Source organism: Thamnophis sirtalis, unplaced genomic scaffold (assembly GCF_051295495.1).
Source record: "Thamnophis sirtalis isolate CommonGarterSnake01/CBP01778 unplaced genomic scaffold, rThaSir2_p1.2 scaffold_4, whole genome shotgun sequence".
NCBI lineage: Eukaryota > Metazoa > Chordata > Lepidosauria > Squamata > Natricidae > Thamnophis > Thamnophis sirtalis.
In genome coordinates this window covers 116270925-116393667 of record NW_028261384.1, presented here as the reverse complement: position 1 = coordinate 116393667, position 122743 = coordinate 116270925, and the positions used below count along the sequence as shown (strand labels likewise).

At 42.5% G+C, this 122743-nt stretch overlaps 3 protein-coding genes, 1 long non-coding RNA gene and 3 other non-coding genes across 7 annotated transcripts; 2 read left to right on the top strand and 5 right to left on the bottom strand.

The window, feature by feature from the left end:
* The first annotated feature begins 6424 nt into the window (after positions 1-6424).
* Positions 6425-28002, top strand: DHDH (dihydrodiol dehydrogenase). Its single transcript, XM_087713844.1, has 7 exons — positions 6425-6619; positions 10129-10240; positions 12652-12815; positions 16720-16972; positions 17140-17264; positions 20483-20633; positions 27835-28002. The coding sequence occupies exons 1-7, from the start codon at positions 6533-6535 to the stop codon at positions 27945-27947; spliced, it is 1005 nt and encodes a 334-aa protein (XP_087569970.1). The 5' UTR covers positions 6425-6532; the 3' UTR covers positions 27948-28002.
* An 8246-nt stretch (positions 28003-36248) lies between these two features.
* RPL13A (ribosomal protein L13a) lies at positions 36249-43865 on the bottom strand. Its single transcript, XM_014053289.2, has 8 exons — positions 43726-43865; positions 42348-42420; positions 41429-41494; positions 38849-38950; positions 38311-38396; positions 38045-38104; positions 36893-37015; positions 36249-36378 (listed from the first exon to the last, which is right to left on the bottom strand). Exons 1-8 carry the CDS (start codon positions 43738-43740, stop codon positions 36292-36294), a joined length of 612 nt encoding a protein of 203 aa, XP_013908764.2. The 5' UTR covers positions 43741-43865; the 3' UTR covers positions 36249-36291.
* Positions 37334-37416, bottom strand: LOC148046306 (small nucleolar RNA Z195/SNORD33/SNORD32 family). The gene has a single exon (XR_015696552.1). It is a non-coding gene; the product is annotated as a small nucleolar RNA Z195/SNORD33/SNORD32 family (small nucleolar RNA).
* LOC148046305 (small nucleolar RNA SNORD34) lies at positions 38178-38257 on the bottom strand. Its single transcript, XR_015696542.1, has one exon. It is a non-coding gene; the product is annotated as a small nucleolar RNA SNORD34 (small nucleolar RNA).
* Positions 40555-40638, bottom strand: LOC148046304 (small nucleolar RNA Z195/SNORD33/SNORD32 family). Its single transcript, XR_015696550.1, has one exon. It is a non-coding gene; the product is annotated as a small nucleolar RNA Z195/SNORD33/SNORD32 family (small nucleolar RNA).
* A 7514-nt stretch (positions 43866-51379) lies between the features above and the next one.
* On the bottom strand, positions 51380-112679 carry SLC17A7 (solute carrier family 17 member 7). Its single transcript, XM_087713843.1, has 12 exons — positions 111968-112679; positions 79896-80148; positions 78821-78939; positions 76347-76461; positions 70777-70864; positions 69987-70073; positions 67583-67725; positions 67188-67337; positions 65432-65564; positions 63966-64076; positions 56268-56395; positions 51380-53918 (listed from the first exon to the last, which is right to left on the bottom strand). The coding sequence occupies exons 1-12, from the start codon at positions 112027-112029 to the stop codon at positions 53571-53573; spliced, it is 1737 nt and encodes a 578-aa protein (XP_087569969.1). The 5' UTR covers positions 112030-112679; the 3' UTR covers positions 51380-53570.
* On the top strand, positions 55826-60279 carry LOC148046303 (uncharacterized). Its single transcript, XR_015696482.1, has 2 exons — positions 55826-56211; positions 58538-60279. It is a non-coding gene; the product is annotated as an uncharacterized LOC148046303 (long non-coding RNA).
* Positions 112680-122743: the final 10064 nt, after the last annotated feature.

Sequence of the window (122743 nt, the reverse complement as noted above, 5' to 3'; positions counted from 1 at the left end):
TACCGCAGTTGTGAAGTTAGTAACACGGTTCTTAAGTGTGTACGGCTTCCCTATTGGCTTTCCTTGTCAGAAGGTCTCAAAAAGGGATCACATAAGCTTGGGACACTGCAATTGTCATGAGTCAATTGCCAAGATCCTGAATTTCGATCACATGACCAAGGGATTTATGCAGTGGACATTGAAAACAGTCATAAGTCACCTTTTTCAGTGCTGTGGTAACTTTGCATGGTCACTAAATGAACTGTTGTAAGTCAAGGATTTCCTGCATTTTCCCCGTAATAGCTACCTTGTGAGAAAGTGATTGGCTACAAAGTCACCCATCCGGCTTTCATACCTGACACGGGATAAAAACTCACCATTCCTGGTTTCTAAGTCAGCATCTTAATCACTAGACCAAACTGGCTCTTTAACTTACTCCCATCTATGTAAGCATAGTACACCATTGACACACAGCCCACCCTGAAAAAACTAAGACAGGAATAGAAAATGTTACTGAATAAACTTGCTTATGGCCCTAGAAATACGTGTACAGTTCCAGACAGAAACATTTATAAATATTTAACAAAATCGTCAGATTTTTTTTCCCCTCAGGCTTGTTGTGTTTATAAAGAGCCGAGGTGGCGCAGTGGTTAGAGTGCAGCACTGCAGGCTACTTCAGCTGACTGCAGTTCTGCAGTTCAGCTGTTCAAATCTCACCGGCTCAAGGTTGACTCAGCCTTCCATCCTTCCGAGGTGGGTAAAATGAGGACCCGGATTGTTGTTGGGGGCAATATGCTGACTCTGTAAACCGCTTAGAGAGGGCTGAAAGCCCTATGAAGCGGTATATAAGTCTAACTGCTATTGCTATAAAAAAACTACAGTGATACAATGGTTTTAGAGTAAAAACTCCTGTTAGAAAAAAAAATGGCATTCTACCTTTTTAAAAAAATTAAAAATGAGAAGGTGGTGAAAGTTAGGAAGGGGAAAAGCAATAATTATCACTGAACTAACTTGCCCTGGCATGTATTTATTTTATTTGGATGCACCCCCTCTCCAATCGGTATAATGGATGGGAATTGGCAAAGAAACACGTGCCCACACACCAAAGATAAATCAGTAAGGTATTTATGTTCCCAGACAGATTAATCCTTTAAAAGAGAGTAGCAATTGCAATCATCCATCCTTCTAAATCATGGCTGCTTGATGTGTCATGGCTTTAACTAACCACCACTGATTTCATACCAAATGTCAGGTTAATAGCAATCAAATCGGTGGTGGGATTCAATTTTTTTTACTACCAGTTCTATGGCTTTGTGGGCGTGGCAGGAGAAGGTTACTGCAAATTTCCCATTTCCTCCCAATCAGCTGGGACTCTGGAGGCAGGGAATAGATGGGAGGAGGGCCAGTCAGTGGTGGTATTTACCGGTTCCCCGAACTACTCCAAATTTCCGCTATCGGTTTTCCAGAACTGGTCAGAACCTGTTGAATACCACATCTGAATCAAATCATTCTTTGGTTTAGTCTCAGGCTCTAGAACATTTGGGGCTGGTAGGAACATTTAGAGCTGCCTGATGTAGGCTGCATAAACTAGTTACTTGAACTAGGCGACCACTAGATGGAAGCAAAAGGTTAGGAGTTCCTCTTTGCTACCATCTACTGGTCATCTGGAGTTTCTCAGCCCAGATACGGTAACATGGCTTAATTGTTTTTTTTTTATCATCTGGGGTAGGCGTGATGTGGGTTGCAAGAAAAGTGCACATAGATACATGGGTGCCAATGGCAAGAGACCACAGGTTTTACAGGGTATGTCAATTTGATTCCCAAGTGAAATCTTTGGTCCTATAGAAGATAAGCGGGAAAGGGTTTCCAGCAAAACTGAGTGGCATTTAATTTATGAACACATTTTTAAAAATATTTATTTCTGGATGTAATAAAAGGATACAACATACAGCAGGGTTTGCATCTATTAAATGCACAAATCCTATATGAAGTACAGGTAGGGCTCAACTTACAATCACCATTGAGCCCACCATTTCTGTGGTTAAGTGAGACATTTGTTAAGTGAATTTTACCTAATTTGATTACCTTTCTTGCCTCACTTGTTAAGTGAATCATTGCAGTTGGTAAGTGAGTAACCTGGTTGTTAAAATGAATCTGGCTTCCCCATTGACTGGTTGTCAGAAGGTCGCAAAAGGGAGTCATATGATTCCAGGATACTGCAACTGTCATAAGTATGAGTCAATTGCCAAGAATTTGAATTTTGATCACATGACCACTAGGATGCTGCTATGGTCTTAAGTGTAAAAACAATCATGTTACTTTTTTTCAGTACTGTTGTAACTTTGGTCACTAAATGAACTATTGTAAGTTGAGGACTATCTGTAATAAGAGCCTGAATACCTGGCTCTGCCGGTTGGCCTGGGGACGCAGCGGTTGGCGGATAGTACCACACTGGAGGTGACTAATAGACTGATAGCAAACCCCACCTTTCCCCTTGCTCTCTGCTTCCCCACCTAAATTTCCTTTTCATATTCCTGTGTTCTCATCATTTTCTATTTCATTATTTATCCTATTGTTCCATTACTTTGCTACTGTTATATTTCTACTTCTTTTCATTTATCCATTTTTATTGTTGTAAGATGCCTAGATTAGAATAACCCCATTGCGAGATAGGTGGCCAATAAATTTAACAAACAAACAACTAACAATAAAAACAACTGAGTGTAGGAATCCTCATTCCATTGACTACTCCACCCTCTTCTCAAGGCTTCTTAAATCAACCCTAGAATATTTTACCAATTGCAGAAATCACCACCAGCATCTCTGATGTAATCAGGAGAAACTCTCCTCGGGGCCTATTCAGAGTGCCAAAGCCTTCCCACATCATTTTACTCCAAATTGTCCTCCCTACCCTTGCATCTGAGTGAGTCAAATGTGAGTCCTACCCTAAAACCAGGGCCCAGTGTCTGCTATGGGGTCAAAGGGCCACTTCGTCACATTTTAATTGTGTTCATAACATTTAGCTGTGATGACAACCCTACGGCCAAGGATGTTTAGTGAAATGGACCCCAGGAGGGTGACTGGATCAGAGGTAGCTCCTAAAATCTCCCCTTCCTAGACTCTGAAGGGCCCCAGGACAGAAGTGCTATTCAGCAGGTTCTAACCAGTCCTGGAGAACCAGTAGCGGAAATTTTGAGTAGTTTGGAGAACCGGTAAATACCACCTTTGATTGGCCCCGGCCCCATCTATTTTCTGCCTCAAGAGTCCTAACTGATCGGGAGGGAATGGGGATTTTGCAGTATCCTTCCCCTGCCATGCCCACCAAACCACGCCATGCCCAGCAAGCAGTGGTGGGTTTCGGATCCCGTTCCAATCGGCACAGTTGGAACGGGCCCAGCGGCGTCCACATGGATGTGCACAGAGCATGTGCACATACGCGCAGCACGCACATGCGTCTTAGCTCCTCCGCGAGCCTCCATGACGCTCCAGCAGCTCTGCGGAGCGTCGCACAGGCGTTGTATGTGTAAGGTGATCAGATTTTCAGATTGGTAAAGAGGGACACCATTGATGGGGGGGGGGCTTGATTAAAAATTTTATTTTTTGTCAAAAGGTCACCCCAGGACACTGAAACCAGCATAAATACGAATCTGTTGCCAAACAAAATTTTGATCACGTGACCATGAGGATGCTGCAACGGTCGCTAAGTGTGAAAAATGGTCGCAATGGTCGCTAAGTGTGACAAATGGTACTCAGTCACTTTTTTCAATGCCATTGTAACTTTGGTCACTAAATGTTTTCCCCCTCCTCGAGACTCCTCACTTCTTCCTTCATTCCTCTTGCTTATCTACCTTCACCTTATCTGTCTTCTGCTCTTTCCCTCTCTTCCTTCCTTTCTCCTTCCATCCTCTCTTCTTTCCTCACTCCCTTCCTTCCTCCTTTTTTCTCTTCCTTCCTCCTTCCATTCTTTCAGCTTCATTTCTTTTGCCTATCTACCTTCTCTGTCTTTCTGCTCTTTCCATTTCTCTCTTCCTCTTCGCTTCTGTTCCTTCCTCCTTCCCTCCTTTCCTATTTCTTCCTTCTTCCTTCCTTCTGCCTATCTACCTTCACCTTCTCTGTCTTTCTGCTCTTTCCCTGTCTTCCCCTTTCCTCCCTCCCTCCCTTCTTTCCTTTCTAGTTCCATCTTTTCTTCTTTCCTCTCTCCCTCTTTTTCTTTTTTCCTTCCTTCCCCCTTCCTCTTGCCTATCAACTTCATCCTCTTTGTCTTTCTGCTCTTTCCCTCTCTTCCCCTTTTCTTCCTACCTCCTTCCCTCTTTTCTCCCTCCCTTCTTCTTTTTCTTCCTTTCTTCTTCCATCTTCCTCCTTCTCCTTCCATTCTTTCTCCTTCCATCCATCTTTTCTCCTTCCATCTTCTCCCCCTCCCTTCTTCTTTTCCTCCACCCCTCCCTCCTTCCTTCCTCTCCTTCCCTTTCTCGCACACAGGAAGGGGAGGGGGGGCTTTCTAGTCACTTTCACAGCATAATTTCTTTATCTAACTTTTAAAAAACAGTGTGCAAATCAAACGAGATTTTGTAACCTGTGAAGCACCAAGTTATTATCTTCTGTTGTTGTTACAAATTCGCAGCTACTCCATTCTTTCCGATAGGGAACTGCATTTCCCAAGATGCCTCAGGTCCTCAAAGCGCTGAACGTGGTTTTGCAATTGACTCCAGCGAGGCCCGGTAGCCGCCGACTGGGGTGGCTGTCAGGGCGCTGATGGCAGAGCGGATGCGCCATTTGTTACTGCTTCCAGCAATCGAGACGGACAAGGGAAGCAACTGAAACGGACGCCGGATGCAGGAGAGTGAGGCGGCTGCTGGCCGTTTCACCTCGTGCAGAGAACTTCCACTTGGTCTCGGGGCTTCTGCCGGGCGGCACAAGCCCCAGAAGCAAGTAGAAGTTCTCTGTGCGACTGAAACGGACGCCGCGGCAGGAGAGCCGCAGGGGAGGGCGGCGGGACGTGACCACACCTCGCGGACTCGCAGTGTGGTCGCTGGGAATCGCGCAGCACAGGCGCCGCCACACCGCCGCGAGGTGGCGGCGTGCCATTTCACCTCACGCAGAGAACTTCCACTCGGTCCCGGGGCTTCTGCCAGGCGGCAGAAGCCCCGGAAGCGAGTGGAAGTTCTCTGCGCGACTGAAATCGCCGCCGCCGCAGGAGAGCCGCAGGGGAGGGCGGCGGGACGTGACCACACCTCGCGGACTCGCAGTGTGGTCACTGGGAATCGCGCAGCACAGGCGCCGCCACACCGGCAGAAGCTCCATGAGTCCGTGACTGAGTGGCGGCACAGCATAGGGGCTGGCTGTGACGTGAGGAGGTGAAATGAACTCCGCAAAGGGGGAGAAGGAGGAGAGGAGGGCTGTCTCCTCCCCCCAGTGCCTCCCAATTCCCACCGGTACCAATCCATAACATGATTACTCACCAGTGAGTAAGCGCAGCAGCAACCCCAAAAGATGAAATGAAATGGAGACTCGCGCAGGCGTGCTCAGCTAAGCAGAGTCCAGCCAATCAGTGAGCTGGTTGGGATGGAAAATTTTCAGCACACGGCGTGCTGAAAATTTTCCATCCCAGCCAGCTCACTGATTGGCTGGAGTCCAGGCCAACCCAATCAGTGAGCGGCAGGCTGGGATGGCTTAAATTTGTAGGATAGAACGGAATGATAAGCCACCCCAGCGAGCTAGCAGCTGATGGGCGGGAGAGCGAGGGAGCTGCGAGTGCCAAAAAAGCGTGGTTTTTAAAGAACCGTGCGGGACGTGGGAAAATTTATGAAAAGGCGTGCCTGTCCCGCCAAATGCGGGACATCTGGTCACCCTATGTATGTGCCATGCGTGTAAGCACAGAAGCCTTAAAAGACAGGTAAGGAACTCAGGCATGTGGATGTATCTGGTGCTCCGAGCAGGCTTCGGTATGCCTGTACCAGGGCATACCAGCTGCAACCCACCACTGCCACCAAACCATGGCCACAGAACCAGTAATAAAAAAGATTGAATCCCACCACTGCCTCAGGAGTATGAATGAAAGACAGACAACTCAGGATAAGCTTGGGGAAGATCTGCTCAATCATCAGGAAGCCCTTGGAGTATTTTTCTTTTTTTTTTGAGGAAGGCTTTGTTGATAGGCAAGCATAAAGAGTGAAGAAATGAAGTTTTTGGTAGATCTTTTATTTTGCCTTAATGGTCTTTCATCTCACTGGTTTTCAGCTGAAGGGCAGGGCAGACAAGCAGGCAGGCAGGCTGCCAAATGGTCCATGAGTTTAATTCACTCAAGTAGGGTTTCCTATGCTTGCCATGTACACATTCTCCATGCAAATTCAGGTTTGGTACTCCACCCCAAACACAGAGAGAAGCAACCACGCAGGGCGTCTCCCAGGCCCAGAGCTATCCTGCCCCCTTTTTCAAGCCACGGGATCCTAAATGTAGGCAGCTGCCGATCCAGATTCTTCATGCAAGAGTGGAGGGAAAGGCAGAATAGTATCATTTCATTTTTTGTCAGCCATCAAGACACCCAAAATCTTCCATGCCTCTCTGCTGGGGAATCTGCTCTGCTGGGAAGATTTCCCATGACTTCATTGTGGCCTTGAAAACTCTGCCAGCAGATCACAAGGTTGTATTCACTTGCTGAGAATGTGTGAGTGTGTGTAAGAGTGCTGTAATGGGGAGATGGTTGGTTTTCTTCTGAAAAAGGTGGTGCATCTTAAAAAGTTGCCCAGTGTTGAAAATGTAACCAGAAAATATATTTTTTAAATATTATTATTTTTTTAAAAAATTATAACTTGGGGCTGGAGGGTTTTTAAAAATATATATATATATATGTAGCTCTGCCAAAGAGAATCTGGTGTTTTGTTTTGTTTTTTTATAAACAAGGACTTAGTCCAGTATTTCTCAACCTTAGCAACTTGAAGATGTCTGGACTTCAACTTCCAGAATTCCCCAGCCAGCGAATGCTGGCTGGGGAATTCTGGGAGTTGAAGTCCGGACATCTTCAAGTTGCCAAGGTTGAGAAACACTGTCTTAGATTTAATTGCTGGTAACAAGAAATAAAGACCTTTCTTGAAGAATAGAGAGCCTCTGTCAATTAAAGTAGACTGATGCAAACTAGATGAATAGCTGAATTTAGTATAAAGACTTTACTGAATTGTACTTGTGTAGCAGGATGTACTTTCCATTTAAAAAGTCCGAAATTCAGAAACCTGGGGTTGCGGTATCCAACCAGGGTTGACGGAACTGCATAAATAAGAATCGTGTGCTCATTTTATATAAAGCAGTCTCTCACATTTTCATTTTTCAATGCTGTATTCCTACTTCCCAAACAGAATCAAGAACCAGGAGTCAACCACTACTGGACTCCCTCCTGTCTGCTCCTAAGGGCTATCACTGGCCTCTTATATCAATACTTGTATATTGGTAGTTTTCTGTGTCTCCTTAAGAGACTCATACATGTGTGTATAGTATGATACACCTAGAATAGGGCTGGTGTATTGTCCTGATGGAATATGGCAAAAGAATAGGTCAGTTTCCCCAGCCCTGAAACTCAACTATTCAATGGTCCAGCTAGGAGCAAATCTGATATAGCTGACATTGCCAAATAGCAATAGCACTTAAGATTCGTGACCCGTCAAAAGGACGAACGACCAAACCGCGCCTGACTAAACCGCGTCGCTGATGTCATCAACGCGGCGACAACAGCCAGCGCGGAGAAAGAAGGGCGATTTAAATAGCGCGTTGAAAGAAAGCCGATTCAATTTAAGGTAAGGGTTAGCTTTAGGGTTAGCTTTAGGGTTAGCTTTAGGGTTAGGTTAAGGGTTAGGGTTAGGGTTAGGTTTAGGGTTAGGTTAAGGGTTAGGGTTAGGTTTAGGGTTAGGTTAAGGGTTAGGATTAGGTTTAGGGTTAGGTTAAGGGTTAGGTTTAGGGTTAGGTTTAGGGTTAGGTTTAGGGTTAGGTTAAGGTTTAGGGTTAGGTTTAGGTTTAGGTTTAGGTTTAGGGGGGTTAGATTTAGGTTTAGGGGTTAAGTTTAGGTTTAGGGTTTACAGCGTGCTTCTGTCTCCGCGCTGTTGTCGCCCTATTGATGACGTCAGCGACGCGGTTTAGTCTGGCGCGGTTTTGTCCTTCGCCCTTTTGTCGGTGAACCCTTAAGATTTATATACCGCTTCACAGTGCTTTACAGCCCTCTCTAAGTGGTTTACAGAGTCAGCATATTGCCCCCAACAATCTGGGTCCTCATTTTACCAACCTCAGAAGGATGGAAGGCTGAGTCAACCTTGAGCCGGTGAGACTCAGACTGTCAAACTGCTGGCAGTCAGCAGAATTAGCCTGCATTACAGCTGTCTAACCACCATGCCACCACTGCTCTATCCAGAAGTCCTCTTGATGTTTGCAGAAATCCAGAAATTATTGAGAAAACAAAATTTAAAAGCTTGGAGGGTTCGGGTGCCACTCCCTTCCTCCAAAACCAAACCTATGCAAGTCTAACATTCTCAAGGATTATAGACTGATGGGAAGCAACTTACTTAAATAAGGAAGTGATGGAACAGTCAATGGTGTTTATATCTCTAGTACAACACCATGTTGTCTCCTGGCCTTTCATTACTTTGAATTAAAAAAAGCAGCACATAATTGTGTCAAAACTCCCCTCAGCAATCAATTAAGACAGTATTACGAGATTGCACTCTGGGCTATGCTAACATCAGCTAAAATTTCTCATCCTATTACAGTCATTCAGTCTTTCTTTCTTTCTTTCTATGTTTTATTTGCAGTTTTTCTTTAACAACCAACATTTTTTGTGTGGACAGTGCAATGACTGGACTAACATGTTTTTCACACAATGCTCACAGTAAAAGTAAAATTACATATACAGTCTTTTTATCTTCCAACTTCTAACCTTAATGTGCTTGTTATAATTACAATATATCCTTTTATGTATCAATCTATACTATACTATTTTCCAAATTTATGCTTATTTCTTTATTTTTCCCATTTTTGGGGGTTCTTACCTCATTATCTTTAAACAATACTATTCTCTCTTTGTGATTTGTTTTATCATTCAGTAGTTTCTGTGAAACTACTCTAAAGCTTCTCTTTCCTGTCTGGAAAGCTAGCAAGAGACAATTTTATCTCTTTCAAGATCAGTTAGGAATCTCATTAAAATAAACAACAAAAAGTTGTAACAGTGCTAATTATCAAGCTATTGTACCCCTCCTATCTCAGGTCTCCTACTAAGATAAACAAAAGCGAATTGATTCGCCATCCCAGATTCTTTCCCTTCCACCTCAGGGGAAAAAAATGAGTTAACTAATTTGGTTGCAGCAAGACCCTCTATAATAATTTGGACCATTTCTGATTAACTCCAGCAGGAAGAGTAAATGGGTGATCTGGTTGGGATTACTTAAATGAACTGTTTAAGTGGAGGACCGGAGGACTACCTGTACTTGAATACAGGTAGTCTTTGACTTACAACAGTTCATTTAGTGACTGTTTGAAGTTACCACGGCACTGAAAAAAGTATTGACCATTTTTCACACACATGATTGTTGTAGCATCCTCACAGTCAACTGATCAAAATTCAGATGCTTGGCAACTGACTCATATTCATGACATTTTGCAGTGTCCCAGGGTCATATGGTCATCTTTTTTTGACCTCATGACAAGCAAAGTCAATGGGGAAGCCAGATTCACTTAACAGCCATGTTACTAACTTAAGTGAATCTGCAGTGATTCACTTAGCAAGAAAGATCATAAGATGCGGCAAAACTCACGTAACAAATGTCTCACTTTGCACCAGAAATTTTGGGGTCAGTTGTGGTTGTTACTCGAGGATTACCTATACTGCAATCTAACATGAATTCTGAAATGAAAAATAAAATAAAATGAGCTATATCTATAATCTGATACACTTCTGTGCTTCTAAACGTTTGTGCTCCACAATGGCTGTTCCCTACACAATTCCTATGATGCATATTCCCTTTTGATTCAACTGCAAGCATGAATTGAGAATTCATCATCCTTCATTCCTTCCTCTGAGTACCCAGAGGGCTAATTTTGTAAAAAAATAAAAATAAAAATACAATATCCAACTTCATTTAATTTGGCTTCTTCTTCTTCTTTCTTTTTTTCCAGATAGTTGCTATTGCTTCTAGCAGTCTCGAGCGTGCCCAGGAATATGCCAGAAAGCATGACATTTGCAGGGCCTATGGCTCTTATGAGGAACTTGCACAGGATCCTGACGTGGGTGAGCTGAAATAGACCTTGGCAGGGGTGGGTTCCTGCCAGTTCTAACCTCTTCTATAGAAGAGATTCCACAAATCTACCGTGCCATTTAGAACCGGTTCCAGCTCCCTCCCCCCTCCCATCTGCACGCTTGCCCCTCCCACCGCTCACTGATTGGCTGGCTCACCAATCGTCCCACCCGCCTTTAAGAGTCCTATCTAAACCTTAAAGTCTTAAAGCTGTCAAGTTTGAACATCCCTGGGGGTTATTTCTAAAGGGTTAGGAGTGCAAGGGTCTTGTAACTTTACAGCTTCAAGACTTGAACACTTCAATGCCAGAGTTCCTGAGCCAACATGACTGGAGAAGGAATTCTGGGAGTTGAAGTCCACAAGCCTTAAAGCTGTCAAGTTTGAACACCCCTGGGAGTTTTTTTTCTAAAGGGTTAGGAGTGCAATGGTCTCGTAACTTGACAGCTTTAAGACTTGTGTGCTTCAAATGCCAGAGTTTCTGAGCCAACATTTTGGTTGCTAAGCAAGAGTGTTGTTAAGTGAGTTTCACCACATTTTACAAGTTGGGCACGCCCACCCAGTGACATGACTGCCAAGCCACTCCCACTCAGTCACATGACTGCCAAGCCACTCCCACAAAACAGCCACACCTACAGAAGAGGTTCTAAAAAAAATTGAAACCCATCACTGGACCTTGGGGACAGAAAATAAGTTCCAAAACAGGCAGGGCGGGGTTGTGGAAAAGAAGAATTCTTTCCTGGGGGGATTTGAGACTTGAAATTTGAAGGAATCAGTTTAGGAAGAGATATGCCAGATGTTTAAGCAGCATGGTGGCCTAATGGTGAAGACATTCACCTCCAACTCAGAAGGTTGTGAGTTCAATCATAGGTATTGGATCCTACCCTGTTTTCCCCAAAATAAAACCTCCCTGGATAATAAGCCCAATTGGGCTTTTGAGCAGATGTGCTAAAATAAACCTTCCCCTGAAAATAAGCCCTCCCCCAAAATATCGCATCACAGCAGCAGCCATGAGGTGACCACGCTTGCCGCCTCCTGCACCTAAAAAATAATAAGACCTCCCCAAAAATAAGGCCAAGCCCTTATTTCGGGGGGTCAAAAGAAAATAAGACCCTATCTTATTTGGGGGGAGACATGGTAGGTAGCAGCAGATGTTTTGCTCTTACGGCGGAAAGGAAAAATAATCTGCTGTGAACTCCACATGATGTCAGGGAGGGCATCTGGCCATTAAATACTCAGCTCCAACCAGTCACGCAACTCTATTCCTAATTAAGGGATTGCAGGATTATGTCAGATGTTTGTCTAACTCAATGTTTGTCAACCACGGCAACTTGAAGATGTGTGGACTTCAACTTCCAGTATGCTGGCTGGGGAATTCTGGGAGTTGAAGTCCATACATCTTCAAGTTGCCATGATTGAAAAACTTTGGTCTAACCTCCCAGTTATACAAGGGATAAAATATGAATGAAAGCAGAAAGGATTATTGCTTCAAGCTCCTCAGAAGTCAGCCTGAGTTAACCCTGACTTTGACCATTTCCTAGAGGGGTCCAGCCAGTTTTCTTGATGGAAAGGCTAAAGAGGTTTGTTGCTGACTTCTGTTTTGATTTCCTGGTCTAACTTTAAGCTGTAGGAAATCCTGATAGTCTTCCATTGAAATGACCCAGGCATGGTCATGTAGGTTCTGTTACCCAATGAGGGATATTCAGAGATAAGATGAGTTTTAACACAAAAAATATACAAGGAAGGAAAGAGGTAAGGAAGGAGAGAAGAGGGCTTCTGAAAATTTCAGCTCGTGGCTAAAAATTGCATGGCCACCATCTTTAACTACAGGTATTCTTTGACTTACAACTGCTCATGTGGTAACTGTTCAAAGTTACAACATCTCTGAAAAAAGTGACTTATGACCGTTTTTCACATTTATAACCTTTGTCGCGATCATGTGATCAAAATCCAGATGGTTAGCAACTGACTCGTAGTTATGACTGTTGCTGTGTCCCAAGGTCATGTGAACATCTTTTGCAACCTTCTGAAAAGCAAAGCCAGTGGGGAAGCCAGATTCACTTAACAACCAGGTTACTAAATTATTAACTGCAGTGAATCACTTAACAATTGTGGCAAGAAAGGTTGTAAAATGGGGCAAAAGTCACCAAATGTCTCATAAATTTTGGGCTCAATTGTAGCCATAAGTAAGTATTACCTGTATTTGGACTCTTTCTGTGGAGGCTCAATGAAGGAAGGGAGGAAGGAAGGAAGGAAGAAAGGAAGGAAGGAAGGAAAGGAGTGATGGAAGGAGAGAAAGGAAGGCATATGAGAAGATTCCCAGGCTCCAATGAAATCTTGGTCTCCCCCTCTACTTCTCTTCCATTTTCTGTTCATTTTCTGAGATGTCTTCTGCTCCCCCCTCCAGATGTGATCTACGTGGGTTCTCTCAACACTCAGCATCTTGGTCACACCACCCTTTTCCTCCGGGCTAAGAAGAATGTTCTCTGTGAAAAACCCTTGGGCATGAATGCCCGTGAAGTACGGGAGATGATACGAACAGCTCGGGAGAATGATGTCTTCTTCATGGAGGTAGGGAATGTTGTTCTGACCTAGGCACGAAGCAGACTCCTTATCCCGACAAAAGCCCTTTTTATTAAGCTAATGTGAATTCCTCTCATTCACATCCAGCAAAGTCCCGGCAAACAGCCTTTCAAGGGTAAATTTACAACCACAGACTTTATCAGGCTTGGAGAGCTGCCAGGCCGATATCTTTCAAATGCAATGCTATACAAGAAAATACTTAACAAGGAGACTCTTGAGAGTCACAAACAAATCTTCACACTAATTAAACAATCTAATTGTCTCCTGCAAACTCCATTCCCCTTTCGCTCCTCTTTATTCCATGTGAGAGGCCATTCACCGTCCACCTGTGCCTTTACTCCCGAGTCAGCCCTTGTTCCTTAGCTGTTCCCCTTCTCCTGGCAGCTCTCTGCATGCGCACATCAGGAACAGGCTCCAGCTGTTCTTTTGCCGCACTGGTCTCTGACTCCAAAGGCAGCTGATAACTGTCGGATGGCCATGGCCCCCACTCTGCCTCTGATACAGAAAACTCATCAGAGCCTTTCCCAGACTCCAGCACTGGCCCATGTTCCTCCCCAACCTTCTCACTGTCTCCTCACTGCCACCAGGTGGGCCATAACAAATGTAACGTTTTAGGACTCAGACACTGGTTGGGTTCAGACATTGTGCTATGTTCATATGGGGTTTCTTTGAATTTTAGTTTTAGCACGTGGTGTGAACTCACCCAGATGATAGCTTAGAAGCCATCAGAGATACACAAAAGGTCTAGACTTTTTTTGAGGCACGGACCCAAGTACTTTTTGCCACTTTATGATTGCAGAGAAACTAAACTTAAAAAAACAACACTGGCTATAAATTGGAAATCATACTTTACTATATTTAGATAGGGAGTAATTTGGTAGGGATTTATTATTCTTAGTACCAGTCACCCAATTTCCTTCCCTGCCCCAATTTTAAAAGGCTTGTTTTGTTGCTCCACAAATAACTAAAAACAGTTGTGAGAACAGGAGAGATCTTACTGTATGTCTTTGGGTTCACGCCAAGAAACTGTTCAGCTTATTTTATAAACCTAAACATGCATTATATTAAATTTTGAAAGCGCATATGTAAAATACAGGTAGTCCTTGACTTACAACAATTCATTTAGTGACCGAAGTTACAACAGCACTGAAAAAAGTTACTTACAAACATTTTGCACACTTAAGACTGTTGCAGCATTCCCCATGGTCACATGTTCAAAATTCAGATGCTTGGTAACTGACTCATATTTATGACGCTTGCAGTGTCCCAGGGTCATATGATCATCCTTTTGACCTCCTGACAAACAAAGCCAATGGGGAATGAAAGATGTAACAGTCACGAAATGAATTATTGTAAGTCAAGGACTCCCTGTGTCATCATAGGTAGTTATTTTGCTTGTTTTCTTTTGTTAACAAGTTTAGCACCCTGGAGAGTTTCCTTCAACACTAGTTTTAATTTAAGGATGGGCTATCATGCATACAATCAGTGGGCCACGTCAAATTAAAAAAGCAGAGAAAGACAATTAATTCAGTGATGAAAAACAGAAGATTAAAATGTGGATGCGTCTCAAGATAGTCAGAAAGGGAGGACAGAATCAGAAAACGTTTGCCTGCATTTCCCTGCTCCTAATCCTAAATCGTAAGCGCTATCCCACAAAATACTCCAATTAAGGGTAGTTTACAAAGGAAGCGTTCCTAATTCACATAAAAACTGCATCTTCATCTCACTTTTTCTTCTAACTTGGTCCAAAGCTCCCATCATCAGCAATAAGGGAGTCTTAGATCTTTTTTTCCTCTCTCTCTGACTCAAGAGAAAATCTTTCATACTTTGATCATTCCCAGCACAGACCCAAAAATCCTAAGCAAGCTGGCAGGAAATTGGCAAACGTCTGAGAGAAACAAGTCAAAGCTTGAGGTTTTCCAAGAATGGCATGTGCAATGTGCAATCCAACAGGTTTTATAAATGACTTTCAGGGCAGCAATCATGCCTGTTTACCTGTCTGGGCTCCAATCCCATGTGCCTAACCCCCACCTCTTTTCTTAGGGTTGTTGAAGGTGTATTATCTTAAGCTGATCCAGTTTTTGCCCTCCCTATTCAGTTTCTGTTCTTACTCCCACTCTCATTCCTTCCCCCCCACATACAAATGCCACTTGAATTCCAGCCTTAGATTCCCACTTCCTGAGATTAAAAACCCACATTCCTACTTTTAAATGGCTGAAAATCTAAAGCAATTCTTCCTCTAGTATAGCAACTTCAAGATACGTAAACTTCAACCCCCCCCCATGTTGGCAAAGGGGAGGGAGGAGCAGAGGCTGAGAGATGAACCATGATCTAAATCTCCTGCAACCTGATTAAATAATGCAAATGAACATAAATCAGGCTTGTAATGCGGTTGGTTGATTGGGTTTGAATTACTGAGGTTGGTTTTTTTTAATCTCTTCCCTATGTTTCCTGGAGATCATAAAGGGAACCTGAGAGAATTTAGCCTTGCAAAAAAGACATACAGGGAACAAATATTAACAGCACTTAAATACTGAAGACAATGGAGATCTTCTCTATTGGCCAGAGTGTGGGATGCAAAATAATAGTCTTAAGTTACAGAAAGGGTATCAAACTCGATTTCATTGAGAGCTGCATCAGGGTTGTGTTTGATCAGTCAGTTACCAAGCATCTGAATTTTGATCATGTAACCATGAGGTTGCTGCATCGGTCATTAGTGTGAAAAACAGTCATAAGTCACTTTCTCCAGTGGTATTGTAACTTGGAATGATCACTAAATGAACTGTTGTAAGTTGAGGACTACCTGTATCTTTATCCATTTCACAGCCTAATTACCCTGTGCGATTGTTAGAAGGATAAAAGAAGATGCGGGCTTGCCAGAGAATTTCCTACACACCTTCCAGTGGAAACACACTCTATAATGGTTCCACCACAAATCCGCGAAGCCCTTATCCGCGGAGACATAAGCGTGAAGACTAATTCGCTCCATTCTAAGCGCTAAGGAAAAATGCGACCCTACCGCGATGACATAATCGCGGAGGGCAAATCCGCGCATTCCCAAGCACCCAGTACCCTAACCTAACCCTAAACCTAACCCTAAACCTAACCCTAAACCTAACCCTAAGCCTAACCCTAAACCTAACCCTAAAACAAACCCCTAAACCTAATCCTAACCCTTACCTTAATTGAAATCGGCTTTCTGCCACAGCGCCGTTTTAAAGCGCCCTTCTGTTGCCGCGCTGTTGTCGTGGTGGTGATGACGCATGGTGATGACATCGCGGCTTTAGCGCCACAATTTTATCACTGCGATTTTTACGAGCGCGGTTTTGTCGTGCCACGCTCTATAATATCAAGAAGCTTTGCTAATGTACAGATAGAACCTGCCTTCCTGTAACTCATGGGTGTCACACGGGGTGCTTAGATTTGGCCCACGAAGCTGCCCTGGAAACAGCGGAGGACCAGCCTGCACCAACAACAACAGAGGTTGGGAAGGCCATGTGTGCCCCGGCGAGCTCTATTTCACTGGCAGAGGGCTGCAGGAGTCAGTCACAGTCAAAAATGGAACCCAGGGCCTTGGCCTTATTTTCAGGGAGGTCTTATTATTTTTGAGGTGCAGGAGGGGGTGAGCGTAGTCACTTCATGGCTGCTGCTGTGTTGCAATATTTTCAGAGCTGACTTATTTTCAGGGTAGGGCTTATTTTAGCGTGTGCGCTCAAAAGCCCAATTGGGCTTGTTATGCGGGGAGGGCTTATTTTTGGGGAAACAGGGTACATACATCCAAGTAAACCAAGCTTCTATATACAGATATACAGATATAAGAAAAGGGAGGTCTGTATCCAATGCTACTTTCCTTGAAGAACACTCAGATCTGACAGGTCTTGGTCTCTTTAAGGGCTTCTGGACCAGATTCTTCCCCGTATCTGAACAAATCCGTAACGCAGTGTGTCAGAAATCTCTTGGGAATTTGAAAGTGCTACGAGCTCAAATGGCTGTTCGGATGGATGACATTCCAAGGCTGTTGGAGAAGAAACTGGGCGGAGGTGTCATCCTGGATTTGGGAGGCTACTGCATCCAGTTTGCCTCTATGGTTTTTGGGCCTGAAATGCCCCAATCAATTGTGGCCTCAGGATTTCTGTATAAAACAGGTAAACATCTAATCTGCTCCTGTAGTAAAGGAGTTAAATTAAAAGTGGCTTGGTGGGCTCTTAAAAGTTACTAGAATAACAGAGTTGGAAGGGACCTTGGAAGTCTTCTAGTCCAACAGGCTTGAGGGAGATGGCTTAGGCCAGGCAACCTTTTCCTTGCCTTTCAGGAGTGGATGAAACCGTTTCCATCATCCTCAACTATTCAGAGAACCGTCAGGCTGTTCTTAACGTCAGTATGATGATCGATCTGCCAAGAGAGGCAACTATTGGAGGAACTGAAGGCTTTATCAAGGTATTTGTTAAGGGATGGACAATGGAAGTCAAAGATGTCCTTCACCAGAGTCAGATGCTGTGGAGATGGGATCAAGTACAATTGAGAAATGATTGCATGCAGATGACTTACAGAGAATGGGTAGTTGGTGGTGTGCCTGTTTGTCTGCCTCCCATTCCCTCTCTGTCAATCATATGGCACATTCATATCATATATCAGTAGAAAGGAACATGGGTAAAATACGAACCATGGAATACAAAATCTGAAATCTTAACAGGAAGATTACAAATGTATATCCAAGTTGCAAGTATAATTTTTCATTTCCTTTGTCGCAGACAGGAAATCAGCAAAATCTCCATTATAGGCTCTATTTTGACACTCTGTTGTTGGTTGTTTTTTGGCCTCACAATCACAATTCGGGACAGTATTTTGCCTCACTTACAGAGGGCGTCAGAACATCTACCACGACCCATACGAATTCGGTTCAGTGTTGTCCATATCGCACAAGGCTGGTCAAATCTAGGTGGTTTTCCCAAGATGCAGGGAAAGCTTCAACATTGATGTTACCTAGTTCTTGCAGAGTAACATCTGCAAGAAAACAACCAAGCTCAGACAGCACCAAGCACACCTCACTTTTTGAGAGAGCAGAAGAATCCAGCAAGATTTTAGGTGTGAACAATAAAAAGGAACTTGGGCACTGAGTGTGACGTATCAGCCAGAAAATCTCATTAGTAGTCTCATGTTGCAATGAACAAGGATGTACATTAAATATTGCAGCTACTAAAATTGTTGGCCATACAGGTAACAAAGATAGGCAGGGAAATGACTGAAGCCTGGGAAATGGACCCCTTGTCAGCAGGGGTGGGCTTCAAAAATTTCAGCAACAGGTTCTCTCCCTGATTGCTGGGTGGGGGTAGCCAGGTTGAGCCAGGTTGAGCGTGGCGTAGCCGGCCTCCTGCACAATGTTCCCTCTAATTTTTTTTCAGTGTGTGCGGAAAAGTATAGTGTTTGAGCGGCACATTTTCATGCCTGAGCACCTGAATTTTTTTAGCCACAATTGCCATCAGAGCAGATGTTGGGGAGGGGAGCAAGGAGGAAAAGGGTCTCTTCCCTCTCCCCCAGGCCCCCAGGAAGGAAGGAAGGGAGAGGGAGGGAGGGAAAGGAAAGGAAATGGGAAAGAAGAAAAGGATGAAGAAGGGAGGGAAAGGGAAGGGAAAAGAAAAAAGAAGGGAAAAGAAAATAAGGAAAGGAAAAGAAAAGAGAAAGGAAAGGAAAAAGGAAAGGAAATGGGAAAGAAGAAAGGAAATAATGAAGAAGGGAGGGAAAGGGAAGGGAAAAGAAAAAAGAAGGCAAAAGGAAATAAGGTAAGACGGAAAGGAAAGGAAAAGAGAAAGGAAAGGAAAAAGAAAGGAAGATACAAGGACAGAAAGGGAAAGGAAAGAATGGAATGGATCAGTACTGTTCAATAATCAAGTCTCAAGATCCTGTGGACCGCTTTGGCTCAGGCAGTCCAACTCCACGCGGCTTCCCTCTCTCCGCAAAGCGAAGGGATCACAGAAAGGCTGCAGGGCCCAGAACGGGGCTTCAGACGACGCAATGCCTGAGAAATGCAGGATGTGCAGAGAAATGCAGGCTACAACCTACAAGCTACTTATTTTGCTTTCTTTTTTCTTCTTTCGTTGTAAGCCGCCCGGAGTCCTCCGGGATTGGGTGGCCTATAAATTTAATAAATGAAATGAAATGAAATCGCGTTTTCCCAGGAACCGACGAAGCCCCAGAGGACCAATGGGAATTCTCCCTTCTGCAGCATCATCGGCCTCCAGGCAGAGTCTTCCTTGACTTCACCCACTGGAGGAGAGTTTGGGGCAGAGAGAGGAGGGAGGGAGTGGGAATATTTTAAGTCATATTGTAAGATATTAAAAAACACTGTGCAGTAGTTGGAAACTGCTGCGCGGTGTTTTCTTGTTATATGCGCGGCCGCGCAGCTTAGAGGGAACATTGCTCCTGCACCGGGGGGGCGGGGGGGGGAACGGACATTTTCACTTTCTCCAGGCTCTGCAGCCTTTCCTTGAGCCTCTGGGAGGGCAAAAACTGCCTCCCCCAGGCTCTGGAGGCCCAAAACAGGCCCATTCCTGTCCTTCTGGAAGGCCTGTTTTCCCCCCACTCTAAGCTTCCACGTGGGCCCTGCACTTACCTTGCATCCAAAATGGGCTGTGTGGAGCCTCCTGGGAGGGGAGGGCTGGAGTGGGTGGGGCCAGCCAGGGTTGGGATTTGGAGGTTCTCTGAACCAGTCATGTTAGCTATGGGTTCCCCTGAATCAGGACGAATCCGTAGCAGTCTGCCCCTGCTTGTTAGTCAACAGAAGTGCTGATTTACCACCAGCTTCTAAGGCACTTAGGAGCCAAGGACTTGGCAGCACATGGAAACAATTGTCAATTGCTAGTCATTAACACACCATCAACCAGCAGGAAGGCAATCACACAACTTTGATGCATAGAATAGCCCAAAGCACCCACTCCAGTAGAGAGAACTTCCCTGAGGATGGGCAGAAGACTGGTGACTGACCAGGATTGGATCTTGCAAAGTTATCCAGGGACATTTATATTTGTGAGAAAATCTTTAGCCCATGGACAGCAATGTTATTGTGATGACCTTAGCAATCTATCTTTTTTTCAACTAGCAGGTTCACATATTTTATCATAATGTGCTTTTTGCTTGGCTTAACTTATTGAATTTGGGGAACATAGCCAATTTTAGCTTGCCAGACAATTGTGACTTCATATGGATCAACCATTTTAACTCTAGGATGTAAATTAAAATACAGTGAAAGACAAATTACTGCTTCAAGATCCAGATTCTTTGAGTATCTCAAACATCAATTATATCCTGAATCTCAGCAGTCCAGTAAACAACAACCAGGGCATCTACTTCTCACACTAGCTGTCATGTTAACCAAGGGATAAATTGAACACATCAATTCTTAGTAGGGCTGTATGATTTTTGTGTTGCAGCTTAATAAATTAATTAGACTATGTTGGATGTGCATAATTATGGATTTAATGTTTTTTACTTTGTGTGTGTGTTTCAAATTGCAATACAAACACAATGGATATTAATTGAATAACTTCTGGTTGGTGCAGGCTGGGTTGTAAATGTTACTATCATTTGCAGATTTTCAGAGCAGAGATAACATGATTTCAATTCTGCCATTGGAAAGACCATCCTGCTTTTTTTCCTAGATCCCAGAAAACATGAACAGCCCTACAGTTATGTTTCTGAAAGGGAACCGCTGGGAATGGCCGTTGCCACCTTCTCCTGAGCCCCTCTACTTTAAACACAATATTGGGTTTCGGTATCAGATTGAACACGTCCGAGAGTGTCTGGAAAATGGTAATTATGATGGTGGTCTTGACTTCTCCTGGATGAAACTCTTAAGGTTTAAAATATTTCATTTCCATAACGTATATTATTACATAGACAATATCATGTTGTAAGAGAGGACAATATACATGTGCAATCATACTACTTTAAAATCAAACCTGGAATAGTTTCCCCCCCCACCCTCTCCTCCCCCGAACCCCCACAACCTCCCCCCCCCAACTTCCCAGAAACTGTACACGGTATAGATATTTAACAACCACAGTCTAAGATATATTGATAAAAAAATAAAAGTAAGAAATTAATAACCTCTTTGCATTGAACTTAGCTCCTCCTTGCTAAATTAACTATAAACAGTTCAAATCATTCCTAGTCTTAAGCATAGGCTGTCTGGAATTTCTTAGTTCCATATTTATTTTGTATATAATCGATCCATTTTTTCCAGTCTCGTTTGTATCTCTCATTTGAATGGTCTTTAAGATATGCAGATATTTTCGCCATCTCAGCTAAATTTGTGACTTTCAGTTTCCATTCTTGGATTGTCAATCCTGGATGAAACTCTATTTAACTCTGAAATTCTCCTTTGATTGATCCACATGCATTACTTAAAAAAAAAACACTGCATCTCTACCATCTGGCTTATTTCCCTCTGCTTTGCTTTCACTTATAACTGTGACATCTCTGGTGAAATTGTAGGTGTCAATAAATACCTCAGTAAAGATGGTATATATGCACGTGACCCGACAAAAGGGCGAACGACAAAACCGCGCCCGACTAAACCGCGTCGCTGACGTCATCAACGCGGCGACAACAGCCAGCGCGGAGAAAGAAGGGCGCTTTAAATAGCGCGTCGAAAGAAAGCCGATTTAACTTAAGGTAAGGGTTAGCTTTAGGGTTAGCTTTAGGGTTAGGTTAAGGGTTAGGGTTAGGTTTAGGGTTAGGTTAAGGGCTAGGTTTAGGGTTAGGAGTTAAGTTTAGGTTTAGGGTTTACAGCGTGCTTCTGTCTCCGCGCTGTTGTCGCCCTGTTGATGACGTCAGCGACACGGTTTAGTCGGGCGCGGTTTTGTCGGTGAACCTTCTATGCACATATAGAAGTATATAAAATAAATCTTCCTACAAATTTGGGTGCATTCTGTGTATGTGCAGTTGCTTATGGGCTCCAAGTAAATCCTTTACACACTCTCTCAGTCAATATTTTGCAACATTTCCTTTGGCAGAAGTAACTGCTTCCAAGAGTTTCTGGTAACCAGCTTGTCAGCTTCTGCTTTGCTGCTGCTTCAGCTGCCATGAAACGGGAAGGGGGGGGCGTGTATGTGGGAGGGTTTTAATTGATGTGCTGGAGGACTGATGGAGGAATGTTCTAGGATGTACCAGTCGTTGGGATTGCGCATGCGTACGTGTTTCCCGCCTGCATCAACGGCCTTCACATTCCATCTTGGCCTGTCTTTTTGAAGTTATCTCACACCTGACGATTGAAGGACTTATGATTGGACTGGAGCTTTGATCCTAAGGGGGGGGAACGGGCTTTGCTATATATCAATTGCTTTCGCGCCATATTATTCAGATTTTGCTTCACTGCTGCTCGCTTACCATTTCTAATTAGTAAAAGTACTTTGGATTTCCAACCCATGGAGTCTCTTGGTCTTCTTTCCTAATTATGGAATGGAGTGGGGCGTGACAAGAAGCAAAATCTGAATAATAACCCTTTCCAGGAGATTTTCTGTCTACCGAGAAGGGAAATAATGTCTTCTCCGACCAGAGAGGAGGAGGGGGCCGTTGGCGGAACGGATTCCAGTGAACTGGGACCTCCCGACCTTTCTTTACACCAGCCCAGCCCATCTGACCGACCTTTGCACGAAGATTTATTTCAACTGCAAATTTCCAGTCAGCCTGAACCTTCCCCCCTACCCCGTTGGTCAACTTCAGTGGGGCAAAGAGAAATAGAGACAAGCTGGAATGCTGGACTTACCCAAAGACCTCCTCAACAAACTTCGCTGGAGCCAGGGGCCGTGAGAAAACCTCAGGCGGGTGACTTCAATGAATATTGGAGCCAAAGAGGCGATGAAGCAGAATGGAGAAATTATCAGCACCAGGGCCCCGTGAGGAGACCCCAGCGGAGTGAGTTACCTGATTATTGGAGTCAAACATTTTTGGAGGACAGGAGGGGGGAGGAGGAAAGAGACTGGAGAACTTGGCAACGTTACCCACGCCAGGATTCTCCCCCACCCCCCCCTCGGCCTGCATCACCCCCTGCGGCTAGAGGTTTCGCTGATCAAAGAGCACCTCCACCCCAGGCTCCCCCCCGAAGGCACCGTATGGCTAAAATCCCTCCTTTGCCTGTGCGTTTTAATGGGGCTTCTGCTAGCCTCGCCATTGACATTTTGCCCGGGGTCAAACTCCCAAACCCCCGCATTTACTCCATGTCACCCAGGGAAATGGAGGAGATGCGTTCTTTCATTGACAAAAATTTGAAACGTGGTTTCATTGAACCGGCCCGCCCCAAGGTGGCGGCCCCTGTGCTATTTCGTGAGAAGAAAGATGGGTCTCTTCGTTTGTGTTGTGACTTTAGAAATTTAAACGCCATCTGTTCCCAAAACCTCTACCCACTACCCTTGATGAAGGACTTATTGGCACAATTGGGGAAGGGACGCATCTTCACAAAATTGGACCTGCGAGAAGCTTACTATAGAGTACGCATCAAGGAAGGTGACGAATGGAAGACCGCGTTCAACTGCCCTCTTGGTTGTTTCCAGTTCCGGGTTATGCCTTTTGGCCTACAGGGGGCTCCTGCTGTATTCATGCAATTTATTAATGAGATCCTACACGACCACCTCTATAAGGGCGTTATCGTATATCTAGACGATATCCTCATTTATACCCGCACTTACGACCACCACGTCAACCTGGTGCGCACTGTTTTGAAAAAACTCCGTGCTGCCAACCTGTATGCCAAGTTGTCTAAGTGTGAATTTCACCAAGCTACTATTGACTATCTGGGCTATCGTATCTCCCCTGATGGCGTTGAAATGGACCCTGAAAAAGTGAAGGCGGTCACTGAATGGGACGCGCCCAAAACGCGTAAACAGTTGCAAAAGTTTTTGGGTTTCGCTAATTTCTACCGTCAATTTATTCCCTCTTTTGCCGACATTGCTCTACCCATTACTAATTTGCTCAAAACTAAAGGCGACCCGAAACCAAAACCCAGTAAGCCTTTGGACTGGACCATGGAATGCCAGGCGGCATTCGAAAAGCTTAAACGCCTTTTTGCAGCTGAACCAGTTCTTAAACATCCTGATCTCGACCGGCCGTTCGTTGTCCAGGCGGATGCCAGTGATGTCGCCGTGGGGGCTGTTCTGCTACAAGCCAATGACCAAGGTAACTTGCAACCTTGTGCGTACACATCACGTAAACTCACTGACACGGAACGGCGCTGGGCGGTCTGGGAGAAAGAGGCTTTTGCAGTCCGTTGGGCCCTCGCTACTTGGCGCCACTTCCTTGAAGGCTCTAAGCACCCATTTGAAGTGTGGACTGACCACAAGAATTTAGAAGCGTTACGCACACCGCGCCGTCTCTCCCCTAAGCAGATGCGTTGGGCCCAATATTTTAACCGTTTCAATTTCACTCTGAAGTATATCCCGGGCGGAAAGAACTTCATGGCCGATGCTTTGTCCCGGTTACCTCAGTATAATTGTTCCAAACTGAGTATCGTCCAACCGCTCTTGGCAGCTCCGGTGCTCACACGTCAACAGACCAAGGCCCAAAAGGACGTGCCTCACGATCTGCTTTCTGACCTCAAAGCAGCTCTTCCTCAGGACGACTGGTTCCTGAACCATCGGGACGAGTGCACCATGAGGGACGATCTACCATGGATTGGTGCTAAATTATACATCCCCGCTTCCCTACGTCTTGTGGTCCTTCGTCGCGCGCATGACTCCAGGATGGCGGGTCATTTTGGGTTCGTCAAAACTTTGCACCTTGTGAAGAGACAATTCTGGTGGCCCTCTTTAAAAAAGGACATTGAACTTTATGTTTCCAGTTGCCCGGTTTGCGCTACCGCCAAAAAGCCACCGGGGAAACCACACGGACTTCTGCAGTCTGTCGCTCGCCCGGTTGCCCCGTGGAAGGAGATTTCTATGGACTTTATTGTGGAGCTTCCCGAAAGCCAAGGGCACACCGTCATCTGGGTGGTTACTGATTTGTTCTCCAAGCAAGTTCACTTCGTGCCTTGCCACAAGATTCCTTCCGCCAAGGCGTTGGCTAAATTATTCCTTTCTCACATATACCGCTTGCATGGGGTCCCCGACCGTATTATCTCCGATCGTGGAGTCCAATTCACATCTAAATTTTGGAAGGAGTTCCTCACGCGCATTGGCTCCGCCCAGGGCCTTAGCTCCGCCTACCATCCTCAGACTAATGGCGGCTGTGAACGTACTAATTCCGTTCTGGAACAATATTTACGTTGTTTCATCAATTATCAACAGGACGATTGGGTGGACTTGTTGCCGCATGCTGAAGTGGCTTATAACAATTCGGTTCACTCCAGCACGGGCTTCACCCCTTTCCGGGTCGTTTACGGCCGGGATTTTGTTCCTATCCCCGAACTGCCTACGGCCCAGCCTCAGGTTCCTTCCGTTGCGGACTGGAGTGAACGTCTCAGTCGCCTTTGGCCCCTTACTCTTTCCACCTTGGACGCTGCCCATAAGGCTCATAAGAAGCAGGCTGATAAGAAACGCTCTCAGCCTTATGAGTACCATGTTGGAGATTTAGTGTATTTGTCCACGAAATTCTTGCATACTACACAAAAGTCGAAGAAATTGGGTCCCAAGTATGTTGGCCCTTTCCCGATTGTGAAAGTTATCAACCCTGTTTCTGTTCGTTTGCAATTGCCCAAACATCTCAACCGGATCCATCCGGTGTTCCATATCAACCTCATCAAACCAGTTCGAGTCTCCGACCTACGGCCCGCAGATGACCCTCCACCTGCTCCGTTACTTATTGATGGGGAACGTCATTTTGAAGTCCGGGACATTCTGGATTCCCGTCAGCACCGTAATCGCATCCAATACCTTGTGGCTTGGAAACATTTTCCCCCCTCCCACACGGAATGGGTTGATAAGTCCCACGTTCGTGCTCCCCGCTTACTGCAGAAATTTTATGCTTCTTATCCCGACAAGCCTTGACTTTTCTCCTTTCCCTCTCTTGTTTGTTTGTTATTTGTATGTCTTGTTTGTTTGTTTTTTTTTTCTCTTCCAGGCCTGACAGCCTTTTTTCCGGGGGACGGCCGGATGTCAGCTTCTGCTTTGCTGCTGCTTCAGCTGCCATGAAACGGGAAGGGGGGGGCGTGTATGTGGGAGGGTTTTAATTGATGTGCTGGAGGACTGATGGAGGAATGTTCTAGGATGTACCAGTCGTTGGGATTGCGCATGCGTACGTGTTTCCCGCCTGCATCAACGGCCTTCACATTCCATCTTGGCCTGTCTTTTTGAAGTTATCTCACACCTGACGATTGAAGGACTTATGATTGGACTGGAGCTTTGATCCTAAGGGGGGGGAACGGGCTTTGCTATATATCAATTGCTTTCGCGCCATATTATTCAGATTTTGCTTCACTGCTGCTCGCTTACCATTTCTAATTAGTAAAAGTACTTTGGATTTCCAACCCATGGAGTCTCTTGGTCTTCTTTCCTAATTATGGAATGGAGTGGGGCGTGACACAGCTAATCTATTTTTGTTAATTTTCCCTACTGTTTATCTTGCAGAAATTTAACTTGAAAATTTCCTTGCATTATAATAATACTAAATGTCTGCAGAACAATTCAATACCTTTACAGTTCTTTAAGTACAGCCAGTCCTTGACATAGGACAATTGAGCCCAACATTTCTGTTAAGTGAGACATTTGTTAAGTGGGTTTTGCCCCACTCTATGACGTTTCTTGCCACAGTTGTTAAGTGAATTGCTGCTATTGTTAAGTTAGCAACATGGTTAAGTGAATCTGGCTTCTCCATTGACTTTGCTTGTCAGGTTGCAAAGAGCGATCACACGACCCTAGGACACTGCAACCGTCATAAATATGAGTCACTTGCCAAATGTCTCAATTTGGTCATGTGACCATGGGGATTCTGCAACAGTGAAAAAGAGTCATAAGTCAGTGCCGTTGTTTTGAAGTCATTAAGTGAACTATTGTAATTGGGGACTACCTCTACTTGCTACCCAGAGTAGCTCCACAGTGAGGTGGCAAGTTGACTTCATGACTGACAGCTGACTTGGCAAAATTTTGCCAAATATATATCATGAAGAGGTTTATCTGCATCTGTTCACTGAAACCTACAACCTGAGCAGGGGCATCTCAACTTTTCTTTCTTTATTTCTCTATTTGGAGTACCTTCTTTTCTGTCTTGACCATATCTTTGTATTGAATTATTAGGCCATATTTCTCAGGCTTAACATTGAGATCTAATGATCACGTGGCTAATAAGTAAGTTATTAAGAAGTTCCCATTTTTAGCAAAGGATAAAGCTTTTATTCTTAATGAAAAAGGTTTTATTTTCCATTTTTTCATTTTCATACACTCACATATATACTGTGCATAGCCGAAGCCATACAACATTAAACAATAATCGCAGCAATTCCTCTTGTCAACAATACCCCAAACAATAGAAACCCAATATACCTCTTCCACTCTCCGTACACCTCTTTCTTCCACCCCCCTCCAACTTTCTATCTTCCCTCCGTCATTCCCCTCTACCCTACTTCCCCTCCCCCTCTACCACTCCTCTCTCCCGATCCCCTCCCTCCCTTCCTTCTCACCCTCCCTCCCATCCTCTCTCCCGCCCTCTCTACCCATCTTTCTTCTATCCCACTCCTCCTCCCCTTGGTGTATTTCCACTATATGTCAATGTACTTAACTTATCCTATTTTTAGAGAAATTAAAGAAAAACAGTATACATGTGAAGTCACATTACATTGAAATCTAACACATCGTATCTAACCTAGTATATATCCCTCCCTCCCCCCAGCCTCCCCCCCAACACCCCCCTCCCTCCCCCCTCATGGTATTCTTCACACAATGAGTAAAGTCTAGGAAAGTGAGAGAGAACACGTAGCTTCCATGCAAAACTTGAGACCAGGGTCAGTTAGAAGTCCAGCAATACAGCCGTATTTGTGCGGGTTCCAATTTATTTATTGCTGATTCAGCTTGTATCTTGCATGCAGGTTTGAAGGAAAGCCCTATCATGCCATTAGATGAGAGTGAAATAATTGCCTGTATTATGGATGAAGCACGAAAACAGGTGGGAGTAATCTACGAACAGGACCGTGATGTGTAATGTTGAAACTGCCTAATAAAATGTTCAATTCTACCAAAATGAAATGGTTGTGTTAATTAATTTAAAACTGTCTGGTTCAGAACATATAATGTTGGTTTTGGTCTTGAAAAGCATAAACTCCATGAAAACGTTGGCAGAATGTGCATTTCTAGCTTAGATCTTTAAATGACCTGCTTTTAAAGAGAGCCAACATGATATATTGGTTAAGAAGTAGACTGGGAGCAGGGAAACCAGGTTCTAGGTCTTCCTTAGAGGCATGGAAGCAGATTGAGAGAGTAATGCCCTGCACAGAAAAATAAAAAATATACAATATCTACCAACTTGCATTAGGCCTGTATGGTAACGATGGGTTCCCAATTGTATACAACGAGGCCATCTTGCAACGGCTTCATTTGGGAGGATTAAATCTTGTATCATCAAAATAAGCAGTATTTTTACATTAATTCTTTAAAGATTTCTGTTAACATAAACTTCTTATTGATTCATATAAGATTTCAGCGCTCTTCCATAATGGAAGATCTTGCAAGATAAGACTGCTTACACCCTGAAAGTTTCTGGCTATTTTTTCAAATATTTTGAGATGCTGGGGATTGGAAAAGCAAGTCTAAAGATGCTGATTTCCAAAGTCAAGTTTAAAGTACAATCTTTGATTTAAAGCATACTTTAAACTTGCTCCAGTTGCTAATCACAGCATCAACAAAATGTGAATGGGTTAGGTAGACAGCATAAGATGGTATAGTAGTACAGGAGTGTCAAACTCAAGGCCCAAGGGCCGGATCTGGTTCGCAGGGTGCTTAGATCTGGCTCGCGGGGTCTGTCTGGAAATAGCAAAGGACTGGCTCACGGTACCTCTGCTAGCAAAAATGGAGCACGAGTGGGGCACACAGGACTTTCAGAGTCAGCCGTCTTTTGACTCAGAAGGTTAAAAAAGGGATGAAAAGTAAAATATTTTACCTTTCAGGCTCGCAGGATTCTGCTACTATAGCCTATGTCCATGATGGTGAACTATGGCACGTGTGCCACAGGTGGCATGTGTCTTAGGACACGCAAGGTGTTGCCGTTTGATCCAGCACGCATGCTGGCCAGCTGATTTGGCCTACATTTTTGGCCATTTTTCGCTCCCTGGAGGCTTTCCCTGAAGCCTCTGGAGGGTGAAAAACAACCCAACTCACAAACCGGAAGTTCGGGGACGGACTTCCAGTTTGCGCATTGGGTCATTTTTTACTAGGTCTATGAAAAAGGTCTCTCTTTGCTCCCTGGCACACTTTGCTGAGGTTCCCCAATCCATTTCTCTCTCTGTCCCCCCCCCCCCGCACTGCTCAGTGTGAACTGGGAGGAAGAAACAGGGGAGAAAGAAAGAAAAAAGAGAAATGCAGCAGAGAAGATATTGAGCCCCAGCGGGCTTGCTTTTAAGAAAAGGATTTGGGGGCTTGGACTTGGTGGTTCAATAGATCCAAGGGTTAAATAAAATGGCAGACAGAGTTGGATGTGGAGGTAGAGAATGGCAATTGCTGCGGAAAATGAGATTTCAAGAGAAGGTTTCATAAAACTGCAGGGCTGTGGGTCTCAGTGTTTGCACGTGGAAGGCCATCCTGGGCTTCCTGTTCATACCCCCACTGACTTTCTGCAATCTTATTACAGTAACGAGAGAGAGGACTGGGAAGTGTGGCTCTCTCTTTTATTGCTATCACCATATGTTTCTTTCATCATTCCCTGGATCTCGGGCTCTCGCGTGGGAGGTCTTGGACGTTACTCCCTCCTCGGCTTTTTCGGACTATATTCGATCAATTTGCTATATTGCGCAATTTTTATAATTTTTTTAAATTTGTAATTTTTATAATTTTTAATTGTATGGAGAGTGCATGGTATGATTGTGGTTGACTGAATGTTCCCACTTTTATTATGATATTGTTGTTTCTCCCTTGTTTTAACTTGTTTGTGGGGATTGACTGATTGTATGTGTGTGTATGTGTGGTGGGCCAGGAGCATAGCTGGGTACCTCCTGCACTGAGTGCTTTGGCAGAAGTGTCAGGGGGGCCCAGGCCTAATCTGGCCCTTGGATGTGTGTGTCGAAGGGCCTGCTGGTGAATCCGGTGGCCGGGGTAGAGGGTGGAGGGACCATAGATGCGGGAGTGGGCTGGAACATTAGGGTCATATCGGGGAGGGGCAGATATGGCGGGAACTTCAGAGTGAGCCATTACCGGGGAAGGAGGGTTCCCTACGTCAGAGGGATCCCTCCTTCCAGCCCTGTTAGTTCCACTCCAAGGCTAGATGGTGTGAGTAGTCAGGACCCTGTTCTCAGGTTGTTGTTGCTAAATGCCAGATCTGTGGTTCACAGGACCTAATTTTAGACGAGGGGGCAGACCTGGCATGTATCACTGAAACCTGGCTGGGCCCGGAGGGAGGAGTCCCCTTCACTGAAATGTGCCCAGAGGGTTTTCAGGTGCTTCATCAACCGTGACCCCAGGTAAGGGGTGGGGGAGTGGCCATTGTTATCCGAAAGTCTTTAGTTCCTCGTAGGATCCCTGCTCCAGAGCTTGTCGGGTGTGAGTCCTTGCTGGTGAAGATGGACCTTGCGGGTCAAGTGGGCTTGTTGTTAACGTACCTGCCTCCCAACAGCGTGACAACAGCCCTCCCCTCACTCCTCGAGTCAGTAGCTGAGCTGGCAGTTGAGTTCCCCAGACTTATGATACCGGGGGACTTCAATCTGCCTTCGCTCGGCAAGCACTCTGATGGAGCGCAGGAGTTCATGGCTTCCATGACAGCCATGGGCTTGACTCAAGTAATCCAGGGCCCGACTCACTCAGCGGGTCACACGCTCGACTTCGTATTTCTTTCAGAGCAGTGGAGTTGTGATCTTGGTTTGAGGGGTAGCGAGATCTTACCCCTGTCATGGTCGGACCACTTCCTACTGAGGCTTGACTTTCAGAGACCAATCCCCGCCTGTAGGGAGGAGGAGCCGACTAGGTTGTTCCAACCCAGGCGTCTTATGGATCCTCAGGGTTTCCAGACGGCGCTTGGTGTTGTGCCTGATACTCTCATCCGCAATCCGGTGGAGACTTTAGTTGCTGCTTAGAACTCAGCAGCATCTGAGGCTCTCCACCGGATTGCGCCTTTACGGCCAATCCGCGGCGGTGGATCCAGGAGGGCTCCTTGGTTTACCGAGGACCTCCGGGAGATGAAGCGCCAAAAGAGATGCCTAGAGTGCCGCTGGAGGTCCAGTAAATCTGAGTCAGACTGAGCACTATTAAAAGCTTGCATCGGAGCATACCTTCTGGCAACGCGGACAGCTAAGAACACCTATATTGCCGCTCTGACTGCATCCGCTGAGTCGCGCCCTGCCGCCTTGTTTAGGGTAACCCGCTCCCTCCTGAATGGGAGGGTTGCGGATAATCCCTTACGAGGTAGAGCGGAGGAGTATGTCCAGTTCCTCACGGACAAAGTTGCTCGGCTTCGGATAGACCTGGACTCCAATTGCGCAGAGCCAGCCGGGGTACCGGGGGAGGGTCTTGAATGACATCTCTGGACTGACTTTCAACTTGTTACTTCTGATGAAGTGGACAAGGCCATGGGAGCGGTGAGTGCCGCCATGTGTGCACTGGACCCGTGCCCCTCCTGGCTGGTCGCGAACAGCAAGGAGGTGACGCAGGGCTGGATCCAGGCGATAGTGAACTCCTCCCTTCGGGAGGGCTTCTTTCCTCCGCCATTGAAGACAGCGGTGGTGAGACCCTCCTGAAGAAGCCATCTCTGGATCCAGCCATTTTGAATAACTACCGTCCAATCTCCAACCTTCCCTTTGTTGGGAAGGTTGTTGAGAAAGTGGTGGCCTTTCAGCTCCGACTGTCCTTGGATGAAGCCGATTATCTGGATCCCTTTCAGTCTGGATTCAGGCCTTGCTTCAGCACGGAAACTGCTTTGGTCGCACTGACCGATGATCTCTGGAGAGCCAGGAATGGAGGTCACGCCTCCGTCCTAGTGCTTCTTGACCTCTCAGCGGCCTTCGATACCATCGACCATGGTATCCTTCTGCGACGGTTACGAAAGGTGGGGGTGGGAGGCACCGTCGTTCGGTGGTTCTGCTCCTACCTCTCGGACAGGTCGCAGTTGGTGTTGGTCGGGGGGCAGGGGTTGACCCCTAGGCCCCTGAAATATGGGGTCCCACAGGGTTCGGTCCTGTCCCCCCTCCTGTTTAACATCTACATGAAGCCGTTGGGCGAGATCATTTGGCGGCACGGGATAAAATACCATCAGTATGCGGACGATACCCAGTTGTATCTGTCCGCCCCGTGCCAACTCAGTGAAGCGGTTGATGTGATGTGCCAGTGCCTGCAGGCTGTCAGGGTCTGGATGGGGGTCAACAAGCTTGCGCTCAATCCAGACAAGACCGAGTGGCTGTTGTGTTTCCCTCCCAAAAATTTGGCTAGTATTCCATCACTCAGGCTGGGGGGTGCAATCTTACGCCCCTCAGACAGGGTTCACAATTTGGGAGTCCTCTTGGACCCACAGCTGACCTTAGAACATCATTTGTTGGCTGTGACCAGGGGGGCATTTGCCCAGGTTCGCCTGGTGCACCAATTGCATCCCTACCTGAGCCGGGAGGCACTCGCAACAGTCACTCATTCCCTTGTGACCTCAAGACTGGACTACTGCAGTGTGCTCTACATGGGGCAGCCCTTGAAGAGCATTCGGAGACTGCAGCTCGTCCAGAATGCAGCCGCGCGAGCGATTGTGGGTGCACCTTGGTACACCCATGTTACACCTATCCTCCGCGAGCTGCACTGGTTACCGATTGGTCTCCGGATACGCTTCAAGGTGCTAGTCGTCACTTATAAAGCCCTTCATGGTATTGGACCTGGGTACTTGAGAGACCGCCTGCTGCCCATTACCTCCCAAAGACCCATTAGATCACACAGATTAGGCCTCCTCCGGGTTCCGTCTACTGGCCAATGTCATCTGGCTACTACCTGGGGGAGGGCCTTCTCGTGGCGGCTCCGGCCCTTTGGAACGAGCTCCCCGCAGATTCGGACCCTCACCTCTCTCCAGGCCTTCCGAAAAGCTGTTAAAACCTGGCTGTGTCGGCAGGCCTGGGGTCGATGAGTTCCCTTCCCCTCTCGAATCGTGTGGCTGTTGGTTGTTTTAAATTCCCTTGTACTTTTTTGTTGTAGTTCTTTGTTTCCCTTCCCCTCCCTTGGGTTTGTGCGCCGCCCTGAGTCCCGCTGGGAATAGGGCAGCATATAAATAAAATGAACCTTGAACCTTGAAAGTGCATGGCTCTTTGCTCCTGTTTTTCCTGGCTTTGGGGTGGAGGTCCTTAGGTTGCTGTGTCTTCCACCCCCAATCGCCCGTTCAACAAGAAGTTTTGAGAGTGCCAGCAAAGAGGGCGATGAGAGTAAAGGAAGATCCTGTTAGAAGATCCCAAATGAAGTCAGAAAGGCTGGGTCCCAAACCAAGCTGGCTTAACTGGGATGGGGGGAATAGGGCAGTGTTTTTCAACCTTTTTTGTGCAAAGGCACACTTTTTTCATGAAAAAAATCACGAGGCACACCACCATTAGAAAATGTTAAAAAAATTTAACTCTGTGCCTATATTGACTATATATAAAGTGTTTTTCCCACGGCACACCTTACACTATGTCACGGCACACTAGTGTGCCGCGGCACAGTGGTTGAAAAACACTGTCTTAATCATCCTTCTTTTCTTTCCCTTTCTCCCTTTCCTTTCCTTCCTTCGCTTTTCTTTTCTTTCCGTTTCTTTCTTTTTCCTTCCTTGCTGCCATCTTTCCTTCCTTCCTTTTCTTTCCCTTCCTCCTTCTTTCTGTCTGCCTATCTTTCTTTTTATTCCTCTTCCTTCCCTTCCCCCATCTTTCCTTCCTTCCTTTTCTTTCTCTTCCTCATTTCTGTCTCCGTCTTTCTTTTTATTCCTCTTCCCTCCCCTTCTCCTGCATCTTCCTTCCTTTTCTTTCTCTTCCTCCTTTCTGTCTGCCCATCTTTCTTTTTATTCCTTTCTTCCTCCCCTTCCCCCATCTTTCCTTCCTTCCTTTTCTTTCTCTTCCTCCTTCTTTCTGTCTCCCTGTCTTTCTTTCTATTCCTCTTCCTTCCCTCCCCTTCTCCTCCATCTTCCTTCCTTCCATATAATTTATGTGGGTGTATGCATAATTTTGTGTTTATTCATTTTGGTCGTGTTTATGTCGTGTATATTGGAGGGAGAGAACCTTTGAGAGCTGTGTATGCAACGAAAGTTCATTTTAATGCTACATGCAAAGTGACAATAAGTTATTCTAAGTCTAAAACATCCCAGCTTCATTACCGAAACAAGTCACGATATTATAGTTTGAATATTGACATGTCTGCAAGAAATAACCAAGCTCAGGGAGCACCAAGAACACCACAGTCCCCCCTCCCCCGCCTCCTTTTAGTCCTGATTAAGTTACCTAGTTGGATAATGAAACGTCTACAAGAAAACAACAAAGGACCCCTCATTTCAACCCTGAGCTACAAATATTCTCTTTTATTGGTACATCCCCAGCCTAAACGGATCGGGAATCCAGATCACTTGCGCCCCTCCAGTATTTTACCCGTTTCCCCTCCAGTTTTTCAGGTTTTTCTTTTCCCAGCTACCAATGCAATGTCCCCATAAACCAGCCTCTTCTAGAAGTGCTAGGGGGTAAAGCTTCACCAAGGACCCTCCTCTCCTTTCCCCTCCTGGGATCACCTTTCCCCCAAAAAGTAGAGGGGGTCAGTATTTAGAGGGTGTGTCTCTCAACTTCCACCCTTTGTGTGTCACTTTCTCTGTCCCTCTCTCTTTATCCCGCATTTCTCCCCCCCTTTCCTTCCTCCTCCTTTTCCTCTGCAGTTCCCCCCCTTCTTCAAAAACCCAGTTCTTCACGTTTTGAGAAGCCTCCCTTTGGAAAAGACCAGACTTGAGAAGCCTCTCTTCACAAAAGATCACTGAGGAAGGAGGAAAAGAGAGAATTCCCCCCCGCCCCGCTCTCAGTACTGTTTTAGATGGGAGACTTTTCCCCCCTAGAGCTGTTTTGGGATGTGAGGCCAAAAAGGAGGGATGCTGTGTGCATCTACAGGGTGAGGGGGGAAATCAGTGCACATGTGTGGGGTGAGGAGCGCAGGGGGTGGGTGGTCACACGCAGATGTGCAGGGGGGGGGGTGCGTAGGAGCCTTGCATTATGGGAATGGGCATGAATCGTGCGCGACAGCGCATGTGTGATTTTGGCACCAGAGGAAAAAAAGGCTAGCCATCACTGGCCTATATCAATAATTTATTGTTCTAGTCTTTCTAGAGTGAGTCTCAAGATCAAGTTAATTATTTTAAAAAAAAATCACAGAAATGTACCGTTTCCTATTTTTGTAAGTTTATAAAATCATAGGTGCAGTCCCATGTCACGCCCACCATAGCCATGCCCATCCCTGGCCTCCAAGGTCAAACCCAATCCTGATGCGGCCTTCAATGAAATTGGTTTGACACCCCTGGTATAGTACCTCAGCGCATTTGGTGAAAAGGAAAACCAGATGAAGCTCCTATTGAGCTATTTTAAATTGATAACTAACTGCTGCCGCCAGATAATATTGCTGGCGGCAGCAGTTTGAATGGAGTCATCTAGAAAAACCTATTTGGAGCCTGGCTTCTGTGGTTCAGATATGCAGCTCCTGTGCCCACAAAATGAAGGCATTATCGGCATTTAATGTCGTACTTTTCAAAAGAATTTTAATTTTACTCTAAGTTGCTGAGGTCCCACACTTTGAAAATTACTGGGTTAGAGAAGAGACACCAATACTGTCTGCCTCCTTGAAAATAAATCTAAAGAATCTAGCTCTCAGAAAATCAAAAACAGGTAGTCTTCAGCAAGGACCATTCAAAGTTACACTAGCACTGAAAAAAGTCACTTATGACCATTTTCCACTTACAACCATCGCATTATCCCCATGGTCATGTGATCAAAATTCAGACACCTGGCAATTGACTCTTATTTATGACAGTTGCCATGTCCTACGGTCATGTAATCCCTCTTTGAGACCTTCTGACAAGCGAAGTCAACGGGGAAGCCAGATTCACTTCTGTAACTAACTTAACATCTGCAATGATTCACTTAACAACTATGACAAGGAAAGTTGTAAATGGACCAAAACTCACTTGGCAAATGTTTCACTTTGCCACTGAAATTTTGGGCTCAACTGTGATCAGAAGGTCAAAGTCTACCTATATTCATTCCCATCAACTGGAGCCAATGTTAAAGTACTTGAAATACTCCTTTGAAGAAGAATAAACGTTAAAACATAACACCACAAGTTTGTAAATGGTATTATTTATTGTGAACTGAACCCTAGCCCGTTTAAATCAAGATACCATAATTCTTCAGGACATCTGTGTATTTAGAAATCTTTCCCTCAACATTTTTCTCTGCTTGCTTTCGAAGTTTCTGAAAAGGAGAAAGAAAAAGAAGGATTCAGAACAGCAACATGGTATTAGCAGGCAGGTAAACGCTAAATGGTAGAAATCCAATGCTGGGAAATTACACAACATGCTTAGGCAAACTGTCAGGGAAATCAGTCACAGAATAATTCAGATTCCCTTTATAATTTACTCCTTTAGTACTTTCCCTTGGTAAAAAAAGTCTAAAGTTATTGCTCTTCCCCTTCATTTTTAATTTACATGCTCTGGGGCTCCCAAGTGTAAGCATTTCTCCGCACAGCCTTTGATATGGAAGATTTGGAGCAGGGAAAAGAGAAAGCCGTCTCTCTGCTAAGGCTACTCTAGATCAGAACCGCACAACCTTTGGGGCACCAGGGACCGTTCTGTGGAGAGATATTTCGCCATGGACAGGAGGGGGCGTGGTTTTGTGTGCTGCCTCCATCCTGCAGATGGGGCTTCACTTGTTTGTGTAGCCCAGTGTCTGGCATGCCGTGGCTGGCCTAGAACACCCTTTAACTCACCATAAGCTGTTTCTTCTTGGTATAATGAACCTTGGCCTTCTCTTTGCGCTTCTCTTCCAAAGTGGCTGTGATGGCCTGGTACTTCCAGCCAACCTCATGGGCAAGGCGGCCCAAATAAGCAAACTGCGTGGAGGAAAAAAAAAGCAGCATTTTATAACTAGTCCCAGTATCAAATTTCACACCTTCTATTCCTGCTAAATTTCATTTCCCCAGATATTCCTAGTGCTCCGTACCCACCCAAACCAGATAACTCAGCCTTTAGCATAGTCCTGTTATTCCTTTGGCACAGACTTTCTCAACCTGTCTTGAGGTTGTGCTGGATCTCAATGGATTGGATCTCCAACTAGCATGGCTACCTCAGCAGAATCAGAATTCTTGTTTTCCATCAGCCAGACTTGCTAACCCAGAAAGCCAAATCTCATGGAGTGTATTTACAAAAGGCAGGTCTCAGATGGTAGTGCATGAAACGTTGTCTCATGGTCTTGAAACTCGAACTATGGTGGAATGTCATCATCACAGACCTACTTAAATCAGTATCCTTAACAAATGTAGTAGATATACTATCCCTCAGCTAGCTAGTAAGTAAGGCCAAGATTCCCAATCAGCACCAATCTAACAGTGATGCTGTGGGAGAAAATACCATGATAAGAGCCCCTACTATTCTAAGAGCTGTGGTGTTGCAGTGATCAGAATGAACTATTGCAGGACGACTCTGCCCCTAGCCAGTAGTTCGATCCTGACTGACTCAAGGTTGACTCAGCCTTCCCAGGTCGGTAAAATGAGGATCTAAATTGTTGGGGGCAATATGCTGACTCTGTAAACCGCTTAGAGGACAGTAAAGCATTATGAAAGTGGTATATAAATGCTGTTGCTACATTTTTAGGCTGAAAACTGATTTGGATGGACATCCAATAACACCAATTTTCTTGCTTGATACCATCTAAGCAACGATGGGTTTCCAAGGCCTCAGATCACCTTTTCTTATCTCAATACCTTTAACCAGAGAAAAGGAGCTTCTGAAAACATATTTGCTGAGTTAACATAGGAAGCTAAGAGTCTTCCTTAATTTAGAATTTAATGCCAATAGATTGTCAGGTAAAGAAATAATATACTAAATCCCTACTGTTAATTCTTTAAAATAACAAACATTACCTTGCGTGTGGGTTTGAGACGAACCACTTTCAGAGCAGCTGGGACGACCATCCTCTTGCGCTGCAGGATAAAATATGACATTAGCAATACCTGCACAACGAAAGCAGCTCTGAGCAACGCTAGGGATGCCCAGATCTGCCTCAGTCTTACGGTTATTTTCTCACATCTCAAGTCAAACAATGTAGGTAAAAAAGAAGAACATCACTGACAGAACAGGAAGCCAAGGAGTCAAGATAATTTCTCTTGCACATCAGGAAGGAAGTTACCTTATCATAAGGTGGAGGGATGCCATCAAAAACCTTCAGTCTCTCTAAGGCAGCCTGACCACGTTTGGTTTTGTGAGGGAGCATTCCTAGTGGAGTAAAGGGAAAAAAATGGGAAAAGCGTACATGGTTAGTATATGTTTAAGCAAATGTAAACAGCTTCCTCTTAATTAATCAAATAACCTGCAATGCTGAGCAGAATGAAGTAGGAATAAATGTGATTACTGAGCAAACATAAGCAAAAGTAACTTGGATTAGAACTACTTTACTCCATCCCAAATTTAAGTCTTCACTAGTCTGGACACTTCAAGTGCTTTGAACTACAACTGTTGTAACTACTAGACCACAGGGGCATTGATTATAGTGTGGAAAGAACAGGTAAAGGAATGCTAACTTTGTTCAAAACACACGCACAAAAATGCATATGTGGACTCCCATTAAGTACCAAATCACATATTCTTCAAATGTGCACAGGTATTTTGAAAAACTAATTTAATCTTTTTAGGGGATCACTTGTTTTCAGGGTGAAAATAACACTCACCTCGAACTGTTCTCCAGAAGATTCGACTGGGAGCACGGAAGTGATATGGGCCACGGGATGGGTTGGTGTTCATACGCTTGCGGAGGAAAGCAAGGTATTTCACTGGAAGAATAGAAAAACAAAGGGCTTACACCAGACCAGAAAGATCAGTGTGAGCTGAACCTCATAGATGACACAGCTCATTCATGTACTTACCGTATTGTTCGAAGTATAAGATGCACCAAGATTTTGAAGAGGTAATTTTTTTTAAAGTAGGTATGTAGATAGAGGGATAGAAAGAAAAAGAAATACAGTAAGTAGGTAGAGAGAGTAGTTAGGTAGGTAGATAAAGGGATAGAGAAATAAAGTAGGTAGAGAGGGATGGAGAGTGTGTAGGTAGGTAGAGGGATAGAGAGAGAAAGAGAGAGAAATACAATAGGTAGGTTGGGAGAGAGTGTAGGTAGGTAGGTAGATGTTTCCAGGTGTATTTATCCATGTGCTGGAGAAGGAAATCGCTGACAAACCTTAAGACTTTGTTTCTGCTGGCACAGCACTTGATCAATGTAATTCTCATCAGCTAAAGAGCTTTCCAAAAAGGGGGGGGGGGTTGCACTCTGCAAACCTCCGAAAAACCGCCCCCTTTTTTCAAATAAGACATGAATAGCCGGGGGGGGGGGGGGGGCTTGCAGAGTGCTCCTGGAGGGATGGGGGAAACGGCATGTTTTTCTTATCAAAAAAATTGCATGCATAGCCTTATGGAGGCTTATAGAGTGCTGCTGGGGGCAAAAATCGGCCCATTTTTTGCTCATTTCTGCCATCCCCAGCTCCCAGAAATTATCTGAAAGCCTTCATAAGGCTATGAATAGTCATTTTGGTGAAGAGGGCGGGGCTTCAGGAGGCAAAAATGGTGTATTCGATGTGTAAGACGCACCCAGATTTTCAACCTTTTTTTTTTGAGGAAAAAAAGTGTCTTATACTCCGAAAAATACAGTAGTTCTTAAATGGAAGAATCAAATTTCCATACTGACAAACAAAATTATCTACTACGATTATGAAGAGCTACCTTCAGAATACAGGAACTTCCCAGGCATAAGAAACCTGTCAGGTTCATGTGTAAATGATAGATGTATGAACTTTGAAACCTCGGCTTTAACCTTAAGATTCTTTATTATTAAATGTATTAATATGGTAATGGGTACATCCAGATACCTCCTTTGCTGCACTAATTGCCAGTTGGCCTCCAGGTACAATTTATTGTTCAACAATGAAAAAGTCTTCCCTGGCACAGTTGCCTGTGGGACAGTCCTCCAATTATATCTGTTCATCTTCTCAGCTCTAGTACAGTGCGAATGCTCCCAGTCCCCTTGTAAAAATTACATCATTTTATGGGGCCTTAAAAATATAACTCTTCTGTTGCTGTACCTGGGCTGAAGTGTTCGAATCCCTCTTCCCCTAAAATCTGCATGGATCAAGCCTGCCATCTAGGAAAGCCTTTTTAAAACATGGGTCTTTCACTAGGCCCCTGTTGAGATTGTTTATATGAATGGAATAAATGAATAATTTTTCCCTGCACTGTACTCCTCATCCCAAACAACTGGGTGTCCCAGTGCCTTAAATTCAACATAGAAAAAATAAAGGAAGTTCTGCCAGCAGTTCTCAAACTCCTTCAGGGCCTAGGCCTTTCATACGGATGATTACAGAGCAAAGGCAGCTGTAAGAATAGGCTGGTGGTCTCAGATGGTAGTGCATGTAGAGTTGTCTCATGGCCATGACACTCGAATTAAAGGTGGTAAGACATCATCACAGACCACTTCTCATAAGGTTTTTTTTTTAAGTTTTATTAAACATTTATAGGCCGCCCTTTTCCCTGAGGGGACTCAGGGCGGCTTACAATAATAGGGGAGGGGAGTGCAGGACAAAACACAAAAAGAAAATGTGAGTAAAAATAATTAGCGGTAAAAACACAACATTCATTCAAATGGTCATAAACACCATTTTTAGTATTTATTGCACCACATTCTTACTTTGTGCCATCCGTTCTTCTCTAGTCTTTTCTTTTGTGCACAATAGGGAAATTGTTATTTAAAACCATCCAAATCTTGATGCAATATACACATGCCAAACTAACATGTCAGTCAAAGCTCCCAAAGAGAGGTTGGAAAAGCATGTTGCCCCCTAGCTGTGTTGCCAAGTATTAATTAAAATGCAAGGAAGAAAAGGAGGGAGGCAGTCTCCATTAGTTGACACTATAATTATACTGCATTTTCTGGAAGAAAAATGACCAATAACAATCTGTACTTTCCAAGCTTATTCATTCCCTTTGCTGATGCTCTTTCTCCCTTGGTGGCGGAGGGACTTTAAATATTTACTGCAAGCCTTTGAAACTGCTACTGCTACATTTCAAGATTGTAGAGTCTTGCCACTTTTATGCCAAAGCAGAACTAGCTTTAAGGAAAACATGATTATTCTAGATCCTGGGTCACTGTTTTAAAGAAACACATACTTTAACATTAGAACTGGACCTAATTGCTAAAGTTACCTTGGAAAAATTGTCTTCCCCAAATTATTTTTGACAGGTTTGGAAGCCTCGGTTTTACTTACATTTGTTGCGGTAGAAGTTGCCCGATATGTTAATCCCTTCACATCGCACAACCACAACTTTGCGCCCTGAAGGAAAAGGGAAGTAAGGTTAGAATATGTCCTCTGAAATGGAATACAGATTGGACATAAGAGTTTCAATGAGTGATGTCTAATATCTGTTACAAACTGTAAGCTTGTATCCTCAGAAGTCTACCATATCACATTTTTGTTGTTCTTTTCAATGCACAGATGAATAAATTACGGTAGTTCATGTAAGAATGGTGGGGAAAACCTAGCTAAGCTTGAGTGAATTTAAACACAGAATTGGGTTGAACAGGACAGTACTTTGCATAACAGACACCACCATAAAATCCCAAGTGAAGGGCAAATTGGAAAACTGAAAGAGCACCCTGGAAGAAAACAAGGACAAATTTCTGCATACAGCTTCAAGAAAATGTATGGACAACTCCACAAAGTTCCCAGGAACTGACCTTGACTTTAAGAATACTTTTAAGTTCCAGTAAAACTACCTGGTCCTACAGAAAACTGCACACATAATGATTAGCCAGGGACCTGTCAAACTAAAAATCTAAATTAATAGAAAAATTATAATATGCTTTAAAATGCAGCCTATTTTAAGACCAAAGACTTTAAGGAAGTAGAATCCTACACATCTGGACTAGGCAAAAGAGTATGAACATTTTTAGATGGAGAGTTCTGTCAAAATACCAAAATTATTTAAAAATATTTTCCTTTAAATTATTCTCAAATTTTTTTACAAATAATCTTTGAATTTGCTTCAATATTTTCAAGATTTAAATATGAAGAAGCATCTCCATATATTGTTAGTAAAGTCCTTGCCTTGCCTCATCCTCGGCAAGGTACAATACATCCTCCATACATTAGCACACAATTTTCCCCCACACAGACAAAACCTTACCCAGCAACACTTGCTTAGCGACAATGGCTGCAAGGCGACCCAACAAATGGCCACGTCCATCGATCACCAATACCTGGAAAAGAGAAGCTTTTAAATGATGTGTATTGACATATATGAAGGAATATCTCTAGGATCTAAATAAATGCTCTTCTCAAACCACAATGATTTAAATAATCTAGCAATTATGAAAATGCGGGGAGAAAAAGCATTGCATAGTTCTAGACATGATGGGAATGAAAAAATAGTGTTTCCCCAATTAAAAAAGTATCATGGATTCTACTTAGTAAGGCTAACACTATCCAGCAAGCATTATTCCCCTGCTTCACAGCACGGGAATTTGGCTCAACTTTTCCAAAGGTATACAGCATTTTTAACAAAATTAAGTCTCTGTTATTTTCTTTTTTGCAGTTTTCTCTCTATTCTGCATTCACCTTTCTTTCTCATTCATGTTACCTTTCTACCTAGCTATCACAAGTGAGCAATTTTGTAATAGACTCAGGTGCGTACAATCATTCACTTAGTAGAAAATAAAGCTACAGCTATGCATAACAAAAGTTTACTGGTATTCAGCAGGTGGGACACACTCAGCAGGCATACAATTTTAAGCTTCAATTGAAAAAAACCAGGGAGGGCAGGAATAATTGTGCCTCTGATCTGCCCCCCCCTCCCAATTCCTTTTAGCAGCCTTCGGATGTGCCGACCAGCATACCATGAGGTCAGAGCCTTTTGTTCTGGAGAACTAAATCTCCTCCTCACAGCACCTCTGGATTTCATCTTTGTTCTTGCTTCACACCCAGTTCGTGGAAACCAAAAATTATCCTTCTGAAACCAGAAAGCCGCTTCCCCGTTTCTAATCTCTTTCCATCGTATTATCCCCCCCCCCACACACATCGGCTCCCCAAGGATTTGGCTGTGCTGCTGGATGGCGATGGCCCTTTTAAGGAACCAAGTCTTAGGCCGGTGTGGAGAAATCTTGCCGCCTGGCTGATGCCCTATTAAGTGCACCATTAACCCAAGCTTCTCTTGCCGCCTTCAGAAGGAAACGACACGTGTCTACGCCGGCCATTAGCTAACGTTTAGCCTCCTTTAAATACCAAATCAGGCGAAACCCGATTGGGGGGGGGGGTACAGTCTGCCATGAAGGAAAGAAAGGCTGCGGCGCGGGAGTCTAATTCACCCACAGCCACGCGCGCTCCCATCCGTTCCTTCTCCCACTCCAGGCCCAGATCATCTCCACGTCATCCCTCTCCCTTCTACCCCGACAACCGCCGTGAAATCCGGCAGATGAGAAGGGACGCCGTTCAAGCCCTGCCGCCAGCCCCTTTGCCCCGCACACCCTGCAAATAAAACAGAAAAAAGGAGCTCCACAGCCGCGCACCTTTGGCTCCGTCATGGCGACTCTTCAGCGGCCACAGGAGAAAAGACTCCGCCCCTGCGCATGCACGGGGTTGCCTTTTCCGGCTACTTTAAGAAAGTTAAGAACCACAGGGGCGGATATGACGTTGACGCCCAAATGGAAAAATCACAGAGGTGCTAAGCTGGTACTACCGGTGAAGGCAGCAGCCTACTTCCGTCAAGGGTTTGCAAGCGGTGCCGCTCTGTAATTTTATTCTTCTCTTCTTTCTGGTGAACATCGTCTTTCATACGTAGTTGAAGTTCCGTTGGGAGATTTAAGTTCAAAACTTGGCAGGAAGTAGTAAGCGAGTCTCTTCGGGCGGCAAAGGACTGACCGGAAGAGGGATCGAACTCAGGGCGGAGGTAGTATGCGGAGCTGCCATGTTGGGGAAAGTCTTTCAATTATTTGTTATATTTATATTCCTCTTTTCTTTTGGAAGTTCAAGCCGACCTACATAGTTTGGGACCTAATGCAAATGTTTCATATCTCTTCAACTGACTATCCGCTGATGTAAGCAAGCTAAGGAATGGAAATCAAGCAAAATGCTTGCAACCCAGGTTAATTTGAGTCCGACTCATCCAATCTCTATGGGGGTTCTCAGTCATCCAGGACATGGTTGTCCCAAAGGTGCTTTTTCAAGAGGCAACTGCAGTTTCTTTGTTCTTCCTTGAAGACCTTTCGCTTTCTCTTTCTCAGGTTGTCTAATGTTACAGACAAACCTCCAAGTGACCTCAAGGAGTCTCTAAAAGAATGCAAACGACCAGCTGTCTGCAAGGAGTATAAATCCTTCCATTCCCCACCATCCCCTCAGAGCTGAAGAAGCTTCTTGGATGAGAAGCGAAATGTCTTCAAAGAAAAAAACAAGAAAGTCCAGTTGCCACTTGAAAAAGCACCTTTGAGACTATGGTCCAATCATGGATGGAGTGCTTTAATTGCTTCTCGCCTTTTCCATAATTCTTTTGTTGTGTTCACTTGTATTTTTTGTCTGTCAGTGTAACTTCTTGTAACCCATATCACTGGAAGCCCTCGTTTTCCTTAGAAGGAAGTCAAGAGACTAAGATAACTTTCTTGGGTGAATCCTTATTGGAGGAGGAAGAAGATGGGCTGGATAACTATCTCTTGCTCCCTGCTTAAGTCTCTCTTTTGGTTGGAAGTTTGAGCAGAAGCCATCAGCTGAGACCTTGGCCTTTCAGAACCTTCTTGATTCCCTAGTAATAAGGTTTGGCCAGAGGTGAAATTCAATTTTTTTTAAACTACTGGTTCTGTGGACATGGCTTGGTGGGCATGGCAGGGGAAGGATACTGCAAAATCTCTATTCCCTCCCCACTCCAGGGGATGGATATTACAAAATCCCCATTTCCTCCCCACTCCAGGGGATGGATATTATAAAATCCCCATTCCTTCCTCACTCTAGGGGAAGGATATTGCAAAATCCCCATTCCCTCCACACTCTAGGGCAGTGTTTCTCAACCTTGGCAACTTGAAGATGTCCGGACTTCAACTCCCAGAATTCCCCAACCACCGAATGCTGGCTGGGGAATTCTGGGAGTTGAAGTCCAGACATCTTCAAGTTGCCAAGGTTGAGAAACACTGCTCTAGGGGAAGAATATTGCAAAATCTCCAATTCCCCCCCCCCCAACTCCAGGGGAAGGATACTGCAAAATCTCCATTCCCACCCCACTCCGGGGGAAGGATACTGCAAAATCCCCATTCCCTCCACACTCTAGGGGAAGGATATTGCAAAATCTCCAATTCCCCCCCACTCCGGGGGAAGGATATTGCAAAATCTCCATTCCCACCCCACTCCAGGGGAAGGATATTGCAAAATCTCCATTCCCAACCCACTCTGGGACCAGTCAGGTGGTATTTGCAGGTTTTCTGAACTACTCAAAATTTCCGCTACCAGTTCTCCAGAACCTGTCAGAACCATCTGAATTGCACTTCTGGGTTCGGCAATGCGCTTAAACCAATAATGAGCCAAAAGAAAAACTTCAGTAAAGGCTTGAGAAAGAATCAGCATTTAATTTGATCAAAGCAAAGAGCTGGGTTAACGATTCCAAACATATACAAAAGAGACATGTAAGGAAGGCCACACCTTAGGGAAGGTATGGTATCCTTTTAATACTTTTAGAGGCATCAGCTTGGTCCCCAATTCTGGCCTCCTGATTCAGTTTTGCATAGTCCTGTGAAGGATAGATGCCTCCCCATCAATCTTATCTCATGCTTGGGTATTCCTTTGTTCTCCCCATTTGCTACTGTCCCCCCCCTGGTGCTATAGGGAATAAAATTGGGCACCTAGCAACACAGATCAAAGATGTAAGTTAGAGCGAAAGTGCTAGCTGTAACAAGGAACCCTCATATGTGTCTGCTGAGTGAACCCTGGCAATGATGTATCCGGCTCCAACCTGAGATAGGTGCCAGGCTCAGGATGGCCACCCCGAGATAGGTGTCAGGCTCAGGATGGTACAGGAAAAACAAGATTAAGATTGATGGGGGTTCAGACTGGTGGAAGGAGAATATGTTTGACAGATACCAGATACTTTACAGAGGCCTAATACAGTATATATGTGTTACAGGAAATACTTTACAGAGGCCTAATACAGTATATATGTGTTACAAGAAATACTTTACAGAGGCCTAATAACATTTATGTGTTACAAGAAGCAAATGTTTAGCTGAAGCAAATGTTTACAAAATCAAATAACAAGCTTCTACTAATTCTACTATTGTTCCAGTATATTATATTCTACTATTCTACTATTATTTACTGTTTCCCTATTATTATTTCCTTTCGGTGATACAATAAAATATAGAATGATAGAAGTTATGGGTCATCAAGAATCACTCATGAGTAAATAATGTTCTGCAAAATTATAGATTCCTAGACTTTCATTTTTCTTTGATTTACTTGTCATGCCTGATTCTTTGCGTCCCTGGACCAGCCAATTTGGTCCTTGGTTCTGACAACTCTTGGTCCCTTCTTTCCACTTCTTAGTGTCCCCTCTTAAATCTGATCTCCCCTTGCATCTGATCTTGGCTTACAAAGATTAGGTAAACTCTCTGTTGATACTGCTTGAAGAGGATAGAGACCTAGAGCCTAATTTATAATATAATGAGAATATTCTGAGGTTTTCAATTTTATCCCAGGTATCATAATGCTGTCCTTGGCTTTTCTTTTTCAGATGGATGTCTCCAGCATTAACCTACTACTTTGCGTACTGCCAGTCATGACTGATAAAGTGTGAAGCAGACCCCATCCTATTTGGGGAATGGGTAAGCAGATAAGATTTTGAAGCCAGCAGCCACAATGCATGGGGCATCCTAGGGATTGTTAGGCTGGGAGATCTTAATGTAGAATCAGCAACATATAGGTCTTGCTAGGCTCCTGTGGTATGATGGGATCCATTCTAGGATGTGGAATCTCCTTTGCAGTTTAAAGCCATTCTCTTTAGTTTGCTCTTTCCTGAGGTTCCTTGCAGGATACAGGTTTCAGTCTTGCTGGTGCAAATACAGAGAGTCTTCAACTTGAGACCATTTATTTAGGAATTGTAATTACAGTGCTACTGAAAAAAGTGACTTACAACCAGTTCTGGCACTTATGACCATCATAGTGTCCACGCAGACATGTAATTGCGATTCGCGTGCTTGGTGCATGTTTTTACTAGGGTTGAAATGTCCCAGGGTCACATGATCACCATTTGTGACCTTCCCAGGGGGTTCCAACAAGCAAAGTCAATAAGGGAATCCAGATTCGCTTAACAACCGCAGGAAAAAGGGTCATGAAATCAGGTGTTGTCATGTGATAACTCACTTAATCATATTACTTAGCAATGAAAATTCAAGTCCCAATTGTGGCTGTAGATTGAGAGTTATTTGTACCAGCCTGAGTACAAGCACACATGTACATTCTCTCATTCTTTCTCTCTCTTTTTAAGAGGAGCTGAAGATTAAGAGGTTTACTATAGACCAGGGGTCCCCAACCCCCAGGCCGTTCCCATTGGGCACCAGGGCACACAATCGATGAGCAAACATCTGAACATGCATTTGTGCAAGTGGCACACACATGCGTGAAACCATCCCTTCTTCCCACACTGCCACCAGATCGCAGAGCTGGAAAGATTGGCGACTGCTGCTATAGAGTATAGGTAGTTCTCAACTTACAACCAATCATTTAGGGACTGCTTGAAGTTACAATAGCACTGAAAAAAAGGACTTACGATGTTCACACAACCATTGCATTATCCCTATGGTCATGTGACTTTGGACCCTTGGCAACTGACTCATATTTATGACAGTTGCAGTGTCTCAAGGTCGTGTGATCACTTTTTGCTCTGACAAGCAAAGTCAATGGGGAAGCCAAATTCACTTAACAACCATGTTACTAGCTTTAACAACTGCAGTGATCGACTTAACTGTGGCAAGAAAAGTTGTAAAATGGAGCAAAACTCATTTACCAACTGTCTTGCTTAACAACAGAATTTGTGGGCTCAATTATGGTGGTAAATTGAGGACTACCTGTAGTTTACTTTCAATACTTCCTTTCTCTTCTGTAATGCTGTCCTGCATCTTACCCTCTGTTCCCCACCCATCCCTTCTAATCCTTCGGCCAACTGTCTATTCCTGGATTAATCCTACTGCAGCTGGCCAGCCACGTGTAAACTCAGTGCTCTTCCCTGTCACACCAGCCTGCATGTAATGTTGCCAACATTAGGGATGGGGGGAGCAGGAGAGGAAACACTTGGCTTATATATTTCCCTTTAAAAAAATATTTGATCACAAGGAATTGGCAAGGGATGCTTTGAGTAGGGGTATCTGGAAATAATCTTCTCTGTCCCTCACCCACCCCCTTCCTGTCTCAAAGCAAGATGCTACTCCAGAAATGGCTGATTCGAAATTCAATCCTCTTATGTGGAGGCACCTCAGCAGAAACCCCCCTTTGATTCATTTTAAATTCTGAGTCTTATTAGTGTTAGAGGTGCTATCAGGGCAAGATTTGATGTCAGAGATTCAGGCTTTTTGTTAGCAAAGATGAGTCCCCTAATCCAGCCAGGCTGGCTGCCCATATTTAAGGGAAATGCATTAATACAAAAATAATTAATGATCTGGCAAGTGAGTGTAAGACTCTACTAATGGGAAACAAGAAAACCTAGAAGAGGGCATCCCTTCTGTCAGTGATATAAAATATTGTGAATAAATAAGTACAACTACCACTTGTTGAGTTCCCACTGCAATCATGTTGCGTTCATCTTCCACCAGAAGTCCCTTTCCGGTTACATTGCAACTGCTTTTGGAATCCAGGAAGGTGAAATAGGCACATCTTAATAAGAGAAGATATATTAGAGGAAGTGTGGATTGGTGAATTAAGTCGGTTGGCTACATGGGAATTCCTGCAATAAAGGAAACAACTCTATGGTTGAAAAGAGAGGATAGAAAGACATCTTCCAGCACCCAAGTCAACATGCACATTCTTTTCCAAATCATTTTCAGTTTCATAAATAATATTTATATATTTACACAAGAACAATATATTTTTTCCAACTTGAGGGAGGGGGATTATCCAATGGGGGAAGCTACATGTACAGAGCAAATACCAGATAGACCAACCAACCCACAGAGAGAACTGCTGGGGGGAGAATTGAGAGTTTAAAGGAGAGGAAAGGAGAGGAGAAGGGCTTGATGAACACCATCCATCTTTTTGTTATAGTTGGAATAGCTTTTGTAAAATTGCAAAAATAAGAGTATATGTAGTATGAAGTCGCTTGAAAACTTTCCAAACAAACTTAATGCTTTATTGTAAAACAATTTCTGATTTAAAAAAAAAAAACTGGTATGTTTATGTATAGGATTACATCTGGGCTGCAAAATTATTTACAGTCACTAGGTGGCAGCAAAGGAGAAAACCCCAAATGGTTTTCTAGCCATTATCGAAGTTTTTCACCTAGTGGTTATGATCATCTAGTAGTGGTTTTCAAAAAAATTTGCAACCTAGTTCTGGTAATCTAAGATATGTATATTTTGCCTTATGTGTGTTTGTATTATGGGGTGGAGTACTATCTCCTCTTCTGTCCTCAATGTGATAATCATAGTAATTATTGGCATAAGAGTGCAGAGTGCTTTACAATCCTTTTTCATTCACAAGAACCTTGTGAGGTAGGCCACGATAAAATTATTCTTATGTTTAAATCAATCCTGAAGTCTATTATATACAGAAGCTTTCTCAAAATAATAATGTGACAATTCCTTGTGCTTTACTAGAGGCCATGATGGCAGAAGGAAAGGGGTATATCCCCCCCCAAAAAAAAATTTAATTTGATCACCATCCTCACTCTGTTGCACTTCCAAAGAGTCAATTAATATATGCTCTTGCTGTATCAGTGCTACATCTGCAGACTGACGAAAGACTGACCTGAGTCTCTCGGGAATAGAGCGGCATACAAATTGAATAAATCCAGATCCAATAAATCCAATTTCAAATAGGGATCATGTCTTTTTTAGAGCTGGTATACTGTGATGTACAATGCGTTTAACTGAGTTTGGCTCATTAGACCTCATTCAAATCCCCAGTTACACCCCACTTTTCCTCAGGAAACTGAGAGTAATGTAAAATGGTCCAGGATAGTCCTATTTTTATCCCGGGCACAATTGTATGAGGTAGGTTCACCTGGAAAGGGCTGATCCAGATTCATCCAGTGAGTTTCCATATTTGAATGGAGACCTGAAGCTAGTTCTCCATGATTGTGTTTCTCAATTTAAATTCATCATATAAAATTGTTGTAAGGAGAGGTTTTTACATGCATGGAGAAGGAAACAGCTCAAGTATAGTAGGTTTGTTTAAGAGAAACCCATAGGATTGAAAGCAACAGTCTAATCTAAATGGGAGAACACGGATTAGAAATATTTTGTACCTATTCACAAGTGAATTGGAAGCTTTTTAATATGTGCTATTAAAGCATAGTGTGGATATGTGGCTGGTTTAAATAAGAATCTGGGAAAACAATACCCTTAAATTATCTGAAGGGACTATGCTAGTTTCTTAAAAGAGAACAAGTAGTTATAAAAACTATAATCCATCTGATGGAATGACAGTGATAAATAGACACTTAAGGGATAACACTTGGTTAGCCTTTAAAGTGCCTATATTTTGAAAGCACCAGAAAGCAAGACAATAAGCAATGGATGAAAACTAATCAAGGAGAGAAGCAGCCTGGAACTACAGAGAAATTTTCTAACAGTCAGAACAATTAACTAATAAACCAGACTTGCCTTCAGAAGTTGTGGATGCTCAATCATTGGGGGCTTTTAAGAAGAGACTGGAAATGGTATTAGGGTCTCCTGCTTGAGCAGTAGGTTGGACTAGAAAACTTCCAAGATCCCTTCCAACTCTATTATTCTGTTCTGTTCTGCTCTGAAATGCTTTAGGGATTTTAGAATATAATATGGCTTTCTGGGGAAGAAATGGCAAAAGAATTGACAACTACAGCACAATGAAGAGCCAGTGAGTAAACCATCTCTTTGTAATTTTTCTCTGTACAAAGAAATGACTTGAGGCAGCCTATAAATGCTGCTTTCTTGTGAGGAGACTGCAATATAGAGGTCTCCAGTGGGTTTAGAGACAAGGGAATACCTTCCTTGCCCAACTCATGGTCAATGCCTTTAAGGAAACAGGGTTTGAGTACTTCCTAATTACTTTCGGAAATAGCTTTTAGCTGTTTTCCATCTATTAGGAACTGCTGAGTTTCCTTCAATCCTTAGTGAAATAAGTTTTAAATACAAGTTGTATAACGAACTTGTAATACAAGACAAGGACTATTTTCAAAAATAAATAGCAACATTATGATTAAAATTTTGATTTTTAGAGAGTTACAAATGGACTAGGGGATTTTCTTCTGATCAAGACTGAAATAATGAGATTCTTAAAAAAATGTTTATACATAAGAGATGGGATATGGGAAGAAGAGATCAGTTGTTATATTTTAAGAGAGTGCTAACCTTTTCTTTATATATTTCTTTTCTTTTTCTTTACTATATTTCTTTTCCTATTTTTCTTTTTTAGTTGGTATTTGTTTTTATTGATGAAGTTGCAATTTTTAATAAAATTATTCTTTAAAATAGAGTATAATATTGCCATCTGAAGTTTTCGGTGTTGACGGAAGCTTAGATTTTTATCCTTTGAATGTAAAGTGCATTAAATAGGTCTGAAGTGCTATACATTAAAAAAAAACCTGCAACAAAACAATACAAGGAAATTCCAAGAGGTGGATTGGGTAGAGAGAATATAGCCAACAAGCACTGGATATTTTCAAAGCTACCAAGAATTGCGGGGAACAGGGAGAGAGAGAGAATTTGATATCGTTACACACAGAAGGTGAATTACAGTACACACTAAGAAAATATCAACTCATTAAGCATGAAAATCATTTACAGCTCAGGAGAAAATGCTGAAATGCATAATACAGTATTTGGAAATGCCTGGGTGCATTTTGAAGGCCTATAGATTACAGCAGAAAAATTGGCTATTTTTTAAAATATGGGAGCAAGTAGTTATCCGAAGGGCCACTGTGAATGGCTTCCCCCATCTTCAGTTCAGGATGATGGTTGGTGCATAGGTACTAAAGGCATAAGATGTTGAGGGAGACACGTCTATTTTATTTCTAAGAATCAGAAAGGTCTAAGGCAAAAGATGAGATGCGGAACAAGGCTACCCAAGTAAGAGACTAAAAAGCTGGAGTTGGTGCCAAGCCACTTCCTAATTATGGGGTCCTGAGGGGAAACCAAAATATCAACTTTTTTCCTATGGTCCACTTGACCTAGGGCAGTGATGGCAAACCTTTTACTCACTGAGTCAAAACAGGTACACGCTTTGTGCACGCTATCTGCACTAATGTGCACCTCCTCTCCCATGTGCTGCATGTGCAATCATACCCTCTGTGCATGTGCGAGGCTTTAGCATGGCTCCCCATGTGCTGAATGCACGATTGCACCATCTGCACGTGCACACAAGTTTCATGTGGCTCCCCTGTGCACTGCATGCATAATTGCACCATTTGCACAAGCACGTGGTTTTTGTGCACACAATGCACATGTGTGAACACCATCTGCACATGCTGCTCGCAGGTACTGTCACGCACATGCAAAATGCATGTGCATGTACAGGAGAGCACCGAAGACCAGCTGGGTCTCCTGAATTGCATGCATGCACACCGGTGGCACAAACACCAGCTGGACCACTTGCACATGCACAACTGCAGATGAGTTGGGCAACAGCTCATGTGCCCGGAAAGATGGTTCTGCCTGCCACCTCGGGCATGTGTGACATAGGTTCGCCATCACGGGCCTAGGGATTGAACCTGGGGTATTGTGCATGTGAAGGTTGCGGTCTATTCATAAACTGTGTTTTCATTTCATACTCAATAGAGGATGTTGCAGTGTCTTTGCTGTGACCCCAAAGCTTTTCAGTCAAGGACTGTTGGGTAGAATCAGGAGCAATGGGTGTATGGGATTTAACTCAGCCCCTTTAACATCAGCCTTCAGCAGGAATGGACAGTGTGGAGATAGAGTGGCCGGTAGACAAGGAAAGGTAAAATAAAACACTTGAAAGTAAGTGCCTGTGGATCATTACTGAGGTGTAGCAAACCGCTGGGAAGGGCAATTTTCAATGGGTCAACCAGACACTGGTTGCCAACACACCAGAAATGGGATGGAGGTTGTAGGATAGGATGGTAAAGTAATGGAAGATAGAGAAGAAGGCTGAACAAGAAGCCTTTTCCTCACTCCATTGGATTATAACTAAGGCTCCATCATCACATGAGGGTAGAGAATGGGGTTCTCTATGACAAGTCCCGTTGTTCTGGCACGCCATACATATAGGAATCTTTCCCAGGCTCCTGTATATATTCCTCCTTTTTGTCCCAGTCAGCCGTCCAACCTCCATTGGCGAAACTGGTACTTTTAGTGGCCCCATAGCCACCACTCCCTGCCCCTGCTCCCATGCGGGCAGCTTCATCTTCCTCGTCAGCCAATTCATCTTCGTTGATGAAGCCACATTTCTCTTCAGTCAATTCTTCTGGCTCAGCCCAGGGCTGCTTCTCCCCAGAAGCAAAAATCCCGTAGAAGATGACACCACCATAATGTACTAGAGAGGCAATGAGGAAAACATACTGCCATTCTTCTCGTGTCTGTGGAAAATGTAAAAGATCAATCATTCAGAGCTTATTTCAGGGATATCCCACACCCATATTCTTCAGCCTATGGCAGAACCCTGGACATTCTCCCCACAAACGGAATATTCAATTTCTTGAAAATCCTCCTTTCTTACTAATAATTATGAATAGAATAGAATAAGTCATTGCTGTACATGCCACTGCCTTGAAGATGAAAAGGATAAGGTTACTTATAATCAAGTAGAATTGGTATAGAATGTATACATTTTTGGATATAAATAGTCAGAAAGTTAAAGTTAAGAACTCAGGATTTCAAAAATAAGATACACTGCCACCCCTTAAATGTTTCCAGAACTACTCGAGTGGGTGTGGTCTACGTTTTTGCCTGGTTTGCATTCTGCAGAAATGAATATTGCAGAAGTTGCTAAAGAAGCTGCGGCCTTCAGGTTAATGGAAATTGTGTAGAGAGAAAGCAACGTTGTTGGTGATATTGCTAAGCCAAGTCCATGTCCTGGTTTTCTTGAACATAATACAAAATTGGCTCATCTTTGCTTTGTTGCAGAGTTTTATTTTGATTTACTTTCCAATTTTGCCTGCATTCCTGGGATTTCTTGTAGTTTCACATTCAGGTTCTAACTCAAGTCTTACCCTACTGAAGTTTCTTTGAGTTCAGCCATGGTCAGGCTCCACTAGAACAATACAAGACAGTAGGTAAACATTCAAATGCGCCAGAACTCTTCACCAGTTTTGGTGGTTCCAAAACCCAGGGGTGTCAACACAGGTTGACATTAGAACAAATCCGATAATGTTGCAACATTGAAACTGCAGGCTTGATTTAATGTAAGTTATTTAACCAAGGGCAATTGAATAAAACATAGTTAGTTAAATTTACATACTCTGTTAGTTGTTCCAACCTGTATTTCAGTCATTGACCAATATTTTGTTCAGCTTCATATCAAAAGTTATAACATGCAAAGAATTAAAAGAGCAGTAAAAGTTATTTTTACATGTACTTAAAAATATAAATAGTATACAAAAATAAAATGAGCTAAAGAAGAATGCATGCAATCAATAGAAACGAGGGGAAAAAATCTACAAGCTAAAAAGCTGCTAAGAAATATAGTTATTTAGAGGCTAGAAAATTAAATTGCTGGTCTACTAATGTAATAAAATATTAAACTGTTACATTATTCAACAAACCAATGCTCTCCTGATGATTTTAATGACAAACTACCAGGATGTCATAAAATCAGTAAAAGTCCAATAAAAAGCTATATCTTATTAAGTCAGAATTAGTAATTTACAAATCACAATAACTGACTATACCTAATTTGTTAAGCCAAAAGCAAACAAGCCACAATATGGCTGAGTATCTGCCAGGTTCTATGAATACCAGATTTATATTCTGATAAGTATTCTGGTAAGCACGAAACAATTCTTTGACATAGAAATAATGTCTAATCCCTGTTGAATTTAGTTAAGCATAATTGTGGATAACAATATGAGAGGGAAAAACTGAATACAGCACTGAGATTTGTAATCACCTTCTGCCTAGACAAAACTTTTTGAAATTAACCACCATAGCAAAATATTTAGTTTTTTAGAAATAAATAAAACAACAAATAAATAATGAACAATACATTTAATGAACAATATTTAATAAACAATACATAAAAATAATAAATAAATAAATGTTCTACTTAAAGCAATGTAAACTACCCTATCACAACATTAATATACAAACTACATCATAACTATGTATCTGTTTAAAGGTCTTAAAATCTACTGTTGAATTAAAGTCCATTCTTGAGGTAGCAGAGAATTAAACGATAGTAGAGAATATACTCTTCAGGGTTGAACTGTGGGGTCCTTGATATTCTCTAAGCTTGGTGGTAATCTTCAGATGCTTAATTACCAAACTAGGTAATATTATCAGTAGCACTGATGGGGTTATCTAGTTTGTTAATGAAACATCTGCAAGAAAACCACCAAGCTCAGAGAGTACCAAACACCCTGCAGAATCAAACAAGCATGAAATTTGTGATTCTAGTGCCACTCCTTATCCAGCAACCATTACCTCTGTTTGCAGATACTGCCAGTCACCTGATATCCATCCAAAACAACAGATGATGATGTCTGATGTATTGGATATGCTTAATACAACTACGAATAACTGAAGCCTATCTGACTCATGAGATGAGGATGAGACAAAAGCAAACATGTTACCTGCTCATTTTGGGTCATACTAAAGTGGAAGTGGGGAAGACGCCTTACATATGATAAGCCTTATTTGCAAAAAATAAGAATTGTAAGGACACACATACATCCATAAAAATGTTCCACTCTTTAGAAACCATTTCTTACCTTGTGTTTAGTCATTGCTCCGACAATGAGTGGGCACACCATACCTGATAGGGTCCCCACACCATTGGAGATGCCCATCAAGATACTGGCATATCGAGGAGCAATATCTAAATGATTGACATTGAATCCTGGGAGGAGATAAAAATGAAATGAGTAAGACAATGTATATAATTAGGTTGCATTTGGCTATACAATTGCAGTTTAATAAGATAATTGTTAATGTTACTGTGGTCTTCTTCAATCTAGAAATACAACTTTTCTAGAGGAGTTGTTCTTCAGTTTCCCTAATGAGATTGGAGAAGACATCCATAACACCAGAGGTAATATTCAGCTGATTCGGACTGTTCAGGAAAACCAGTAGTGGAAATTTTAACTAGTTCAGAGAACTGGCAAATACCACCTATAGCTGGCCCCACCCAGTCACTCCTCATCTTGCCTGCTTGCCCGCCATTGCTAACCTGCCTCATCCGCCATTGCTGCCTGCCTTCTGCCACGGCCCTGATCTCCCTGGGTCAGCAAACCTGCAAGCAAACCCCAGTTGAGTCAACTCCTGGGCCGGCCTACCTGCCATCGCTGCAAGCCCCAGTTGAGTGCTGACTCCTGGCCCGCTTCGCTTTGCCTTCCAGCACCTTGCTGCTTCCCTCAGGTAAGCAACTAAGTGCGAGGGGAGGTGGGGGCAGGAGGCTAGGGTACGCCAGCCAGTGGCTTTCGCAAGGGAAGGTCTTCAGGCTGTGGGCTGGCATACACCGCATGGCTGAAAGGGGTGCGGCGGCAGCGGGAGGCTAGCAGCGGCGAGAGGCTATCAAAAGCTGCGGGTTGGCATATGGCAGCGGCAGCGGGAGGCTAACGAAAGCCATAGACTGGGATATGCCACGTGGCTGAAAGGTGGCAGCGGCGGCAGGGGGAAACTAGCATATGCCAGCTCATGGCTGAAGGGATGCGGCGGAGGTGACAGTGGGAGGCTAGCAAAAGCTGCCGGCTGGCCTATGCCACGTGGCCTAAAGTGGTGCGGCAGGGGCAGTGGGAAGCTAGTGTAGGCCAGCCCGTGGCTTTCGCGTGGGGCCTTCAGGCCTTCCCCCGCGAAAGCCATGGGCTAGCGTATACCGCGTGGTCAAAAGGGGGTGGGCGGCAGCGGCGGGAGGCTAGCATACCCCAGCCCGCGGCTCAATACCTTTAAATAAAATGATTTTTAAAAATTCTATACACAATATATTTAAAAGTATTGAGTATAGAATTTTTTTAAGTACCGTATTTTCACCCATATAACCCGCCCACGCAAATAACCCGCACACGCATATAACCCGCGGGTTTTCCGGATCGTGTAAAATATTTCCCGTATACCCCGCCCACGCATATAACCCGCCCACGCATATAACCCGCGACGAGTAAAAGAGAAGGGAAACAGCTGAGATGGGGGGGGGAAGAAACGGAGAAAGAAGCCTGCGCACGCTGGGGAAGAGGAAAGGAACGGAGGAGAAGGAAACAGCTGAGATCGGGGTGGGGGAAGAAACGGAGAAAGAAGCCTGCGCACGCTGGGGAAGAGGAAAGGAACGGAGGAGAAGGAAACAGCTGAGATCGGGGTGGGGGAAGAAACGGAGAAAGAAGCCTGCGCACGCTGGGGAAGAGGAAAGGAACGGAGGAGAAGGAAACAGCTGAGATCGGGGTGTGGGAAGGAACAGAGAAAGAAGCCTGCGCACGCTGGGGAAGAGGAAAGGAACGGAGGAGAAGGAAACAGCTGAGATCGGGGTGGGGGAAGGAACGGAGAAAGAAGCCTGCGCACGCTGGGGAAGAGGAAAGGAACGGAGGAGAAGGAAACAGCTGAGATCGGGGTGGGGGAAGAAACGGAGAAAGAAGCAAGCCTCCGATCGTGTAAGCCTCCGATCGTGTAAAATATTTTCTGTATACCCCGCCCACGCATATAACCCGCAGGGGGGCGCTGTGCATGTAAAAACCGCATATAACCCGCGGGTTATATGGGTGAAAATACGGTAGTTTGTTTTAATTTATTGTAGATAGAATCTTTTTTTAAAATTGTCTTAGACTATTTAAGAAAAGATTCTATCCACAATAAATTAAAATAAACAATTTTTAAAAAATCTATACTCAATACCTTTAAATAAAATGATTTAAAAAATTCTATACACAATACATTTAAAAGTCATCCTTCCTCTGTAAGTAGCTGTCTTTATTGCTGGGTGTGCTGCGTTCGTCCTTAATATAGTAAGTGCAAGCAATTAAACCCTTCCTTTCTGTGTCTCTCATTTGTGCAGGTTATTGGAGCAAGATGGTGAGGTGGTGGTGCAGAAGATGCAGAAAAGGACAGTAATCATCATGCCCTTCAGAAACGGAACGGATGGCTGAACTGGACTTGGAAGAAAGAGCCGTCCGTCCCAGGTGGTCGTTGGGAGTGGGGCAGAGGAGTGGTCCTGAGGAGATTCCTGTTGGATTTACCAACAGCCGACACCAGCAACCTGAGGGCTGTCTGGCAGGAAGCCGAACAAGAGGGCCTCATGATGACCCATGCTTTGAAATTTTTTCAAGAGGCATGGGCGAATCACCATTTCCGTGAGAGCCGTGCCGAGAGACAAAAGCGGATTTTGCTGATCAAGAAGAGAGATATGTGAATACATCCAAGAGTCTTGTGAGTTGTCTGTGCATATGCGGGTATGGTCCGAAGAGACTTTAATGGACAGTTTTTTGGATGGTCTGAACAAAGATATATACCAGAGCTATGTGAATAGAGGAGCCCCACCAACTTGCAACTCTGGTATGAGATGGCAGCAGATGTGGAAATTGACCTAGCCAGGAATAGATACCAAGGAGGCAGTGATAGAGTCAAGAATCCTGCTCACACCCACCCCAAAGGAGCTCCAAGGGGAGGAAAGGGATGATCTGCAAGCAAGCCCCGGACTACTGCTTGTTTCCAATGCGGGAAGGAGAGTCAGCGAGCTGCTACTCAAAAATTGGCCCCAAACCCACTGCTGCTGGAGAGAAGAAACCGGACCGACTGCCAGGGAAACGCAAAGAAACTGCCTTGAAAGGGATGGAAGCTGTTAAGGATTTCCCTCCCACCCAGGAGGGAGACGAGTCCTCCTTTCTTTCGGGAAAAAGTGAAACTGACTCCGATGACGACCGCTTGGTAAATCCCCAGTTGGGCCCCATGACCATTCCAGTAGAACTTAAAGTGCCCTCTACTGGAGCCCAAGGGAAAATGCTTGCCCTCTTAGACTCTGGATGCACCTGTTGCATAATTAGCCCAGAAGTGGTGGAGAAAATGGGTTTACGACTGAGGACTTTGAAAGTGCCCATTGCCTTTTGCCAATTGGACAGCTCAGTGGCTGGGGGAGCCCCTGCCCATTTTGTAACTGAACCAATAGAAATGTGGATGAGGGTTCACCAAGAAACCTTGAGTTTTATCATGACACCTGGGATGGATCGGCCCCTTATACTGGGATTACTGTGGCTTGGAAATGGAACCCTTATGTGAACTGGAGGAAAGGATGGTTGCACATTTGTTCTGCTAAACTCCCTGAGGGGAAGGGGAGGATGTCCCACATAGTTAATGCCAAAACAAACCTAGCTGCCACAGTGCAGGAAAAGATTGAAGGAGAAGAGAAAATTCCCAAAGAATATTGGGACCTCAGGGAGGTTTTCAGTGAAAGGTCCTCTAACAGACTATCCCCACCACCACCGTGCCATTGATTGCAGCATTGAAATCCTCCCAGGGGAAAAACTCCCTAAGCCTCAAATTTATTCAATAACCCCATGTGAGATGGAGGAATTACGCAAGTTCATTGCCAAAAATTCAAAAAGGGGGGGTTCATACAACCGTCTAAACCATGGGTGGCCACACCCATATTGTTCAGGGAAAAGAAAGATGGCTCCTTTCGTTTATGCGTTAACTATAAAAATCTAAACGAAGTTGGTTTAGAGAAAAAGGGAAAAACCAAAAGAAGTGAGAGAGATAAGGGCAACAAAAAGCATATGACCTAAATACACATAGAATCATGTCGGGAGAAATCAAGATTCTATCATTGAATATCAATGGTCTAAACTTGCCTCAGAAAAGGAAAACAATCTTTAATAAACTAAAACATTTGAATTATATAATTGCAATGCAAGAGGTCCATATAACTAAACGACAGATCCAGACCTTGGAATATCCTAGATTAGGTAAACTTTACACAGCATTAGCTGATCAAAAAAAAAAAGAGGAATAGCATTATATGTCAAAGACATGATCCAGACTAAACTAATTTATCATAATGAGGAAGGAGAATATTCATTGTAGAAATAATGTTAAACCAAAAAAAAAGGTGTCACTGATTGTAATATATGCACCTAATGAAGGTGAGGAAATTTTTTATTATAGACTACATAGCATTATTGGAGAGATGGGAAACAAAAATATCTGTTTAATGGGTGATTTCAATGCTATAGTTGACCAGAAATGGGACTATAAAAGTAGAAAGAAGAGAAAAAGAGCTAGGAGAATTTGTGAAGAGCTAGGGAAAAAGTGAAACTGACTCCAATGACGACCGCTTGGTAAATCCCCAATTGGGCCCCATGACCATTCCAGTAGAACTTAAAGTGCCCTCTACTGGAGCCCAAGGGAAAATGCTTGCCCTCTTAGACTCTGGATGCACCTGTTGCATAATTAGCCCAGAAGTGGTGGAGAAAATGGGTTTACAACTGAGGACTTTGAAAGTGCCCATTGCCTTTTGCCAATTGGACAGCTCAGTGGCTGGGGGAGCCCCTGCCCATTTTGTAACTGAACCAATAGAAATGTGGATGAGGGTTCACCAAGAAACCTTGAGTTTTATCATGACACCTGGGATGGATCGGCCCCTTATACTGGGATTACTGTGGCTTGGAAATGGAACCCTTACGTGAACTGGAGGAAAGGATGGTTGCACATTTGTTCTGCTAAACTCCCTGAGGGGAAGGGGAGGATGTCCCACATAGTTAATGCCAAAACAAACCTAGCTGCCACAATGCAGGAAAAGATTGAAGGAGAAGAGAAAATTCCCAAAGAATATTGGGACCTCAGGGAGGTTTTCAGTGAAAGGTCCTCTAACAGACTATCCCCACCACCACCGTGCCATTGATTGTAGCATTGAAATCCTCCCAGGGGAAAAACTCCCTAAGCCTCAAATTTATTCAATAACCCCATGTGAGATGGAGGAATTACGCAAGTTCATTGCCAAAAATTCAAAAAGGGGGGGGTTCATACAACCATCTAGACCATGGGTGGCCACACCCATATTGTTCAGGGAAAAGAAAGATGGCTCCTTTCGTTTATGCGTTAACTATAAAAATCTAAACGAAGTTGGTTTAGAGAAAAAGGGAAAAACCAAAAGAAGTGTGAGAGATAAGGGCAACAAAAAGCATATGACCTAAATACACATAGAATCATGTCGGGAGAAATCAAGATTCTATCATTGAATATCAATGGTCTAAACTTGCCTCAGAAAAGGAAAACAATCTTTAATAAACTAAAACATTTGAATTATATAATTGCAATGCAAGAGGTCCATATAACTAAACGACAGATCCAGACCTTGGAATATCCTAGATTAGGTAAACTTTACACAGCATTAGCTGATCAAAAAAAAAAGAGGAATAGCATTATATGTCAAAGACATAATCCAGACTAAACTAATTTATCATAATGAGGAAGGAGAATATTAATTGTAGAAATAATGTTAAACCAAAAAAAAAGGTGTCACTGATTGTAATATATGCACCTAATGAAGGTGAGGAAAAATAGACTACATAGCATTATTGGAGAGATGGGAAACAAAAATATCTGTTTAATGGGTGATTTCAATGCTATAGTTGACCAGAAATGGGACTATAAAAGTAGAAAGAAGAGAAAAAGAGCTAGGAGAATTTTGCCCAAGTCATTCTTTCAAATGGCCGAAGAATTAAATATTGATTGGCTGTGCCCAGGGATAAGCTCCGCCCACCATCCACAGCTAATGGGGTCTTGTGAACGGGCTAACTCATTTCTGGAGCAGTACCTTCGATGTTTTATTAATTACCAACAGGATAATTGGGCTGAACTTTTGCCACATGCAGAGGTGGTGTACAATAATTCAGTACATAGCAGTACCAGAATGAGCCCTTTCAAAGTTCTGTTTGGCCAGGATTTTGTACCGATTCCTGAATTGCCTCAAGAGAAACCTCACATTTTATCCTTGTCCGAGTGGAATAATCAACTTCAACATTTTTGGCCAATGACTCACAAAGCCTTAGACGCGGCTCACCATGCTCACAAAAAACAGGCAAATAAAAAAGGGTCTAAGCCTAAAGAGTACCAAGCTGGGGATAGGGTGTTTTTGTCCAGTAAATTTGTACAACCCCCCCAGAAGTTGAAGAAGCTGGGTCTGAAATATGTGGGTCCGTTTCCCATTGTGAAAATCATAAATGCAGTATCAGTAAAATTGGAGTTGCCGAAAACCTTTTGGAGGATTTATCCCGTATTTCATGTGAACTTGCTAAAACCAGAGCAAATTGTTTTCTTCTCACCATCTTTTGAGCATGATGGTGGCCGGTATTTGGACTTGGTCAAAGCCAACCATCCTGCATACCAACATGATGATGCCTTTTGGAGATGCACCCCACATGACACCTAAGGGAGTTGCAGATTGGACACAGGGGTGGGGTTGTTGGAGAGATGGGGCTGGGTTATCATTTGATAAGTATTTGTTCGCACCTTTCTGGCTCAGATCTTGCTTTATTTTCGCTGCTATCATTTCATAACCAGTAAAAGTATTTTAATTCCACAAACAATGGAGTTAGGAGCTTTCTTTCTTGGTTATTGATAGAGGCACGCCTGACAGTAGGCCTATGAGAAACGACTTATGGGTCTTAGGGATACAGCAGAATGAACTCAATTACTTCCCTTGCATTATTTTGATAACACAGCAGAGTAAGAGATATTTGGAAATTTGCAAGGGGGGAGCAAAATCAGGATGGGATGGTGACAAAGCTTGCTAGTGATGATACAGAAAGTTAAGAAAGGAGGGAGTGATTGTGGTATGCTGCTGTTCATCCCAAAATATATGTGGTGGGATGGCAACACTTACATAGTACAGAGTACAGATAGTCCTTTAGTTACAATAATTAATGGGACCAGATTTTTTAGCTCAGAAAATTGTTAAGTGAGTCACGCCAAGTTTTATGACCCTATGCTATGGTTATTAAGTAATTTTCTGCAATTGTTAAATGAATCACACAGTCATTAAGCGAATCTAACTTTCTCCATTGACTTTGCTTGTCAAAAGCGGTCTGGGGAAATTGCACATGGCAGTCACATGAGTCCAGGATGCTGCAACCATTGTTAATATAGGCCAGCTGCCAAGTGCCTGAATTCGACCATGTGACTGTGGAGATGCAGCGATGGTTGTAAGTGTGAGGACTGGCTATAAGTTACTTTTTTCCAATGCTGTTGTAATTTTGAACAGTTGCTAAACAAATGGTTGTAGATCAAGGACTACTTGTAGTGCTTTGGCATCTTTTCTATCCCTGAAATTGTCCCATGTCAGGTTAAGAAGCTTGGGCACTAACTCATATTGAAGTTATTGGGCAATAACTCATATTGGACTCCTATTCAGGTAAACATGGGAATGGAGAGGAGATTTACTGCAGAACATAACCATGCCTAAAAGTCAGCCCAACTGTTCAAGAGCTTACCTGAAATAGCAAAGCCACTGAAGCCCACAGCCAGGACTAGAAAAGAAATCGCCATCCCTTTGCTGTGGGAATAACCAACTACTAAGAGCAACGTGGCTTCCATGCCGAACCCTGGTGAGAAATGAAAACCACACATGTAACTATGGATTACAAAAATATTAGCTGCATTCAAGCATTGTATGAAACTAAAACTAAACAAATCATGATATGGCTTAGTATGCAATATAAGAACCCACTCAAAAGACCACAGTTTAAAACCAATAATCACCATTGGTGTAAGACCAGGTGAGGGACAGATCATCGTGGAGAACATCTGCCTGTGTAGTCACTAAGACATGATGTTGATCTGATGGCACATAATCAATAAACCCAATTATAAGTTCTGCATTATGCCAGTCATTTTTATACTTTGAGGTTCTGAGGTCATTTCAGACTATTCTGGAAGGAAGTTTCCTGAAACTTCCCTATAACAGTGCTCTTCAGATGAGGTGGACTACAGTTCCCAATATTCTCATCAGCAGGGCCATGTATTTTGTCTGAGGATTTGAGGACTCATATTCCAATGCATGTGGTTGAATGTATCAAGTCTTGAGGGTTTTTTTTTTTTAATGAAAGCTATTCTTTCATACATGAAAGAAATTTGGAAGCCTTGGATGTACAAGGCCCTTCAATCTGGTTAGGTTCAGGCTATTGGAAACTTAGCCTGAAGTTTTTTAAAGCCAGATGCAAAAATTTAAGAGATTTTATTCTATGAGTGCTAGAAACCATGTCTTTCTCCAGCATTAAAGATTAAAACGGGATGTCTCTGAATTGTCTGCAAAGCTTTTGGATTTGGAGGCCCTGTGGCCCTTCAAACATTGAATTAAAATGCTGACCATGATTGATATCAGCAAGAGATGATGGGATCAGGTATATAACATTATTTTGATTGTAGTAGCCCGCCCACTCCTATTTGAAGAAATACAAGGTGATTCTAGGAGCTGCGGTGGTGAAGTGGTTAGAAGGCAGTATTGCAAACTGTCAACAGCCAGAAGTTCGATTCTCATCAGCTCAAGGTTGGCTCAGCCTTCCACCCTTCTGAGGTCAGTAAAATGAGGACCCGATTGTTGGGGGTAATAGGCTGACTCTATAAACTGCTTAGAGAGGGCTTTGAAGCACTATGAAGCGATATATAAGTTTATGATGTGCTTATGCTATAGCATGCCTTTCTTTAAAGCTGGGTTCTCCACACTTGGCAGCTTTAAGACTTGTGGATTCTGGGGAAGAACTGAAGTCTTAAAGTTGCCAAGTTTAAAGACCCCTGCTTTAAAGAATTCAAGCGCCTTACGTTCAATATCAGTACACCATCCTTTCAATCAGTATCAATCTCATTTTTCTTTTTTTTAAAAACCCTCTCCAGAGGTAGCTGCTCAGTCATAACCTTTGTCCCCACAGCTTGTGCTGTGACAACAACGCCTCCCACTCACCCCCACAGTTCATCATCTTGCGGACGTTGGTGGTAGACATAATTCTTCGTGAGCGCAAGAAGTCAGCGATTTGGCCTCCAATGGGTACAATGATGGTCATAACCAAGTGGGGCAAAGCAGAAAGCATCCCCACCTGTGTGTGAAAAGTGAAGAGAAACAGTCAGCATCCCAGAGACCAGAAGGTGTTAAAAGACAGCTGAAAAAAATCCATGTATCCCTTACAATAACCTTCTTCAACTTTTAAGGCTTGGCAGCCTGGCGGGGGGGGTAATAGAGGGGAGCGTGCATACAGCCCTACTTGCACAAGAAAAAGACTCTTCTTACTCCTTTAGAATTCTCTGCGCCAAAAAGTTTTAGCAAAGGGACAGGAGGCCCGAAACAGTGCAAGATCGCTCCCCTAAAGCCTTTCTTCCATTTGCAAAGTTTTTGGTGCAGAGAAGAGAAGCCTTAGTGGTGAGGTCTTGTACTCTTTTGGATTCACTGAAGTGGCCAGACGCTCCAAAAGTGGATCGGGTATCTTGCGCAGAAGCCTCAGTCAGTAAAGCTGATCAGGGCGCGTTCATCCCACTCAGCCTCTTCTCTCACTATTCCACGTTTGGAGCACGGGAGCATCAGCTTTACCCACCTGTCTTGAGGTGGGGGCAGAGCTGCATGCAGTGCTAGCCCACCTCTCACATGGCCTGGTTCCAAATAGGCCATGGCCCAGTTATGGGGACTTAAAAGAAGAGGGGACTCATGGGAGACAGTATCTATCTTCCATTCTTTTTTCAAAAAATGTATTTATCATATTAGGCAATTGTTGTGGCCCAGCAGGAGCCGTTAGAGCTGCCAACAGACTCTGACAGCGAGGGGCCCTATGAGTCGGCTTTGGAGGATGAGGAGGACCCTGGACAGGGTTCTGACTCCGAGCAGGCCACAGAGAGGCTGGTTGGCCACCAAGAGGCGCCTGAGCCTTGGACCAGTGGGGAGGAGACAAGGGAGTGTGATCCGGACGTCAGCAGTGTGGAGGAGCCAAGGGAGTTGTTCTTAGATGCCCGGCACCGGAGAGCTAATCGGTGTAAGGAACAATTACACAATTACAGGAGGTAATTGCAATCAGCTGGTGGTAATTAGGCTCCTCTACAGACAATAAAAGGAATGCTTGTGCACATGCCCCTTTTGCAGAAGTCAACACATTAACTAATGTTGGAGAACAGTATTGTGAGCTTGGCAGGCTGGATTGCTGCCAAGGCTTTTCTGTGCCGGTTTGCTGCCAAGGCTTGTCTGTGCCGGTTTGCTGCCAAGGACCTGTCTGTCTGTTAATAAATTCCGTAAAGTATCTTTGGCTCGGAGTGTTTTGGTGTGGGACTAGTGGGGTCAGAACAGGCAATTAATAAAAAAAAAAAAAACTCCAATCCCACTTTCCAGCAGCAAAAAAATAAAAGTAGTTTTAGGAAATAATAATAATTTGGCACTTTCCCAAATCTTGCTTTGTCTAAATTTTTCCGATAATGGATATTGATTTATATTGTTTATGTGTGCCTAAAGGCACTATCCACAGTCTTTAATCAAAGTGTGAAACAAAATGGGCCAATCTAAAATTTAGATAGGCTCCAAATTTCTAGGGCCAATGAGGATAAGCATCTTTTGCAGAATATACTCAATTTGCCCATGTACAGTTTTTGCTGGTTAATGACCTCAGTAAAGTTATTTGTATATCCATGTACACATACACACATACATACATACAAACAAGAAAAAAAAAAACCTTTCTTACCTTACTGATTTCAAAGCCAAAGACTTCTTCAAAATAGGCTGGCTGGCTGATTAAAAGTAAATAAAATGTCCAGCTTCGGCAAAAATTGGCTACAATGATGGCATAAACCGGCATGGATGTGAAGAACTTACGCCATGGAGCTTTGAATTTCTGCAGAGACAGCAAAGATATATTATCAGACACCTTCCAGATGTGTTGTTTTATAACTTGTATATGTTCCAGGTGGGATTTCAACAGACGTGCTAGCTAGGGATATGTCCACCCAAGTTGGAAAGGCCAAGGCTATAGGACACAGTGCTATATAAGTAATTTAATAAATGAAGGTAAAATCGCTGGGAGCCTTTTGAAGCGCCACAGAGGAGCTGCCTAACTTACCAATATATACAAGTACTGACCAAAAGGGGATTCATAAGGCTGGCGCTCTCTCCAATGCTTTCCTCTATATACTTCTTTTCTTCCTCCGTGATGGTGGGGTGCTGTGCAGGACTCTCATAGGAAACCATCAGCCAGAATAAATACCAGAAAATACCAAAGCTCCCTGCAAAGACAAACGTACAGAATAACTGCTGAGATGTATGGGCCTTCCTTTTTCCCACTCTTGAGTGACCGTGCTCACCACCCCTTTTACGTCAGAGGAGAACTATTTCGGGCAGGAAATCTGTGGCCCCGGTTGCTGATCCTTATCTGGCTTCAACTGTTTATATGTTTCCCATCATTCCACTTGTTGGGAGGAAAATGCTCCCCGATTAGGATTCTTCCCGCCGGGATGCAACAATCAAGGCTTTGAAGAAATAGTTGAATAATGAAGCAGAGCTGCCGGAAAGAAGCTTTCAATGACAAGGAACCAAGATGAGTGACATTCAGCAAGGCCTCTTGGCTAGCTAGAAAGATTGATATTCAAACATGATCTTATATACCCTTTCTGAATTTTGTTCTCAAACTGGTTTTTGTTGACATTTAATTCTGTTCTTGCTGACGTTTAATCCTGTGTTTATTGATGGGATAATTTTCTCTATTCAATTTTGTTTGGAAGGAAGAAGGTTAATCTCTGTTCCTGAAAAGAAGCAGGGTTGAGAAATTTGGCTAGTTCCTGTGTCTGTTCTGGTAGTACCGTAGGTTTAACAAGCAACAGCTACTGTATTTGCTCTTTTGCTACATTCCAGCGCTAATTGTGTTTTTTGTAGTTAGGCTTATCTCAAGTGTTTATACTTGAGCTTGCCTGGGATGTGAGGCGGCGGTGGGATTCACTTACCTTCCCTACCCGTTTGCAAATGAGAGCGCACACACCGCATCTGCATGCGCAGTGCTCACGCATTACGTTGGGGTGGAGCCTCCCGCAGCCACCGCTACCAGCTCACCCAAGAGATCCGGTTGAATACTACCTCTGGTGTGAGCTCTGGCAATGAGCCAGACAGGGCTTTTCTTCCCTTGTGTAAACGGTTGCGATTTAACTATTTGTATTGTGTTTGGATTATTTGCTGCCTCACGGTTTCTTCTTCTATCTGGGGAGAGGGCTCTTCCTTCACACTCATCTGACCTTTTGCCAAAGTGATGGGTGACAAAATGTAGCAGACCTGGAGGTTTTCTACAGACGGTGGTGGAATAAGTGGGAATATTTACAACAGATAGTGTTTGACTTGGGACCATAATTAAGCCCCAGTTGTTAAGCAGGTGTACATGCCCAATTTTACAACCTCTTTGGTGGCAGCTGTTAAGCAAGTGCGATACTCAGTGGTGGAATTCAAATAATTTAACAACCGACTCTCTGCCCTAATGACTGGCTGGATAGGCGTGGATGGACGGTCATGTGACTGGGTGGATGTAGCCAACTCAATGTCACTCACGTTGAGTGGCGCCTTGCCTCGCCCTGCCTCTCTTCCCCATGCCCGACCCTGCCACCCCTCCCCTCCCAGCCACTCTTATTCATGCCAGGCTGCTCATCTTGCCAGCTGGGTAAGCAGCCAAAAAGGCAAGACGAAGAGGGGCTGGGAGGAGAGGGGCGAAGTGTGGCCGGGCATGGCAAGGCATGCTATTCAGCTGGTTCACCAAACTGCACAAAATGTTAGCTACCGGTGCGAACAGGCTGAATCCCACCACTGGCCATATTCATTAAGCCAACCCATTGTTGACTGGGACATCATTGCCAGAAAGTGGAAATTAAAGCCATTTTCTGACCAAAATGTTTTAAATCATAGTGACATGACTCAGGGTCTCTCCAAACGGTCCTAAATAAAGACTGGGTGCTGATTGCCCTAAATGTGATCGTATCAACATGTGGGGAGGGGAAAGATGGGGACTGGCCATCTGAACTTCAAATCCAGGTTGTAAGTTCCTTTTTCAGGGTCACTCATAACTTTGAAAGGCTGCTAAGTCACCAGTCATTAGTTGAGGACTGCCTGTATTTTAACATCTATATTGCTGGAGATGACCTAAGGCTGCCTCATTGAGCTGGGAATGAGATGAAGGCAAAGGCATGGGGGCATGGAGGATAAGCTAAATCATGTTAGGGCTGTGATTAAGTCTCCATGAGGAAAGGCCCAATAGCAATAGCACTTAGACTTATATACTGTTTCACAGTGTTTTTACAGCCTTCTCTACGCAGTTTACAGAGTCAGACTATTGCCTCCAACAATTTGGGTTCTCATTTTACCGACCTGAGAAGGATGGGAGGCTGAGCTGGTGGGACTTGAACTGCCAAACTGCTGGCAATCAGCAGAAGTAACCCGCAGTACTGCACTCTAACCACTGCGCCACCATGGCCCAATATGACAGCCATCACTTTCGTACCAGTTCACTTACCATAGACGTAGAATACAGAGCTCCATCCTGAATATTGAACTAGAATCCCAGCAAGAGGCATGGCCACCACTGCCCCAGCATAAGAACCTGGAAAATTATATAGGAAATATTAGCTAATTATGCAAGCCAGGATTCCTTGCTCCCATCAGCCTGTAAACCTGATACTGCAATTGCTCTTTGATCTGAAATGTTTACACATGACAGAAAAGAAAATGATAAAACCCCACCCACAAGAGGAACAGGAGCTAATAAATAATGGTGAAAGTAACTCTAATTCCTTAATTATTTACCAGCAATGTAATTGAACTAAAAAGAAAACAAGCAGGGTAGAAGCTACAAAATAAAATTAGTAATAGTATTTACAGCTGCAGGAGACCATATTGTTTCCAAGTAAACATTACAGAATGTGTTGTCTATGAATATGAATACTTATAGACAACCTAATACTGTATTGAATGCTATGGATAACCACTGTTTTAATTCAGTTACTGGGTTATTATGAAAAAACAATACCTCACCAACAATAAGACAAAAATGTGAAAGCAACTTCATAGCCGTATTTAGTGAGTTGATAAACCAATCCTGTGATTTAACCAGTGGTGAGTTTCAAAAATTTGTGGAACCTCTTCTGTAGGTGTGGCCTGATTTCTGAGTCCACTGGTGGAACCTCTTCTAACCGGTTCGGTAGATTTGATGAACCGGTTCTACCAAACTGGTGCGAACCGGTAGGAACCCACCTCTGGATTTAACCAATCCAAAGTATCAGCTTTAAGAAACAAGGTTATCTTACCACAGAAAGCTGTTGTGGCCAGGCGACTACGTTCCAAAGGAGGTGCCCATTTGCTCCAGATACCATGGCATGCTGGGTATGTGACTCCCTGGAGGTGAAGGGCAGAGAATTATATAAAGAGGAAGATCAAAAATTTAGTTTCATTAGTTTCTTAGCTCCTTCCCATTCAGACTCTTCTGCAAGAAAGTGATAGAAACATGGAGACAGATGAAATTTCATAGAAGAATTAATCCTGTTGGCCCTGAGAAAGTAGGTAGGCTCTTCAGAGCTGTCAGAGTGATCACCGATGCATTTGATTTATGTCCTTTAGTTGGGCAATGTCTTCCCAGGAAATCATGAGTTGGTGGGTCCAAGCAATGGTAAATTCATCCCTGAGAGAGGAGATGATTACTTCCCCATAAGACATGGTTCCACTGTACAGTATTGGATAATTTCTGACTTGTCTCCTCAATTCCCTTGGGAAAGATTGTTGAGAAGGTGGTCATTCTGAGGCTTTTTAGAAGGCTCTGGGGGTAGTTGATATATCAATCTGCTTCTGGATTAAGGCAACATACCAGACTGACACTGATCTTCCATGATAATCTAGGAAAGGACTGGAATGGATCCATTCTGGGCCTCCCTGATCTCTGAGTGGCCTATGATATCCTTCTGAACTGGCTTAAGGTTATTGGGAAGCTCAGAGTTATTCCCCCAAGTCTGGGATTGTTTGGATCACCTGCCTGCCTTTTGAAAGGTTCTAAAGATTTTGCTTTTGTCTCAGGAGCCTTGTGGGGTCATTTTAATTATTCTGGTTGTGGGATGATGAGAAGTTGCCACATATGTGATATGTCTTATTTTCTATTTATCTTATCATGAGTTATACCTGATTGGACAGCTATAGAAAAATAAATAAAATAAATAACTAATAAAGTAAATAAAGTAAAATATTATAAAAATATAAAATATAATAAAATATAATAAAATATAATAAAATATAATAAAATAAAATATTATAAAATGTAATAAAATATTATAAAATGTAATAAAATATTATAAAATGTAATAAAATATTATAAAATGTAATAAAATATTATAAAATTATAAAAAATATAAAATATAATAAAATATAATAAAATATAATAAAATATTATAAAATATTATAAATATTATATTATAAATATTATAAATATTATAAATATTATAAATATTATAAATATTATAAATATTATAAATATTATAAATATTATAAATATTATAAATATTATAAATATAAATATTATAAATATTATAAATATTATAAATATTATAAATATTATAAATATTATAAATATTATAAATATTATAAATATTATAAATATTATAAATATTATAAATATTATAAATATTATAAATATTATAAAATAAGCAAGCCCAAGTCTGCTTGCTAAGGTAAAGAACAATGGAATCTTTCCCCCATTCCATGTATGGGTCTATCTGAAGTGAATCTCATTTCAACTCTAATATGAGTTGAGAACATATTAGATATGAGAACAGAATCTAAAGTATGCCTACAAGCAGCCCACCAATCCGGGGGCTTCCAACAGGCAAGTTAGTATTCAGAGTTGTATCTTCCAACCTCACTTTTTCCTCCCTGCTATCTATCACCTAGACAATCTGATGATTGGACACACTCTGCAGCTGAGATATAAATCAGCCTTCTCCAGTTTGTTGCCCCTTAGTTGACTTTATCTTCACTTTTCATAGTGCTTGGCATGGACTTTTTGTCATGATGGCAGTCTAAAAACTTAACACATCAGGCTGAGAAAAACTAGTACAAGAAGCAAGAAGCAAACCCCTTGTATGGATCTGCTGTAAGGGAATATTATTGCCAGGCAAATAAAGAAATTGGAATACTGCATTCAGTTTTGGTTGCCACGATGTAAAAATGATGTTGAGACTCTAGAAAGAGTGCAGAGAAGAGCAACAAAGAAGATTAAGGGGCTGGAGGGGAGGCACCAATGTCGTGACTATAGAGATGTGTGGTCTTCATGCTCCGAGATCACAGCCGATACTTTTGCCACTGGGTGGTCCAACCGGACCTAAACCGTCCTGCAGAGATGGTGAACAGGAAGAATGCATCTTGCTGATCTCAGGGACATCGCAAAGTCCCTGATGGATCCAAGAGAAATTCTTCAAGCCGGTGACAAAAAATCCAGCCATTAGACTGATGAAGTTGGGGCGGCTCCAAAACGGAAGGATACGGAAAGAGAGAGTGTTTGAAGCTGGTGATGAATTTTTACTGTTTTAAAAGAGACTGCCTATAAAAAACTTAAAGTTAATTTGAATTTGAGAACAGAAGAAATAAGCAGCGGAATTAAGCTTTGAATGGTTTTGAACAGTGGGTTATCTTATTTTTTAAATGCTATGCTCATGGATGGAATTTATGCAAACCTTTTTAAATGAATGGATTAAGTTTTCTTCTTTTTTTCTCTCTCTTATTATTATTCTTTGTAACCTATGGACTAAAATCCTACTTTTTCACTACTGTGGGTGTTTTTACCCTTTTCTTCTCTACCTCAGTCAAGAATTTGACTTTTAACTTGGAATATAAAAAAGATACAAAAGGAAACAAAGAAAATTGTTACCACAGAGGGAAAGAAAAATGCTGCTGCTCTGAAGCTGGAGTTTTGTGTATTGGAAACAAAACACTCTTACTTTCCTCACTGATTATTCTGGTTTGGCACTTCAAGGTCTCGCTGTTTGTTTATAGAGAGTGATAAGAAGAAAAGCATGCAGATTTTTTTTTGAAGTATATCCTTAACCAGAGAAAAGTGAAAATAAGACCTTATTGTGAATTTATGCTTAATCTTGTAAAAACCTTCTAAGCCAGAGCAGCAGTGTTTGTCAATTGGAGATAATGGCACAACTTCAACAGCAGAAAGAAATTTTAAGCCTGCAAAATATATTGTTAGAAATTCAGAAATTATCAAATATATTTGAGAGAATGGAGAAGAAGTTGGAAAACTTAGAGCATCTAACAGTAAAATTGTCAGGCCTGCAGTTATATTCCTTTTTTGGATCTTTGGCCTGCCACACTCTATTATTTCATCATGCTGTTTCATTAGTGTAGTAATTGGGAGGGGGAATAGAAAGGAGTAGAATTGTGGAATGTGTTGTTGTCATTCTTTTCTAGAAGCCCAAGGTCATATTTTGTCTCCGCATCTCTGCATCTGACTGGAACTAGATGGGTGGAAATGCCAGAGTGGCTGAAGAGGATTGGACCATGTGATGGATTTATGGGTGTGGGGATAAGATCATAAACTTTCAACTGGGTGAAATCCCAGGAAGTTTTCAGATTTGGGATTTCCACAGATGTGCCAACGTATCTGTCTTATTAAATTGGAACTTTAAGGATAGCTCTGCCTTGGACTCTGATTTAATTCTGTGTGATATTTGGAATGCTGACAAAAATATGATGAAGAAATTGAAGATGTTTATCAAGTGAAAAAAGTGGAGGTTAGAGTCCTAAAAACTGAAGAGGAAAATGACCATAAAGAAATTAAATCCGCTGATATCTATGGTGATTGGTCTTTGTCTGGAAATGGAAAGAGTGGAACACTGAAAAAGGAATTAAATGGAAGGGAACTCTACCCCAGATGGCAAGATACCGAAGAAGAAAAAACAAAAGAATTTATGGATTTAAAGAGATAAATTTTATTAGCAACATCATTAATAACACCACTGACAATTAAAGGTAAGCTGATTAAGGAAATAGAAGAAGGGCACCAAATTACATGAGAGACTTAATAAGCAATGAGTTGCTAAGAGGAGTCCATACAAATTTGATTAAGGAGATGATTAGAGGACTGATACCACAAATGGCAGAAGACATGAGACTGCTTTGCTACTGGAAAGATACAGGTTGATAGATGGATGTGCATAATTTAAAACTAGTTAAACTTAGTGAAATTTTGTGACAATAGATATAATCAAATAAATAATTGATAATGATAATAATATATACATATGTATTGTTATGATAAGTAATAATTGGATATGAATATTTGAATGGTACCCATGAAAGGAAGATTATAAATCTTTTTGGTTATATATAAAGGCTAATAAAAAAGAACTAAGTTACATTTAGTTAAATTTTGATTATTAGGGAAAAATGTTATGATACAGGATACAATTAAATAAAGGAGGGTTAATGATACAAAGGAAAATATATATGTATGGGTACAACATAAGGAAACTGGATGTAAATTGTAAACAGTGATCTGGTAAGGAAGATTAGAAATTTTTGTTAATAGATATTATGGATGTTTACCTAGAATAGGCCATAAGGATTCAGTGTTATTGGAGGATTTTAAAAATAGCAAGTGAAATGCCAGTATGTGGTTATGTTTTAAATCTTGATATATTTTATGATGAAAGACGTTTAAACAATTGTAGTCAAATGAAAATGGAGGTATGATGATGGTAATATGTATAAATATCTGAGTTAAAATACTTGAATTAATATGAATTATGATTGATGACTGTGGAAGAGATGCACGAAAGTGTTTTGTAACCAACTGATACACTTTCTACAGTATGTAAAAAAGGAGGATTTTTTGTTGTGTTTGTTTTGAAAATTATAAATAAATAAATAAATAAATAAATAAATAAATAAATAAATAAATAAATAAATAAATAAATAAATAAATAAATATGATTTGAGCTGGAGGCTAAAACATATGAAGAACGGTTTTAGGAACTGGGTATGTCTAGTCTAATGAAAAGAAGGACTAGGGGAGACATGATAGCAGTGTTCCAATATCTCAGAGGTTGCCACAAAGAAGAGGGAGTCAAGCTATTCTTCAAAGCACCTGAGGATAGGACAAGAAGCAATGGGTGGGAACTAATCAAGGAGAGAAGCAACTTAGAACTAAGAAGAAATTTCCTGACAGTTAGAACAATTAATCAGTCAAACAACCTGCCTCCAGAAATTGTCAATGCTCTAACATTGGAAGTTTTTAAGAAGATGTTGGATATCCATATGTCTGAAGTAGTGTAGGGTTTCCTGCCTAAGCAGAGGGTTGGGCTAGAAGACCTCCAAAATCCCTTCCAACTCTGTCTATTCTATTCTATTCTATTCTATTCTATTATTTCTATTCTATTCAGAACTCTTTGTAAAGCAAAACTGGATTCATCCTATTGAGGGCAGTAGCATGGCATAGTTTGATGTTCTTCTTACACCTGCATGATACTGTTTAGTTCTTCTTCTTACAGCTCTATGATACTTTTAGCCATTTGAATAGCTCTCAAGGTTTATTACTGTTAGCAATAAAAGTGTTCTTGACAAATCTTTATTTTTTTATTGGATTCTTGCAATACCTGGAGATTGGCCAGGCTTTATATAGTGTAAAGTGGAAGAAGCTCACGGAATCATAGAATTGTTGAGTTGAAAGAAAGTACAAAGGATCATCTTGTAATAATCCAGCCCTGGTGGGAGATGGAAGAGGAACACTTAGGGATATTGGGAAAACCATCTTCTGCAACTCCTATCACAACATTGTTGTGTTAACTTTGTGACCACAAAAGCAAACACATGAAGCAACCAGCCTTACCTCAACAAGCCCTTGTAAGATCCTCACAAAGATTACACAGCCAAAATGGACCCGAGCAGCTGAGGGAATGAGCATGTTCAAAGTAGAGGTTGCCACAATGGCAAAGCCAAAAACCCTGCAACCAATAGAAGAAGGTATTAGCAGTAGTAGCAGGAAAGAGTCTTGTTTATTTTGTACACAGAGTTTCTTTTTCATTGGTCTCCTAAGGAAGTGTTCTAATTTAGAGTGTTCTTTTTCACTCTTCCATGCAATCAACCATACCCTTGCTGCAGAATACTCCATTTCACACACTTAGAGTTTGTAAGCCGATGTTTTTCAAACTTGGCAACTTTTAAGATGTGTGGACTTCAACCCCCAGAATTCTTCAGGAAGCATGCTGGCTGAGGAATTTTGTGATGTCCACACATCTTGAAATTGCCAAGAAAAACACTGTTGTGGACTGTTTTAGTGTTCTTTCTGTGTTTCTGTGTACTTCTGTAAAATGGTGTGAGTTGGTCTCTCTTCATTTTGCTTCAGCTGACTTCGTAAGAATCAAAACTTTCCTCTGAGATGTAGATATGGAGGGAATAATACTTCTGAAAACAAATTTCATGATTGCTGACCACCCCTCCCCCCACCCCAATACCATCTCATGAAGTGCAGAGCAACAATTATCTTCTTTAAGCACCACTCTGTGTTTCATTATTTTGGATTAAGGGGACATTGCCATTTTGTTTGGGGTCAAAATTGACCCGTGAAGATGTGAAGTGAGAGCGTCTTTTGAGACAGGATCCTCACTAATGGCTTTAGGCATCTTCTGGAGTCATGCAACTTGTTGTAGTACTGAAATAATATCAATGAACTTTGTGTTGCCTTGATGATGAGTAGGTGATACTAGAAGATGCTTGAACAGCCTGGAGGTGGTTTAGTCTGGCAATGTGAAACTACATAACATAAACTTTTTTTTTCTTGCGTGGTTACTAAAGACTTATCTTCTACTCTCATTAAAATCACACTCCTGTTAACTCGAGTTCCATTGGAGACTTAATCCAATTGACTCCTGTTGGATTAAGACCTCTGTATTCTGTCCAGGTAACCCTCAACTTACAACCATGGTTTAGCAACTGTGCAGAGTTACAAGGCTCTTTAAAAAAGTGCCCTATGGCTAATCCTTGCATTTAAGACCATCACAACATCCCTACAGTCACGTGATCTAAATTCGGACAATTGGCAACAGGCATGTGTGTCAACTCTGAAACAGATCAGGCTGGTCACGGCCATCTTTCCGTTTCTGAAGTTTCCAAACAGCTGGGGAGGGAGAGGCTTGGAATGCACACCAGCCAAAACAACTTTTTTATTTCCTGGGAACCAAGGTCATCCCAATTGGACCAGAAAATGAACCTGTTTGCCAAGGAGATGCCAGAGCATCTAAGTGGACAATAGTGATATGTGACATAGGGGCAAGGGGGAGATGCCTAACTTTTAATTATATGAAAAAGTGGGAAATAGAGCTGTTTTTAACTTTCACTCATGCTGAATTGATGTACTCAATAAACCAGTGCTTTGCTGAAGATGGATCTTCAGAGTGCTGAATTACTTGGGTTCATCAGTCGGAACTTTGACCATGTGCTGATGATAGTATACTGGACTCACATGTTCATGACCACCATTTGCAACCTTCCCAGCTGGCTTCCAACAAGCAAAGTCAACAGGGAAGCTGGATTTATTTAATGACCACATGATTTGCTTAACAGCTGTGGCAAAGGTTTTTGTAAAATCAGGTATGAGTCACTTAACGACCACCTAGCATAACAACTGAAAGTCTCGTCCCAATTGTGGTCATAAGGCGAGGCCTAACTGCATGATCCAAATTGAGCCACGTCTTTAGAAGAGAACATACAACTGAAATCATAACTGTTCAGTTATATTCTTGGACAGCTGAGATCTGATTTAATGAAATTCTCAAGAGTTGCCGTCTCTTAACTTTCATTAGCCAAGCTAGGTTGGCCAGTAGTGATGGACACCAGAAGATCAAGACACCAACAAAGATTCCCTAGCTCAATGATGGTGAACCTTTTCGGCAAAGTGCCGAAAAGGGAGTGCGACTAGGCTGCAACCCGGGAGCGTCCCAGGGTGCATGCGTGCACCTGAAAATGAACTTTTGGTTTCCAGTGCATGCATGTAGGCCAGCCAGCTAGTCTTCCTGTTACTGGTGCGCATGAGCGCATGTCGATCAGCTGCCCGGCACGCATGCTCATGCAGGAAAATGGAAGACCAGCTCTTCCAGTTTCTGGCACTGCTGCGCACATGAAGGCCAGCTGATCATCGTGTGCAAATGCATGGCAAAAACCCGAAAGAGGAATGGACAACACCGCGTGGGCCAGGCGACATGGCTCCGTGTGCCACTTTGGACAGGTGTGCCATAGGTTCACCATCACAGCCCTAGCTGATCTACATACAAACATATATTCCACTTTCCCCCTCAAAACAGTTACCTGTTAGCTGCAAATTTCTGTGATATGAACCCCCCTGGGATCTGGGTGACGATGTAACCCCAGAAGAATGACCCGTGGATCATGCCTACTGTTTCTGGATCCCAGTTGAACTCAGCTTTCTAAGCAGGAAAGGAGAAGAAACAAACAACAGAGGATACATGAGCAGGCAATTTCTGATTCGAGCCACTTTTAGTGCCTCCTAGATCGGACTTGGAGCAACTTGGAGAAATGCAACTGGACAGTTTACTGCATTCTGTATTTTCAGAAGCAAAAGACTTGCAAAAAAATCATTTCAGGTAAATGAAATTGTGTGTGGACAAATAGTGGAATTCAGTTTTTTTTACTATCATTTTGGTGGGTGTGGCTTAGTGGGTGTGGCTTGGCTTGGTGGGCATGGCTTGGCTTGGTGGGCGTGGCTTGGTGGGTGTGGCAGGGGAAGTATACTGTAAAATGTCCATTCCCTCCCCACTCCAGGGGAAGGTTACTGCAAAATCCCCATTTCCTCCTGATCAGCTGGGACTCTGGAGGCAGAAAATAGATGGGGCCAATCAGAAGTGGAGTTTACTGGCTCTCTGAACTACTCAAAATTTCCACTACCGATTCTCCAGAACTGGTCAGAACCTGGCATGGGCCATTAAGTCCAGAAGTTAAACTTATTTATAATACGTGCATAGCTAACACCACACGCTAATTAGAATGGAGGCTGAAGAGCATGCTTTTGAGACCATGAGAGTGGATACCTGACACCAGAATATCCAGAATTAGGGAAAACACATTGTCAGTCCTGTTCTCTCTTCCTGATGTTTCTTTTTAGAAATTAAGCACCTATGTACAATTCTCAACCTTTTGTTCCCATGTGAGCGGTGACTTGTACTTTATGAACCCAGACTGCTCAGCACGTGAAATTTCTCAGATGCTACTGCTTCACCTGTTGACCTGATGCACCTTTCAGAATTTTAAGGAGGTGCAGAATGTCTATTTATATGAATGACCCCCTCAAAACAACGACAAAGAAGCAACAACCCCTGAACCAAAACACGGTTACATTCCATCGACAGAGGGTGAACAGCCTCACCTTCACAATGACTTTATCCCCTTCATAGACGGTATTATTATTAACCATACTGACAATGGCCACGCCCAGGTTGCATCGGATGCCAAAGCTGATGCAGAAACCCAGACCGCAGAGGATGGCAATGATGTAACGGCGAGGGAGGCCAAAGCAGGTGCAGTCTACGATGGGCTGGGCCTTCTCGGACACTTCAACAGGCCGTCCCTCTTCTGTCAGCTCGATGGTCTCTCCACCGGGCTGCTTCTTCTCTAGAATTCTGGGGTGGAGACAGCAGGCAGGGTGGGAGCAAAAAAAACGGGTGTATGTGTTAAAATTAGCACTTTGATGTAGTGGTGAAGGTGATGGACTGAAGACCAGGAGATCAGGATTTCTAGTCTTCACTTAGGCATGAAAGCCGGTGGCTGCCTTTGGGCCAGAGGCTGTTGTAAAATCGGTTCCACCACAAAACCGCGGTCGACAAAAGCGCGCTCGACGAAAGCGCGTACGTGACGTCATCACAGCGCGACGAAAACATCGTGCTGTGATCGGTAAATGTAAAATTAAAGCAAAAACCTTACCCTAACCCCCCAAACCTAACCCTAAACCTAACCCTAAACCTAACCCTAAACCTAACCCTAAACTTAACCCTAAACCTAACGCTAACCTTTAACCTAACGCTAAACGTAACCCTAACGCTTAACGTAACCCTAAACCTAACCCTAACCCTAACCCTAACCCTTACCTTTATGTGAATCAGCTTGCTTTAATTTTATTTTTATTTCAATTTTTAATTTTTTTCGTTGCGCTGTGATGACATCACGTACGCGCTTTCGCCGAGCGCGCTTTTGTCGACCGCAGTTTTGACGGGTCACGGTAAAATCAGGTGTGATTTATTTAACAAACGTTGCTTGCCTTAGCAACAGAAATTTTAGCCCCAATTTTGGTCCTAAGTCGAAGACTACCTGATTAAGTTCAATGAAAAATCTAGACACCTTTCGAGTATGACATAACTCTTCTTCAGATTCAGCGTTAGAGAAGAATTTCTTGACAGGGATGAAGACAGAGCTAAAAATACAGGTGTTATGGCGGAAGGCTCCTATTTAACGCATAATAAGATTGCCCAGGCATTCTTCATCCAGACCTCCATCTCTGGCCTGCAGAGACCCATGTGACTGTTAGATGGCAGCAAAGGAGTATCGTATTTTTGTAGCCTTAGTCTTTTTGTGTCTTCATTTAAAAACCATTAACTGATTCTAAGGCACAGAGCTGGATGGAACTGCATAATCAAAGTCCTGGGTTGTTGTTGTTGCTTTTTAACTCTGCATTGCAACACACATAAAAAGACACGGGGCTTCCATGATGCAGTTGTGGCCCCCATCTTCTTCTTTGTTTTATCTCTCTCTCTGCAAACCTCCCTCAACATAGCTCCATGTTTTACAAGCTTCTGTTTTTTCTACTGAATAAGGAATTATAGTTTGACCTTCTTTCATTGGAAACACAAGGGAAGGCGGGGATTCAATTTGCTCATCAGAATTCACTGACTCTTGTAAGTTGGTGAGCAAAAAATAGAGAAAAACCACAATTGCTTTTATATATGCAAAATAAGAGATTTATCTTGTAGAATGCTAGGCATAAAATCAATAAGAGCAAAATCAATAATGCAGGGAAGAGCACTGCTTGGTGACTGGCAGATGTACTTAGCATCGGAGGAGGTCATACCACAGGAGGCAGACCAATGATGCCAAGTTGGGTTGGATTGTCCCATAACTATGGGAATGGAATACACATGGGCAGGTCAGTTAATTTCCTTTGCTAGGGCAAATTTGACATGGTTCATTTATTTTTAAAAAAAACACACAATCCAAAATCTATTTTTGGTCTGACATGACAGTTTTCATGTATGTCTTATTTATTTATTTATTTATTTATTTATTTATTTATTTATTTATTTATTTATTTATTTATTTATTTATTTATTTATTTGTTTGTTTGTCTTGTATGCCCCCCCCCTACCCGAGGACTCCGGGCGGCTCACAAAAGACAAGGGAAAGGGGGGAACGAGACAAAGACAACATATTAAAAACAGAACCAACATTCACAATTTCTGTGGAGGTAGATGCTTCTCAGCTCCTCCCAGCCTGCTGGAACAGCAAGGACTTGGTGGCTTTGCGGAAGGCCGGGAGGGTAGTAAGGGTCCGGATCTCAACAGGGAGCTCGTTCCAGAGGGCTGGAGCTGCAACAGAGAAGGCTCTCCGCCGTGGAGTCGCCAGCCAACATTGGCTGGCAGATGGAATCCGGAGGAGACCTAACCTGTGCGATCTAATTGGTCTGAGGGAGGTAATCGGCAGGAGGCGGTCTCTCAGGTACCCAGGTCTTATCTCAAATTGGCAAGAAAGCCTCTCATCAAGGAACTAATCAAGGAGACAAGCAACCTAAAACTAAGGAGGAATTTCCTGATAGTGAGAAGAATTATTCAGTGGAATGACTTGCCTCTAGAAGTTGTGGGTGCTCCAAAACAGGAGATTTTTAAGAAGAGATTGGACAACCGTTTCTCTGAAATTATGTAATGTTTCCTTCCTGAGTAGGGGGTTGGATTAGAAGACCTCCAAAGTCCAACTCTGTTATTCTGTTATCAATTTTTGGCAATACTAGGGGTATTACCATGGGGTCTATTGGTGGCCCTGCTACTTACAGGCCCATCCTGGTCTAATGAATGGAAAGGGTTTTTTTTTGCCTACTTCCCAATTTGTACTGAAGAGTTAATAGACTCTGTTTCACTGAGAGTGACCTGTAACTAGGCGGCTGTGAGAAGGAATTGCAAAAGTTTCCCACTGCCAAGAATTGTAAAGAAGCTTGGATCCCTCCCAAGTCCTTGTCCGTCACCAGCCTCTTCCTGCTCTTCCATACCGTCTTGTCAGCCTGGTGGAGAGGCGGGTGCAACCCACGCAGAAGCTGTTCTGAGCAGAGCCGATGCAGATGGGCTGTGAGCTCTGTCTCGGCTCCAGGCCCAAGAATTCTTTCTCTTGCTTAGCAACCAAGGAACATGGCCCTTCTTCCCAATCCTGCTTTGCCTGACCCTCTCTTCCCTCATTCTAAAATTCTCCCTGCCCTTCTTCTAAACCTTCAGTCTTCCGTATCTTTCCTCTGCCTTGCAGGACTGGTTGCAATGAGTGAGGAGTTCCTGGTAATGCTTTGGTCCACCTGGCATGAAGCAAATTTTCTGCATCCTTTTGAAACTCTCAAGTGCTTAGGACACCAGATGGACAGAAGGGCCCATGTTCATTTTCTCAACCTTAAATTCATTGTATCCCATTTCTGCCTGTATTTTTATCCTTTTCCCTTGGGATTTCCCCCTCCCCCCAATCATACACACTTCTATATCTATTCATCTCATTGTATTTTTGCACATCTACCATTTTTTCTGTTATTGTCATATACTATTTGATTGAATACAAATGCATTTTAAAGCCATGTTTGCAAATATAGGCATCGTTTCCCTAATATGCACGTCGGGTATGTCTTAAAAAAGCAAGAACACCATTGCAGAATTCAGAGAAGTGTGAATATCAAAGAACAACTGTATTTTTGTCTCACTCAGGAAGTGCTAATTTGGTAAGTTTAGTAAAATTCCACCTCCGTTTTTACTTCTGGCCTCTATTTCTACCATTCTCTGTCCTTTCATTACTTACTGAATTACTTATTAAACTGTTGAAACCAGTTCTGATATGTCTAATAGTAAGGAAAAAGAAATTGGCCATGGGATTTGTGGATTTATAAGATACCCCACTTTGTCTTCCAAGCTTTTTAACTCTGAATCTTTTCCCTCATTTATGCATTTTAGTGGAAATTTCCAGGTACAAGCAACATCAATACAAGTAGCCCTTGACCTACGACCACAATTGAGCTCAAAATTTATGTTGCTAAACAAAGCAGTTGTTAAGTGAATTTTGCCCTATTTTACAACCTTTCTTGCCACACTTGTTAAGTGAATCACAACACTTGTTAAATTAATAACACAGTTCTTAAGTGAACCTGGCTTCCCCATTGAGTTTGGTTGTCAGAAGGTCGCAAAAGGGGATCACATGATCCCAGGATACTGCAATTGTCATAAATATGAATCAATTGACAAGAATCTGAAATTTGATCATATGACCACTGGGATGCTGCAATGGTCATAAGTGTAAAAACAGTCATAATTTACTTTTTTTTTAGTACTGTTGTAACTTTGATCACTAAATGAACTGTTGTAAATTGAGGACTAGCTGTATTAAAAAAAATGGGGACTTTTATCGAGGTTGGATTGCAAATCCCAGAATTCCAAGCTGTGATGGAGATGCTTCTTGCTTTTAAGGTATGACATCTTTCTTCTATTACCACCCACTAGAAGATAATCTGTTCACGGATTGGCTGAATTGACTACACTGGGAGAAATACCAGTGGCATTTTAATTTTCTTCCACAGATAACACAATCACCCATTTTATGAATTTATCTCCCATATCTTTTAACAAAAGTCAAACACCCAAAACTTAACCAATGAATTCCTGTCAGTACAGTAAAATGCTCTCTCTCTACTTTTCTAAAAATTAGGGAAGCTTACCCCCTAGGCCTAGGGTCTACAAAAATACTACTTGAATATTTTGCTATGGGGTTTCAAAAAAGTTATGATTGTTGCTGTTTATTGTCCTACACAAAAGCAACAGAAAGCTTTTGTAAGGAATTTTGAAGAATGTGGGCAGGCTTTGCTATCCTTAATTTCTGGCTGTAGTCAAAAAGGTTATTTGACATGGATACAAAATACTGGAAGTTATTTTATTCAATACTTCTTTTTGAAAGTACCGATTTTGTTGGCATATGAGTTTACAGTAATATTTATTATATATTGATTAATGTTATAGAGATATTTTATAATAATAAATTTTATATCCCCGCTTTAATGTTTATCTATATACTATGAACTTGGGCGGGGGGATTTCAGAGGCCTGTTGAAGAATTGATATGTAAGATTACTGTCCTATGTACTGTTCCTATAATATCTGAAGTTTTTCATTTTTTTGTGAATGGTTGCAATCCTCTCCCGCCCTCCCAGGACAGGTTGCCAGCAAATTGTCACTTTTACTTCACCTTTAATCAATCTGCCTTAGGTAGAAGGGACCCAACCTTGAACAAATTATAACAAAGGCAAATTTTCCATTAAAATTCTTAGCAAGGAGACCTGTTCAAAAAGGTCTATCTCTTGCTGGAATAATGAGGAAAATACTACTTTAATGCTGACACAGCTAGCAAAAACTTAAGGCTGTCTCAGTCCTGAACTAGAAGTGAGAGAAAGACAAAGGCATAAGGGAGAAAAAAATATGTATCACATATTAGATGTACTGTAATTGGGGGAAAACAGGAACCTATTATTTTCTCCCTTATTCTGATGCCAACTAAGAGCTGTGTACAGTATAAGTAGTCCTCAAATTACAACCATTTAACAACCATTGATATGGTGACACACACAAAAAAAGGCTTAAGACCAGTCCTTGCACTTATGTCTGTTACAAGGCCCCCAGGGTCATGCGGTATTTGGCAACTGGCATGTATTTACAAGAGTTTGCAACATCCCAACATCCAATTAAAAGGCCTGTAGACTACTAAATCAAACCATATGAAGAACAGCTGCAGTTTGGGATCTGGTTAGTCTAAAGAAAATAAGAATTAGGGGGTGACATGATAGCTGTGCTCCAATATCTAAGGGGCTGCTACAAAGAAGAGGTGGCCAAGTTATTCTCCAAAGCACTGGAGGGCAGGACGAGAAACAATGGTTGGAAACTAAGCAAAGAGAGAAGCAACTTGGAATTAGGGAGGAGCTTCTTAACAGTGAGGACAATTAACCAGTGGAACAACTTGCCTTTAGAAATCATAGGTGCTCCATGAATGGAAGTTTTTAAGAAGAGACTAGACAGTCATTCATCTGAATGGTATAGGTTCTCCTGCTTGAGCAGGGGCTGGACTAGAAGACCTCCAAGGTCCCTTCCAGCTGTGTTCTGTTCTATTCCTATTCCTATTCCTATTCCTATTCCTATTCCTATTCCTATTCCTATTCCTATTCCTATTCCTATTCCTATTCCTATTCCTATTCCTATTCCTATTCCTATTCCTATTCCTATCCCGAGGTCATTTGATCACCATTTACAATCTTCCCAGGGTCCCTCCAAGAAGCAAAGAAGTTAATGCGGGAAGCTTAACAACTATGGCAAAAAAAAGTCACAAAATCAGGTGCCACTCCCTGTATCACTTAGTAATGGAGGTTCTGGCCCCAATTTGTAATTGTAAGTCAAGGCCTACCTATAAAATCTATTTGGTTTTTGACAACCATTACCTTGAGGGAATCTGAGTTACTGCAGAACCTTGATACAGAGGTCATCAGGAATGCCCATAAGTCTGGTCAAGAAAGTCAGGATGATGACTGTGGCAGAGCAATGAAAGTTGTGCCAGTTTTTATTATTATTATGAGAATTCTACAAGCAGCATGCAAAAAAAGGATGACCCTCAATTGCAATCATTGCCATCATCTTGGCTTTTTTAAAAACCACAGCCTATACATAGCCTATGGAGGCAACAGAGACAGGAGGCGGGAAGAGCTTCCAATTGAATGAGTGTTTCACCCACTCAAAGATGGGTAGAAAACAGGAGGTGATATTGACTTACCTTCCCTACTGGTTTTCAAATGTGCGCACCTGTGCGCTCACTTTGCTCGCACGTGCCATCTCTGCACATGCACACAGCCTTTCACGCATGTGCTTTTGGCAAAAAAAAGGGGGCCTAAGTAGGATGCTGTAAAGCAGAGTTGAGTGGGTGGGGCCACCCGCGATTTCCGCTACCGATTTGCGTGAACTGGTCCGAACCAGTAGAATACCACCTCTGGTGGAAAGTACTTCAATTCAGTCGTGTAGAAATGTAAGAGTTGGGTTTTTAAAAAAAACTATTTAGCCAGCATTTCAACAAGTCAGGGTATATAGGAGAAAGAGCCCGTGAAAATGGTGGATAGAGTCTGACAGTCTCACCCCATTTGTTTTGCAGTGCCAGGATTATTAGATGTCACCCACTGGTGGTGACATGCAGAAGAGGGAGGGCAGCCAAATTGAAAGACTCAACCAGTCACTTTAGTTGCATGCTGAAAAATCAGGACAGCATCAATTGGGAGTGAGTCAGAATATAGGTAAGGAAGGTAGGATAGAGGCTGACAATAGAGAGAGCTATTCTCATGCTGGTATCTTCTCTGTCATTTCAGAGATGGGTATAAGGGTATAAGGGTATAAGATGGGTGCTAGTCAGGGTTCGGTCCTGTCCCCCCTGCTATTTAATATCTACATGAAGCCACTGGGTGAGATCATTCGACGGCACGGGATAAAACACCATCAATATGCGGACGATACACAGTTGTATCTGTCCACCCCGTGCCAACTCAGTGAAGCGGTTGACATGATGTGCCAGTGCCTGGAGGCTGTTAGGGTCTGGATGGGGGTTAACAAGCTTGTACTCAATCCAGACAAGACCGAGTGGCTGTTGTGTTTCCCTCCCAAAAACTTGGTCAATATTCCATCACTCAGGCTGCGGGGTGAAAATCTATGCCCCTCAGACAGGGCTCGCAACTTGGGGGTCCTCCTGGATCCACAGCTGACTCTAGAACACCATTTGTCGGCTGTGACCAGGGGGGCATTTGCCCAGGTTCGCCTGGTGCACCAGTTGCATCCCTACCTGGACCGGGAGGCGCTCGCAACAGTCACTCACGCCCTCGTGACCTCAAGACTGGACTACTGCAATGCGCTCTACATGGGACAGCCCTTGAAGAGTATTCAGAGACTTCAACTCGTCCAGAACGCAACCGCGCAAGCGATTGTGGGTGCACCTCGGTACACCCACGTTACACCTATCCTCCGTGAGCTGCACTGGTTACCGATCAGTCTCCGGATACGCTTCAAGGTGCTAGTCGTAACTTATAAAGCCCTTCATGGTATTGGATCTGGGTACTTGAGAGACCGCCTGCTGCCAATTACCTCCCACAGACCCATTAGATCTCACAGGGTTGGCCTCCTCCGGGTGCCATCTACCAGCCAATGCCACCTGGCTATTACCCAGGGGAGGGCCTTCTCTGTGGCAACTCCGGCCCTCTGGAATGAACTCCCCGCAGGGATTCGGACCCTCACCTCTCTCCAGGCCTTCCGAAAAGCCGTCAAAACCTGGCTTTGCCGGCAGGCCTGGGGGTGATGAGTTCCCTCCCCTCTCGACATGTATGGTTGTGCGACTGTTGTTTACTTTTATTATTTATATTTTGTCTTTTTATGTTCCCCTTTTTCCCCCTTGAATTGTTCGCTGCCCTGAGTCCTCCCGGAGAAGGGTGGCATACAAATAATAAAATACCAATACCAATACCAATCTAAAGCATTTTAATCAAGAAGTAGGGAGAGGACCTTGTCTCCCCCACCTTGTCATGTCTGCATTTATGGACAGGAATGGGCAACTGGGTCCAGGAAAGCTCCAGGTGGGTTGTGGTGGGTCCTGGCAGATCCTTAAGATCCCTGGCACCATGCCCAAGTGAACTTTTAAACTGTCCATATTTCAGTATTCCAATATTTTTTATCTAAGTGAGTAATTCTCTTTTCCTGTCCTGAAGAACATTTTCCTCTGCTGGCTGGGCTCTATTCCCTGCCCTTTGCAAGGGCCATGCTGCCTACCTCTGGATTTTGCACATCTCTGGATGTGATCCCTTGTGCTGACGTCAGCTCTAGGTGGTGGAGCCGGCTGGCAGCTTAGGAAGAATGGTTTTAAATATCCCTGGCTATGCTGTCCTCTGCCAGCAGCTTTGCTGTGACCTTGAATAGTACCATAAGCTTCTCAGACTCCAGGATCCTGCTTCTCTTCCGCCTTATGATATCCATTCTAGGTACTAGATATTAACAACAAGGGAAGCAGATACAATCATAGAGGCTGAGTATTTCCATAATAATGCTAAAGATCCAGTATAGGCTGGCAAAACTTAATTTTCAGGGTGGTTTCTCAAAGTAAATTGTATTAATTCTGATGGATTGTCCTCCGGCGTAAGAGTTCATACAGCTTCAGCCAAAATAACCTTGATGCTATACCAGACTGGGGAAAACACATCTCTGTTTGTCCATATAACTTTATCGGGCAACTTTGTGTCTTTAACATAAATTGTTGTTATAGCAATAGCAATAGCAATAGCACTTTGATTTATATACCACTTTACAGTGCTTTACAGACCTTTCTATGCGGTTTACAAAGTCAGCGTATTGCCCCCAACAATTTGGGTCCTCATTTTACTCACCTCGGAAGGATGGAAAGCTGAGTCAACCTTGAACCTGGTGAGATTCGAACTGCCAAATTGCAGGCAGCCGGCAGTCAGCAGAAGTAGCTGGAAGTACTGCACTCTAACCACCGTGCCACCGTGTTTCCCCCAAAATAAGACAGGGTCTTATTTTCTTTTGACCCCTCCCCAAAATAAGTGCTTGGCCTTAGTTTTGGAGAGGTCTTAATATTTTTGAGACGCAGAAGCCAGTGAGCATGGTCACCTCATGGCTGCTGCTGTGTTGCTATATTTTCAGGGAGGGCTTATTTTCAGGGGAGGGCTTATTTTAGTGCATGTGCTCAAAAGCCCGATTGGGCTTATTATCCGGGGAGGTCTTATTTTGGGGAAAACAGGGTATATACATATATCTAACAATCAAAAGACCTGCAAAGAATTACAATTCAAAATGTTCATCGCAAACATTTCTCACTGGAAAGATGGGACATTAGTCTGTGATTCTGAGCTTTAAGGCAATGCTATAAGATGGTATGATATTTAATGTTCTCTAAAATGCTAATTTGGTTCTAGTAGATCTAGAGAGGGCTTGGATGTAAATATTTCCTGCGTTCCTATAAGCAAAAACTTCATCTTCTTAATTTATGATCATCTTTTGTGCACTTCTTACAAGCATAGTCAATGGGGAAGTCAGATTCACTTAACAACCATGTTACTAACTTAACAACTGTAGCAAGAAAGGTCATAAAATGGGGCAAAATTCACTTAACAAAATTCTTGCTTAACAAAAGTCTCAAGTCAAGGACTACCTGTATTTGAAAACTGCTATTCACCAAAGGCACAACTGGTGCAAAACTCAACATCTGTGTCCTATCTAGTGACTTCTGCATATAGAAGGTTGTAGCTTGTAAAATAAAAGGAATAAATAGTAAAGGACATGAATTAACAAAAGGCAAGAATGGAAGAAAAGCAACATTGTGTGTCTGAAAGGAAGAGAAAGGAGGAAAATCTAAGAGAGCTAAATCAAAGCGTTCTGACCTTGTAAAATGGAAGTGATTAATAAATGCAGAGAAGTGAAGTTGTAGGTTTAATTATGAATGAATGCTTAAACATATGTCAGAACTTATGAATTGATATCACCTAGGTTATTATGGATGCATATGAAAGTAGGAATCCTACTTTCATATGCATCCATAGATTTGGGACAGTTGCATGTTACAGGTATTTCTCAACTTTTGAGAAGTTTAAGCCCAAAATTTCTATTGCTAAGTGAAACTTCGGCTAATTGAATTTTCCCTCATTTTACAACCACAGTTGTTAAGTGAATCACTGTTGTTGTTAAATTAGTAAAACGGTTGTTAAGTGAATCTGGCTTCCCCATTGACTTTGCTTGTCAGAAAATTGCAAAAGGTGATCATATGACTCTGGGACACTTCAACTGTCATAAATTTGAACCAGTTACAAAACATCTGAATTTTGATCATGTGACCATGGGGCTGCTGCAACAGTCATAAGTGTGAAAAATGATCATGTCACTTTTTTCAGTGTCATCGTAACTTTGAAGAGTCACTAAATGAACTGCTGTAAGTCGAGGGCTATCTGTACTCTCCAATGAATGGCAACAATGGGGAAAAGAGATGAATTTTGATACAAATTATGGAATATTTTGAATGAATGTAATCCTGGGGGATAATAATTTTGCTAGGTGACATAAATGATGGGTGAGAATGAGATGAGAGTACATAGAAAAAATTGCTCTCATACATTTGTAGACTCAGGAATAAATGAAAATGATGACTGTTGAGAATCTGCTTAGAAAAATATTTGTGGGTTTTTAATATGTACTTAGTACACAAGTCTGCTCATTTGTACCACATGGCAGTCAGAGAACATCAGAAAGGATAACTGATGCAATTGCTGTTGATGAAAGTCTGAGATAATTTGTGAAGAATTTACAACGATGAAGAATGTGGGAAAGGTGATATTTGGGAATGTCAATGGTGACCCTTTGGAGGGAAATGGACTGAAGAAATTGGATTGAAACTGGTCTATAGGAGAGAAATCTGTTATTGTTATGGTCCTCCAAGTTAAACTTGTTTCTAAGGACTACTTATACAAATCCATGCAGTTTTCTCAATATTTTTGGAAATGGTTTAGACTTGAGGTATCTTTGTCAAGGATGTTTTCTTACTTACTTCTCAATCTAAGCAACTCAAAGATTTATGGACTTCAACTCCCAGAATTCCCAGTCTGTGGGACTGATGCAAATTACAGTATTTACATCATTTTTTATGAAGATGTCATACTTAGTGCCACTTAAAAACTTTTATCAACGCTTATGCTTCAACCTGGAAAATGTGTTTTATCCTACATTAAGGTTTCAGTAGGGGAAAAAATTAGAGGAATTCAGAGAGAATATTTGTCAAAAAGAAATAGGTGGGGCTACATCAAAACCTTTATTGGATTTTGTTTCATTTCCTTTTAATTTAATTTAATAGCTCTGAAATGATTGCTCTCCCGTCATGCATTTAATAATTCTCCCTATCTATCGTATGAAAATTAGTTTGGTAATAACTGGAGATCTGTCTATATGAGAATCACCAACTTGATGGCACACAATCAATAACTTTTGGGGCTTTCTCAGCCTACATACCACACTTTTGGGGATCAGCTTTCATGTTCTTTGATATTTGTTCTTACAAATTTATGTCTGGATACCTAAACATTATCCATTATCCATTATCCATTACTTTTGGCTGGATTTGTTTGACTTCCCAACGAATAGGCACTATACTTCCTAAGTTTGTCATTGGAAATTTTAACTATCAGTCACCAATGCATAATCGAAGGATTTCATATTTATTCCAATTGTTCTTTGTAGCATTTAAACTTTCTAAAACACCATAAGGGGACTTTAGGTTAAAACCGAAGTGGTCTGAGGGCTACAATGTTTAGGGGACTGAAGGCTAAAACATATGAAGAATGCTTGCAGCAAGTGGATATGTCTAGTTTATTGAAAAGAAGGACTAGGGGTGACATGATAGTAGTGTTCCAATATCTCAGGGCAAGAAGCAATGGATGGAAACTTATCAAGGAGAGAAGCAACCTTAGAACTAAGGAGAAATTTCCTGACGGCTAGAACAATTAATCAGTGGAAGAGCTTGCCTTCACAAGTTATGGATGTTCAAACACTGGAAGTTTTAAAGAAGAGATTGGACAATCAATTGTCTGAAATGGTGTAGGATTTCTTGTTTGAGCAGGGAGTTGGACTAGAAGACCTCCAAGGTCCTTCCAACTCTGTTATTCTGTTATACCATTTCCATGCCACTTCCTTCCATTTCTGTTTATCAGTTATTCAAGTCTCTCTGACCTGGCATAACTACCGAGGGTTATAAATATCTCTGTATTTTATTTTGGGGGGAAAAACACCTTGAATATTATTTCACACCATGGCACTTGGTGTAAGCTTCAGATTTCCAAGTCCCAACTGCTCCTCACTGTGATTACCTAATTAGAGTGATAGGCTAGCAGAGGAGCTGTGGGACCAGAGTTCTGGGAATCATTCCCTACCTTTGCCTGCTTCGTCCATATTGTTGTTGTTATTCATTATATTTCTGATATCAATTTCGAACCGAACCTGGCAGCAGCCATCTTTCTGTTCCTCAGTTGCCACACAGAGGGGGAAGGGGGGGGGAAGGTTGAAACACCTTACTAGACACAACTGAGAGCTTTCTCATGAGAACCAAGGTCAACTCTACTGGCAATGGATAAGGTTGGGGAAGGAGTGCTTGGAGAGTCCACCAATTAACCCAATTAACTCTGAAATTGCAGGAAAGATTTAGGGTTGATTTCCCTTTGAAGCTGTGCCGATATGATATACTCAATAAAGAAGACCTTTTAGAAGGACCTTAGTCTCAGAATTCTGATTTGCTTGGGTTCATTAGTTGGAACCTTGGAAGATTGAATAAAGATTTTGGGGGGTGGATGAATTAAAGGTTGTTGTTTTTTTCTTTTCGCAAACTGGCCAAAGGTAACAATTTGGAGCGTGTGGTTGTTTTATCAATGTTATTTTCATCCTCCCTCTTTTCCTTTCGCAGCGCTAATGGAACAGGTGCCAAAAGTGGCACTTTGTCAGAATTCACACCTAAAACTTCTAAAATAGAACAGAGAGATTAAGAGGGATGCAAATGAAATAAGACAAATCTTTCTTCCATTTTTTTTATTCCCTACAGCTGAGTACCTTCTGCTGTATCCTGTTTTTTGCAAGATGGTGCCCTCAAAGACTGAAACCTGAAGCAATTCTGATCTTAGCAGACTATGAACGTGCTTGTAGCTTAAGTGTGTGTACAAGATTGTGGGTGGGAACATATGGATATAGAGTTAAGCCTCAGCATGTCACCATTGTGGCTAAAGCCGCCATCTCTCCCATTTCCACCCTGCCCTTGTACATCTTGTCTTTCGAGTATGGAGCAAAAAAACTCAGAATAACGCAGGATGCATAACACACGCATGCAATCATATTTAGTTCCCCTCCTTTCCAGAAGCACTTTGAACTAGAAGTAGAATAGAATAGAGCTGGAAGGAACCTTGGAGGATGACAGAACGGAAGAAGCTTCTCAGATGAGAAGTGAAACATGTTCAAGAAAAAAACAAAGAAAGTCCAGTTGCCTTTTGAAAAAGCACCTTTGGGATATGATTCTAATTATCTTAAAGTTTTTGTTCAATTGTCTTCCATTGGTATAGTTCAAAACTTTCTGTGTCTGCGCCTTAATTTCCTGCCATGGACACATTTGATCTGTTAATTATCAAATGTGGTGGATAAAAGATTCTAAGCAGCAGCAAGATTAAAGCCCCCCCCCCCGACTGAAGCTTTTATAATTGTTTTAGGTGAAAAGGCAAAAGTCTCCCTCAAATCAAGATCAATTCCTGGTGACTAATGGATGAATCCCTGGAAGTTCTTTACTATCATCTTCTACTGGGAAGTTTTTTTTTAACTTCCCAATTGTAAGATTTCCTAGTGATTTCCCATTCAAATTTTAACCTCTTTAGTTTTTTGATGAGCCAGTTTGAAAAACCTACCAACTTAGGACCACGGTTGAGCCCCAAATTTCTCTTGCTAAGTCAAACATTGGTCAAGTGGGTTGTGGCCCCTTTTACGACCTTTTTTGCCACAGTTGTTAAGTGAATCACTGCAGTTGTTAAATTAGTAACACGGTTGTTAAGGGAATTTGTTTTCCCCCATTGATTTTGCTTCTCAGAAGGTCGCAAAAGGTGATCACACGACCCTGGCACACTGCAAATGTCATAAATATGTGTCAGTTTTGCCAAGCGTGTAAATTTTGACCATGTGACCATGAGGATGCTGTGAAAAATGGTCATCAGTCACTTTTTTTCAGTGCTGTTGTAACTTTGAATGGCCACTAAATGAACTGTTGTAAGTCAAGGACTAGCTGTAGACATAGAGGTAGCCAAGGATGACAATATCTCACCAAGTTATCTTTCTGGCCTGTAGTTATTGACAAAAGAAGTAAAATGCTCTCTGGGGTGTCTTCTGCCGCCTATGACTTGAACCCTTATTCCTCATGCCTTCTTTGTATTGTTATAAGGGAGGATTGTCACTGAGACTGGGAGACCATAGGCCATAGCACTTAGACTTATATATGCTTCACAGTGCTTTACAGCCCCCTCTAAGTGGTTTACAGAGTCAGCATATTGCCCCCAACAATTTGTGTCCTCATTTTACCGACCTGGAAGGATGGAAGGCTGATCAACCTTGAGCCTGGTGTGATTTGAACTGCCGAACTGCAGGCAGCCGGCAGTCAGCAGAAGTAGCCGGCACCACTGCACTCTAACCAATGCACCACCATGGCTCATACATTCCTTGTGGGAGTCAATGTTGCTGCCAGAAGTAGGCCTAAATTGGGCAAGTATTTGTGCTTGATCATTCTCACTTTTTGTCCTTGTCCACTCACCCTCTAGTTTTATTTTTGCTGTTTCATATCTTGGATATCTTCCAATGAGCCACCCAGGACTGGGCAGTAGAGAGTGGGTGATTTTTATCAAGGACTCAAGATTACTTCTGTTTGCCTCCATCAAACCAGGGCCTCCATTGATTTCCCCATCATTGTTGAAGAAAGGCTGAGGAATTCTGGGAGTTGAAGTCCATGCAACTTAAAGTTGCTGAGGATGGGAAACACTGCTCTGGAGAGGCTTACTACACACAGTCCTCCACTTATGACTGCAGTTGTTAAATTATTAACACAGTCGTTAAGTGAATCTGGTTCCCCATTGACTTTTTGTCAGAAAGTTGGAAAAGATGGTCACATGACCCCAGGACACTGCAACTGTCTTAAATATAAAATGTAAATCACACCACAATAATCATAATGCTACAATGGTCATAAGTGTGAAAAATGGTCATAAATCACTTTTTTCAGTGGCGTTGCAACTTTGGCACTGAATGAACTGTTTGTTCTGACCAAGATTTCCTGAGGAGGCTTTCTGAGAGCATGAAGTAAATTCCTTGTACCGACAAAAAACCCTTTTATTAATTGGCTGTGAATTCTGCTCATTCACATCCAGCAAAGTCTTTCAAGGGAGGATTTACAGACACAGGCCTTATCTGGAGAGCTGACAGGCGAGTATCTGCAAAACTTGGCAAGGAGTCTAGGACTCCTGCAAACTCCACTCCCCTTTTGCTCCTCTTTTATTTCCTTTGGGAGGGGCCATTCATTGTCCACCTGTGGCCTTATTCCCAAGTCGGCCCCTATTCTTTGGTTGTTCCCTTCATCTGTCAACTCTGCACATGCACACACTGGAAACAGGCTCCAGCTATTCGTCTGCCTCACTGATGTCTGACTCCGAAGGCAGATGATGACTAGCATACCGCTCTGGCCCCCTCTCTGCCTCTGACACAGAGCTCTCATCAGAGCCTTCCCCAGACTCCAGGACTGGCCCATGTTCCTCCCAACCTCCTCACTGTCCGAATCTGCTGCCAGTTCTGTTGGCCGCTGGCGGGCCAGAACACTGTTGTAATTCAAGGACTACCTGTAGTTTGTTTTGGTAAGTCAGAGAGTAGCATTGGAGCCAAAAGGCTTTGTGTTTCTGACATACTGAAGCACCAACTAGCCAAAGTACATATTAGCATACCGTGTTGTGTGGAATCTGTACAGTAGTGGAATTCAATTTTTTTTACTACTGGTTCTGTGGGCATGGCTTGGTGGTCATATGGCTGGGTGGCATGTGATTGAGTGGGTGTGGCCAACATGATGTCACTCACATCAAGGGTCACCTTGCCTGGCCTCTCCTCATCTCAAAGGCCTCAACAAGATACAATTTCTTTGTCTTGCTTGCCTCGTCTTCTGGCTCTTGTTGGTGCTATGCTCACTAGGAGATGCACAACTTTTCTCTGTGCCAAGACACTGGTTGGTCGGCTGCAGCTGATGCTCCACATCATAATGGGCTCCAGGAGGAGGGGACACTGCCTCCCCCATTTGTGTTAAGTTTAAGTGTACTGCAGAGGTGCTGCAAGAGCAGCGAGCAACCATGGAAGCGGCAAGAGCAGCCGCCGCAGCCGCAACCATCCTAGCCGGTGTCTCGAGAAAGAGAGAAAGTCATGTGTCTCCCCATATTCCTCCCGCTGCCTCCATGGCTGCTCAGCACACTGTCAGGCCTGCAGCTAGTTCCCTGACACACACCTAAACTTAGCGCACTTCATAAATGTGGGAGGCGGCATCCCATCTTCCTCCTCCTGGAGCCCATTATGACATGCAGATGGCCTGGCCAGTGTCTTGGCACAGCAGCAACAGCAGTTCGAAGCGGTCAGTTAGCCAGGTGGGCAGTGGCTGCAGGCATATAGTGCCAGCTGCAGGGCAAGGCCACAGTTGGGCGGGCACTGGTCATCCACCCTTCCCAGCCCCACTTCCCTAAGGGGGTACCCGGCTGTTCTTACCTGCTGCTGAAGTGGCCAAGACGAGCAGGAGGCATAGTGGATCTACTGATAGGTTGAGGCGGTCAATCAGCTGGGCGGGAGGCAGGTGCAGGCCTACAACTCGAGGCCACAGCAATTGCATGTGGGTAGGTTACACTGCCTGAGTGGGAGGCAGGCACAGGTCTACGAACTCGAGGCCATGGTGATCAGATGGAGGTAGGCCACGCCGCTGGGCTGGAGGCAGGCACAGGCCTATGACTCGAGGCTGCGGTGATCGGATGAGGATAGGTTGCGCTACCCGAGCTGGAGGCAGTTGCATGCCTATGACTTGAAGCCACAATGATCGGATGGACGGAGGCTGTGACTAGGGATCAGGTGGGTGCAGGTCGACATCCTTCTCAGCCCCACTTCCCCGAGGGGGCACCCAGATTACCTTTTCGGCTGCTGGAGTGGTCGGGAGCAGGCCAAGTCAGACAAGTGGGAGTCCGCTGCGCCATAGGCTGCGGCAAAGGCAGGCAAGTAGGCTGGGCCGCTTGGCCACATGGTCAAGGCACGGGAGCCAAAGAGCAGGCACAGCTGTGCTGCAGTGTGACTCTAAGGCACTAGCTAAGGCATGTGAGGACAATAAGTAGTGGTGGGATGGGGCGGGGCAGGGTGGGGCAGGATGGGTGGGGCCAGCCAGAATTTTTACTACCAGTTTGCCCGAACTGGCCCGAACTGGCTGAATCCCATTACTGAATCCATATGATTATGCTATGATTCTGTGTTTCATTCAAGCCTTGAAAATTGGATTACTTGGAAGAAATCATGGTTTAGTTAGCCACTGCTAAACTGGTTGTGCAAAAGCAGCACATGAATTCTAGCAGGAATGTGCTGTCTCAGAGCCTGAGGCTCATCTGCCTTGTCCTGCAGGCTTCCCTATCATGCTGAGTAACAGAGGTAGCCAGGAACTGCAGGATGCCTTTTAAACTTGCTCCAGGCCTAGTTGAATAATTCATCTCATTCTGGCACTAAATGCTTCCTTCTTCATCAATATTTCATGGAATTAAACATTGAGCATTTCCCCACTTTTTCTTTTTTTTTTAAAAAAAAATCATGATGTGCTTAATTCTCCTAAATTCTTTAGGCATGGGGACAAGTTTCTTGGAAGCTTTCAGTAAGTGAAATATGAAGAAATATAACTCCTCAAACCCTTTTTATAGATTACCAAGGGCACCTCTTTAGATTGGAGATGTTCTATATTATTTGGAGATTTGCTCTGATCTGTTCTAGAAGAGGAGGAGGAAGAGGAGCAGGAGGAGGGGCAAGAATATAGGAAGCTTACAATCTTGGACATGGTTTGCAATTTACACTGTTTTGGTTTATTTACAATAAATTAGATTTGCATTTCACACTAAATCATTGTTGAAAGATCAGTGATAGGGATCACACAACATGCTGAAACCTAGCAATCTTTTTTACAGTTGTGGGAATCCAGCGATTGACTAACTGACCCGAGGATGTCCAACCTCAGAACTTCAAATCCCAGAATCCCCCAGCCAGCCATGCTTTAAGCCCACAATCCATTGGACTGACCAAATCAATTGGGTTGAATTGGCATTGCCCTGATGCTTGCTCGTCAGTGAAGCTCAGCTTGGTGACAGCAGCCTTCTCAGACCTTAACGATGTTCATAAGACATTTTTTAATTCCCTTTTTTTTGGGGAAAGCCAGGATTTGGGGTTTCGGAAGCAGATCTTGGTGGCTGATTTATCTTGCTCAAATAGCTTTCCTCTCAAACCCAGGATGCCCTCTCTCCTTTTGAAAAGAGGTTAGAAACAGCAGACTCTTTAGACCTGAGAGGTAAGGGTTCTGTGACTTTTATGTTAATCTGGTTGTTGCATTTTTATATATTAAGGTTTTAGTTTTATATTTGATGTGTTTACGGTTTTATAGTGTTATTTCTATGACAGTGAGCTGCAGAGAGTCTACCACAGGAGAGCAATATATATTGCATTTGTGAAATAAGTGCTGTCATTCCCAAAGAACAGATATTTGGCTTCTGTCTGGTTTCTTTCTAGTGAGTTTTGACCTTTTTTTAATTTCCAAATGCTTTTAATAGAAACGTGACTTGGATTTTTAATGGTATTCCCCCACTTATGTTGAACTGAATTGAATCAGCCTGAAATAATTCATTGCGCAACGAAGCCTCTCCAGTAATCGATCGCCTGTTATGCATGTGTGTGTGTGTGTCTGTGTGTTAGAGAGAGTATGTGTAATATAACTATTTTTAAAAGCACATTAAATAGAAGCAACTTGAGAAAAAAAGAGGCAATATGAATTCTTGAAAAATATGATAAGATTAAAAAGCTTCCTTGGCTTTAAAGAGGATGAAGTGAAATTTGGGAGTATAGGCCTACAAATGGCTAAACTGGTGTAAAGGAATTTCCTTATTCAAAGCTTGCTTGGGCAATTCCCAGAACATCCGGTTGTCCTTTGGGAAACCTAGTTGGATTCTGAACTCCTTTTCTTTACAAAATGCAACCATCAAAAATGAATAATTACTATGATGTTTCCCCCAAAATAAGACTGGGTCTTATATTAATTTTTGCTCCAAAACACACATTAGGGCTTATTTTCGACTTAGGTCTTATTTTGGGTACTAAAGAACAGTACTAAATATGTCCGCCTGGCTGACAATCTTAACTGGGGCTTATTTTTTTGGGGGGGGTAGTGTTTATATTACAAGCATTCTGAAAAATCATGCTAGGTCTTATTTTCCAGTTGGGTCTTATTTTGAGGAAAACACAGTATTATAGAATAACTTACTATTTAGGTGAATGAAAGTAGCAAATGATTGCTTATTTACTATAGTATTATTCTCTCTTTAGAGAAGTTATAAGAGCTGTGGTGGCGCAGTGGTTAGAGGGCAGTACTGCAGGCTACTTCTGCTGACTGCCGGCTGCCTGCAATTTGGCAGTTCGAATCTCACCAAGCTCAAGGTTGACTCAGCCTTCTATCCTTCTGGGGGCAATATACTGACTCTGTAAACCACTTAGAGAAGGCTGTGAAGCGGTACATAAATATAAGTGCTATTGCTATTGCTATACTTCTGTATTTTTCCTCCTCTGAATATGATGTTCTTTGAACACAGCCTATCAGCCCCACTAGATAGATCAAGTGAGGAAATCAACTTTGCAGAAAAACTACAACTACCTTTATTAAGATTATTAATAGCACAATCTTGCAAGTATAATGACCTTCCACCTTCCCTGGCCCCAATATTATACCCTAATGACATAAGGAATCGTATGTATGTATGTATGTACAAACACACACACACCGTATTTTTTGGAGTATAAGACGCACGTTTTTCCCTCAAAAAAGAGACTGAAAATCTGGGTGCATATTATACACTGAATACAGCATTTTTGGCCTCCCGAAACCCTGCTCCCTTCATCAAAATGGCCATGCATAGCTTGTAGGAGGCTTTGGGAGAACCCCTAGGGGCTGGGGAGGGCAGAAATGAATGAAAAACAAACCGTTTTTTGCTCAATTTTGCCCCCCAGCCCCCAGGAGCACTCTGCAAGCCCCCTAAAGGCTATTCATGTCTCTTTTTTTTAAAATGGCCCATTTTTGTGAAAAATGGGCTATTTTGGGGAGGTCTGCAGAGTGTAAAATATATTTTTTTTAATTTGCCTCTTCAAAACCTTGGTGCGCCTTATACTCTGAAAAATATGGTATATATATATTTCCACACTCTGCCTAAGCCATGATCTCTTCATATTTCTGTCAAGGTCATCTTCATTACTCTTTACATCAACAGGTTTTGATAGTAAAAATCTGGATAACCATTATATAGTAAACAAAAGCGTTTTCTAGCTCTTTTTGCTGCCTCAGGTTACCCATTGCCTATTTTGGCATCTGTGAACTCTTGGCATGTTTGACTCTGCCAGAGAATGTCTCTGAGATGTTAACATTAAATAAAAAATAGAGCTAATTAGACCCTAGGAAAAAAAGAGGTAAGACTTTTTAAGAACAAAAGTCAAGGTATGTGTTAGTTGTTGGCTGTGGCAAAAACCACAAAGTTAGTTTGCAAGGATAGAAATATGGAAAATATCATTCCATAAATTCTGCATCTGTTTCTCATTTAACAATTTTTTGTGTTGTTTACTATTTCTTACTTGCTTTCTGTACTGAGCAAAATATTGTTTATTCCAAAAAAGTGAAATAGTTAGTTGGATGGATTTTATATATAGTTGGACAGCTAACAACAATTTAAAGCTAATCACAAAATATTTTATTGGCAGCCATCATAAAAACTAACCAATAACAATTTACATATTGTGGATTCTATTTGACCATCCACTCCTATGACCTGGGCACGCAGCCATGTTTTCGAGGCCTTCCAAAGCCTGGCAGGATCAGGGCTAAATTCTGGGCGAATCATGTCCCAACCGGCAGAGTAAAGTAAATGACAGTAAAGGCTGAGGCAGTTCCACAAATAACACAGCCCCATACCACAAAGAGTTTTACGGGTGATCACTAGCATCTTTAACTGCTCCTGGAAACATATAGGTAGTCCTTGACTTATGACCAAAATTGGGACCTAAATTTCCATTGCTAAACAAGGTGGTTGTTAAGTGAGTTGTGCCTCATTTTATGACATTTTCCGCACAGTTGTTAAACAAATCCAGTTCCCCCCCCCATTAACTTTGCTTGTTGAAAGATGGCTTGGAAGGTTGCAAGTGGCAATCCCATGACTTTGAGATACTGCAACCAGCACAAATGCACACCAATTGTCAAGTACCGGAATGTTGATCATATCACTGTGGTTTATGGTTGTGATAATTGCAAGTCGTGAGATCACTTTTCGCAGTGCCATAACTTTGGACAATTGTTAAAGAAATGCTTATAAGTTGAGGACCACCTGTACTGCTATCCCCAAGGCAAAGTTGTAATGTGAACATACCAAGGAACACTTTCAACTGTCTATGCCACTGCTTTTTTTTTTTTTTAATTGGGCTGCTGCTTCTGGATGCTCTTCAAGGGCAGCTCCATGTAGGCTGCATAGCAATAGTCCACATGGGAGACGACTAAGGCATGAGTGGCTATAAGCAGAGCCTCTCGGTCAGGAAAAATCACACTTTGCAAACAACACAAAATTTGCAGTAATGATGAATATCTATAGATCGGCTGTAGGGTGAGTCGTTCTCTGAGCTTGTGGGTTGGTTTCTGAACATTTCATTACCAAGCTGGGTAACATATTCAGTGGAGTTCAGGGGATGACAGTTTATAAGGGCTTTGTGTGGCCAGTATATTTTATGATGGGTCAGATGTGGGTGTGTCAAGTGAGGGTCTTGTAATGGGTCTTGTGATGGGTCCGGTGTGAGTCACCAGTGGGAGTCTTGTGATGGGGAGGTTGAGATCATCAAACCCTGGCACTCCACAAGCAATTCCATCAACAGACACATTGTCCTACAACCAGTCTACAAACCCCTCAGAATCCGAATCAATCGTACAGCTAACCAGAGACAGCACTAACCAGAGATAGCACTGACCAACCCACGCAAGCCCCCCCTCCAAACAAGCAGTTCAATTCCCAATGACCCTCACCTGATGTAACCTCTCCATCACAGGACCCTCACTTGACATACCCACACCTGACCCTGATGTAACCTCACCATCACAAGATCTACCGATCACACAAAGCCCTTACAAACAGCCGAACACTAAACTCCACTTGTTACCTAGCCTGGTAACAAAATGTTTGGAAACCAACCCACAAGCTCAGAGAATGAACACCCTCAATACAAAGATGGGTAAAAAATCTTCTTGGCTGTCCTTCTTGAAGAAGAGTTCCCATGTTGTGCACTAGTTTTGTTTTGGATACTGAAGTCCCAACCAGAATAAGAAGTGGACAGTCCTCAGAATCATGGCCCTCTAAAACTAAAAGCCACTAGGTCTTGCCTTAGATGGGTTGAAGCCTGTTCTTCCCTAGCCAAATCCCCACCGTTTCCAGACACAGAGTTTCCATGATATCATGGAAGCCCAAAGTGGAGTTGTGAAAATGAAAATGCATCTCATTTATTTTGGCCATGTCATGCATGGGAATCCTCTGGAGAAAACAGTTGTGTTTGGAAGACTTAGCAATAAAAGGAAACCAGGCCATCAACAAACATGGTGGCTGGACACTATCAAAGCGGACACCAGACAGAATGTTTTAAAAACTCAAAGAAGTAGTGTTAGATTGGGAGATGTGGAGAGACCTTTCTCATAGGATCATCAAGAATCGAACTCAACTTAATGGATAACATCATCATTGGCTTGATGCAGATGTTAAACAGGCATGGGGAATTTATCAAGCCTTGTGAAGGACCCCACAAAGCAGTGAGTGTGGACTAGGCTTCTCATCCTCTAAATCAACACCCAACTGGAGTCAGACCAGAAGAAGGAAAAGATCAGGGCAACACAATGCCACCCACTTCCAAGTCCCGAAGCCAGACCAGGATACCATGATGAAGATATCAAAAGCCACCGAGAGACCAAAAACAGCCAGCATGGATGCACCATCCACATCTCACTGAAATTAAGTCGTTTCCTTGTTTCTTGATGCTTCAACAATCCTTCTCCTTGTAGTTTTTATAGTAAACTTAGCATGTAATCTGAACCCAGTCATAGAACAAGCTAGTTGAAATCAGTTGTACCAAATTAAGGAAGACACCCTTAAGCCCCATTCAGTGATATGTCAAGGTTGTATTGAATCCAGCTTAATTAAGGCTGAAGGAGATGTGCAGAAAGTCATTAAGTCTCATAGATTTCAATGAATTGGAGAACTAAGTGAGAACTGAAAACTAATTGTGGATTCAACTCATGGTGTCTTTCTTCTTTGAGATTTCTAAAATGACATGCTACTTGTCATTAAGATTTGCAAACGCCAAGTTTCATAGCAGACCAATACTCTGCCAAAACTCTTCTGCAAGATTACCACAATAAGAGAATGAAGTGCACAGTTCCCACAGCCAATCTTTGCAAATGACTGGTCAACAAACTAGCCTTGAAAACTAAGCTATTCAGCAACTGTTGATTAGACAGTGCTACAAGAATTCACTGACAATTCTTTCAAGAGTTTATCTGCATGTGAAATGAAGCAAGAGAAGATTGGCCAGGAGCCAATGACATGTCACTTCAAATAAAAGCTCACGAACAGAAACAAACAAAGCCTTCGCTTGTGGGTGGCATCAACAGATGGGCAATATGGTGTGCTAATGATTTTGCTTTTTGTGTGTGTGTGCTCATGCACCTTTAGGAATGGGACGTGCTAATATTAAAACACCGTATTTGACTTTATGATTGAATGAAGTTGAAAGATACAGAAAAAGAGCTGCAGAGAAAAACAGGAGAGTAAAATGTGTAGCTATGTATGTTTGTTAACCACAATGTCTTGTCTCACAGGACATCCTAAGCTGAAACCCAATAAACCAGATTATGGCTTAGCCTATTTGTGTAAATCCAGTCATTATGTTTAGTTCCTTTCCTTTTTTCCTTTTGCACTTTTAAATTAAGTAAAACCATCCTTCTTACTCAGGGCTTCATTTTAAGATAACATAATAAATAGATAAACATCAAGGAAAGAAAAATAATTAAGATTAATAAAAGAAATCAGTTTCAACAGATAGATTAATAGATGATAGATATAGACAGAATAAGATACTGAAAATAGAGTAAACTGCACATTTATATATTGAAACAATACAATTCTGTAGAAAAATTGTATTTCCATTTAGCTAAAACATTTGCTTTTAAAAAAAGAACACTTTTACATTAAGCACAAATTAATTTAAGATTAATTATTATTAAATGATCTTGGTAATGTGACATTTGTTCTCAATCATTATTCCCAATCATTCATCATACTAATTCTGCTTAATAGGAGGGTGTGTTTATTTATTATTTCTATATTTTGCTACAGTTTGAGAATGATTTTTTTCCTTTTCCTTTTTTTCTTTTTATTTCAATTTTTTTTAATTTTCATACAAATAACCACATGTATACCATTACATAACCAACACTATTTTGTATGATTCAATATTATGTCAATTCATCTTACCATCAACCCCCAAGGACTATCATTTGCTCTTCTGCTCTCCATACATCATATACCTATCCATCGCTTTCTTGCCTTTTCTCCCTCTCCTCCTCCCTACCTCCTTTCTTCCCTCTGTCATCCTTTTCTTCTTTACTTCCCCTTCCTCTCTCCTTCTCCTCTTTCTTTCCACTCCTTCTTTCTTCCCTCCTCTCCCCCCTCTCCCCTCTCTCCTAACCCCTCTCTTCCTGCTCTTGTCTCTCTTGTCTCTTCCACTCTCTTCATCTCATTTGCATGATGTATTTTAGATGCTGATTTTTCCCCCTAATTCATGGCATTGCTACCTTACCCATAACAATTGATAGGATTGTCAAGAGATTAAAGAACAACCAATGCCTTGGAAGTTTTTTTATTCTGTGCAAGTGAAAAAATAAGGCAATGCAACTCTTAAAGCAGTCATACTTTTTTCACTAATATGAAAGAGGAACTGATGAAATAAATAGTAGAGCTACTGTGCATGTGTGAAATTTGGAACACTTTTTCTTAAGAAATATGCACAGACCTAGTGTTTACTCCTTACTGCCTGATTCACCACATCTTGAAAGTTTAATTCAAACTGATTTCTGGATTTACACTGAATCATAAATTACCCAAATGGGCTGGATTCATGCAACAGAGTCACTTCAAATCAAAAGAAAAGCTAAGACTGTGCCAGTGCAGCTGAGTATTTATTTGACTTATATCCCACCTTCTCTCTGAAGGTCAGGATGTGTAACAGTATGTGGAAATGGCCTTGGGACACAGGAAGAAGACCTGCAGATGGGACAACTGCCAGGTACAGAAGCAGGGAGATCACAGGGAGAAATACTTTCAGCCTTGCAAGATTCTGTTAATGTAACCCTATTAATAAAGATAGAGCAAATACCACTGGTTGTACTTCTTGTCTGAATATCTAAGGAGATTCTCAGTCATGGTTGCCCCAAAGGTGCTTTTTTCAAGAGGCAACTGGACTTTCTTGTTTTTCTTTGAAAATGTTTCACTTCTCATCCAAGAACCTTCTGCAGTTTCTTCAGCTCAGATCTGAATAAATTTCTTAGATGAGAAGCAAAATGTCTTCAAAGAAAAACAAGGAAGTTCAGTTGCCTCTTGAAAAAACACCTTTGGGATTCTTGTCTGAATGATTCCACGTGGATAACAAGGTCACTCTAACCTTCATTTTTCCCCAGAATAGAAGCTCAGCATGGTTGTTCCTCCACCTTAACCACTGTGCCACCAAGACCAATAGGGGGAAGAAAGAGTGTTATGTATGTTTTCCACCTTGAATTATTTATAAAGTACTTTTTATTACTTATAAAGTAATAGGAAACAAACAAACATACAAGCACAACAAAATGCAATACATTAGGCCTGTTTTGTGAATCTTAGCATGGCAACCTCATCTTGTTGCACAGGCAAATGCCTTGATCCCTCATTAAATCTCAATAAGCCACAGAGGAAAAAATCATTTTCAGCTTTTTGCGAAGTGATTATCACAATCAAATGCTGTGTGGGAGAGAAAAGGGCTACTACCACTTCTAAGGCCAACTTCGCTTAATGTCATACTGAAAGTCCCATTAATTCTTAACTTTGTGGCCCTGTGTGACTGGAAACACACAACTTCCCCACGTAATGATATTTCTTTCGTATTAGAAGCAGACAGGATGGACGTCCATTTATTTTCTCCTTCTGAGAACTTGCTTTTCAAATACAATTCCTGCCCCCATGTCCCAATTCAATATTGTCAAATTTTAGTTTACCTCTAAACATACCATCAGTCAGTCTCTCACACAGACATCCAAAATGTACACATCCAGGAACACATTATATAAGGGTTAGGCTATTGGGGGCAGGAAAGCCGAACATCTATGAAAAGATTTTATGCCGGATGCTAGACAAGGGATTAGCACTGGAGCCAGCTGTCTTATTCTCTGCTTGTGTGTACAAAAAGCACTAGCCTGAAATCATATCTGGCACAGGAGAGCTATACCACCAAACCTTTTGTTCCAACTGCTGAAGGCTCAGAAATATATTTACTAATGATTGAAATCACTTTGAAGGCCTGTGTGTCTGAGCCAGGGCTGCAGTTTTCATTAATGGAAGGCAAGAAGGACAGAAAATCACAGGGAACAAATGTTAGCAAAGGTTTTTTTTTCTGATCCCTGACTAACCTCTGTTTCCCAGGATCCTTTAGGAGAGTGATGGATACCTGGAAGCTTCACATAATATGTGGGGGGGTCAGTATATTTTGGGTGCTACATTACAGTTTTGTGTGTTTACCCCGTCAGGGAATGATGGTTTTAAAAAGCTAAAATGTGGGTTCAGAGCTTGTTATTTACTGCTAGTGTGTGTGTATGTGTATGTGTATGTATACACGCACACTTTCAAATCAGTGTTAACTCCTGGTGATTGCATGGATTAAGCCCTGCAGTTTTCCTGGCAAGATTTCAGAAATGGCTTTCCATTGTTTTCTTCCTAGAAGTGGGAGGGAGGGCCTGGCCCAAGATCACCCAGCTGATTATGTATCTAAAGTGAGACTAGAATTCACCATCTCCTGGTTTCTAGCTGATCCTTTAAGCACTACAGCAGTTCTCACATTTACTCTTAATAGCATTAGTACTTTTATTTGGTATGTCTTATATCTAAGTGCATAGCGCCCAGTACTAGGCCTATTCACCCCCATAACAACAACCTTGTGAGTTAGGTTCAGCTGAACAAATATGACTGGTCCCCAATCACCCACTGGATCCAATGCCTTAGTTTCTACACCCTACCGACTCTAATATAAATGATTGCAGAATATAGAATATGAAATTGTGATGCTTTGAGGAGAATTACAAAATATTTTGATGAACTTGTTATAAAATTGTTTTGTTTGTGCTTAAATCTTGGTCGCAGTCCATGAGAATGATATGGAAGGAGCTGCTGCATTTGGATATATAAATGAAACAAGTTTATATTTTACAAAACAAAATGAATGATTTAGATAATTTTCTTATATTGGATTAAAAAAAGAGACCTTTTAAGTTGTAAAAAAATTTGTGACAAGAAGAAAAAAAGAAAAAGTCATAATAAATCAAGTTCCATGACTTTATTTGAGAGGATTAAGGATTAATCTTGTTAAACGTAAAAGGAAAGAATATGAGATTGGTTTATTTGATCAAGCTTAAAAGAGATGTGCTGTTATCTCCAGTAGCCCTTAATGCTTTTAGTGATTAGAATTGAACGTTGAGACTTACAGATTTGTGTGTGTGTGTGTGTGTGTGTGTGTGTGTGTGTGTGTGTGCTGGTCTTGTTGTATTCAGGTCTTTTCCCGTGTAAGATTACATGGGAAAAGACCTGAATACAACAAGACCAGCATACCTACACCTGTGAAAATCTACAAATATATATATGCCACATGGGTCTAGATCAAGGGTGTCAAATTCAATTTCATTGAGGGCCACATCAGGATTGTTTTTGACCTTGGGGGCCAGGGTGGCTGTGGTCAGGATAAGCGTGGTTATCTTGACATCATTTGTGTTGGGGTGTCTTGAGTGCTCTGCCAGCAAAAATGGGCTCCCAAGCTCCATTTTTGGCTGCAGTAGCTTTCTGCAACCATCTGCCAGCAAAAACAGAGCTCATTTCTTGCTGTCAGAGCCATTGCAGGCCAGCATCTCCAATGAAGGTTGTTCTAGTTGAAGAATTCTGGGAACTAAAATCCACACATCTGGAAATTTCCAATATACAAAACATTGGCCCATAACTAACTGTATAACTTCAGTCTGATAAGCTTGAATTATATAATGACTGCTAGTAAGGGGAGATCATATATTTTTTCTTTAAGAAATTTCAACTGCTATGTCAACTAGTGTCTTCTGGAGACCTTAGTGGACTTTCAAAATTCCTTCCCAGTTTCTAAGGCTGAAGCTGTGAGGTGAGATTCGCAAATACACAGGTAAAAATGGATGATTTCTGTCCATAGGTGTCTTCTATCTTGTTTTTGGTAGAACAATTTATCTAGTTCTATCATATCTGTTAGTTTCTGCTGTTAAGTAAGTATCTGACTACAGGTTTTAATGTTCAAAAGTATGACCATGCTTGCCATGAAAACTGGCATAATCTTGAATATTGATGAGGAATTTACTATCATCCTTCCACCTCCTCTCCCCAGTTTTAAGTAAAGGTGCAAACATTTTATTAGGATTAGCCCCCAATCATTCCTTTGGAGGCCCCATAATGTCACTATGGATCACATTAATGGCTGTTGCTGAGTCAGAGTACCCACATTTTGCACAGAAGATCATAAGCTGTCGCCCCACCCAATGCCCTGGTTTCTTTAAGTAGTAGATCATTGATTAGTCCTGAAGTTCAAAAGCTGTTTATAAAGAGATAATATCCATGTATGTGTGTATTCAGGACTTGAATACAATCCTGGAACAATCCAAATTCAGCCTGAAGAAAAACAGATTCTGCACCTGAATAAATTATGCAAAAGAAGCACATTTGCATATCTCTTCTATAATTTAATTTGTTTCTGCTACTAGGAATGGTGCTCTACCAACCTTATTCAATCTTTTCCTGGCATTCTAAAGTTCTATCCCTTGTTTTTCAAATTTAGCTTAGAAACTTGGCTTTGGTTTCTTTATAAAAACAAAACAGCAAAGGATATTCTAGATGCTGATGGTGAGCCTGATTAATTTCATTGAACTGGGTACTCCAAATTCTTATGCATTCATAGAGATGTCTTACAAATCTTCATGTTGTCCCCAGGGAGCCATATTTGCAGAAGGAATATTTTGTTGTCTGCATAACTATCCATTTTAGTCACACACAACAAGAGTTATGGGAAGAAGTATACGTCCTTGTGAGTTTAAATATACTTCTAGAAATGGGGCGGGGGAGAGAGAGAGAGAGAGAGAGCTCTCTAGCCACTTATAACTCTGGTGAATATTTTATGTTCTACCATGACGGTGCATATTTCAAACTGGAATCCATGCCAATTACGTAAAGCAATTTTGCTGTGGCAGTCAAACTCCTCCCAATGTATCTCTATGGTGGGCTGGGATTTTTATTTTAGTTTTTCTTTGCTTGGCTTTGTTTATTTTTAAACAGCAATGATCTTTTCAGCTGCATCGACCGACCGGAGCCTTGTTTGACCTCCTAGAACTTTAGAAGGCCTTGCTTGGAAGGAAGAGGAGTGGGTGTGGGGATGTTTGGATGATAGCTGATGAGCCATTCCTAGAGGAATATACTATACTACATTGGGTTTGCCTTCATGGGAATTGAGCCGTTTTGATTGTGGCTATCCAAAGCCCCTTGTCCCCCCGCAAGACTTAGATTGTTGAGAATTTGATCTCAATGGGCTTGGTATTCAAATATTCCTTTCCCAGTATGATGAAGAAACTAATATGAATTTGACTACCGTACTATTTTAAAACCCACCCTTTGCTAGCAAAAATATTCTCTGGGCTGATACAAGGCTAAGCAAATTGAATAAAGTAAGTGAAAATATAATATCCAGCCCCCCAAAAGATTTAGATATATTGGGAAGTTTATGGATGTATCATAGTGGTAGCAGGCAGAAATAGTAATGCTGAGTGGTGAAAACGTAATTGTACGAGGTGGGGTGGAGAAATGGATAGATGAAGGTTAAAAATAGAAATATTTCGCTTCTCTTGTTCTTTACATGGTTTCTTCTCTCATTATCGTATTCTGGTGACCAAACATATAATGTTTGGTAAATGCTAAAATACTGAAGATAGGAGCAAGAGAAGATACAAAATAGTTTAAATGTGATTTGTAGAACTAGAAAAAATGATTTCCCTGTGTATTTGAAGCATATAAACACAGTGATACAAAATAAACTGAAGCTTTCAGGTTTGTAGCCAAGAGATTCCATCTGGCTATAGAGCAAAGGAGAGATTTAAAATAATAATAATAACTTTAATAGAAAGTGGATTCTCTGAACAGGGGCATACATGGAAAAAACAAAGTAAAAATGGAAAGAGAAAAAAAAAACAGTTTGTGGTCTTGAATGCATGGATGAAAAATGGCTAGAAAATATATATTGCACTGTGTGAGAATGTTAGTTAATCATGGTTGACCACTCAGTAGCTGAGCACTCAGATAAGTATGCAATTATATGTGGCTTGTATATTTTAACTCCACCTAATTAAATCAGAAGATCATGCATAATTCCCACAATCTCCATTTGACTTGCACACAACACTCCAGTGAGGTAGAGAATTGACCTGAATTTAACCTCCATCCTCCCCCCTCCACGAACTATATAGTTGGGAATGAGTACATTAACAGGAGACTATTTTTCATGTCTGAAGTGTTAGGATGAGGCAAGTTTGGTGATTGTTGTAAGAATATACAAAAGTACAGCAACAACATTGAATAGGATTGCATTACTTTAAAGACCGTGCTGGGTGCATGTGTATCTGTTTAAGTGCAGCCTCCGAGCTGGAAAATGTGCATAAGCTATAAGGGAGTAATTGAGGATACAAGTATGTGTAAAGTGTAGGCATTGATAGTTATAACATCTTGCAATCCCCCACCCCACCCCATTCTCAATTCCAGTTTACCCTATAATTCAATGAAAATGTAGAGATTTACATGAACTGTTTTGAATGGTTACAGTTTAGGACCCAGACCCCTTTGTTTCTCTCTTGCCTAGATGGCAGTAAACTTTATTATAAATCCCCCCCCCCCAACCCTGTGCTTGCGGTTTGAAAGAGAGAAAAGGAAGCAGGCAGGCAATGTCGAATTCTTACCTGTTTATCTTCCCCAAGGTCCTTCCAGCCAACTTCTTAAACTCTTCTTTTCGGAACTCCATGGCGTTTTTCTCCCTTGATTAAGAGAAAGAAGCGCGGGGACCTCCCTGCCCCGCTCCTTTCCCACTGTCACCTTTGGAGACACGAACAGTTAAAGTCACAACATCAGGAAGGCTTCTTGGGGAGAGACGGGGTTGCACAGCGATCTCAATCCGTTCCTCTCGCCCGATGCCTTTATTTTGCTCGTTTCGTGAGCTTCTTTCCCTCTTCCTTCAATTTTCGTTCTTTTCTAGCCTAGTCTTTCCTTTCTAGCTCTTCTCTTCTTCCCCTTCTCTTCACAGGTTTCTCAGTTTTCTCTAGGACCCTCGAGATCTGTCAACTTGAGGAGCGGTGCGTGGGGATGCGACCATCCACGGCGCTGCCGCCTGGCGCCCTGCCCGATCCACCAACACGGCCTGAAGCGTCATGGGGGCAGCTCTGCCGCCGCGCACTAGTGCCCGCGCCCTGCGTGGGACGCTGCAGAGGGTCCCACTCTCTCCCCGCGCTTCCGCAGGCACCTAACCACTAGGGGGGTCAGCCTCCGGCAAGGGATTTGCGGCGACTAGGGGCGCCAGGGCTGACTCGGAGCGGCGGCGCGAACTTTCCCTGTCCCGAAAACCGGGACGCCGCCCAAGGTTGGGGCTTCAGCACCACGGAGAGCGACGTGAGAGCGCGCTACATCGCCCGGCGTGAGATTAAGGGAATCGCGACCTGTGTGAGCTGACGGGGTGGGGGGTGGGGGTGGGATGATGGCGGGCGGATAGAAGAGATTAGGGGGTGGTGGTGGATCATGGTTGGAAAAACGAAAGGCAGCGAATGGGAAAGGAGGGTTATAAGTATAAAAAACTGAGGTTTTGAAAGTGGGGCAAGAGATTCTGGGTACGGAAAGGATACCAAAAGGAGAGAAAGACAACAGAACGGGAAAGCAGAAAGTGAGAGGTGTTGGAAAGAAGAAAAACTAATATAACGAATAGAAGTGTCAACTTTATTTAGTTTAGATTATTTGGATTGAGGTCTGAAAAGATGAAGATGAAAAGAGAAGGGGAGGGGAGAAGAGTAGAGTAGAGAAGAGAAGAAAAGAGAAGCTGGGGCATGATGCAAGACTTCCTTGCAAGTCGTGGCCAGTCCCAGGAGAAGGCCCAGTAAGCAGCTCAGAGTCATTAATCTTTCAAAAGTACTGAACTAAGCCGAGACAGGAAGAAGCTGGGATTGGGGTGGAATGCAGGCACGATAGTTGGAGGGTGGGGGAAGCAGGAGTAAAGGAAGGAGAAAAGGAGGTAAAAATTGTGGGGGGGGATGCCAAAATTTTCCCCTTGCAGCCTCTGGAGATTGGGAGCAGATGAACGAAAGAAGCTTCTCTCTTCCATATCTAAATATAAGCAAAAATCTCAAGAAAGCAATGAAACAGGGCCCCATTCCCATGTGGCATCAGCACCTACACGTGATCAGGGCCAGAGCATGGAATAACATGCAGGAAAGCCCACTCACTTGGGATGATGCTCTTCTTGTCCTTTTGATAGGCTGTCATGCCCACATTAGCCATGAAAAACAAAGTGCTCAAAAGGAGTCTAGAGCAGTGTTTTTCAATTTTGACAACTTTAGAAAGTCTAGACTTCAACCAACAGAATTCCCCATCATGCTTCAACTCTGTTGGCTGGAGAATTCTGGGAATTGAAGTCCAGATATCTTCAAGTTGAGAAATACAGGTGTAGAGTCAAAAGAGATGAAGATAATTTGTCTTGATACCAAAATCCTATGCCTCCAATTCAGAAGAAAGATCCATTTTCCCCCAATTCTGCATTCTTACATTCTATGAAAACATGCTTTTGATTGCTGCACACTTTTCTGTATGGCTGTCTGTATTTCCCAATGGCAGCCACCCCAACATGGTGTCCTCCAATTCCGTTGAACAGCCATCATTCAGATATACCATAGCTTCAGAGCAGTGAGAGCTACAGTACAAAACATCTGGAGAATTTGGAAAAGGCTGCCGTGGTTCATCTTCTACAAGATGTCCTGTTAGTTTTGTTGTTGGGGCATGTAGAATTATCTCATTTTATACTAATATTCAGTTAGTTCAAATATATTTAGTCCACATAAAGTTGGGAGGGGGGGAGAAGAACTGCATTTGCAAGCATTTTAGTTTGTTAGTCTGTATAAATTTATATTTAGTAAATATTCAAACAAGTCCAGAAATGGGGAATCAGTCATTGCTACGACTTTGCTTGATGAATTGATTCAGTTCCACAAAAATCTTGCTAATAAAATAAAAATATCAAATGAAAATGGCTCTTTTTGAATCTATTGGCATTCTTCCCAAAATATATAATGTTATTAAAGTATTGTTTTGGCTTTCTGCATTATACAGGGAACAAAAATAAGCAAGTTTTTTTTAAAAAAAAATCCGCCTGGGTGGATATATACAACCTATGTAAATGAATCCAGACATGCAACCTTTTATCAGAAAGATAAACCACAATAGCCACATTGCTAAGTTTCCTGCTTTTATGTCTCCTAGTTACAACCTTTCAGAATTAATATGTGAGTTGTTTTTCCTACATATTTTTTTTTGTTAAAGGCAAATAGTGTCTGTAGGAGACCCTTCCAAGCTGAAGAATAGGGGAATAAGATAATTTTATTAATTATTTACGTTATACTAATTGTGACATGCCATAGTTTAATTCTTGCTTATAGTTTGCACTTCTGTCTGCATTGCAAATATGCTTTGATGACCATTTTTAGAGCATGTCCTCTTTTCATTGACTTTCTCATCCTTAGCAGACAGCTGAGGAACCTTACAGTCATGAGTAGTTTGTAAAACCCCAATTAGAAATTTCACTTTTCTTAACTTTCTTTTAGTAATGAAGTTTTAATTAAGTCATCCTTTCCCAGCCATACTTACATAATTTACAGATGGAGTTTGAATCTGTATATTTAAAAATGCAAACAGGAGGGATATGTTGGTTTCCTTGCACAGCTTGAAGTTCTTTCATTGTTTCCGAAAAAATGTATGTATGTGTATGTATGTATGTATGTATGTATGTATGCATGTATGTATGTATGTATCTATAGTATATACAGACAGACAGACAGACACATACACGTACACATGCACGGATGTATGCACATATGTATTTGCAAACATTTGGCTGGTCACTGTGAAAACAAAAATCCTGAAATAATAAAATGAATCTATCTCTCTCTCTCTCTCTCTCTCTCTCTCTCTCTCTCTCTCTCTCTCTCTCTCTCTCTCTCTCTCTCTCTCTCTCCCTCCCTCCCTCCCTCCCTCCCTCCCTCCCTCCCTCTCTCTCTCCCTCCCTCCCTCCCTTCCTCCCTCCCTCTCCCCCCCCTCTCTCTCCATATATATACTGGCTTCATTACAAAAATGGCATGGAAAGTTCAAAATGAATTGAATTGTTTTCTAATAATTTATTCAGTTCCCCTTTTGTTGTTGTTGTTAGTTGCGAAGTCGTGTCCGACCCATCGTGACCCCATGGACAGTGTCCCTCCAGGCCTTTCTGTCCTGGAGTTCATTTAAGCCCACGCCTACTGCTTCAGTGACTCCATCCAGCCACTCCGTTTTCTGTCATCCCCTTCTTCTTTTGCCCTCAATCTGTCTCAGGATCCAAATTGTAAATGTTTTGGTTTTCTTCTCCAAGGAAAATGAACTAATATGCTGGGGAGGCCACACATTATCTGTTGGTAATTGGATTGCATGGATTTCAGCAAAATAAATGAATGAGATCCAATAGATTGGGAAGTCACAAAAAACATCCTGGAAATAAAATAGCAACTCACTTCATTATTGCTGCCAAGAAAATTATATGGAAAAGTTATCAAAAGTTGAAGTCAACTTTATCTTATCTTTATTTTTAATATAGACTCATCCATGTAGGTCATAATACTATTTACTTGGTTGGTATTTGGTATAAACTCAAAAATATTAGTTTTAAATAACAGTTTATGGTAGTGGGATTTTTTTTAGCCAGAGCTTTAATAAATTGTGATTTATTAAATAAAAACAGTGTTAAACAAAGGGTTTTTTAAAGAGTTGAGTGGCCTTAACAAATCTAATTAATAGATAATGCTTTAACAGGCAACCTGAATTTGTAAGCCTAAAATAGGTGTCTTCAGGGATTGGTGGAGTGTAGTCCAGATTCTGAGGAGGGAGGGAATCCCATATTCCAAAGGAGCAAGAAAGAGCAAAGTTTACATAGTTTGGTTGGGAGGAAGAGGGTCAAGACAGCTCCTCCCTCTGAATTTTCGGAGCACATCTTTGGTGATGCAAGTAGTTTGCTTTAGTTTGGCAAGATTTCTGTCCTATAGGTGAGGAACAAATAAAGAAAACTGCTTAGTGTATTTCTTGGTTTTTGAAGCCTGACAAGGGCAGTGTGTGTAAGTATGTGTGTGAAAGTATGTGTGTGTTTGTGTGTGTGTATACATTTCAATCAATCACTTGATCAATTAATCATTAATTAAGCATCTGTAGGATCCAGTCCTTTCACCCAAATCAAAATGGATGGGTGGGTTGGTGGGTATCTGCCACAGGATGGGTGTGGAGTAATTGATAAAAGCAGCATTGCACCAATACAATACAAGCCCCGTCCATTTTGTAGATCCAAATCAAAAGGAGGTATTGTTCTAGGGCAGTGACAGCTAACCTATTCTGAACTGAGTGCCATAAGCACGTATGCATGCGTGCAAACGTGCACCCATGCCCAACCCCCCCAAATGCAATGTGTGGGTGGCCCCTGCACATGCCCCACCTCCCATCCATGTACATGCAACCCCCATGTGCCCCACCTCCATGCATGCACGGAAGAGACCCAATGACTAGCCACACACGCATGCACGGTGGAGCTGAACTAGGGCGACAGCTCATGCGCCCATAGAGAGGGTGCCGTGTGCCACCTGTGGCACACATGCCATAGATTCACCATTACAGTTCTAGGGCCTCAAAGTTCCTCTCCTTTTTTATAAGTAAGGAGTGTCATCATCCATGTACAAAATGAGAGGGGCTTGTATTGCACTGATACAGCGTTTCTTTTATCAATTGACCCATAGCCATCTCTGTGGCAGATGTCCACCCACCAATCAATCCATCGATCCATCGATCCATCGATCCATCGATCCACCCACCCACCCACCCACCCACCCATCCATCCATCCATCCATCCATCCATCCATCCATCCATCCATCCATCCATCCTTTCCTTACACAATAGATACAGCAAACATCCCCATATGCCAGAGACTGTTTAAAAAATCAGCTGATAGCTTCACTTCAGAGGGCAGAAATCTGATCCCGTGGAACCTGAGACTCCAACAAAGCATTAAGCATAATTCAGCTCCATGCGCTGGAGCCGAAAGCCTCGTTTTAGTCGTGAAACAGGAAGCAAAGAGGCAGGCCAAGGCGGCAGGAATGTGTCAGAGTTTGTGCTAGGTTGGCTCATTCCTTTCTCTTTCCAGACTCGGGGGACAGACCAGCTGTCAGCTGAGTCACAGGCGGTCAGGGAGTTGGCAGTGGTGAAGGTGAAATGTGACTTTGGAAGGGAAGAGAGACCCAACAGGACGCAGATGGTGCTAGGTAGGAGCAAAGAAAGGCCGAGGGACAAAGCAGCCTTGGGAACAAGTGAAGAGGGGGGAAAATTCACTTAACCCAGGTGAGTCTTATTCTGTTTATTCGGTTACTTGGAGACGATCCCTCCATCTTGGTCTTCTAGTTGTGTTAGACTACATTTTCCATTATCCCCAGAGGGGTGATTCTCCAATCATGCTCTTACTTCTTTTTAAACCCCAATTTTGTGGTGGGTTTAAGAAATGGAAAAAAGAATTACTTTTTAAATCATGCCTTTGCTCCTTGTTATGTTGCGTAAAACCTGCACTTTGATATCACAATTTCTGATAAGTTGTGATAGTCCTTGACTTACAAAAGTTCATTTAGTGGCTGTTCAAAGTTACAAAAGCACTGAAAAAAGGGATGGCCGCTGCAGCAGCCCCATGGTCACGTGATCAAAATTCAGACCCTTGGGAACTGACTCATATTTATGATGGTTGCAATGTCCCAGGGTCATGTGATCTCCTTTAGCGACCTGACAAGCAAAATCAAGGGAAAGCCACATTCACTTAACAACCGTGTTACTAATTTAACAAATTCACTTAGCAACTGTGGCAATAAAGGTTATGAAAGGAGGCAAAATTCATTAACAAATGTTTCATTTAGCAACATATATTGTGGTCTTGAGTTCAGGACTACCTGTATAGAGTGTAATTCAACTATATTAAAAGTAAGCGGAATATTTATTTCTTGCTTGAGCCTCAAAAGAAAATACTATTTTTTTTTCATGTTGGAGGTGACTTTTGCATGAATTCATTTTTAGTTACAAGGGGTCATGATACCCCAACTTTTGAGATCCCTTACACTGAATCATAGAGAGCGGAGAGGCACTAAGCCAAAATGAAATGAACCATGCTGTTAACTGTGAAATGTGAATGAACCCTGGGAAACTGTCAAATGTGAATTGGTGGAGATGCCAAATCCCCAGCATATTTATTCCTCAAACTCTGCATGACTGGCTCTATCTTGCAACAGCTTGCTAGCCAAACATGTTGCCTATCAGCTACTACTTGAGCCTTTTCAGTGGTCGTCCCTGGGGACTGTTGATATGAGAGCTTCCATTTTACCATATTGTGACCCCTTAATAGGAGCTGGATTGAAGATTTTGATTTCTGGGCTTCTCCAAAGAGCAATGACGCTTGAATGGACTCCCACTGCAGTCTTGCGTCTTAGGTAAAGTTAAAGGTTCCCCCGCACATGCGTGATAGTCGTTCCCAACTCTAGGGGGACGGTGCTCACCTCCGTTTTTAAGCCAAAGAGCCAGTGCTGTCTGAAGACGTCTCTGTGATCGTGTGGCCAGCATGACTAAATGCGAAAGGCGCCCAGAGCATTATTACCTTCCCACTAAAGTGGTTCCTATTTTTTCTACTTGCATTTTTTAAGTGCTTTCAAACTGCTAGGTTGGCAGAAGCTGGGACAAGTAACAGGAGCTCACTCTGTTACTTGGCACTAGGGATTCGAACCACTGAATTGATGACATTCTGATTGACAAGCTCAGCGTCTTAGCCACTGAGCCACCGCTCGGTGTCCTAGAAGGCTGCTTTTCAATTTCAATAATTCTATGAACTCCAACTCCCAGAATTCCTCAATCAACATGTCTGGCTGAGGAATTTTGGGAGTTGAAGTCCACACAACTTAAAGTTGCTGAAGTAAAGAAACACCACAGGTAGGCATTGATTCACAACGACAGTTGGGACCAGAATTTCCATTGCTAAGCAAGGCAGTTATTAAGTTAATTGTGTCTGATTTTATTGCCTTTTTCATTGCCATGGTTGTTAAGTGAATCGTTACTAAGTTGTTAAGTGAACCACACAACTGTTAGGTGAATCTGGCTTTCTCAGTGTCATTGCTTGTTGGAAGCCAGCTGGGAAGGTTACAAATGGTAGTCACATGACCCTGAGATGCGGCAACTGTCATAACAGCGAGGACTGGTCGTAAGTCACTTTTGCCACTGCTTTGCAACATTGAACAGTCGCTAAACAAATGGCTAGAAGTGAAGGATTACCTGTATCCTAGAAATTAATTACAGGCAGTCCTCAACTTACAGCCTTTTGCTTAGTGACCATTTGAAATGCAATGGCATTGGAAAAAAGTGACTTACACAACCATTTTTCACAGTTACAACCTTTGAAGCATCCCCATGCTCATGTGGTGCAACTTGCTTGGCAACTGGTTCATACTTATGACTGTTGCTGAGTATGTGATCACCTTTTGCAGCCTTCTGACAAGTAAAGTCAATGGTGAAGCTAGATTCACTTAACAACCAGTTTACTAACATCAACTGCACTGATTCACTTAACAACTGAGGCTTAGAAAGGTTGTAAAATGGGGCAGAAATCACTTAACAAATGTCTCACTTAACAATAGAAATGTTGGTCTCAATTGTGGTTGTAAGTTCAGGATTACCTGTATAACTTACCTGACTCTCCTCGAGTCAACTAAGAATCCCCCTTACATCATGCTGCCCCTACCTGTGCTTAAGCATCTAAGAAGGCTGAGTAGCTTTGTGGGCCCATAAATGTTTAAAGGGACACCAAACTGAGTCCCACAGCCAGCATCATCCTCATTACACCCTCCCTCCTGCTCCCTCCTGTTTCAGAAATCAGCAGGAAGGGTAGAATGAGCGTGGAAATGATGCAAACGATGAGACGATTTCTCAGTGAGGAAGTGCCACTAGCTGCACAAAGCTTAGGCAACAAGCTTTGTTCTGAAGGAACTGGCAGACGAGATCTCAGAACCACTGAATTATATCTTTCAGAGATCCTGGAGCACCGGGGAACTGCCAGAGGACTGGAAAAGAGCTGATGTGGTTCCCATCTTCAAAAAAGGAAAAAAAAATAGATGTAGGAAACTACAGACCTATCAGCCTGACCTCAATACCAGGATAGATTCTGGAAAAAATAATCAAGCAACGAATTAGCAAACATCTAGAAGCAAACAAAGTAATAGACAAAAGCCAACATGGGTTTGTTAAAAACAGGTCATGCCAGACTAATCTTATTGCATTCTTTGACAAAGTGACAAAATTAGTGGACCAGAGGAATGCCGTCGATATAGTTTACTTGGACTTCAGTAAGGCATTTGATAAGGTAGACCATAACCTACTACTAGATAAAGTAGAAGGTTGTGGATTAGACAGCATCACCACCAGATGGATTCGTAATTGGCTGACCAACCACACTCAACATGTAGTCCTCAATGGAACTGCATCTACATGGAGGGAAGTATGCAATGGAGTACCCCAAGGCTCTGTTTTAGGCCCAGTATTCTTCAACATCATCAATGATTTGGATGAGGGAATAAATGGGGAACTCATCAAATTTGCAGATGACACCAAGCTGGCAGGAATAGCCAACACTCCAAAAGATAAGCTCATTTCATTTTATTAGATAGATAAGGCACTATCTAATAAAATGAAATTCAATGGTGAAAAGAGTAAGGTTCTACATTTAGGCAACAAAAACGAAGTGCACAGGTACAATATAGGTGGTATCTTGCTCAATAGTAGTAACTGTGAGAGGGATCTTGGAGTCCTAGTGGACAACCATTTAAATATGAGCCAGCAGTGTGCAGCAGTTGCCAAAAAGCCAACACAGTTCTAGGCTGTATAAATAGAGGGATAGAACCAAGATCACGTGAAGCGTTAATACACTTTATAATGCCTTGGTAGGGCCACACTTGGAATACTGCATTCAGTTCTGGTCCCCATGATGTAGAAAAGATGTGGAGACTCTGGAAAGAGTGCAGAGAAGAGCAATAAAGATGATTAGGGGACTGGAGACTAAAACATATGAAGAACGGTTGCAGGAACTGAGTATGTCTAGTTTAATGAAAAGAAGGCCTAGGGGACACATGATAGCAGTGTTCCAATATCTCAGGGGTTGCCACAAAGAAGAGGGAGTCAAACTATTCTCCAAGGCACCTGAGGGTAGAACAAGAAGCAATGGGTGGAAACTAATCAAGGAGAGAAGCAACTTAGAACTGAGGAGAAATTTCCTGACAGAACAATTAATCAGTGGAACAGCTTGCCTCCAGAAGTTGTGAATGCTCCAACACTGCAAGTCTTTAAGAAGATGTTGGATAGCCATTTGTCTGAAACGGTATAGGGTTTCCTGCCTAGGCAGCGGGTTGGACTAGAAGACCTCCAAGGTCCCTTCCAACTCTGCTATTGTATTATTGTAACAATGTACTTGAACAAATTGACAACACCCCGTAGTCTTGGTGACTGAGATGATGCAGAGATGTCTGTGAGTTGAGAATATTTAAAGACTCTTTTACCTGCCCCTCAACAGAATTGCTGCAAACACAAATCATTTCCCCAAATATGGTTCCTTATGAGGCTTGCTACAATTTCATGGAGATTCTTGGTCATCCAGGTCATGGTTGTCCCAAAGATGCTTTTTCAAAAGACAACTGGACTTTGTTTTTTCTGCATCTTTGGGACCAGCTACACACCATGTTTCAAACATGCATGCCTATGCAGGGGTATTCGTCTATGTATTTAAGTCTTGAAATATATTTTGTTTGAAGATTCTGTCTCCCTTTTTAGGGCCTAATATAGGGCATGGGTCTCAAACTTGCTGCATCATGTTGCCGTCACATGACGTTTCACGGTTCTTCTCATTTGCGGAATTGGGGTGGGCATGGCCTCCGCGTGATGCACCTGGCCTATCAGCTGCCAGTGTGACACCCCTGATACAGGGGCTACATCCTTGCAGCTGATAGCAATAAATAGAACAGATTACAATACAAGCAATCCGGTCCTTGATTTATGATCTTAACTAAGCTTGGAATGTGGTAGTTCTTCAGAAGGTTACCATGTGACCCCATCCATTTTATGACCTTTTTTTGCGGTCGCCATTAAGTGAACATCATGGTTATCAAACAGGTACCACAGCTGTTAAATGAATCCATTATAGCCAATTTGCTGGAAACCAAAAATAAATGCAGAAAACCAGCAAAAAAAAAAAAAAAAAACCCACTTGAAATTGTGGTTATGTCTCTGCATATGGATGGGATCTGCATACAGCTATAAATACAAGCCAGTTGCCAAGCATCCAAAATGCAATCTCTTGAGGACAGGAGTGAGGATGGGGTAAAGGTTGTATAGCCTTTGGAAC

Excerpts from the sequence above, each read along its gene's own strand:
- DHDH (XM_087713844.1), top strand. The coding sequence starts at position 6,533 with ATGCCTCTCTGCTGGGGAATCTGCTCTGCTGGGAAGATTTCCCATGAC. Across the intron at positions 16,973-17,139 it reads AGGATTTCTGTATAAAACAG|GAGTGGATGAAACCGTTTCC; the intron begins GTAAACATCTAA and ends CTTGCCTTTCAG. Across the intron at positions 20,634-27,834 it reads CCGAGAGTGTCTGGAAAATG|GTTTGAAGGAAAGCCCTATC; the intron begins GTAATTATGATG and ends TCTTGCATGCAG.
- SLC17A7 (XM_087713843.1), bottom strand. The coding sequence starts at position 112,029 with ATGGAGTTCCGAAAAGAAGAGTTTAAGAAGTTGGCTGGAAGGACCTTG. Across the intron at positions 78,940-79,895 it reads GGGATAAAGTCATTGTGAAG|AAAGCTGAGTTCAACTGGGA; the intron begins GTGAGGCTGTTC and ends TTTCCTGCTTAG. Across the intron at positions 64,077-65,431 it reads CAAGATGATGAACTGTGGGG|GGTTCGGCATGGAAGCCACG; the intron begins GTGAGTGGGAGG and ends ATTTCTCACCAG.
- RPL13A (XM_014053289.2), bottom strand. Across the intron at positions 41,495-42,347 it reads CGCTAAGCAAGTGTTGCTGG|GGCGCAAAGTTGTGGTTGTG; the intron begins GTAAGGTTTTGT and ends CTTTTCCTTCAG. Across the intron at positions 38,105-38,310 it reads TCCCTCCACCTTATGATAAG|CGCAAGAGGATGGTCGTCCC; the intron begins GTAACTTCCTTC and ends TTTATCCTGCAG.